Here is a 142,740-nt window from a genome sequence, read left to right as displayed (position 1 = left end):
TTAAGCTTATTCTAGGGCTACAATCCTGGCCGTGGCCCAAGTGTACTTGTAATTGCGCTGGTACCAATTGACACTGTGATAATCAGCAAGAAAGTCGAATGAAAGAGGGAACTGGGTTGGAGTTGGGAGATCTTACAAACTCCTCCTTCCTGCAATTCTCGGGTGAGTGGCCCAGCTTCCGCCGAGCATCACGTTGTGCTTGCCATCGAAGAAATCCGCTACAAAAGTTAGCTCCTTCTTAACTTGGGTTATAAGACTTTTTCAGTACTTACCGGTGTACTCGGGATACATCTCGTCCTCCTTGAACCCCTCGTGGCGTTCTAGGACTGTGCTAGTCCACTCCCAGGCGCCGCCTGTTGCGGAACGCCCGAGTGGTGCCCCCCCAGCGCTGGGAATGACCGACGTGGGGTGCCAGAATTTGAAGCCGACGTTGTTGCCCCGGATGTCGGCGAAGGTGGAAGATGGGTTTGGGGGGGACTCGCGGACGCCGTTGTTGATTAGGTGTCTGGTGAGGGTGAGGGGTTAGTACATGATCGATATTATATACATGTCTGACGTTGATACTTACCCATTGACAGCATCGATCCGCTTCCCCAGCGTCTTCTCTGCAACGTCTAACGATTCGGCATACTCATATAGGGCTCGCACTTCATCTGCGGTGGGTATCCTTCCGCCCATCCACTTTGCGCAGCCGAGGAGTTCGTCGTAGGATGCCATGACTGGCCATTCGCGGGTGAGCTTTAAGGGGACGGGGCCGAAGACGGTTTTGACGGAGAAAGAGGAGAGGAAGTGCTCAAATGAGCTGGCTGTGCCGTTCCCGTTTTGATGGCTAGTGCCGTTCCCGTTTTGATAGGTGGCCCCGTTTCCGTTGTGATGAATGATACCGTTGCCATTTTGATAAGTAGCCCCGTTCGACTTTGGTCCGGAGAAAGTCCAAGAAGCTGGAATGTTGTTGGAGGATTGTGCATGAAGATACTTGGCATATTCCTCGTTGGTGATGGGATGTGATCTAACCTTGAACGCTGGCACCTCAATGCCGCGGCGTACCGGTTTCTCATTGTCCCATCCGAAGTATCGCTGTTGATAACCACAGTCCCCATTACCAGCCGAGCCATTAGATGTATGGGTTTCATGGTCGTCAATACCGACACTAATAATCGTCTTTGGGATTTCAGTCCATTTATCGGCGTTTTTGGCGTTTGCTCCTCTTCTCACTTCCCATTCTCTGCCAGAGACGAAGTCGGGTTTAACAACACCGGGTGGTGGGAGGGTATAGTCACTTTGTAGAAGCATATAAAGAAGTGTTTCTAAATGCATAGCCTCATGTTCAAATGACAACCAAAGGGCGCGTTGAAGCTTAGGAAACCTAGAGTCTACACGAGCCACCCCGTCTGTGCCGTATAGCGCCAGGGTCCTCGCTCTAACTCTGCGAGAGTAATCTAGAATTTCATCTAATTCAGGCCAGGAAGCCGGTATTTCACTGTGTTTATGGCACTGGTTGGGGTCATCGACGTCGGGGTCGATTCCGCGCTGGAAGATGTCTTGATATTTCTGCCCCGGGCTAGTCATCTTTCCATCCGACGCGCGAGAGACCTGAAGGTCTAAAAAGGCTGGAATGTGTCCAATGTAGAAAATGCATGGATTTCGAAGATCGATTGGTTTGGTGAGGAGTTTATCCTTGGGAATCATCCCAAGAGTCACAGTGTCCCACGCCGCCCATAATTCCGTCCATTCCGACACTGTTGGTGTTGGACTCGGGGCATATAGCGAGGGTGGCCCTAGCGGGAAATTGAATCTTGGTTTGTAAAGCATATGAAGATCTAAACTTTACAATTAGACACTCGTGTATTTCAATGCAAAATTAGGTCGCATCAACTCGGTTGTGGTCAATACTAGGGAGTACTTGCAATAGTCCCCGGCGTCGTTAGACCACCGTGCTCCATCAGCCAGCCCAGCATGTTCCCAAAGTAAGTGCGATTCGTTCTCATCAAATTTGTAGCTATACTCGACATTGATTCTTTCCCCTTTCTTTACCATAACACCCTCGAGAGCACCGTCAAAGGCAATATCTTTCAAAGCTTCATAATACGCCTGGTGTCTTCCTTCTTCCGCATTCCACTCCCCGACGAATTCCCATTCCCCGGGAACAAAATGCTCCTTCTCCATTACACTATTTGCGTGCCATAAGCCGTTCAGGGTGAAGTCCCGCGAGATCCCCTTAGGGTCGTTGTACGCTAACTTGACTTTCTCCGCATCTTTGCAGCCATCAAGGCCAACCAGCATACAATCGGGCTTTCCAACACGCAGGGCATCGGCTGCCCATTCCTTCAGAAACTCAGCAACCCCCCTCAAATTGAAGTTCCCGGCCGAAGAACCGAGCCACAATATGCAGCGGCTCTTGTCGTTTGCAGTTGCAGATGATTTCAACCAGGCTTTCCCGTCGTCGTATGTTCCATGCAGGCCGACGCAGCGAACATTTTTGAACGTTCCGGCGGGTATCAACTGCAAAGTCCGCACCAGTTCGGAACGGTCCAGATCAAGTGCATAGTATGTGATTTTTTTACCCAGACGGTCAAGGGCATGTAAAAGGATGTTCACTTTTCGGAGGTTTCTAGAATGGTATTAGTTGTTCTGTCAGCTAACAGTCTGAAAGTGGTCTAGAACAACTAAAGAGAATATGAATATCCTACCCACTCCCCAGTTCTATAACAACTCCACCATCTTCAATCCTCTCTGCCATGTTGTCTGCATATTTCTCGAGTATTCCGATCTCTGTATTGGTCAAATAATATTCGTCGAGGTAAGTGATCTCTTCGAAGAGCTTCAGGCCACGGTCGTCATAAAGTAACAGGGTCGGAAGGGTCTTTTCTCCCGCTTCCTTTTTTAGACCAGCTACAATATCATCCTTTAGAGATGACTCAAGGCCTCCCTTATTAACTCTAATATCGAGGATTTCCACTTCGTTTTCACGGCCGAAACCATTTCTTTCATTGAAGGCTCCCATTTCTAGAGAATCTATTCAGGCTAGTTCTGGGGCGTAACTAAAAGCGGTGGGAGTAATAAGTTGATAGAGGGTATGTTAATGGGGGTGTAGAATGCTTTGTCTCAGGAGAATTGAAGCAATTCCTCGAGGGAATTCTCCGCTTATAATCGGGTGAAGCTCAGGATAATGACGTCATGTGAGTGAAGGGTTGGGATGCCGTGAGGTAACCGGTAACATACCGCCAAAACTCGAAAAATTGGCTATCTCCGGCCAGGGATTATCACTCGAGTAATTGGTTGAATGGCATCGACCTGCATCAGAAGTTTCCCATACAAGTAATTTTGATCTCTGGAAGCTAGCCAATTTTTCGAGTTATGGCGGTATTCGGTCCTATGGTTCCTCCCCGTGCACGCTCCAAGGAGCGAATTTGAAATCCTTCCAATCCTAGCACTCGGACCATTGATATTTTAGGTGAATATACATGCATCTCATCCAGATGCACAAGGTTGTCAGCCAGAAATGACCTGACTTGGTTTGAGGATATGTACGCTACCTGCCGATATTACAAACCAGGGTTGTTGGATCGTTGACTAATTCCTTCTATCCCTTGTTAAAGTTACTCCGTTCCTTTGCAGCACTTGCACATAGCTGTCATTACAGCTTGCGGTAAGATTATTGTAGAAATATGGGAGGAGTCCTATTGGCTTGCCCAGCCACAGAAACCCTGTTTTTAGACCCCTGTTTCTACAATAATTTTACCTCTCGCTGTAACAGTTTGAAATCAGAATTTTATATCAGCTCAGCGGTCACTATGATCTCATAAATCATATATGAGTCGGCGCCCACATAATGTGGGGGTATCGGGACGAAGCTTTCCCAGAGTACAGGAATCGAAACCATAAATTCACTATAAGAATACATGTACATGGGACTTCATATCCGGTGGTGACTAGAAATGATAGACAAAACTAATCGTTATCCCTGTCAATGATTACACATGTACTTGCCAAAGGGGCAACCATTAATTGGCCCGTACCGCAAGGGGTAGATCTTGACATTGTTTTTAAAACCGACTGCTATTGCATATGATACAAAATGGTGGATTGGTATCATATGTAATAGCAGTCCAAAACTCAAGTCTTTACGAGTACTTATCTTACTCCTATCAGAATAAGATTTCAGAGTGCCAATAGTGAATTTTGTCAACTGCAAAAGGGCACAAAAAGTGCACAGGCCTCTTTAACTTAAGGTCTATAATTGACGAACAATTCATTGATATCGACCGGGTTCGCCATTTGACCCGTCCATGTCTGGATATACATGGACTTATATTGGGTTGATATTCATGTGACCTGTCACCTGTATTTCCTGCTCTGTTGCGGCTAGGTACATAATTTATTATGTATGTACCTATGTACATAGCTTAGACTGGATTTCACCTACAGAATATGACAGAAGAGCGGCATTCTTCGGAGCAGGATGGTGCCCATGTAGCGGCATGTACCGAGAGTACATATATATAGCGGCGATCCGGAAACTTGGCTTAACGGAATCTCAAACGGATAGATTTCCACAAGCTGGCAATTCGATTCAAATCCAATCCGGATCGCCGCCCATGGGTACGTATCCAAGGATACAATCTCTACTCTACTCGTAGCTTTATAGCGTTTCCGAACACGACCAATATTTCATGACATACGAAAAAGCGCCAAATCCACCTTCTTGTATGTCATGCAATATTGGTCGTGTTCGGAAACGCTATAAAGCTACGAGTATGTGAGGATTTATTTATAACCACATTTCATGACGGAAACAGCTGCCGAGTGATCGCTAGTGATACGATGCAACACTTTGTACTTAGACCACAGCCGAGCACTGATGGGGTGTTCAACACTACGTGCAATTTAAGTTAAGGGACTACATGTATGTACTCTCTCCCTCTCTCTTGGTGATACAGTATTTTCCAAAAGGTATATCCCCAGATCCAAGGGAACATTCTTCGTATTTTGCTTTTCGAAGTTTCTGTGCCTCACAGTCGAAGTCAATTGTGTGGCCCGATATGAAACAATTCTTAAGCCTCACATTATCCTGAAATATTGCTAGATCTGTGATGCGCGATTTAATTTATAAGTTGCTTTCAAATTGACCGCGCGCTTGTATCACTAATATAATGAAGCGGATGTGACCATAAACTACGGGGAAGTTGCAAAGCGCCCCTCAACCTCACTGCCCTACTAGGAGGTTCTTGCATATGTTCGTTCAACAGACCAGGTAAATACATACGCATCGGTAGATCTGCTTTATCGTAGGCCTAGCTGGGCAGCGCGCTTCACTCATATGGTGTGCGCACGCTTAAAGGTAGCGGATCGCGACGAAATGTCAATGGCTTATAACTTTTCAACGAAAAATCGTAAATAAAAACGTAATGATAGAACTCTAGTACTAGTGATGAAGTTTAGTTCTATCATTGCAGAATTTTAATATCTGTCTGGGTTGTAAAGCCTTTGGAAGTTGAAATTGTGTATTTTTGTATGTAAAATGCGCCAAGACTGAACAAAGTGGAACAGTATTATACTCATTTATACCCCAGAAAAGCAAATCTGACTGATCCGTGGCAGTAATGCAGCAGAATTGCTAGCAATGGGCCCTCTTATTGGCCCATGAGCCCTATTGCAGCCACAATTGTTCCACTTCCGTATGCCACCATATCACCTTTAAGAGTGTGCGCACCATATATAGTCTTTGCTTTCTGTACATTCAATCACCTCTCTATATATAAGGTAATAATAAGAAGAAGAAGAGCAAGAGATAGAGTGGGCTGTAGTAATGTGGCCTTTCTGATATTCCCAACAATGTATCCCCATGGCCCACACGCACAGCGTTCTACATAATGACATGTATAATGCAGTCAAGTAGCTTGTGTACTTTGTATGTAAACCATGATCATCATTCAGCCACATTCCGAATCCTATCTCCTATATGTACTACCAGTCATCATAATTATATGTAGCAGTACTATAGTACGGAGTTTCTTATTGTGTTTTTAGGAATACATGTATGTAATTCAAACCCAACGAGTTGCGCATGCCCGCTCTAGCAATTGGGGCGCTGGGTACTTTGATTTAACATAAGGAAATCACCAATTATGTATTATATAATAATATACAGTTGACTCTCTTTATAGTGATACTTCATACAGTGATACTCTCGTTATAATGATAGCAATCGGTGGTCCCGAAATACCCTTTTACCAGTATCTCCTTACTTCTTATAGTGATACTCGCCTTATAAGAATATATTCAACAGAGATTTTCGGTCCCGACCATATCCTTATATCGAGAGGCGACTGTATGTACATGTACTCTGCACGTGTACTATATACAGTGGAGTCCCGATAGTAGCAACCTCGATAATAGCATATCCTCGATAGTAGCATATAGTTGGGCAATCCCAAATGAGTCGGTACGGGCAAAGTTGTTCTCGATACAAGCATATCCCCGATAGTGGCACACGAAAATCCGTTCCCGACCATATGCTATTATCGAGACTCCACTGTACATGTAGGTACAATTGCGATTGTCTTGTAGCATTTAGAATGGAGTACCGCAAAAACTCACGAACTTTGCTAGCGGATCTGACCAAAAACTAACTTGTAGAGGAAATATCTGAAGCTGATCTCTGCCTTTCAGCCAATCATCAATGAAGAAATCCCTGCACGGAGATAATCAAGTTGGCGAGTTTCTGCGGTATTTTATTTCGTGGGAATTAATGCATAGGCCGAGTGCGAGCCGACATCTACATGTACTTATTAAATCCGGCAGCATAAGTACAAGCTGATGACTAACGTCAACCCTGTTTTCGTCGACCTGGCAGGTACGTAAAGCCTGACCTCGTATGGTGGGCGTCACGATATCGGGGTCGGTCTTGGCACATGTAAAAATCTCCATCAGGTAAATCATCACCTATTTAGATGTTTTTGAGCTCACAGATGGCGATTAACGCCCTTTTGGTAATAAACCGAGTGCTTTATGGTGATGGACAGGAGTATTCTTAGTGGATTTTGATCTGGCCTTAATAATTTGTATGGGTAAAAATTGACATGTCTCCCTACCAAACTCACCCAACTTCAAAGTCTATCTCCTCAACCGCAACACAAGATAATTAAAATTAAAGGCCGTAGAATGATTATCCTCTTGATTCTCTGTCATTCTACGGCCTCTAATCAAAAATATATTGTGTTGTGGTTGAGGGGATAGATTTGGCGTTCATGTACTTCTACCGGCCCCGATATCGTGACGCCCACCATACCCAGTCTAGTATTTTGTGGTTGCTGTGCCAAGAAGTTTGGGATGGGATCGAGCTCATGTAAAGCCTACTTAGACCGTATACCACAGTTAAAACCATTTCATTATAACAATAGGCTCTTCTTCTCCGAAGCCTACCAACATGAGGCACCCCGATGCCGGGCACACCAACCACGCATACTCTACTGCATGTATCTGGTCTAATCCTGCTCGGTACCTATTACAAGGTTTAATAGGTCAGATCATGATCAACCCATATGGGCTCGTATTATTACTTCAAATTTAAAGGCTTCAATACAAGCAACAACACAATATTAATCATCACGTTCCTAATGGGGATGTATCAACGCCTTTTATATAATTCCCACCGGATTACGTGGGGTGCATCGGTATACGTAACAAGATGAGTTCAATAAGCATCTTTTGAGCTTGTGAGATCTTGTCTAGTTTGAATTTCATTATGATTCCTTTGGTCTTATAGATAATTCTTTGAGTTTTGTAGATTAGAGTCATGATCAGGTACTTGATCACCCACGGCAAAAAATGTGCAAATGGAAGCCCCAGCTTCTAAGAAATGGAACTTCCCATGAGCACTGTACTGTGCAGTCCCCGACTAAGGGGATTCAACCTCTATCATAGTAACATGATTGAGATAGAGAGGTAAATACCATCGGGAACGTCGAATATAACGTCTTTTCTTGTGGTCGGTGGCTAAACGACTCTTTGATTCGGTCGGGCTGGTATTGAATTGACCGGGTTTACTATTGGTAGAGAAATCCTTGGACTAGGGATCGCCAAGTATTGCAGCCTTGTAATTCACGCGCATACAACACTTATTACAAGGTATCTAGCCACATCCCCTTGCCCCTCCCATCCTCTAACCCCTCCCCAGAAACACAGACGGATTCGTTTAGCGATCACATCAGAGAACCGCGGGAAGCATCTTTAGCTCACGATGGAATTCGCAGTGGGTATTGCGCTGGCAATCCCCTCATTAGTGGAAATGTCAATCATGTAAGCCCGTACCGGCTTCACTTATGGCTACGTATTTGAGATGGACTAATGGTTGAGGTGGGGGGGCTAGGCTAGGAAAGGACCTCGTTGACAAATTCAAAACCTTCCAGAACTATGGATCCGAAGTAGATGAGCTTATTACTGTAGTCCAAAGCCAATGGCTCAGGCTTGAGGAGGAGCTTAAATATCTTGCATCTATCGAAGACTGTCTCGAACACAGCCTCAAAGATTGTTTTAAAAAACTTTCGAACCTCTTGTGCGGCAAATTTCGAGATATCATGCTGAAAATCGACGAATACTCGAGGAAGGAGAGGGTTTTATACAAGCTGAAGTTCGTATTTTTCAAAAGAATACTCAACGAGGCTATCCAAGAACTCAAGAGACGGCATGACAGCCTTGGCGATTTGATCTACACACTCACTCTAAATTCGAACACGATCCTAGATCAGAGAATCAAACTTCAATCAACACAATCAATACCTCCATATTTTGCGGTAGTCAAGAACTTACGAGAGGCCATTTCTACCAAGAATAATACCAAGCGGATAAAGGGCGCTCAGATAAACTTCGAACACGATGACAATCTTTACTGGAGGAATCGGCAGAAAATCAAACACACAAGCGCCAGTATACTACAAATACCAGGCCGTCGATTTATAATCGATTCCATTCCTTGCAGTCCTTCCGAAAGGCAGCATCGCGTCCAAGATTTTCGACAGCTAGCTTTAGTTCTCAAATCGGTTTCTCCGAGTACCAGCTTTGGTATTCTTAATTGCTCTGGGATCGTCGAATTGCCGAGGACGGAAGTCAGTTGTGAGATCGAAATGGTATTCAATGTACCCCCAAAACTCAGCGTCCCAGAGTCTCTACGATCTCTTCTTTTGATGGAGAATCACAACGTATCGATATATCCCATTGGTGCACGGATAGAACTTGCGAAGAAACTCGCTAGAACTGTTTTATATGTTCATGCGGCAGATTTTGTTCACAAAAACTTCCGCCCAGAGATGATACTCATGTTCGACTCCGATAGCAAGAAATCTCTCGGTTCTCCTTTCCTTATAGGTTTTCAGAAAGCTCGTCCTGCTGTTGGCTATACAGCTTACCTAGGGGACAAAGCATGGGAGGAAAATTTATACCGACACCCAGATCGCCAAGGGGAATTCCACCAGACAGTTTACAAGATGGAGCATGATGTATACAGTCTCGGTGTTTGTTTGCTTGAAATTGCATTATGGCAATCGTTTGTGGCGTGGACCGAAGACAATCAGGCTAAGATGACCGAAGTATCAGACTATTTATTAAGGCCCAGTGACAACGGAAAGCAGGTCAGGTCTTATGAAATAAAAGCAAGAATGGTGAAAATGGCTGAGGAGAGGGTACCGCGAATACTCGGGAGCAAATATACAGATGTTGTTGTATCGTGCTTGACATGTCTAGATCACGCTGGGAACGACGATGACGATGCGATGACCTTGGTAGGGGACGGAGATGAAACAGAGATTGTAAATCCTTTGAGGGAGGAAGCTGTCAGTGTGGGCGCTAGTTATATCGAGAAGGTAAGCTGGGCGATGTGTAACTCCCGTACTATTATTAGGGTTTGAGTCTGACTAGCTTTCTAGATTTTGGGGAAGCTTGAAGAGATATCGGTGTGATTACGACTAGACTGAGGTAAGAGATGTGGGATGGTACCCTCAGTCTTTACATGATCATTATTATAACTCAGGGCATTTCCACGCGGTTTAGTGTATCATTTGGCTCACATTCTGGGCATTAGGTTTCAGTCTTCATCTTTGAAGCTGAGTTTTGATGATCTTTTGAACTTTTTTCCAAGGGAGCATATTAGGGGGATCAACATATATATACGCATGAAATCCTGGATTTTTTTTTATCTACATTCAAGCCCTATACTGATTAGAGTCAATGAGTAACGAGTATTTGTCTCTATATACATTTTTGATTTACGGATAATAAAAGTATAAATTGTTAAACTTTCCGACCTCGAACCGGTACCCTTTTCCACCGGCTTCAGCGTTCCAATTAATCAACTCATCCACACACATGGGCATGGGTGCCAGTGAAAATCATAAAATCCATAGATTTAACTACTTAATAACATATTAATAAAAACTCCATTAGATTTCAGGAGAGAGCTGCACCTATGTGTATTTCTGGCCAGAAGTTATGTCGACCGGCCGAGCCAGGCACTTTAATTTCCTAAATCAGACCCAGATCTAGATAATGTAACATCTTCTAAATCTAATCATCACCCAGCCTCAAAAACACGATTCTGAGATGGTTTTACCCACCCAGAGAAACCTTTTGAGCCCTCAAAACCCAGCTAGCTATCCGCTACTGCATGGGGAAAATCCAAAGCGCTCTGGGATGAAGTGCTACACATATTCACTGCAGTCAAACACAATTAGTACACGGATGTAAATAAGGAGTTACCCACTTTAAGATGAGACTTGAGTGTCGTATTGAACATAAGGAGGGTTTATCAAACGAGGAACCTAGTGAAACCCTGAGTGACAATTTAAGAGATGAAGGTCGTCATAAGAAGCCGGATGGAGGCCCTGAACCAGGGGGAAAGAAGTGCGATGGTGGAAGATCCAAGATGTTTACTAGAGAACATAACGTAATGATGCGGCTGAAGAGAGTAGGAGCGCTCGGTGCCGAGGTAGAACGTGCCAGAACCTCGTCCACAAAAGAGAATGATCGACCACGAGCAATATGCTCGTTGCAATTGGATATCAAATGACTCGTTTGAAATGAGAACAAGGAAGAGTGGGAAGGGTTTGTCTAGATCGCGTCCAAGGTCTTTCATGAGTCCATATTACCATCTACTTGGGAATTGGAGAAAAACTGATAACTCGGTCACAGATGATCACTCGCATCTTTCGAAAAAAGTCGCGAGACCAGACTTTTCTGTTTTATCTTGTTATGTCTTCTCTCATTCTAGCTGTTTTGTTTCATCTTGTATCTCAAGACCTTTCGTCTTGTGCCCACCATTAATCAGTCAAGCAGCGAATATATATACAGGGCTTTGCATTACAGCTATAGAAGGCTAGGAGTTTCCCTCGCGATACTTGATCCCTTTTCACTCCCCATAGCCTTACCTCCACACAAACATACTCAAGCGCGTCTTGCTCGATTAGAAATATCTCTTATAACTGTGACTTGCCCCATTCCTGACCCTGCACAATCTTGTAAGCTTTGGCCTTTCGGAACTTCTGGAGACAAGGCTTGATTCCCGTCATGCCCGAGCCTTCCGGTATGGTGATGCACGCACACTGGTTTGGAAGCTTTCGGGGGTGACAGGTTTTGATATTGTTGAGAACGATGAAAGCTTGTATTGATTTACTCGTGCTCGATACAGAAAGATGTGAGAAAAGAAAGACAGAAGAGAGTTCGTTGACCACAATTGCAACCCTTGCAAGCATCACCCATGCTCACTCGTCATAACCCGGCCTTCCTGCCCTGCTAGTCAACCCATTCTTCGTCCCCTACTCAACCCGTTCGCACCTGATACTAATAGGGAGCATAGGACGCTCGATTTCAACAGATATCACCTACAGTATCCTCAAGTTGAGGGATAGCCTGGGACATTATAGGCATAACGAATGCCTCAAACGGCACGAACTGGCTCTCGTTAGGGGAAGGGGCAAAACGAGCCTGAACTCTGAAAGTAAAGAACTAGACGAAGGAGATAGTCCGGCTACTTAGCTCAGCAGCCTGGACCGCTTTGTATTAGAAAGCGGTTCTCAGAGCGTTTGAACTAGCTGAGGCCTAGTATTTTCATACAATGATACGTGATGGTTCGAGCTAGAGCTCGGAGTATGTAAATACAATGTGCAAGAGTGAGCTGGGAGACAATACACAGCACTTGGTTACCTTATATCACGACACCGAGTACAGCGCTTGTTCCGGTCATCCCTCAGCTAGTATCCCTTTGACTGTAATGAATACTGCCAAATTGCGAAGGATAGAATGGAGGGGCAAGTGATGGTCGAACTTGTGAAGAAAGATATGATTCATTTTGAGAATTGTACAGCGGCAGGTAATAAGTGATGGAACGCCCTGAGATACAGTTATACCTGCAAACACCGTATGTTGGTGGCTTTTTACCCAAAACAGGTATCACTGTGTCTCAGGGTATTCCATCACTTATTACCTACCACTGTACATCCAACACCAGATCTATCAACTCAGAGAGGTGAGCAGGTAGTGAAAGATTCTCCTGCTCTACTCCATAATCCACTACCACAAAGCTCAGTGTTACACTCCCGAGTATTCAGCTCCAAGTCCTCCGGCATTCAGTACCCCACTTCGTGGTACCCAATTGTACTACATTTGTAGTAATAACGCTTGAAAGAAGGTCCTGAACTGTAAGCATACGATCGATAGTGATATGGTAGAGGAAACTTCACATTGCCAGAGGTTGCCTATAGATGACACACCTGTTATCTATGATAGAAAAGTGAAGATAAATGTGTAGGTGAGGTACAACCAAAGAGTGCAATGCGTACCTATGCCCGGTCCAAAAGCTGTGGCGGTTGGCAGAAGAGAAAAGGAGTGAGGCCGGAGCCCAGGCGCATGTTATGGGACGATAGCAAAGGAGTTAGTAGTTTGGTTTTGATATTCGGCCTTATTGGTACGATTAACTGGGGCTCAAACCCATGTATCAAGGTCCACTGGAGGGTGTCCCGGGCGGGTTCCGTTCGGTTAGCTGTCCCGTTATCGGCGGGCATTAGGTGTTTGCGGACACCAGCCAGATCTTATCTAGGCAGGATCATACCATGTGGAGTAAACCATACAGAGGATCGATTATCCAATGATCAATTCATCACATACTTACAAGTAAATACCTGTACTCATATGCGCCCTCTTCACTGTACTTGGCTAGGAATGCCATTTGGTTTCTGAGGTACTCCGGCCCACGTAAGGTTTTGTTCCAGAGGGCCGAGTACAATCTCGATCTCGTTGAGTCCTATCTCTATCCGGTTGCGATACTTACACGTACTCTACTGACCTTCATCCTTCGTCTTTTGTAGCCTTTACCTGGCGGAAATGGCTCAGCTCTTCCAGCTACCACTATATCTTCTTTCAGATCATAACCGGTTCAATTGCACTAGCCAATTATGGTTGGGGGTAGGAACTGCCTGATGTGAATATCTACATCATTTTTGCAGGGTGTAGGATCCGGTCGGAATCTTGGATTCCTGGCAAGATCTGGTTATTGATCGGGAATTATAAATTGCTGCTATTTGGGGTACATATGTGCCTGTGGAGAGTTCTCCACAGATTCACTACCGATCTGTTTTGAAATGGCGTTATTTATCGGACATACACATGCCTCCACATATGCAAGCAGGAGTAGGTAGGTGATCTACTCCACTCTACCGGAATATGTGTGGTGCGGTTAATATACGTGCTGATGCTTAATTATTATTCTCCGGGACCGAAGCTCTTAATTTATAAATTCGCCTACCTGGACGTTGTGCCGTTGTAAATTGATCTCGAATCGTCCATTACACGACAGGCTAGTCCCTGTATGTGCATAAACCCTAGCCCTACTATACAGGCCTTGGCGTGCTAACCTCGTGGACAGTTGGCATGCTGGCACGGAGATCAGCCCTTCGGCACCAAATTGACTGGAGAAGTCCAGCAATTGGCGGAGATGAGACGTGGGGATCATCGTCGTAACCATCATCGAGGAGAGAGGGGGAGGGGTTGTCATTACTTTTGATTATTGGATAATGCCTTTTGTCTCTCTCTCCGACACCGACACTGAATGTCTACCGTTAAAGGAGTAGGTATTCTCTAGGTACTCTTGACCGTACCGTACTCTTGGAGTACTCAATGCTCCATGTCTACAATGACACCCATCTCTCTAATGTTCTAGAATCCTCTCGCTTAGCAGTGGGGATTTATTCTTAGCCGCGCAATGCCGCTGCGAACACCAACTTGGGAGACTTGAAGCAAGGGAAAATTCCATCAAGGGTCCAATGACAACAGGGCGGATGCCACCGCATTCTGCACATCAACAGCAGAGAGTAGAAAATCGACGATCCTCCAATGAGTTAATGACAACAGATGTATGCTTACACACGGTGCTTTTTTTCACCTCATCGTTTCGAATGCGGGGCGTCTGTGCTTGAGCGCGTGCTCTCTATGAGCTAAGATCACCGGGGTGTTAAATACATGTCGTAGGTTCCCCGAGCTAGACCCTTCCCTCCTCCTCCTTTCCCCTTCTTTGTACTCCAGGACGCACTTCTGCTACCATTCCGCTCCCATACAGCTCTCAACACAAACAATACGCCATCCCAACACCAATACTCCAAAAAAAAAAAAAAAAAACCCCCAAACACGCAAACATGGGAAAAGAGCTTTTCGATGTTATGGTCGTCCCTGGCTGCGGCAAAGGCCTAGTAGCACGAACCTACATCCCTCGTGGCACCCGCATCATCTCAGAGGCCCCCCTGTTCAGCATTTCAAACTTCGCCCAGACTTCCCTAACCGACATCGTCGCCTACGTGACCTCAATCCTCAAAAAGCTCCCCAAGGACCAGCAACGCGGGTTCCTCGGCCTCCACAACGCCTTCATCAGACAAGCATCCCCCTTCTACGGCATCGTCAGAACAAACTCCCTCCCCTTCGGCCCGGAATCCCCTGAGCTCGGCCTCTTCCTCACATGTGCGCGTCTCAACCACAGCTGCTCCCCCAACGCGAACCACTCGTGGAACAGCGACACGAGGACCGAGTCCGTCCATGCTATCAGAGATATCGACCCAGGCGAGGAAATAACCATATGCTACCAGTCCTCGCAATCCTCACACTCAAACAGAGCCAGCCGCCAGGATGAGCTCCTAAAGATGTTTGGCTTTGAGTGCCACTGCATGATCTGCGTGCTCCCCGCAGAAGACTCCCGCGAGAGCGACCAACGCAGGGCCGAGATCGAGGAGCTCGACCGCATCATCGGCTCCGGCGAGCTGCTGGTACGCAACGCGCCCAGGGCTCTTGGCGCGTGCAGGACCATCATCGAGCACCTGGAGGACGAGGGAATACAGGACATGCGGGTAGCAAGAGCATACTACGACGCCTTCCAGATCTGTGTTTCGAACGGCGACATGGCGCGGGCGAGCGTGTTTGCCAGGAAGCATATTGAGGAGGTGATATGCTGCGAGGGCGAGGACGCGCCGGGCCTGAAGGAGAGACAGGCGTTTGTGGACAAACCAGAGACGCACAGATTGGCTGGTGTGTCGAATATGTGGGAGTCGAAGCTGTCGGACAGGGCTAGGTCTGACCATGATGATTTTGAGGGGTGGCTGTGGAAGAGAGCTGTGTATGTTTGAGGTATGTAGCTATCTCCCCATCTTCTGCTTGAACTGCTTGAACCGTCTTGGCTAATTTTCATAACGAGGTAGAGGTAGCATCACACACACACGCGGCGTTTTTTTCTTCAAAAAGCCAATTGTATTATCAGGAAATCGAAGTGCTCGAGTATACTAACTAGGTCAGGTCATCCATCCCTGGAGGATCAATGGTCACATATATCTGTATTCACCTTTAGCAGGCCCATTATCTTTTTTTTTTCGTTTGTTTGTGTGTGTATATAGTGGTGGCAAAGTACAGTACGTCTCCGCTCAAATTTTTTAATAAATGAGTGGTAAACAAACCATGATAAAAAATACTTCTTCAATTCAAACCACAAGTATTCGTGCGATATATATATCCATAAGTCGAGTACATGTATCTTTTCATCGTTACAAAACCATACCAGCTTTCCCGAACGTTACCTGAGAATTATACCCATGCATACTTTACACAAATAATTACCTACATGTAGTTATACTAATACGTAGGTAAATAGTTATCGCCACTTTCTCTCCCGTTCGTCAATTTCAATTTAACTCTATAAACAGGTTCGTCATTATGCCAAGCCACACTAATACCTCTCTAAAAAATCATAGTCTTAGGCCATGCGTAATATTATTATGTCTACTTTTAGTACTCGGCACCATCCCCCGGTTTCCACGCAGTCATAACTAAATAAAATGTTGAAACCTCTACGAAAAGACTCTAAATTAGTAGTGTCGGGGTAATCGGTATCTGACTGCTGGATTAACAAAACAAGGGTGAAGAAACTTGATAACAGAAGGAAATTTTATTTCTAACTTATTTACACAGTTTCTCGATAACAGCTTAATTCATCATAAGCACACTTCGGTGCATATCCAAGTTGTTTTTTAAACCAACGACTTTTAATAATTCATCCTCCGCTCCTATAGTACCGAATACCATCCTATTTGATCGCTCACTAGTTCAGCAGTAAGTTTACGGGGTTGCAGTTGTCTGGGTAAATTTCTGTATCATAGAGGTTTGTGACTATTTATACAATTCATATGTCAGCGTTATACCAATGCCCTCAGCGGACCAGAGGACTAAAGCACAACTTACAGTCAGAGCTTCCGCAAGCATAGAAGACATTGGTTCCCCCTAAACCAAGAGTATTGTCATCACAAATGTTGAACCCACCGGTAATAACGGCTCCTGTCTGGGGTGGGCTATCGAATTGAAGCTGGCGGTTATCGGCGATATAACCAGTGCGTCCACTGGCATCAGTAAGGACACCGTTATTGAGGGTGACTCCCAAGAGATCTCCATTCTGGCGAGCTTGGATCTGTCCGTCGGCAATCTGGGTTACTGGGGTGGTACCAGCAGCACCGGTACCAGAGCCAGCACCACTAGCGGCACTAGCACCAGCACCAGCACCAGCACCAACACCAACACCAGCACCAGCACCAGCACCAGCACCAGCACCAGCACCAGCACCAGCACCAGCACCAGCACCAACACCAGCACCAGCACCAACACCAGCACCAGCACCAGCACCAGCACTAGTACCAGAGTTAGAGTCAGAGTCAGCACCAGAGCCAGCGGCACCAGCGGCACCAGAGCCAGCAGCACCGGCGCCAAATGAACCTGGTGTCTGTGGGACCTGCCCATTAGCAGTCAAATCAGCAGCTTCTTGGCCTACCTGGCCTGGAGGAACACCTGCAGCTCCAGCCTCAGCAGCAGAACCTGCCGCGTTTGCAGCCTCTCCAGGAGTTGCGGAAGCACCTTCGGGGGTAGGTGATGGGACGGTGCCAGAGTCCCCAGCGCCAGGGGATCCAGCAGATCCAGGGGCTGCTCCAGGGGCTACTCCAGCAGCGGAAGAGCCTGCGGCCCCAGTAGATGCCTCAGGTCCAGCGCCTGGAGCCTGAATTTGGCCATCCTGGATCTGGGTTACCTGGTCTGTGGGGGGGCCGATGGGAGGAGGTCCTGCTTCGGATACTTGGATTTGTCCATCAGCAAATTGAGTAGCAACTCCAGAGGAACTAACGCCATTACCAGATCCAGCCCCGACTCCGGCTCCGGCTCCAGGGCCAGCTCCAGCTCCAGTTCCAGCCCCATATTGTTCAGGAGTTTGTGGGACAACGCCATTTGCAACGTTGGCAGCAGCATTTTCTGCAACCACAGAGGGAGGGACGCCTGCAGCGCCGGCCGCGGCAGCGGCAGAACCAGCATTTGCAGCTTCTTCTGGAGTCGCAGATACTTCGTCTCCAGGAGACCCGGCAGAGCCAGCAGCACCGGCAGCGGGGCCAGCACCAGGGCCAGCTTCACCAGCAGCACCAGTAGCGGAACCAGCACCAGAGCCAGCTCCAAATTGCTCAGGAGTTTGTGGGACAACGCCATTTGCAACGTTAGCAGCAGTGTTTTCTGCAACTACGGAGGGAGGAACGCCCGCAGCGCCAGCAGCGGCAGCGCCAGCGCCAGCATTTGCAGCTTGTTCTGGAGTTGCAGATAATTCATCTCCAGGAGCACCAGCAGCGGGGCCAGCACCAGGGCCAGCACCAGCAGCCGTACCAGCAGCGGAACCGGCAGCAGATGATCCAGCTGCTCCGGTACCACCAGGAGCCTGGACCTGGCCTTCTCGATGTCAGTGGATTTTACTAAGCTTCGTGGAATTGGACTTACCATCTGCAATTTGAGTGACAGCCTGTCTTCTTCTGATAGCAGCAGCTAGTAATAAACAAATATTAGCACATAATCTTCATGCTCTCTCTGAATAAACCATGCCCGTACTGGGGTGGAGGGGATTGGGGGGGGGGGGGGGAGGCATACTATCTGCGGGAGCAATGCTGAGCCCATATGTGTTAGGAGAAGACAACACACAGTTGCCGGGAACAGCAGTGGAGGGAGTGAGTAAATCAGTCACTCCCTGGGGAGAAGCGATGGCACGACCATTGACAGCACTAATACCAGCGGCGGTGAGGAGGACGGGAAGAATTTTGGCAATCATCTTGACTTTCTTTTTTTCTTTCCAAGGCTACTGGAAGATATAAAAACGAGTGATGGAGAAGGGGAGTTTCGAGATGAAGAGTGAGGTGAAAGGAATCTCGGTAGAGGATTTAAGGTTCTTTATACGCTGGAATATATGGATTATGTATGCTGGTCTTTTTGAATCGACTAAGAGCCAGATAATATCCCGCCACCAAAGGATTTCAAAAAGTGAACGTGTTTGAAGCAAAGGAGAAGTAGAATTTTCATAAGCAGGGAGGTGGCCACCTCCATTCTCTCCAATGAATATGCTCTTCTTTCCGTATAACCGTGGAAACATTATACCGACCAGATATCTAGAAGCATCGACTTGAGATCTGGCGTACGTCTCGAACAAAAACGCCTGATGCACACTCACAAAAAAGATCCCTTAAAATCGTGTATTGGTGTCCCAACTATTCTACTCTCAGAATCTATATCCCCTGTGTATTTTCACGACCAGGAGACCAGATTGCGTTTTACTCAGTAGTAAACCTAACCCTCACTCCGTGAACCTCTTTTTGCTGTGAAGTCACCTTCTATGACCCGTCCTCTTCCTATTCTGGTGTCTCCACATTCCGTAGGCCTACATATAGGTATGTAGCTAAATTCCTGAATATTACCGCGCCGTCATGAGTGTTGTGATCCACGAGGCTACTCGAGGCGAGCAGAGACAAGTGCCTCCCGTACATATGGTTCATGGCTAGCTTTTCTTATTCGTGCAGAGATAATACCTCGAGGGTCTCGAACTGCCTCGAGGTCTTTACGGCAGATATTACTATATGTAAACATATTAGATTATTATACTTTGCTGTTGAATATTGACGAACTGCACTGGAGAACCAGGGAATACTTCGAATTTTCCTATCCATATCGATTCGGAAACCTCAATCCCACTGGCCAATACATGCCACTAATACTACGATTACCTAAAATCTGAACAGCTCGAGGCGAGTAAAAGGGGTTGCCTTGAGCATGCTCGCTTCGTCGACTCCCGTGCCTTGAACTCTCTCTAGTCCTCCGGCGCCAATGCCTCGTGGGCGACATTAGTCGTGAGCCTAATATTCGGTTTTTACGGGAACGAATGATCGCAAAGGGATATAGTTTCTCAAAGGGCTTCGTGAATCCAGTCGGCAATAACGATCAACTCGGAGAATACACAAGCCTCGAGATATTAACTCTTTTTGGCGGCGTATTGAAAAAGCTTTTATCAAATATCCACGGAGAAGTTAGCGTTTTATTCAAACTCGAGCGGAAGTTTCAAATCTCAATGGTTTTTCAAACCCTCCATTTATCCTCTTGAATCAATAGATCCCTGATCCCTATCCCGATATCCGCAGGCTTTTCAGGTCCATATGCATGGAACTACTGAGTGTGTACCGCTCGCCAAGATGTTTTATATCCACTCAGAAGATTTCCCGGGCTCCCTAGACCTTTCGGTAAAATTTTAGAAAAATTTCGAGGTCGGTGGAAGGTATCGGATCGGATCGATGCGTTTAACCAAGTAACTGAACATAGATACATGTATATACGTACAAGGATAAAATGACTCCGGATGATAGATACCTATACGGGCCCCGGGTAAGCATCCAGCGTCTAAATGTTTAGACAACTTTGATAGGCGAAAGCAAATATAGATGACAAATATTCTATAATTAATAGTGCTTTATGACTTCACCAAGGGAAGAGTGTTCCTGGGTCGACACCTAGCTCTCACGTGATTGATTATAATTAGAAAATGGATAATTTCTTACTAAGCACAAACCGTTTCACGATAGACATCCTACTTCACAATGATGTGAATCTCAAGCCGTAGAAACTGTATTGACGTTTGAAAAGTGTCGAAAATATTGAGTAACTTTAGAAATTCATAGAGGGTTTTCTGCCGTTAATATAGAACCCACATGTGAGTCTTTCGAATCATGAATTCCTGTCGTTTAGCTGGTCAACTGAACGGGACGAAAGTTACATGTAGCTAGGTGCATGTTAAACTAAGGGTTAGGTTTATGTGCCAAAATTAGACCCAACACTCATGCTCAACAAGATGGCATCAAAGCCGAGATGTGTGCATTATTCACGATTCTACGATATGTGTCCCTTCGCATATATTGACGATAGTTGGCCTTGCCTCATAAGACGCTTTTCACCTCAGGCGAACCTAGGCCCAACCTTTACTGAACTGTGAACTATTTTCGCCCCCAAGTCACCGTTTGTGTGGCCTCCCCTTTTTCCTTTCGAGCATTGCTAACTCCTCTTCGTAGTTGGGCGTTTGCGAATCATCATATTGAAAACCGGACATGGATAGATGGTCGAGTTCTTAAACGCAACCCTGACGTGTGTGTCGTACATCGATCGACCTTTCTCAGCAAAACAGTTAATGTGAGCCAACTTCACAAAAGGTTTCAAGAAAGGCATAGCACATGAATCCGGATCTTTGAATATCACATCTATGCTTGTCTAGAAGCTGCCTAAAAAAACGACTTTAGAATTTTCTGGCACATGCAAGCCCAGGGATCTAATAGTTTTCCAAAAGAACCGAAAGCTACTCGCTCACGACGGGAGAACGGCGGGCGTGATCTTTCGATATCCTGCACAGCTGGTTTACAGTAGAACGGAAGCCTAGGTCAGGAGCTCGGTCGCTTTTCCGATGACGAGCGCTATTTTATCAGTAAATATATGGCCACCGCGCTAAGAAGCTTAGGACCTAGGCTATCGTGGCGGGTCACATAACGAGTGATACCCCATGAACATTATGCGTGCTTGGGTCACAACTATCACCACTTCTATGTGACCCATATTCTAAACGACGTTGCTAGTATATTTTTCGGAAAAGTTCTAAAATGACACTTTCTGGTATACTTGATGCAGAGAAACACATAATGCAGAATGGCACACTTCTACGATCAAATGACACAGTTCAAAGAATCGGGCCCTTTTAGAAGAACCCGTCGTCTTTCACAATATAAAGTCCAACCTACATCATATGATAAGTAGCTTAGTTATAAGGATTTCCGGAATCCTGCTGTCTTCGATTTCTTTTGCCAGCAGAACTATAATAATAGTTTTTCAACGGATACTCCTAACAGTGCCGAACTTTGTGTTGATAGGTACTATCGACGGGTCAAAAGCGCTCTAGTTCAGAATTTTATAGTAATACTAGTCAGGAGCGGCCTCCGGCCACATATGAAACTAACCACTAGTTCAAGGAGCCGCCGATAACCAAAGCAAAGTGTAGAAAGATCCAGAAAACTCACAGCCCTGTTCAATGGCTCGGATAAACATAGGATTCGGCGTAATGGTGTGCAATAAACATTGATCTTGGTCAGAGGGCTATTATATATCATGACAGTAGTACTTGAGGTTTGCTATGTATGTCGTCTCCCTTTAACTCACCCGATTCTTTGTCTATTGACAGCTGTAGCTCGCCAGACTACAGAAATCGGAGGCAACTACATGTAATCATCCAATAGAAAAAACGGGTTCTTTTATGTAAAAGGACCCAATGTTTTGAACTGTGTAATTTTGGATCGTAGAAGTGTGTCATTTTGCATTACTCTACATCAAGTGTACCGGAAAGTTTGTCATTTTAGACCATTTCCGACATACATGTATTTTATGTTCTCTTTGGGCGCCGCTGCGGAAATGCATGGAATTATTCAAAATTACTACCTATCTAATACAAGTAGTTTCCGGCCTTCGGCCGGTACTATATGTATATCAATCAGTCTAATATACAGGCAAGCCGCTTTGCGGCTTATTTGTCTATTTGCCTGTCAGTCGGGGCTCTCAGGCCGCTGCGCGGCCCCCGACCCCTCCTAGCAGGCAAAGTCCATCACTATATCTAGATCTGATCTAGTCAATATGTGACTTTTCTGATATATTATCCCCATATATCAATGGATAAGTCAGACAATTTCTCCAGTTAAAACTACAGGTATATCCCTTTAACAGCTACCAAACGGCTAAAATCGAACCACTATCGATTCCCAGAACCAGTAGAAACCCTATTAACACTCTAACACCACTCAGCACAATACCCTATGTTAATATCCAACACAACATGTTTCAAGTGAAGCAAAAACATCTCTCAATGAACCAATCAGAAGACTATAAAAGCACATTGCATATGCAGGTTATAATTATATACTTATTAGATATTGCTTAGGCAATTGGACCAAACAGTTGGGTTTTGTATGGTTAGACACCTTCACCACAACCTACTCGGACACCGCTCTCATCCGGACGGTGAAAATAAAGACGAGAAAATCACTGTTGCAATCAGTTTCTACGTGCTGGATTTTTATTCTGTCTGATCCGAATCCGGAAAGTGGACAAATATATCATGAAATCAGACGCTATGTACCAAGATGAAGTCTCTCCGTTGCGAAGCAGATTTTTTGCCCAAGCCCCAATCAAAAATCGGACACAATTCGGGTAAGTATACCTCTGTCCGAATCAGGAGAGTGTTTGAATAAGTGACCTCGTACCATCATGCTAAGACATTCTGCGAAGCTGGGTCAACCAAAGACCATAGAGAAAAGGTAGGTTTGCTAGAATGATGATTCCCAAATTAAATCATTCCAAAATTGTGTTAAAACCTCAGAATCACTATGCATCCATCTGGGATGACGGTGGCTTTTCAATTGGTAATTTAAAACAAAATATAATTTGGGCCTTAACATTATACTGCCTTCGGTGAGCGGTACTACAGCCTTATTTCTTCACGAGCGTTTAATATCTTATATTTGAACGCGTATACGTATATACAGCACTCGTTTCTCCTATATAAAGGCAAACCCACGTAGTCCTAACCTTACACTGGACGCTATCACGTCCAACTACAGACGCGATCGCGTGTCCCCTAGCTCAGAGAAAGACAAGGGGTGACAGCAATCGGTGGGGTGGGTGGCGCGGGGTTCAAGGAAAAAACCAAGAGGAGGTAGACTTAGTGGTCATGATATAGTTTTCTTACGCGACTGCTGGATTATACTCGTGCTTTTCTGCTCATGGACGGGTTATAGAAGAGAATAGGCCTAAGGGCGGAGATAAGCCGGCCCGGCCTGAGTTTTGAAAGCCGATCGCGAGGCCTGGACCCACGTCAAGATCTCGAGAAAGGCCCGGGTCGGACCCGGGCCTCAACGATGAGATCGAGCCTCTTTAAATACATATAGATATGGAGGATATACACAACCTCGCCTTTGTTATAAAACAAAGTGCAACCTACGGGAGCACCCCTGGTTGGATGCGTCTATTTCCTCGATATATATAGAAATTTGTTTAATCTTAGCCCTTGTCTTGGCTGTCGAGTGAGATTGTGTGAGGACGCGTGGCAGAATCCAGCGTGGTATGTCGAAACCTAACCCTATAAATGTAACCTCAATTGCAACCTTCTCATTTTTACATGATCCCCACCGCCTTGCCAGACATCCAACTTTTGTTCTTAACCAATACATATAGTTAAGATCGACTACCTCGGGTACTCTCGACGGTCTGCGATATGTTCAGGCACCCTGGGAAGTGCCGCTGGCAACTGTAACCCCGACACGATTGAACCGTACGTTGCAGGCGCTAGGTGAAAGATATCACATTGAGACTTTTGCTTTCCCTACATTTAATCATTTACCCAGTTGGCGGCGTTCTAGATGTATTTATTTCGAGTAACTGGATACGCCCGATACTTGGGGATTCAAATGTACGGCGCCGTTATTGAAGATTACATATCCCTTTAATTTTTTTCTTATTCGACGCTAACATGGCTTAGATCTTGGCCTTTACGATATCAGATGCAGGGAGGCCATTGGCAACCTCATGTACTTTATGCTAGCTCCCGGCTACCTGGAATAAGCTGTTGCTTGGTGCTATACCATCTAAGCTGACAGAATCTAATTTGAATGCAGATAGCGACCCGGTACAGTTTCGATTCAAGCATCTAGACGCAATCGTAGACTTATCTAATGTCAGCATTCCCCACAACGTAATTGGAAATGGTGCGGAACATCAAACATCTTGGTTGGGATTCTCTTTGGCACTTCTGGTCGATGGGACAGCTAGACAGGGTTTAAGGACTGGCATCGACAATTACTGCTGTGCTTTATCACTTGTGGGCCTTGGGAGTACCTTCAAAGATAAAGAAGCCATGGACTCGGTATAACTTGAGTAGTATGCAGCACCTCCGAGACTCGATAAATGATGTCACATATACAACTAAACTCGTGGTCAATTACAAACTGGTCTAACCAAAAATGCTAAACTCGATATTAGCCGCGAAATCCCTGCGCGCGTTAATTCTACCCCACAATGCCTCCGGGCACATGCCTCTTGTTGTCTGGGGAACCTCTAACAAATGATTTTGTCCAACCCTTGAACTATGGGGTTCCCCATGGGCAGAGCTTACAAGTACGGGGCTTCTTCGTCAGCAACTTCTGGGGAAAGGTTAACCTTACAATCAAAATTTACTTGCGCACGCGATCAAAGATCAGGGACAGATCTATCGTATGATAGTGGGACATCGCGCATAATATTCCCATCCTAAAGCTTTCGCGGGAAAACATGTATGGCAAGCTAGACTAGATCCTCCATTCAATCCATAAAGTTGGATAGGAAGGGGCTTAAGCGACATATGAAGCATGATCGCGATTATCCAAACCATCTTAGCAGGGGTTTTACAGTTACCATTGGTCGTACATACCGGTCAAACGGAGAAATCTACGGAGCGAATCCACAAGCAAGAAGAACCGGGCATCTGAGTACGAGGTGGCGCAACTTTCGTTTTTCCGTCATTCTCAAAAAGTCCCTATTTTCAAGCCTACGGGTCGAACTCACCACCGGAAGGCTTTCAACAACAGAGTAAGTCCATTCTCCTTGTGTTACTAGCTACACAGATAAGCTGTCGAAACAACTGATGAAACCATGATCGTCTCATTCTTTATTATGAGAAAAACCCTCATCGCGCAAAGGCAAGATCCTGCCTTCTGTTTCTGCAAGAATACCGAGCTCAGCAAGCATCCAAGCAGTTGTTAGGCAATTATTCCGTAGTATCCATGACAATTCGGTGTTGATGTACCGAAAAGATGCAACGATCATCGCGACCCCGCGTCAATTCGGTGGCGCAGAGAATAGCCTAATCAGCCCATGGACGTCCTCAGGAGCTTGCTCAAGGCGAAGAGGAGCCATCGGTCTCGATTAATTACATACATACTGTACGGAGTAATGTGTGGAGGGAGGATCCCATCTCGCTTGCGAAAAAGATTGCGTTCCGCACCCGCATTCCCCACGTTTGTTGTCTGTGTGTGTTTGTAAATTCGGCACATAGACCCCTGGGATTAAGGTGCGATCCATGCTACCAACGTTTAACGGTTGTGGCGGATACTAAGCTTCTGTACTTAGCCTGAGCTTGAGGTTTGTCGGCTAAAGGCGAGTTTCAACATTCTCACACACGTCCCTGGTTTTGGTCAAATGTCAACTACCAATGTATGTACCTAGGTCCCAAGAGGCCCGGATGCTGCCCGAGAGTTGAATGGGGCATGAGATCTTCCCCGAGTCGGTACCCAGTGATCTTTATAAGGCATGGGTTCTCCCCCGGATCGTGTTCTTCTCGTCAGTCAACTCTTTTTTTCTTTTCTTGACCGCAAAGAACTGATATTCGGGTTCATATATATATTGAGCCCTGGATACGTTGGTATATACCATATAGGGGAGAAAAACATACGCAATCATGTATCGCATCAGTAATATTTATGGTTCGTATCATGCCATATCTATATTATATGAGTGAAAGAAACCGGAATGCTGACAGCTTTTGTTCTCTAGTGCTCGCCGCGTTCGGCACTATCGGCGGTGCATTGTTTGGTTTCGATATCAGTTCAATGAGTGCATGGATTGGCGCAGAACAGTACCTGGAATACTTTGACCATCCAGATTCAGATCTTCAAGGAGGAGTAAGGCCTAATCCAATCACTTAACTAATTGATTAGCTGGCTAACAAATACTGATAGATCACTGCATCTATGTCCGCCGGTTCCTTTATTGGTGCTTTGGGAGCTGGTTATCTCTCCGACATGATGGGGAGACGATATGCCATCGTTGTTGCAGCAATAATCTGGATTGTCGGGTCTATCGTTTCGTTGAGCGCACAAAACGTTGGTCATTTGATCGCGGGACGTATAATCAACGGTCTTTCCGGTTAGTGCCCGATACTCCAGCACTCGCTTCCGAGGATTAATGTGCTAATCTTTACGTAGTTGGTATTATGTCTTCTCAGGTTCCTGTCTATCTTGCCGAGCTATCACCCAAAAACATTCGTGGTAGAGTCGTTGGTATTCAACAGTGGGCAATCGAGTGGGGTATCTTGATTATGTACCTGATCTCATACGGTTGCACCTTTATTGAAGGTCCTGCGGCATTCAGAACAGCCTGGGGTATTCAAGCAATTCCAGCCCTGATTCTTATTGGCGCGCTATTCTTTTTCCCAGAATCCCCACGTTGGTATGCATCGAAGGACCGCTGGGAAGAGGCGCTGGACACTCTTGCACTCCTTCACGGAAACGGAGATATCAACAATCCTCTCGTTCAGGCTGAATACGAAGAAGTCCGTGAAGCTCAACAGATTGCTGCTCAAGGAAAAGCGATGTCATGGCTGGGTTTGTTCGGACCAACCATGTGGAGGCGTACTACGTAAGTTTTATTTTCGTTACGATATGAAAACTGGCACCGAAAGCTGATTGTTTGACTTTAGTGCTGCGCTTGCCGCTCAGATCTGGCAACAGCTTCTTGGAGGAAACGTCATGATGTATTACATTGTCTATGTTTTCCAAATGGCGGGTCTAACCGGTAACATCAACCTTGTCTCGTCATCTGTCCAATACGTTATTTTCTTGGTCACAACAGCCATCACTCTCCTCTTCATCGATAGACTTGGTCGTCGCCCACTATTCATCTACGGTGCTGTTGCAATGGGATCACTCAACTTCGCCGTTGCTGGGTTGATGAAGACTGGAGGTCACTCGGTCACCAATGTTGCCGATAACTACAACATTAAATGGCAGGTAGAAGGAAGTTATGCCACAGGTGTTATCGCATGCAGTTATCTTTTTGTTGCATTCTACGGATTGACATGGGTATGCACCTTTTTCTTGAGCCTACGTAATTATAAACGGATGAAGTTACTAGAAACGAACATGCTAATACGGAAAAACAGGCTCCTTGTGCATGGGTCTTCATCTCTGAAGTCTTCCCACTTCAGTATCGTGCCAAGGGTGTCGGTCTCGCCACTGCCGCCAACTGGATTTTTAACTTTGCGCTTGCATACTTTGTTCCACCTGCGTTTAAGAACATTCAATGGCGCACTTACATCATGTTTGGTGTATTCTGCTTCTGCGGTGTCGCGCACAGTTTCTTCATGTTCCCAGAGGTTCGTTACTCAGTTGCATCCCTCATTTTTCCCGAGCCCCGATCTAACATGAATTTTCAACTCAATAGACTGCCGGAAAAACTCTTGAGGAAATCGACTATCTCTTCGGGAAGAACGTCCCAGCATGGAAGAGCGCAAAGGTGAACTCAAGACTTGATGAAAAGGTTGGCGACCTTGAGAATAATAAGCCTGGCCATGACGATGGGCAGTCGGAGAAGGGTGCTGCGACGACAGTTGAGAGCTCTCACTAAAACAATTTCTGTACTTTTTTTGTCCCTTTTACGTATGAGATTTTAGTGGCATATTCACGATTTTCATTGCTTCGTTCTAGCTAGCTATATGTAGTGCTAGTATGACATGACTTCAAATTAAAAAGTTCAACTTTCGGTTGTATCTTTATTTATAATTACCTTTGGATTGCGCCGTTTCTCCTCACTAATGCCGTTTCCGGCATATGCCTGATATGGTGTAGCAAATCAGAACCATCAACATGTATACAAAGTAGCAAAGCTGAATTCGATACCAATTCCGACCACACCACCTGCCCGTGGCTGTGAATTGACTAACTGATCGAAAAACCTATATTTTCCCTTACAACGAGTGTCCCCGAGTTGACGTCGAGGCCTCATCCGTCCCGAACCAAACGAATGTGTACCCCCACCCGCACCTACTAGTCCACTTAGCCATCCGACCCGGCCTACCCGTCCCAGCGCTAGCACATTTAGCAGTACCCGGGTTCAAGGCGCCGGACATGGGTATACCGTCGTTACGTCCTACATATATTATCAACGCTTATCTCTTATCGTGGGTTTCCGCGCCCATATATGTTCTCTTTCTAAACGGTAGTCTTCCTCGTCGTCTCCAAGAAGCATCTCCATTAGCTTATTCCACCAGAGTTAAAATATCGATAAGAAGACCCCCCTTCCAATTCGGAAGGGGATCTAGCTTGTATCTTTGAGCCAATGTGGTTGAGTGGGCCACGCACCAGGCCATGCAAAGAGATCAAGCTAATGTCCTGTGTTGGATCATGAGGTATCACTCGACCCGTCTTTCTACTTTTAGGTTCTTTTTTCACGCGGCACAAGAAGCAATTGTACGTATCTAAACGATGATCTATAGTAAGTGAGACCATATTAGTAGCGCGCTATGCCATTACATTATTGTATTCTCATCTTGCAAGGCGGTTGGGCCGGCGCTAGCTCCCAATTACGCGTACATATGTACCTGTATTTACCTTTTACCAACGACTGGCTATACCCTGTAGAGAAGCCCCTGAGGTCTATTTCTGAGAACACAGTATTGGCGCTTATTTCTCAATGTTCTTGGTCTATCATGTACTGACCGCGTGCACCCGGGAAAGTCCACTTTAGTTGGGTCACAGACTGTCACTCGGGCCACATTTGTGCGTAATGTGCCACGCTGGATAACACCCAGTCAAGTCGGAGGCACGTAAATTAGCGGATGATACTTTTCCTTTACACCAAACTCAACCTCGAGGTTATATGCTAGCTATATGTACTCACCCCAATGTACAGACGCAGACATAGTCAGCGCAAAATGGGCGCCCGCCGAAAATGCGAGCCAATGATTGCAGAAAATCTTCTTCGTAGATCGTCGACAGCACCGGCGGTAGTCTATACCCTCTAAACCACGTATATAGCGGGTCAAACCCTTTCGAGCCCTCCAATGTTGGGCCGAGTGATAATCCATGATCACAGCATCAAAGCCGACCCGATCCATCTGCTCCTATCAGGCCCTCGGCCGGTAGCACCCAAGACCTAACAGGGAAAGGACGGAGCGGGACGACCTAACGCAAAAAAGCCCCCTCCTCTTCGTATGAAGAGGAGAGGGCAGAGCACAAAGAGACTTAACGCAAAAAACCCTCTCCTCTTCGTAGGAAGAGGAGAGGGCGGGAAGACGGCTTGACGCAAAAAAGCCCCCTCTCCTTTTTTTGAAGGAGAGAGGGCTAAAATAAAAAATAAAAAAGTAATAATTAAAAAACAACCTCCTCTCTTCCCGTCAAGAGAAAAGAGGAGGTTATAAAGACTATTCCCCGCTTCCCGGCGGGGGAAGAGGGGGGCCGACAACAAACGATTCCCCCTCTTCCCATCTAGGGAGGAGAGGGCTATAAAAACCACCTCCCCACTCCCATCAAGAGAGGAGGGGAGGGCAATAAAACAATTCCACCCTCTTTTCCCTTGATGGGAAAAGAGGGACCGGAAAATACCATTTCCCCTCTCTCCCATCAAGGGAAGAGAGGGCTATAAAATCTGTCTACCCCCTCCTCCCATCAAGGGAAGAGGGGGCCGTCGAAAACTCTTCCCCTCTCTTCCCATCAAGGGAGGAGAGGGCCAAAAAACACCCCCCACAAAAACCCACCAACAAACCCCTCCTTATCGGGGAGGGGGCAGGCATCGATCCCCCCCTCAAACTGAGGGCCAAGGGGACCGATGTAGTACCCTCCCTTTTCCAGGGAGGGCCGGAAGCCAACTGGCGGACCAGGGCAACCGTCTCTACCCCAAGGGGGAGCAGAGAGATCCTTATGATTTTGGAAGAAGAGTGGGGGCGAGGGAGTTTATAAAGAATTGGGTTCTTGAATTTTGGCCGTCGGGGCTTGGCTGTGGTTTAGGTGCGCTTAGGGCTGGTGGAGGTAGGCTTGGCGTTATAAACTTGGCGTGGGAGATACGTTCTTTCTTATCTTCCGTGTTCAATATCGATTCTAAGAAGGCCGAAGTAACCACATCTCATGAGGGACTTGAGTATGAGTGCAGAAACGGCTTGTACCCACCATAACTACCAACAGCGGTTGCCTCTGCGGCTAATCTCGAATCACCTGAAGTTCACCAACTATCACTCGATCGACTTTGTGACACCTTTTTGAAAACTACAATCAACATTACCAGCCTTTACAACCAATGCTGCGTACAAAAACTAAGATAGAACAGTTAACCACTACTACCGATGTACTAGCGGGTGGAAAGTGTGATCTATGAGTTAGAGTACGGGACGTAGCTCTGTAAGCACCCACCCCGATTGTCAAAAGAATCTCGTGTATCCTAGCTAGTTGTAGTTTTTAGCATGCGTGATAGGTTGTGATAGGATCCTGCCCTCTGCACTTCCTATGTTCATATACATGGACGTCAATCCGGGCAAACGCGCGGGTTAGGTTCACTAGAGAAAAAGGCTTCTAGGCAGATAAGTTTAACTCTCGTCATTATATACAATCGAAGGGATGTCTAACAGTCGCTTACTACATGTATCTAACGTCTTCCTGTAAAACCTTTGTGCTCGGCTCGTAATGTACCACAATGAACTTTGAATATACATATACCCATCGATTGTCTTGAAAGGCTAACTACAAGCAGCACTTACATATCAGCATCGAAGCAAAGTTGTAAAGTTGTTCATGGTCAGCGTACGTTAGCGTGTAACATATAATAACTTAATGAGTGAGGTAACACTTTTGCCGTACAGCGCAGCAAAGGTGGGCCAACTAGAAATTTGAGCTCAAAATCTGAAACTGGGTATGACCAAAAACACTCTATTGCGAGTTTAGAATATTATTACTTTCGGAAAAGCCGAATATATGGTGCCCCCAGTCTTAAAGGTAACAACCACGATTGATATTAAAAATCTGGAAAGAAAAACTCTTCATCACGGTATCCAGCTTTTCTCTTTCCAGACTTTTAATATCAATCGTGGTTGAAAAGTTATTCGAGACTTGGCGTTTTTCTCATGTTACCTTTAGGACTGGGGGAACCATACGTGGGTAGACTCGTTAGATTACTCGCTTATCATCTTAGGCGGCCCCTGTACTACCCATTCATCATCATAAAATATCACTCGACACATTGTTAGTGTGGAGGGACCCTAACCCTATATATCAGAAACGTTTTTTTTTTTTTCAATTCATTAATTGCATATATCAGAAACGTCTTACTATGAGGTAGGTACAAGCTGATAAAAGGCCGAGAGAATCAATTAATGTGGATTGAAGCTGCGTAAGATGGAATCAAAACAAACCCCCCCTCCCCGGGGGGAGGCCCTCTAGGGGGAGTGGAAATGTGTACCTCGAATATTAAGTAAAGTCGTCGGGAAAGTCGTTTCTGGGGTCCCAAGTCTCGCTGGGAAATGTCAATATTTTGGTGGAGGGAAAGTCGTTTTAAGGGAAATTGGACGACTTTATAGACGACTTTGTTTTACCTGTCACGCTTCCGTCACACATAATTTTGAGTGTATACACATGGGGGGATAAGTTTTGGCCTGATGCTTCGCATGATTGGCCAAGGCCATCGCCAATGAAACGAATCATGACAGAGTATCCTACTACCATACCAGGAACATCAAGCCAGAGCTTCCTACATCTATATGCCAAACAATAGACCCAACAGAATTAAATTGTATTCCCCAACTGTTACAGGCCCACTGATGCCAGATATCATTTGACAGCCCCACCGAATTATTTTGTTTGAGGGCTCAACTATCTCGAGATCCAAAAGCATGGCTTCATTGATTTTCCGGCGGAAACCGGAAACACCGGAAACCACTGTAAAAGCACCAGTAAAGGTGTCGGTAATGGGACAGGAATGCCTTTAACACAGAGTAGGTCGGTTATTGCATCAAATAATGTGTATCTGGCAATTTTTTGTATGGGAAACGTCAAAATTGATGCATTTCCACTCCTACTAGAGGCCGATATCAACATTTCGAGCATCCGGAGGGCATTTGTAGACACAGTGTAACTCACGCGGAACTTTTTGTTCACAAGATTTCCCAGGACTCACTTCATATAAGTTAAGTGCGAGTATATATACGTTTATCACTTAGTGCAAACAAACTACAACTATTTCATGCAATAAGAAATTTGCTCCATCAGATCAAGCGGTACACTCCGCATTTTACAACACCCCAGTGCAGGCGAGCATGGGCCATGCAAGTTCGCCGGTCACCGCTACATGTGCTCTCGCTGACTCCTAATCGAGCATTTATCATGTCACGAGCGCGATAAAGTTGAATCAATATTAAAGTATTCACGTGACAAATATCCTCCAATGTAAGCAAGATTGACGTGTTCTCACACACATTTCTTCTAGTGATCTATAAGAAAATCAGATCGTAAAAAGGTAATAGAATTTGACACCATACCTAGCCTACATGGGTACGGTATCTTGGTTTACTTAGTACACTTCTCTAGCATCTTTATAATGTTTGCTGGCTTGGAGGTATTGCTCATTTAAATTTGCACAAGTAAGTAAGCGGGTATTGGTAATAGAGCAGTTTGTAGCCTAAGTTATCGAGATCTGTGATTGTTGCCATACTACTGATAATTTAGGACGTCCAAAGCTAACTAGTATACTCACGACGCAAATCATTAATTTCGTCTAAAATGCCAACACATTGAGGTGCTATGTTGTGTCAATATATTGGTGTTTGTTAAGAGTTTTAACAAGAATAAGTTTTCAATGATATACCTACTTTCTCTAGTTGTTTGTCCGGCTACTGATGCTGCCACGCAGATCTAGATCTAGATCGAACTACATATAAGATTTTAGAAGTAAATCCTGTTAAGTGTCTTTTTAGTGAGTGCGATACTTACATGCCATTCTATCCTCTTTTTCTTTAATTAGTCCTTGGCGGTCAATCGATCGACATATTCGAACGGACTATTCATCCGAAGACTTGAATTAATCCTTATTGCAACATTATCCAGAGTATTTCTGTTAGCATCATTCCGGCTATATGCATTAAGTTCTACCTTTCTTTGGATACCGATAGGACGCTCGTTTATAGTTATCACGAAGATCAGACGGAAGCGCTGTAAAAGAGAAATCCAGAAGCAATGTTGGATGAGGGTAGATACATAATCTAGGGTAGGGCTATAGTACACCGGTAACATAAATTGCTTCCCCGGCTCGTGATAATACATGAAGTTCTCGCATAGGTACGTGCAAAGACCCGAGGCACAAACAGATAAAATTGATTAAGTACAGCTGTTCGATCTAGAACGGCAGGTGTACCAAGTTGAGCTAGATACATTCGAATACCATTATTCCTTTCTCGAAGCTCTGCTCTGGCAATATACGTACGTGACTGATGCGGAGTGACACCAGAACTCAAAAGGCCATTCAATGTGCTCGGTAGGTACATGTACCTAGCCGCCTGTTTATTCTCCCCCAGCAGATTTCATATTTTACGCGGGCCCTGTTCCGCAGGTTTGTACGCAGAACCCATGTTTGCACGCTTACATCTGATTCATCTTGTTGTCTTAGATCGATCCCTCTCTGCGGAATGCGGCCACCACCCCTTGCGTTCAGTAAAATAAGAGAGAATCCGGTTGCATGCAGCTAGCTACACCCCACCGGAAAGACGTTTATCCCTCGAAAAGGCTGGGAGAAAGGCTGGAATAAGGAGAGAGAGAGTGGGAGGAGGAGAGGCTGGTGCGAGGGTAGTCAACTCCTAAGGTCCGTAATACGGGGAGGGCTAGAATTGAGCTCACCGCTCCTATCTACCGCAGTTCGCCTCAGTCCCATTCCAAGACCAGTCAAGTCAGTACATGCTGGCCCATAGTAATAGTTTCAAGACAAGGGCAGGTGCCTGGATCAACAATCGTACGAGGGTAAAATACGACGCCAGTGAGACAGATATCAACTCGCACGCGAACTTCTTAAAGTCATTGAAAATGTAACTGACTGATGTTAAACAATCTAGGAAGAAAGATCCTGACTGGCGGCGGCAAAAGATCTTGCAGAATGCTGCTATCGCGGATAGTTACAGGTTACAGTAAGTGGTCAAGATGATTTGATGTAAAGCGCTCACACTCGTAGGTCTCCTTTTACTCAGGAAGAAGTCTGCATATACAGCGCATAATTGAATATTGCTGGTACGGTGGGCTAAACCAGCATATTAACTTCGATTCTCCCCCTTCCTACATCTATTTTCGACAACTAAGGCTTCATTGTGTAACTTCATTGATTAGCACCAATTCAATATTCTAGCTTGTTCTCGATAATCTCTCCACCAGAATTTGTAAGTGTTATCAGACCACTATTTTCCCTAGTAACAACGTGGTTGACAACTCACAGCCTTAGAACCTTTTCCGGTGGTTCACAAAGAAATAGTTGTTTTCAATGGCTGATCCCAAATCCGGCTCTGCCTGCGAACAAAATAAACAAAATCTCAGCCAACGTTCACCAACACCATCTCATGAACGGTATAATTCATCATTGCAATTACTTCCCGACCCTCATCCCCAGCGCCCAAGCTGTGACAAAACGGTACTCTCGAACAAAAATCTCGGCCAAGTTAATCACCATATTTCGAATCAGTTAATGGTGGCCTCGCTGGAGAAAGAGATAAGTGAGCTTGGTAATGAATGCTGTTCCGAAGAGAAGGGAATATGCTCTTGTGATGGTAATTACTAACTCCCCTCACTGTCCTTCTTATTTACACCTTTCTACTCTCTAGTTAGCTAAAAAAAAAAAAAAATATCGTCTCAAAGAGAGCTGTTTCGAGAAATATGCAGCTTATATCCACAAGAACTCTCATGCGAGCCTCGAAATAGGTTACTGCTCCGAAAAAGAAACTACAAAAAGCACCGTTTCGGTCAACGATCAGTACAATCACAGGCATAATGACCATCGGCCCCACCACAACCGTCCTAATCACCACAATCTACATCATAACCACGCGAAACTTCCAACTTGTGCTTTATGTCTCTATCGTTCAGAATGGGATAGTCTCACGATAACAAATATCTCGGGGACGACAACAATGAAATGCCCTTGCACTTCATTAAGATTACAGTCCACTAAGACTCACCATAATCTCTCAAGAACCTCATCAACGTCACTTGACCAATGCTGTAACAGTCGGCACAAAGTCTTGAGATCCGACTGCTGCTCTGCATCATCAAACATTGATGAAGGAGTTGGCGAGGATGATGATGAGGATTACATAGTAAACATTGGGAAGTCTGGTATCCTCATACCGTGGTTTCTCTCTTTGACTATAGCGGGAATGACATGTACCGGATGCGCAGATAAAGTTGTTCACGTTCTACAATCCATGAATTGTGTGCTTTCTGCTAGTGTCAAGGTCAGTTTTCTCAACAACAGGGCTGAGGTGACTTTCTGGCCCGAATTCAGAGGAGAGAATGAGATCGTAGAAATATTGAGGAAGAAGACAGGGTTTCGTGTGGCAGTCATAGGAAGTGGATGTATTGAGGATGCAGGTCTGGCCAAGGTCCGAATGACAATATGCGATGAAGAATGCCCGGAAAGAATCGAGAAGATGGATGAGGTCCGCAGAATGAGAATTCTCGACCACGAGAACGGACGGATTATACTAGAAGTTGGATACGATCCAGCTATCATTGGGGTTAGGGATTTGTTGCGCTGCATCAACAACAACAACGTTAAATTTGATGCCAAAATAGTCGACAGCCCAAACGAAGATATGGCTGCATCCGAAGCAGAAAGAAGCCACCTAAAGCGTTTGGGAATTATAACACTTGTATCTGCAATGTTGACAGTGCCCGTCCTTATCCTGGCCTGGGTACCGTTACCAAACATCGAAATGGCCCTTAAATATACCATTCAACTGCCTCTAGCAACTATTGTTATGGGAGTAGCGTACCGGATATATATCAGTGCATTTCGAACCATGATATACGGTGGAGCGGGTGGTAGTAGAATCGATATGGACGTTCTCGTCCTGGTTGCTACATTCGCCGCCTGGGGGTTTTCGGTATCGATTTTCATGATTGATACCATCAGCGGAACATTCGGAACCACTGGAAAGGAGCCATTCTTCGAGACATGTTGTTTGTTGGTTGCATTGATTCTTGCAGGGAGGTGGATCACCGGGATGGTGAGAATGTGGGCGTTGAATAGGGTCTTGGCCCTTGGCGACGAGCATCAAAGGGAGAGATCAAAGAGAGTATTTTTGGTGGACGGCGACAACATTCGAGAGATTAACGAGAAACTCCTCCAATACGCGGATGTCTTGGTTGTTATAAAGGGCGGTGTTATTGCCACTGATGGCGTTGTGGTGGAGGGGGAGGCGGAAGTAGACGAAAGTCTCTTGACAGGAGAAGCAGCTCCTGCAGAGGTTCAGGTCGGCCGGTTGGTAATGGCCGGAAGCAACGTCGTAAACGGCAGACTGAAGTATCGAGTTACAAGATTGATGCACGAGAATACGGTTTCTGTCATCAAACGGATGGTTCGATCAGCTGGGGGGGAAAAGCCAAAAGTGCAAGAGATGGCTGATAGATTTGCAGCCATCATGACACCGACTGTTCTTTTTATTTCTCTGGTGGTGTTTATTATCTGGCTTCTTGTGAATAGGCTAGGCAGAAACGAGGAGTGGTCTGATAGCGCGGTGGAAGCGGTTTCTTTTGCTGTAGCAACACTGGCTGTATCATGCCCATGTGCCATCGGTCTTGCTGTACCCATGGTCATGATTTTTGCCAGTAGGGTCGCAATGAGAAAGTGCGGATTTCTGTTTGTAAATGTCATCGCAGTGGAAAGAGGGCTGAAGGCGAACAAGGTTGTATTCGACAAGACGGGGACCTTAACAACAGGAAAGTTGAAAGTTGTTTTTGAGAAGGAGTACACTGGAGTTGGATGGAGTGCTGAAGTCGGAGATCAAATTCGGAACTTGGTAAAGACCCTGTGCGAAGGAGAAAAGCATCCAGTTTCCGAAGCATTAGCGACAAGTGTTTCGAAGGCGCTGGGACACTCGGATGTTACTGTTGAGACAGTTGTGGGGAAAGGACTCGAAGCCACAATCGAAGGACAACTCGTGAGAGGCGGGCAGCCTTCTTGGTGTTCTCATAGTGGCGATGCACATCACATTATAAAGGAAGTAGTTCAGCAAGGATTGACAGTATTTGCGCTTTCCATCGACGGGGAGCTCAGGGCTGTCTTTGGGCTTGAAGATACTATTCGTCCTGAGGCACAAGAAGTAATCGCAGAGCTTCATAGAAGATGTATAGAAACCTATATCTTTTCTGGGGACCATACACACGCTGTCTCAAAGATCTCGAAGGTCCTTGGTATACCAGAGGGAAACTGCAGATCCGGCTGCTCTCCAGAACAAAAATCCTCGGAAATCAAGAAGCTTCAAATTCAACTACAACCAACACGGGAGGACAACAGAAACGAACCAGTACTAAAGCGCCCAATTGTTCTTTTCCTTGGCGATGGGACCAACGATGCTATAGCACTAAAACAAGCAGACGTTGGGCTGTCTATGTCTGACTCGACCTCAGTTGCGATATCGGCTGCGGATGTAGCCATCTTGTCGACATCCTTAACCAGTGTCATCAGCTTTTTGGACCTCAGTAGGCGAGTGAGAACATGTATCTGGGTTTCTTTTGCTTATGGAGTTTTGTGGAATTTCTTTGCAGTGATTGCAGCTGGAGGAGGTTTTGTAGCTGTTAGGATCTCACCTGAATGGGCGGGCTTGGGCGAGTTGGGTAGTGTATTGCCGGTAGTTATAATCGCAGGTTTTGTAGGTGTTCGATGGGAGAGGAAAATGACATTTGGTTAGAAGCTACTCGCAGTTTTGATTTCTTTTGTAAGTTATCCCATGCCGCCGATCATAAATTTTGTTTATATTGTCAGATAAATGTAACCATCAAGCCTTTCTATAAATGATTACTCCGACCGGCTTAATAAATCAAAAAGTTCAAATATTCAAGGAATTGAAGTACCTGTCGGATATGGTTTCTTCCTGGAAATAAGGCGAAGCCGAATAACTAAAGAAACATGACAAATCTCTAGTTCCAGTAATCAAGCGTATCACTCTTTGGACCCGCCAAATCCCTTGTGGCCAGCTGTTAATACTTTATCTGACTGTACTTGACAACCTACCTCTCTCCGCTTCCAGAGCTCGCTGTCATTTCGTCTCGGTATATGTATCCACCATCTCCTCGCTCGATATCAAAGTCAAATTTCATCAGTCAGGATACTAGCCAGCCTATCTTCAATCCTCTCTATCAAGCCAAACGGTTACGGAACACCTTTGACTACTAGACCAGTTCTCTGGTATGTGGCCATGGAACCTTGATAGTAGCCTACCTATTCCCGGTTTGTTAGATGAATCCATGGATAAAATCCATCCGCATTCTTCAAGATGGACTGCCGGCCGGGCCGCGAAGGTTCTTCTCAGTGTTGGCCACACAAGAGGTCAATGTTACAGCTGGTACTAGGGGATGATGGGGATGTAATATATCTGTTCATGACAGATATATCTCTTACTCGAAAGTAGGCACTCTAGAGTACCTGCAAGAGAGGTTTTGTTTTGAGTGGGGTAGACAACGAATCAATCCCTAGGTGGTCTAGTACGAGCTGTTAATGATTGGATGTTGGTGGTCTGCGCCAAGAATTAGTAACGCGGGGGTCTGCTTTTTTTGCCAAGACCAATCACTATACCGTACGTGTTTGCATCTCTCGGTTGGTGCTAACTTGTTCCAGTGCAAACCGAAAGAAGAAAGCTGACTTTCAGGACGATCGGGAAACAGACACTTGAATCTATGGATCGGTGCATGGTTGGGTATCGTCCGGGGTGATCCAGGTAACAACTGTTCCGCTTTTTGTTGGCCCCGACGTCTCGATAAATATGCATTCTAACTGGTGGGTAATTAGCAGCAGCTGTACCAACTCACGAGCTAGAGAACATATGTGTGAAGCTACGTAGGTACAGTACGTGAATTAACTGGTGTCTTACCAGTGGAGGAAAACGAGGATGAAAACTGTACATTATCGTAACAGACGGTAGAGTGCATTTACTCTAAATAGAGTACCGACCTTGTACTCTAGGTACTCTACGCAAATTTTCCCCTACTCTACACTACAAATTCCTTCAGATCGATATTGTTAAGCCAAGTAAATGATAATTCATATCGGTACTCTAGATCTACTCTTGAGTCTTGGTACTCTTACCAGGTTTACAGGCGATCTTCATCAGGGGCTGAGACCGGCTTTAGGTATTATTTTGGTGATCAGCAGCTGGGCTAAACACTCTGCTCTACCTAGAGTATGATAAGTTAGCCGGCTGCATGACCCATCTGTGTAACCACGGGTTAGCGTCGAGCACCCACATGCATAACATGCATGACTGCCCAGCCAGTTGGGTCGGGTGAGCTTAACTTTATGTGAACAGATGCATTCGGCTCCCAGATTGCCGAAGCCTCCCTCACCCCTGCTGGTACTACTACTCTAGAGTGTATCAGGTACCTCGTCCCCAACCCGTCTACTTCCAAACGGGCTGGGTACGAGACTACCCCCCAACATACTCTACTCTCTATGTATTCCAACCAGCAGCCTCAATCACGCCTCTCTCCTCGTCAAATGACGCCCGTTATTTTGGGTTTGAGAAATAAGATATAATTCCATTTGAACCTTTAAATCTTTGAGTGGAGGTAGGTGCTCCTACGTGCGTAGAGAGCACACGGAGACTCATCATGTTAAGCTTCTTGTGGTCGGACCCGGCCCGGCCCCCGCAATGCAGGCATGAAATCGCGCAACTCTGCATCGTGAGTGTCTCGGATTCAGCTACTAATAATTGATACGGGACGTCACTGTCAACGTGACTCCATTTCAGCTGATTTAGTACCGGAAGCATCTTCAGTAATCACGTACCCAGCATCGAGATTTAGTACTAGAGTACATATGTACCAAGTAATGGCAAGCATGTAAGTGCAAGTATGCTCTCTTAAAACGATCATAATAGCCGCTCAGTGAGGTATTCTTTAGGTCGTCATGAAATCACCATGCGCCGGTTATTGTTATACCAGGCACCTTATCCCCCATTGGTAAAGTATCTCTAAATCTCTCTTCTTTGGAAAGGCTCTAGGCTTAGGTACGAAGGTAGGTACCCTACCCCAGTTATTCCTGCAGCAACTACTCGGTAGTTTATACCATGCATGAGCTTCTACTCGTATTTCACTGACGTTTGTGGACGCGACTGATATTGCATGCCATACAAAAATACACCAAGCTCATGATTTTGGGTGTATGCAATAATGGCCCAGTTCAAAAACGTCAGTGAAATACGAGTAGCTAACCATTGCCTTATGTCGTCAATCCTTGCTAAACACTGAAAATCCCATAGAAACCAAGGCGTCTCTAAGGCACAACAAAACTTATCCTTCTTGGGTATTCGTTGTTGTCAGGTCTAGCGCTGTGCTGAGACCACAAGCTGTGTCTTGACTATTGTAAACCCGATGTCTATCGAAAAAAAAGATTCATGTTCCTATTCCGGTGATTAAGAACATTATGTCATTCAACGATTGAATTACAAGGAGTTTAGAGTGTCTATTGTATCATACCTAGCTTGTATTCCTTGTCGTAAGGCCCAAATCTCATGATACCCGACGGCACTGCGGATACCGCAGATTTCCTCTAGCGGCACAATGAGCGGCGGGAGAGTACCCTTTGAGGAAGTGGAGTTCTGTCATCGCTGATGTGGCACCAATGGCATCTCTTTGCACGATATCTCGCGCACCCGGGGGTGAGCGATGCAACAATTCATTCATCAATCCAATCCATAAATGGTTCAATTTCTCTACTGGTAGTTCTTCTGAGTCTCTATTTAATACTCCATAGTCCTCCTCATCTGGGAACTTCATTCCCCAGCGTCAGTCTCAACGCCTCGGACTCACCCACCTCATCTCCCATCATGCATTTCCGCTCTATCCTCCCCCTCTCCCTTCTCCCTCTATCACTCCTCCCTCTCACAACTCTCGCCCTCCGTCCCCGCGATGAGCGCGTCCTCAACACCACCGTCCTAATTCTAGGAGGTGGAATGACCGGTGTATCTGCGGCTCACTCTCTAGCCATTGATCGAAACATCACCGACTTTCTTGTCCTTGAGGCCCGTCACGAACTCGGTGGCCGTGTTCAACAGGGCAAGATTGGTGACCTCAACATCGAGCTCGGCGCAAACTGGGTTGAAGGACTGGGCACAAATCCCATCTGGACACTCGCCCAGAAGTATGGCATCAACAACCGATACTCAAACTGGAGTAACATTGACTATTTCACCGAGGATGGATGGCAGGATGAAACCGGCAGCCTCGCCCAGGCGCTAACGAGGTATGAGGAAGATGTCTTCATCAAAGCCTCCGCAGATGCTGGGAGACGTAAAGCGTTGGGCCTCCCTGATCTGTCCATGAAGGCAGGATTGAGGGTTGCAGGATGGAACCCATTGACGCCTGAGGAGAGAGCCGCCGAGTACTTCAGTCACGACTGGGAACAAGCGGAGCCACCAGTGGAGAGCAGCTTTATCGGTACCATCGAGGTTTATAATGAGACTTTTATCGAGTTTGGTAACTCTGACAATCACTTGGTGATTGACCAGGGCGGCTATAAGCAGGTGATCATCAAATATGGTGATGAGATTCCTAATTTTCAGGATAAGGTATTGTTCAATGAGGTTGTGGAGACCATCGAGTACAGAAGCGACGGAGTTACGGTGAAGACAGCCAGTGGATTAACGGTTAACGCGGAGTATGCGCTTTGCACCTTCTCGTAAGTTAACTCTATAAAGAATCCCCTAGAATGATCCCAAATTAACACACATCAGATTGGGAGTTCTCCAGCACGACGACGTAGCATTCGAGCCTGCGCTGCCTGACTGGAAACAAGATGCCATCGCCAATTTCCATCTCGCAACCTACATGAAGATCTTCGCCAAGTTCCCTACCAAATTCTGGAACGACACCGAGTTTGCGTTGTATGCCGATGCTGATGAGCGTGGTTACTACGCTGTCTGGCAGTCGCTTGATGCCCCCGGTTTCTACGAAGGATCCAAATCGATCTTTGCAACCCTCACCTCCGACGCTGCCTACCATGCGGAACTGCAGACTGACGAAGAGGTCCAGGCCGATTTTGTGGCTGTTCTGCGGGATATGTACGGTGCCGAGAATGTTCCAGACCCAATTGACTTTACCTTCCCAAGGTGGACTCTCGACCCCCTGTTTAGAGGCACATTCACCAACTGGGGTGCGGGTGTTACTGTGAAGCAGCAGGATGATATGAGGGCCCCGGTTGGTGGAGACGCGGAGACAGAGAGGAGGTTGTTCTTTGCAGGAGAGCACACAAGCAGGAAGTACTTTGGTGAGTTTTGGGTTTACTTTTCCCCTTTGACATGAATGGTATGCTGATTAAATCTATTAGGATATCTCCACGGTGCATTCTTTGAGGGTAGAATGGCGGCGCACAACCTGGGTGATTGTGTGCTTTTCAACTGCATGGAGTCAGATGGCACCACGTTGGCCAAGAGAGACGCGATGGAGTTCGAGCTGAACAAGGTCGGCGCGACACATGGAAGACTCCGGAAGAGAATGTGGGGTTAAATGTCTTTGCATCCATGTTTCCTAATCTAATGTTTTACGTTAATATTGTATATGAAAATAATGAGTGTAATGCCAGTCTTCATGATCAAATATTCTTCGGAATTCCACTTATCGAGTGATTGTTTGTGCTGTACAGTATGAAGAAATTCCTATCTTCTCTTTTTCTTCGAGGCGAAAGAGACCCAACCCCTGAGTGCACCGCCCTCGCATACTCATGGGCGTCTGTCTCTTCCGAAATGGCCTTATCCCAGCTATCAAAAGCCCCCCATATCCACCCACCGTGGGAGCCATTCACTGCCGATTAAGGAATACAGACCTTCAAGAATGGGCCAGAATGCCACATCCCATGCTACGGCGAGATTCCACAGTGCTCCTTCATACCCCCTTGATGAAGCAGTAGTTATATACTATCGTAGTGGAAACTGTCGATGTCCCAGCCACGTCAGTGATAGTGCAAGGAACGAGATGATGAATACATACACGATGAAGCATGGTGAGGAAAGATTATTACGCTGGTATGTCCTTATTAACACAGTGCTCCTCGTAGTACTCCGCTGTGCTGATACGCCTTCAAGTTCCTTCGTAACGTAGTAGTGCCGAACACCAATGTTGTTTGAATCACGAAGTGGTTGGAACTAGGAAAGAAGCATCCCTGTAATTAAAAGTCAAACATATCAAATGCCAAGCAAGTATTCCAACATTCCAAGCATCTCCCCCACCTCACACCTCTCTACTATTTATACACCCACCAGTTCTCCCCACCAACTGAGTAGCAGTGTTTTTTTTCGCAAACACGGATCTGACAAGTAGTGCATCACAAAATTTAAAAAATGATATATTTATCTGCCATCAGTGCGGTTCGAACGCACGCATCTTTCGATAACACAGGTTTTTCTCAAATGAGAAACTTAAATGTGCCGCCTTAGACCACTCGGCCATAATGGCTTGAGTTTCCTTCACAAGTCATCACTCGATATACTGTTTTCATGACAGGGATATTTAATTGCCGGGTGGCAACGGTCCTTAGCCGAGATACGACGATAGAGGAACACCAAGCCTTAGGTGTGGAAAGCAGACCTAGATCAAACTCCTATCACCGAAAATAGGGAAAACATTCAGCAAAACTACTCTATATACAATGACACCTCACTCCACATGACCGATTTTTACACTGGTCGTCCTCATCCTACTCCCTAATGTTCACCGTTTCTATGCCCAGCTGCGCCGACCCTTCCGGCTCTGCTCTACTGACCTTTCCTGGAGTGCTCTTTCGTTGGTTAAGATGTATAAACCCATAAGCACTGTCGGCCCGCCTTGTACATACGTGTTCCGTTCAACCGCACCAAAGTATTGGCTTGCTAGACAACAAAGGTGAAAAGGGTATTCTAAGATATTTGAGGATCACTGTTATCTGCGGATTAGCGATCATTTATATTCCCTCGTACATCTGTATATAGCAAACGGGTTTGAACTTTTGGGAATCTGAATAAAAGTGATATCCCCGAAGTCGCAATTAATCGAGTGCCATCGACCACGCCCAACCATCCCCTTACGATATCACGATAATCTGGAAGATACTAGAGATTAAGTTATCTTATCAAATAATTCGAGACTATTTTTTAAGATTAAAGAGGCCACGAACCCACCCCCCATTCACATATACAAAAACCATCCTCATCACTCACATCATCACAAAATGACCGAGATCAACCCTTCAACCCCGCCATCCCAACGCCTCCTGAAGGTATCCGATTGTAATCAAGAGAACCACCCACAACTCGAACCCAATAACCAACTCAACGCCAAGAAACACCGGATCGAGTGATAATCAGTGACTCCAATTCCGCAACAAATCACCATACCCTCTCCATTATTTCCAACACACTTAATCTAGCTACGATTAGTCAACCTATTATCAAGATATCCAGATATTCCTCTTAAATAGTGGAAAACCTATTCACGCCCACTCCATGGGTTAGTAAGTGACATGATATCGTCGCCCGTCAAAGTCACTACTTGAAATACACATTACCGAGCAAGGTCTATGTCCCCCTTCCTCTCTCCAGCCAACTCGATAGCGGGACATTACAGCACCTCGAGTTTCTCACTGTCGTATTTCTCGCTGTCGTATTTCTCCTTGGCACAAGTCACCCAACGTTTTCCGAGTGATGTTTCATGCATGAAAAGTGTCCCCCAAGTCACAACCCCCAAACCAAACAAGCAAATACACTAAGCAAACCACATACCCCAGTGCAAATCCCACACCAAACAGTAGACTACTGTGGCGCGCCATACTCCCTATTCAAAGCGGCACCACCACTACGTACCGTACCACGTACATACTACCCCACGGCGATTAAAGGTCACTGGCCGGGCCCGGGGGGTTCTAAACACGCGTACCCCTCGCGCCAGTCGTGACCCGACACCGGCCGTGTCACGTCATACATTCATGGCTGGTGACTCTTTAGCAGCATGCGGGCCCTGTCCGATCAAGATCAGGGCTGCCCATCATATTTTTCCAGCGGGTACGTGAAACTGCCGGCGTAGCCACACAATAGCTCCCCCGATCATAGGCCCGGCCTCCTGTGGCCGGCCGGGCGGCTGTTAATAGCCAATAGCCTCTGATTCGAGCAGATTCTCGGCCATACACATATATACCCACTGCCCGGATCAATGTCATATCGAAAATGCGGCCGTCCTCCCCTTCTTAGCTACGTAACCAGCCAGCTATCTGGCTATATTTAAACCCGCCCCGTAACCAGCCCTGGAATATAGCCTGCCCTGTGTGCTGATTACACACTTGTTTCAGGTATAACCTAGCTATTCTAGGGGCCGGGGCGTACCAAGTGAGTATGTATGTAGTGGCCCACTTATCTGACTGGTCATCATCTAGTAGTACCCACCTCGTAATTAAGCAAGGCCCCCCTCACAGAGATCCACAGCCATCTCGATTCAGGATTGATTGTGTTCCGTGAGCCTGCGGTATATTCCTACCCCGCAGATCGAGCTACGTGCTTCATAAGCTACCACCGGCGCGTGGTAGTGGGTCGTGGGCTGATACCGGTGGGGTGTTAGTTGGCAGTTCTGTAGCTAGAGACACAGTCTTGGGGTTAATGTGGCACGGTTCTAGAAGAGGAAAGAGATTGATATCGAAGGTGATTTCCAAATGAAGGGTGAAGATAAAGGTATAAGTGTGATAGCTATAGTACAAGTGGTAGTAGTAGATAGTAGTAATAGTAGTAGTAGTAGTAGTAGTAGTAGTAGTAGAAGTAGTACATGTTAGTTACAATGCAACCGGCCAAAAGGAATTAATAAGGAACCCAAAAAAAACACAATAGCCCCCCCGGAAGGAAAATTTAAAAACGAGACCTTATGCAAACCGAAACCGAGCACCAGACCACCAGACAAGTGAGAAAGAAATTCCCTTATATAGCCAAACAAATTTAAAAGCAAATGATTACAAAAGAAGGAAAAAAAACGAAATTAATACGTAAAAGCGCAACACAGATCCACCACGGCAAACCCCATAAGAAACAAAACTAATCCAAAGAAATAAAACAATTCCCCCGTATCCCTAACCCAAACAAGAATAATAATAGTAACAGTAAAATAAAACTTCTCTCCCCCCGTCCCCCGTCCCCCCGTCCCCCGTATCCTGCTCTTTGAATTATCTCGCTGACAGTGGGAGTGGGGCAGCTAACCGTCTTCGGCTAGAGCACCCGTACCGTACCACACCCCACGCACGGACGGTTTAAAATCCACTTAAGCCGACGCGACGACGATGACTCCTCCCTCCCCTCGCCCCGCGTGACTCCGCGTCTTTTTTGGCCACGTCGCGACCGTGAATCTAAAGACTCAGGAGAACGCGACCGGTGTGGCGGACGGGCCGAGGAGATAATTCCGATCTTCTTTCCCACACACTCACTCACACACTCACACACACCGCGCCGCCGCCCGGAAAATCCTGTCTCTGGGAGGCGAGGTTGGTGAGGGGCCGTAGATGTGAGGGCTGAGGGACTTGCTTGTAGCTAGGAGGATATCGTATGGATGGATTGTTGGTAGATGATGATGGTGGTAGGTAACAGAACAATTCGTGAATAGGTAAGGTAGTTACTGTATGATGATCGGTACATTCAACGGTCGCAACGGTAAAGAGAAAAAAAAAGAAGTTGAAGGCATCGCGAACGTCCTTTTGCCCCTTCCGACCAGTCGGTTCACAAATATGTTTTCCAGTATCCTGCCATGCCCAATCCACCCATCATCCATCCGCCTCCGAAAAAGCCAAGTCAAAGACCAAACCCAGCGCCAGGCGCCCCCCCCATGAAACCATAGAGAAACCCCCATCCCCCCCTCACCTGCCTGGCCGGACTGTTCCTCTTGTTTCAACATGCCTCAGTTCTGATGCTGTCTTGACTGGTATCTGCACTCCCACTACTGGTGCTACTACCACTCAAGCTGTCAAAACTACAATTATCCTGGCTCTGGCATGGGACAGTCTTCAACGGGTCTCCAAACAGCATTGTTTCGTGCCTGCGAAGCGACGGGATAACCCTACCGGAACTGAATGCTGCTCTTTTGCGGCGCGACGGCTGCTGCTGCTGTCCGGGTGGTGGATACTGCGGGGTCGGGGACGCGGGAGGGGATGGGAGGAGGGACGATGGCATTGCAAAGAGGTGGAAAAAGGCGAATGGGCTGATAACCTGATCGTTGTGGTCGTAGTGGTGGTAGGGAGAGGAGGAGGAGGGGGAAGAAGTTAGTGAAGAGGATGAGTGCATCTGCTAGTAGTTATTCTGAGATTTTTTCTCCGGTTGATTGAAGAAGTAGAGTGTTGAGGAATTGAGGAGGTTGGAAAGAAAAAAAAGAGAGGGCGGGCAAAGAGGTGCTTTTGAGGCGTGAGATATTAAAACCTCTATTTTGCATTGTGCAGGGATCATTTATCGTTGATGGTGGTGGTGGTGATGGTACGCAAGAGCGGAACCTTAGAAACGAAACACGGGGGTGTGAGGGCACTGAGGGACGCACGGTAGGCAGCGGTAACCATGAAGATACGCGCCCGTACCCGTTAATTGCACGAGTGAGAGATTACAGCTTGTAGCTGTCCGGTAACTACCACCCACCATCCCGGGTGACTATTGGTGACTCCCAAGAAAAAAAGGGTCTTGACCCCCTCCCCCCAATTCAGGTTTTTTTTTTACTCCGCCTCGCGATTCCAGTGGTGTGAGTGGTGGAGGCATGGTGGCGCCAACACATCGAGATGGATGAAATAATTAGTCATCATGTCACGTATATGCGCATGTCCCCGTTCAGAACTGACTCCTGTGAAGTCGGTGGGTGGTCACTGGTCAGGAGGGCTGTTCGGAAAAACTTGAAAATAAAAGCATGGGGAGAGGGCAGTGCTGGATGTCATTACTCCTACTGTTCTCTTTTGCATCCTTCTAGAAGCCGGATCTTTTTTTCTTTTGGATACGTTAAATAAGTGGACACGGTACCGAGGTGAGGCGAGGCGAGTGATGTTCTGTGAGCACGAGGAGATATTCTTATCACTCACGTACTCAGTCACTCACAGCTCACTCACCTCGAAGTGCGAAAAGCTACAACACACAGCCTACATACATCATGTACTCAGTACGTAGTTAGTACACGAGAGCCAGGACCTCCCTCACGGCCCTATGGGACAACACATCGATCAGCCAACACCGAAACTGTCCAACGATCATTTCCGGGCGTCCACCTTCTCATTTGCCACATTGCGCCCGCGCCACACGTCATCACCACCACACCACGGACAGGAGCATCTGCTTTCAGATGCCAGACGCTCGCCCGGGTCCCAATCTGGTTGAGCAATGAGTTTGCTGGGTCCGCGCGCAGCCTCGAATTGGTTGAAAGAGGAGTCATGATGGCGAAACCTTGTTTTGACTTCCTTCCCCACCCCGGCTTGGCTTGGCTAACCTGCTGCTGCTCCCGGTGGCCATGATGGTGAACGTACCCCATGACTACCAACTCGCTGCGCGGTTTTTAGCTTTTCTTGTATCAGCAGCCATTAATTGCAGAACTCTGCATATCTAGCTATCGGTACGTATCCGAGTAAAGTATTGTAATTGGAGAATGTGGCGGCAATCCAATGTGTCATTGAGCGACAGGTTTTTTTTTTCCTTCCAGGTGTCGAAAACCCTGCGTTCAGGAACTTGCGCGCGACAATGTCTGCAGAGTAGGTTTCCACGCTCGCCCCCAAAAAAGTCTCTGAACTCATCCGCCATAGAACAATTCGGAAAACGCCCAGAAAGAACAGATGAAGTGAACTAACTCTTCGGCTAATGATCTGATTCCCCACTAGCGCGATGCCCTCCCCCCTAACCCACGGAATTAGTCCCAAACTTTAAACCGACGGCACGTATTCTTACTCGACAGGCAGGACAGGTCCATGACACATTTTCACCCCGCGCCACATCCGGCGCGCGCGGCGCACGTCGTATGTATCGTATCCCAAAATTGGAAGTACAAGTTTGACGACTGGGGGGGGCGCTGGATCTATGTAATCAGTGGGGGCGCCGGGTGTAAGATGATGGAGGGGTTTATCGGCGAGACGCACAGCAGCAGTACTGTGCTAGCGGCGCATATTCGATCCAGCAAACATGCCAATCTCGGAGACGAAAATAATGCGATGGGGCAGATGATGGAGATGATTCGATACTAGTGGCGGAAGGATGATGATGATGATGGTTGTGGTGATAACTGGGATGAGCATTACAAAAACAAGTTGCCTCGATGACTTTAATTCGTCCAGATTCGAACTATGACAAAGAAAAAGCCTTCTTTCGAATCCTCGACTTGTTGATTGATAAAATTGTTATAATTACTCAAGCTGCTAATTAAACAGACCAGTATTAACAAAGTACTAGCTAGTAGCCACCGAACGGACCGAGTGACTGGAATAGGAACCCCCTGTATGAGCTTGCTGGCTAGTACCGTGGAGCTGTCAGACTGAGTTGGCAGTTTGATGAAGTGTCCGAGTGTCTGAATGAGTGTTGGAAGCATGTACAGACACCATAGGTATGGATCAACTAGCTGGATGATTTACTAGGGCACGCCGAGAATCTCGTGACTCACAGATTTTACGCCATCACGAGATCTGATCGATGCGTCCCTCACTCATGCTGATTGACTAACACTAAATTAAACTCGGGATCAGCTTTCATAATCAGCTTATATAACAAGACTCAGCTTTTACACTTTCATGTCCAGAATAGATCAACCTAATATTCATAGATATCCCCAGTACTTAATAGGCAGTTTCAGCCGTATAGACGGTCGTACTGTACAGCGTAGGCAACGAATAGAAAAGCTGCAGGTTTACTAAAGGGCCTATTCGACCCCCCTGCTTGTAGCTGGGCATATCCCAAGTCATATATAAAGCACCATTATCCACATCCACCGCTTTCTTCCCTTAGACATATCCTCATGAAGCCTATGTTGGGTGTGGACTACACCCCACCCCTTCCTTCCTGCACCTCACTTTGAGTCCACAGAGCAAAGAAGGACAGTCATATATTTCGTCTTAGGCGGTCTGAACCCCGAGAAAATAATGGCAATTAACTCAAACTCCAGTCTCTATGACAGCCTCGTCCCATGCGGACAAAACAGCAGGATACTTCGATCGGGAACGCTGTGGAACTGCTTGTAAGAACATCAGCCTCGAAAGGAAATCCATCGGTCTTAATAATTTAACCGGCTCGTTTCCATAAACCTCATCCAAAACATTTCGCATTATACTCTTCGTAACCGCATTAACCCAGTCCTGTCTTGGCGGCGTCAGTCCCTACTAAATTCTTACAATCCGCATCAACCATCTCATAATCTAATTTACCACCCTCCCCATCATCCCCTATCAATCTACGCCTCATTATCAAACGTATTCCAGTTGATTGCATGTACCATACTCTAGTCTCTTCGGACGCTTATCCTTGAAACTCATTCACCACCACCACTAAAATAAGCTTTCCGTCCCTGCCGGCAGCGCCCGAACCCTAACCCATCCTATGATCCACATGAGCAGCTGTATGATGTGCTCTACTCGTACCTACTTCATGCACCTATATCACAGCTCCAGAGTACATATGTACTCACATCTCGCTGAAATCGATGTTCCTGATGTTGCGCAGGGATCATGGTAACCGAGGGGAGAAAGGGGGCAAGCTGAGAGGGAGGGGGGTGGTACCTGAATCGAAGTGAGTCACACATCATTTGAATTAGCCACGAGAAGAAAAGATGAGATGAAAAGTCGTCATGGACTTGAAGGGCTGTGTAGATACCTACATGTACATCTATGTACTCCCGTTCAGATATGAAATATGTTTGTAGAGCGAAATGGAGATTTAGGAATTTAAGGGGAGAGCGGGGGAGGCAATATCATGTGAGACCGCGCGAACGTGACTGTACAGGTGTGTGTAACGAACCCTCACGCGGAGACATAAGTTGAATTCTTTGTTTTGAGCCTGACCACCACCACGCTTATTATTATTATTATGACAAGGCGTGCAATAAAATAAAATAAAACAAGTATGCAGGAAGGCAGGTATCAGTACCGCAAAACCTAGCCGCGGTGGTCAGTGAGGGCGCAGCACACAACTGCCCATGGGCAGATAAAGAAAAAAAAAATCCAATATTAAGATAACAAAGTAACCAGCACTTACACTTTTCCCCTCCATCTCTTTCTTCCCCGTCCGATCTTTTTTACGTGCTTCGTTCATCGCTTGCAAGAAAGCTCCAACCAGATCAAAGAACAAAGATGTGCACCTCACTCTTCTCGCTTCTACATACACTCACCAGCTACATGTGCGGCGCCCCCGCCCGGCCACCAATGCGCCGTTATGCATCCGACATCAGTGGCCCCCGAAGGCTAGAGGAGGACGATGCTGGATATGTAGCGGACTCGTCGTCGTCGTCGTCCGAGTACGGGGACGGCGAGGAGAGGCCGTTGCTGAGGCGGGAGACTGAGTGGTGGGCCAGCGCAGCGCCGAGTGCGAATGCTAGTGTTGAGACTGTGGTGGCCGTTGGGAAGGTGAAAGAGGGGAGTACACCAGTTGCGGGGTCGTCGGCGGGGTTGTGGGCATAGGGTGGTTGGTTTAGGGGTTGCTGAAGGTATATCCTGAATTGTATTTCTGATCCGGGGTGGAGGTTAACTTGAGTCGTAGTGGTCTTATTTGGCGTTTCGATCGACGGCTCGGTTTCCATATTGTTAGTTATGGGCGCTTCGGGGATTGGTTTAATTTGGGTTTGATTTGATTTTGTAGACTGTATGTACCAGTACTACAGCGGAGGGCGGCGGACGGCGCTTAGGTTTCCATCTGTTTTTTTTGTTTGAGCTATATATTCTCCTTGTACAGGCGTTGAATTAGTGACTTTGTATAGATCGTCATATAATGTAGAGCTTGCACTCACGTGGTGTCATGCTTCTTTGTTCAACGGCACATGCCGGAGTGAGACTGCCAGAGTGATGGGCTGTGACTGAGACTGAGATTTGTTATGAAGTGGTGTGGCGTGATGTGTGTTTGTTGGCTGTAATGTATGCTCTATTCCATATTACTACATGTAGACAGTTTCCTTTGCTTGATCGCTTTCTCGGGCCAGAGTGGGGTCACGGGGTTGCTTGAGCTGGGCAGTAGCCTTGGCCGAGCTGCGTGCGTTGCCGATGCTCGATGCTGGTAAATGTTCCTAATGGCCTAGTCGAGCGTGAAATGTTCTGAATAACAAGTGATTGATATTGCATCCAGCCTCGGCCACCTAGGCGATAGTTAGCGATAGGCTTTAAGCGGGGAATAGGGGATGGGCATCGATAGGGGAGCTAGCTCCTAAGGATTACTAACAGATCAATGAGAACCTTAAGTAGATAGATAGAACGAACACTTCGATCCAAAGAACTCAAAACTCCCATTTTCTATCGACCTGAGCTTAAGTACGGCCAGAGCATACATGTACCCAAAGCCTGCCAACACCAATTGCCAAGAATCCGAGCTTCTTGATCGGCTTGTCCAGTCAACGAGACACCACCTCCGACAGCTAGCCACTCATCGTCTCCCATAGCCATATATACCATGCGTGCACACCACCGAGGCCATATCAGCTACCGAATTAGAACGGGAGCGAGGTATTATACTGACCATATTGGCAGGCCCCAAACAGTCCGGTAGTGACTGGCCTCACGGAATTCACACCGTTGTGCCCCGCAGATAGTTGGTTATAAATAGGGGTTAGGAAGATCTATGAGCCATTAGCACAGGTCTGGTGGAATTGTTATATCTACTCACGACGATTAAACGGATGGTCCGCCGGAGCCAAAATCGAAGGGCTGATCATGAAGCATCAGTGGATGCAATAAAAAAACGGAGAATCTGTGAGTGTGACTTCAAGGAGATCTTTACTCTGAGCTTTAACTGTACCAGCTACTGTGTACATGTATGTATACATTTCTTGTATAATGAAACCAATACCACGGTAGTCAGTAAAAGTACACAGTATGTCACTTTCGACCACCCTATATTCAACACGCAGTACTCGCAGCACCCAAGACCACACGGGGGGTCGCCTCTAGCTCGGTCTCCAAGACCGCGCGGCCCGAGAAGTATCCGAACTTTCCCGTCATCGGCCCGTCTCGTCCAGCTACTAGTAGTTGTACACTGGCATACGTACCAGCCAGAGATATCACTTACCCACAAAAGACCACCAAAATGAGTAAGGAAACTCATCGATTTGAACCCGAATCCTTTTTCAAGATGTATCATCAGTTCGACCACCAAGTAGAAGTCTGTATAATAAAAAGAAAAATCCCTCAAACAGTCAGTATTTTGTGTTCAGTCATAGAATGATGAGGATTGGGTATCCCGTTAGCTCTGCCATACACAAGTATCATACCGCTTGGTTAGTACTGCATTGGGTGACCATGTGGGAATCCCAGGTACTGAACTCACCCTTCCATTTGGTGAATCTTTTGGCCCATCGTACTACATAGTCATGAACAATCACTCGATTATGGAAACATCACGGGTGGACAGAACGCGGTTCTCTTATTTATCTAATAGATATTCAAGCACCATCCCTTATAAACTCCCCAACTACCCACTTCCCTCCCAAAACCCAAATCCTCCCGGTTTGATGGAATCAGTCCGGGAGTTCACCTCCAGTAACTCCGAGCCTGATCGAACCGCATCCGACAGAAATTCCCCAACCTCCAGGTAGTAATGATCTCCTACAAGTAGTATATTAGCACATAAAGTCGACGATAGCCTACATCTTGGGTAATCGGCCTACCAGTTTCGATGTAATCTGGACTTCAAACACCACATATCATATCAGGACATGTGCTGGTAACTTGGGGGCGAGGCCTCGCTGCCGGGTGAGGTTTGAACATGCCCGGGGTTGCAGGAGATGAACTCCTGGGTTGGCTCCATGAAGCTGGAAGGATAAGTTTCGGGAGGTCAGATATGGCCTGAGGGTTATTGAAGGAGAGCAGAGGACCATTGGTGGATGTTTATAAATCCATCATTTTACTAATCGACCACTCTGTAGTCTGGTTTGTTTGCTTCTTGGCTTGAATTCGTCTGTTTGACTTGCCCTACTGCCGTTACCCGTATGTTGGTTTGAATTTTTCAGCCTTTTCTCGCATTGTAGCTACCCGCGCAATCGATTGTCATGTATAGCCTAGCTCCGGGCTTCACACAATTAGTGAATCATACCCGTGCAATCGAACATTCCTTTTTTCGAGATTCGGCATGATTGGCTAAGGCTTAAACTTACTGCTCGGTATTTGGTACATACGTGTATGTACTTGGGTAATTTTAACGGTGGCTAGAAGACCCTTGCTCAATATCATAATTCAAACTTGTAATGTTACTATATAGGGTTAGGGTTAAGATTGCACATTTGGTTCAGAACGCAAAGAAGGGTACCGGCAGAGAATGCGACGTGTCCATACATGTATTTACACATGATATATGTAGGTACTGTACCTACATAGACTACGTACAATCAAGTCTAGGCCCACTTACTCTACAGAAGCCCATTCTCCTTCTCCTGCTTGCTCCCACCCATCACAATTACATCTTCGATCATGATTGAGCCAATCCATTTATCTACCGCATCCTCTCTCAGAATTCAACCACGGTTTAGCCCGATGCTAAAGTCAAGAATCATAGTAAATCCGAAACATCCGTGACCCCGCGCCATGCATGCACCCCACGAGCTGCACATCTTCCAGGGATAGCATGACAACCGGTTAGATATCGATTGGTAGCCGCAACCAGGGCCCCATCCATACGGAACTTCATCGGCAGAATAGAACACTCGACGGGATGATTGTTCATGTATGTCCATTCTACATAGCGATACATGATACAAATCTGGCACCCTCAAGTTTACTTATTTCTTGCTACAAGTACATAGTACATCACCACACCTATCACGATACCTAAGCTGCAGTATAGCCTCCATCAACTGCCCAATCAACTGCGGTAACGAAGCTGGCCTTTTCAGAGCTCAAGAACGCAATTATCTCGCCGACTTCCTCCGGCTTCCCTACTCGCCTCAGTGCAGATCTTTCCATACGCTTGTTTACCCGCTCTGCTATCTCGGCGTTTCCAGCGTTTGAGGGTGTCTCGATGAACGCTGGGCACACCCCGTTGACCCGAATTCCGTCGGGACCGTGCTCAAAGGCTAAATCGAACTACTATCAGAATAGGCTCTGGTTGGGGCGGATGGGGAATATGACATACCTGCGCTCTTTGTGAGCCCAATGACGGCATGTTTTGACGGCACGTAGGCAGATGCATATGGAGCGAGCGCTCGCAGCCCGCCAATGGAGGAGATGTTGATGATGGAGAGGTTTTCAGGGTAGTTGTTGTTCGATTTGGTCTTGAGCATAGCACTGATCTCGGCGCGCTGGGAGAAAAATACACCCCGGGCGTTGATGTTCATGGTACGTTCCCATTCCTGTGTGGAGAGGTTGCCGAGATTTGTTTCCGAGTGTTTTGGCATCCCGCCGACCTAGACGACGTTATTGAGTGAAAACCGATACATGAAAGAGGCATTATGGGGAGATCAATACCCGATCCGTAAAACTCACACCCGCCGAATTGACAGCATAACTGAGTGACCCGAACTCTTTCACTGCCTGCTCGACCATTGCGTCTACACTCGTTTCATCGGCAACATCGACATGGATTGCGATTGCTCTATAGGCTGGGTTTGTGGCGTATTTTTTTGATTCCTCGGCTGCAGTGGTTGCGGTTTCGAAATTTATGTCTGCGAATGCTACGCCGGCGCTACCTTCGCGGGCGAATATCTTGCCGGTGGCACTGCCGATTCCACCACCTATTTAGGAAGAACCATGTGAGTACAACACTAGCGGGGTCGAAGTTCAATGAATGAGTTGAGTGCAAATTACCTCCACCGGTGATTAAAGCATAGCCTGGAAGCGACATTGGTATGATGTTGAGGGGAAATTTCTTAAGATATTGGAGATTTTGTGATTTTGTGGGATGTTTGCAGACGGACGATCGATCACGACGCTTGATACGAAACCTGGCCACCCTCTTATATTATAATAGCGGGGATTGTTATCATATCAAAACCCAATTTACTCCCCACCATCCCATCAAATTGTCCCGCGGATTGTTTCCAAGATGAAGGGTGCAGAATAAACAGGTTTAAGAAAGAAAGTACCTGTCATATATATCACATATATCGCATATATCGCTTAAATGATTGGTGATACATATCTAAGTAGAGTACATAACCCCCGAGGGAGATCTACAATCGTCTTGAGGGTGTTGGAAAAAAAATTTATCCTGCAGAATCAATTTAAATCAATTTATATCATGCCCCCCTCTGGAAATAGTCAGGGCAAAGCCGGTGATGATATGTCTTATCTGTTTTAAACAAAGTCGTTTAAATCTTTTCGCAGATACGAGAGTCTGTAAGTACTCTAATATTAATCTGCACCTCCAAGCCAGAAGCACACTTTAACTTTTGACGTTCCCTGTTTAAAATAACTTCTCTCGATGATCCAATCATTGGCGAGGTTTCTATAACTGAAGAGCAAATTTCAGCCGGTCAAGATAGGGCTTATCCTCAAGCCTATTGTCGTCGATTATTACCAACCCAACCAAAGTGACATACAACTAACCAGCTTCCGAAGAAAGGTCTGTGCGCTGGTCGAACAGTCAGAAATAAATACATACTCGAGTGTTGTACATGTGGATCTTGCTTTTTACAACTCTCATGTCACTAAATGGGACGATGTGTAGTTGATGCTCGAGGGTAGAGTACTGAGAACTTTAACTTACGTATCCGTCAGTGAGTACAGACATGTACCAGCGGCTATGTAGGTTACAACCTCCAGAATGAATTGGACTTTACGGAGCGCAGTGCCTACTTGTGCGTCCCAAGTACTCAGTACTCTAAAGCAGCAACTCGATAATTACCACACATGCGCCGCTGCATGCTCTATCGCGATTTCGTAACAATGTTTCAAACAAACATCGTCCGCCATGCATTGCAGCACACATTGTCTTCGTTGCACACCACCACCACCCTAACGCTACACCGCATAGCCAGCGAGTGTCTGAGAGAAAAAAAAAAGGTTCAAACGCCTATCTACTAGCAATGTCGTATATTATATTGCTCACGTGCTTTTGGAGCTAGAGGTGCTCAAGGTAAAACCAAAGATCCGCTATCCTTTGCACTCTCACCACTCTCCACGTGACCAATATAATAAGCGACTTTGCTAGTACACTGCCTGCCCGGACGAGGACACCGAGTGATACACCATGACCAACTGTTGTCTATCTACCTAACCGTTTCCGTACCCGGGCCCCCTAACAAGCTTTCCTGTCTTGGCCCGAAATTGAGACATCTCTCCCAACCGAACCACCGTCATAAGCGCTGTAAAGTAGCTGGGGAGGAAGTAATTAGTGTAGGGCAGAGATCAAAAAACAAACAATCTAGACCTTCCACGTTCTAGAACGCCCACCCCGGCGCGGCCCCTATATATTCGGGCCGGGGGGGTTCAAAATGCTTTGACCAGATTGCGAGGAGAAGAGACGAGGGGAGGATGGGGATAGGCCCTTTAATTCGCAAGGCTCCCTTCCCGGGTGTGCGGCGTATGAGGGAGGTCTCGGATGGTGTGCATTGGTCCCGTCATTGTGGTTTTGCTTTTTGCGCGGTGAATGGGGATGATTATTGTGGCCGATGGCGGCGGCTGGCTTGGCTGGATGGCTTGCTTGGTGGGAGAAGGAAGGGAGCGGGAGTGTTTGGGGGTGTGTCATGTGGTATCACTCGCGAATAGATGTATGGTGGAAGGATCCGGAGTGACTGACTGATCGACTGGGCTGAACTGTTAGTTACTGGGCTGCGTTTACCGCGGGAGTGGGATGTCACGTTACTACTGTGCTTACGCTATCCAGGTCACGTTATGGGCAAACAAAACACTACTACGTGACGCGTGACACGAGGGAACTAACGACTGCCCTCTTCCTCCTCCGAGACACTATCTATCCAAGAGGATCTCGCTGATCAGTTGGATCATCCTCCCCATCTCGATCACATTCCACACAACAGGATCTACACTGGACCCGCGCCGCGCATTGTGGCCTCGGGACCAGAGTTCTACAAAGAAGATGATGAAGGAGGAGGGCGGTACTTACACTACAAGTACCCTCACCCCCTTATCTCTCGTTTCACCGGGTGAACAAACGGTAGCATGATGATTGGGTTTGCATGGACCCGAGAGGAATCGAAGGGATGGAGTAGCAGCCATAGGCCCACCCTCCTCCCCCTTTCGAAAGGTTTGCTGTCCTCATGTCCTCCTGTCCCTAATCTCCCAAAAAGCACACCGGGGCTCCCGCAGGTTAGCATTCCCCGTTCCGGCACTTCGGTTCGAAACCTGTTGCCGGAGATATCGTACTCCGATATCTTCTGCTGCTACTCTAACCCCAGCCAGCCAGCCAGCCAGCCAGCCCACAACAACCCCTGGCAGAGGAGGAGGAGGAGGCCAAGAACCCGTTGCAGTTGATCACGACCCACTGCTGGCCAGTAGGAGTGGTGCTACTCTAGCTAGGGGAGCGAGGAAAGGAAGGAAGGGGCAGAGGCCGGAGATGTTCCCTTCCCTTCGGCTTCCCACCACGTAGAGTGGACGACGCTATGTAGGGCACTCTAGGCAGGTCGGTGAGCCGGGTTGTTGGTGGGGGGGGATGTGTGGGAGGTACCGGCAGTTTTTTTTTTCCTTCTTCTTCCTACTGACTCTAGCTACAGTGCCGTATTTTATCGTGTCTTTTTTATTTGGAGATTTTTGCTTTTTTCTTCTCTTTTTTTTTTTTTTTTTTTTGAACTGGCTGGCTGGTTGTCTACTCTATCGGGATGTATGCTGGTATCTACCCGCCCGCAATATCGTGGGTACAGGAAAAAGGGAGATACGGTACAGGTACAGGAACAGGTAAGGTAAGGTAAAGTAAGGTAGGCAACATTTCCGCCGTTCCACAGCCAGCCCGGCTGGTAGCTAGGTATGTAGGTGGTATGGGAATACAAAATACGATTTCCAGTGAGGTTCCCTCCCTCCTGCGGCATGAGAAGACGACAATCCAGCCAAACAGAAGATCGAAGGGACAAACAGAATTAATCTTGTCTTGTCCATGTTCAATTTCCCGTAAACCCCTCTCCTTCCTCTCCTTGTCCCTCCTTCCCATCTCTCTCTCTCTCACCCCAACCGAACGGATGCACCGAATGCATCCACGCAACTGGCCTGGCCTGCTCTGGCCTGGCGGGCGGGACGCATCCGGCCCACGGCCCCAGCGATGATGACGCCGACCGCGGCTCTCCGTTGACCTGGTCTTACGATCGGCGGGGCTGCTGTTCTTTTTTTTTCTTTTCTTTTCCCCTCGCTCTTTCTGTTTGCCTTTATTTCCTTTTTTTTTTATTTTTTTATATTTTATATTTTATTTTATATTTTATATTTTTTTTTGTGTGGACTGGCTGGGCGGAGGGCTGCTTATCATGGCATGTCATATCACGAGAAACAGCATTCCCGAACAGAGGAGAGGAAGAGAGGGAAACACGTGGTTTTGTGTTGTACGTGTGTGTAATGTGTGTGTCTTTTGGATTTGATTTGACGTGGTGGGATAGAGAATTATTTTTATTTTTTTATTTTTTTTTATTTATATTTATTTATATTTATTTATTTTTCCGATGAGATCTAGAGCAGCGAGGGATCAGAGAGCTAGAGTGAGAGCGTGCGTGCCAGACTGTCATTGGCGGGCGCGCGGCGTCGCCCCGGGGAGCTACTTTTTACCTTGCTGCTTGCTGACCCCAAGAAAAATGTGACAACGAAACGAAACGCGGAAGTAACGGTCGGCCCGGCGATTCCGAGATTCCGATGGGTGGTGATGCATATGTGGTGAATCAGAGTGAGTGAGTAGTGATTGATCACTGACGCTGGACCAGAGAAGGTCGGATCGAACCACGAAATGAATTACGCACGCACGTGAGGGATTCAAAGGGCGTCAGTCGGTGACGGTCAGTCAGTCAGTCAGTCGGTCAAGAAGACGGAAGAGAAGAGGATATGGAAGGTCACTTCAGTCAGTCAACGTCGTCTCGTCCTTTCACCACTTACACTTTTGGTTACTGTGATTTGCGCGCGCATTACGAGTTCGATGTTGCTGCTTACGAGATCTTACGATTTTTCTTGTCACTTGTCACTTGTGTCCGCCCCCTCCACTTCGCTCCCACTCTCCACTCCCACTCCACTCCTCACCTTCTTCCCGTGCACCTCGGGAATGGGAAACATGAAAAATGCAAATAGCCGGTCCGGGAAATTCGGTGTGGTGCTTTACTGGGGAGGGGGGTGAATGACTGAATTCGCCTGACCAGTCGCCGGCAGAGTTTCTTCAGGCCTGGGAAGGGTTTCCCCCTCCACTTCCACTTCCACTTCCCTTTCTTGTGCGACGGCGATGTTCGCTGCGCTGCCCGGCAACTATCATCCCGATGGGTACATGTAGCAGCACAGAAACAGCCATGATATGATGCGTGTTCTGTCGGTGATTGCATTCCGCCCTGCTCTGCTCTCTGCTCTCTGCTCTCTGAACTCGCCTCTCTCCTCCCTTCCCTTGCCCTTGCCTTTTCGATTTTTGTACGTTCGGCCCACCACCCCTTCTTCGTCGGAGATACAAGTAGAAAACATTGCTTTTCCCTTTTTTTTTTTTCGGTCGTAAAGAAAAAAAAGTACAGACCAGAGATACGGAATGTATGTACGCATACCCACATCCCACATCCCACTCTTTCGCAAGTGTGTGAGACCCCCCCCCACCCGGGCCGCCGGTTTGGGGAGTGGGTTTCGTTTCCATCATGCCGGCTCTTTTCTCGCTCGCTCGCTCGCTCACTCGCAGCAGCAACCCGGCCGGGGCGCGGGCGCGCGCGCGCGTCCGTTAGTGTCGTGGTAGGTAGGTGGGTAGGTGGGTAGGTGGGTAGGTGGGTAGGTGGTTGTTCATGAACCCGGTGAGCTGCAAAACAAATGGGGGACGGAGAAGATGCCGCCGGGCGGTGGAAGTGGAAGTGGAAGTAAAAGTGGAGGGGGGGTATGCATGGCGAAAAATAGATTTTTGTTTGTACGCCTTGGGAAATGTGGTTTTTAATCAATTTAATACTAGCTGTGCCTTCCCCCCTTGTATGTACTGTATATATTGTTATTGTGGAGGAGGAAGGAGAAGGATGGGGGATGGGGGATTGGATCGAGGAGGGGTTACTCTACAGAAGATCCCGAGGTGTGCGCCCTTCCGGGGGCTTGTCCAAGGCCCCAGCAAGCTACGCAAGGCAACCCGCGAGCGAGGGCGAAAAGCGAAGAGCGAGAATCGCTCCGGCGCATATCATTCCACCTCTCTCACCCTACCGGGGGTTATGGATACCTGATACCTGATACCTGTTTTTGTTGTTCTACGGTTTCTATATACAGAGTTGCCACATATTACGAGGAATGTAGAGTAGAGTATACATAGTACAGTACAGTACAGTAAGTATAGTACATACGGGAAACAATCCGGCGAGGTTTGCTTTCCCGCCGCGCAGCGGGAGCGCGCGCGCGTGGGAGTGGGAGTGGGTAGATGAATAGGGAGCACGAAATATGGATTATATATCTCAAGGGCGGCGGCAGCAGCAGCAGGTAGGTATCTATCGTGGTACCTAAAGGTACCTCTACATACATACAAGCAAGATGATAATCCGCGCCCCCCTCCCCTCCCCTCGGTAGTGAGAGCCAAGGCTTGTTCCGTCGACCGGCACGCAGTTCCCTTCCACTGCTTTCCCGTCCGCCCGCTCCGGGGTGGTCCCAATTAGTTTGTTTCTCCGAGTGGAGGTTGTGGTGCTGGGGGGTGTGTGTGAGGGAGGAAGGAAGGAGGAAGGAGAAAGGAAGGAAAGGAAGGAAGGGGTTGTTGAGTGGCTGTGAGTAGGTTGGTGATGAGGGTTGAGGTGGATGGAAAGGGCTGGCTGGGTTACGTTGAGAGGTAGGAGGAGGATATAGCCGATGCTGGCAACCGAGAGTGGTGTGAGCCGAAATGCCGAAGCTTAGGGATTGGTAGGCACAGTACCGAGGGAGGAAGGATTAAGGGAAAGGGAGATACAGGGCGGGAATGGAAGGTGATATTTAGCAGAGAAATTTGAGGAGGGGTGTGGTTAATTAGTAGATTCTACTCTACTGATTCCTCAAAGTCGTTGGGAATTCTTTTTGTTATTATTTTATTTTTATTTTTATTTATTTATTATGGGTACAGTAGGGTACTGTACATGTAGTTACCGGCGTACTTGGCTTGAGATTTGTAGATGGATTTCCTTTGGGAAAAGCCAAGAGACACCCTGTTGGGAATGAATTGAATGGATGTCTGCATGAACGAACTGAGTGAGTGACTGACTGACTGAGTGGTTGTGAGTGAGGCGAAAGCGAAGACAGGAACAAGAGAGGCAACGGCAGCAGCAGCAGGAGCGATCGGAGGCAAGGGAAAGGCAATAGGTATTAGAAAAACCTTACTTCGGAGTAAGAAAGCAGCAGAGAGAGAGAGAGGACGCATGCTGGCTGCTGTATTCCCTAGCTGAGAAATGAATGCTGGAAATAGCTGAATCTGGGTAGGCACTAGGCACGCGTAACTCACTGCTCACTGCCTCATCACTTACACTCAGGATTCAGGAAGGGGAGGACGACTTCTCCGCGTAGCAAACTTGCCGACCCCAAAACCGGAGGCGTCCTCCGTATGCGTCCGCCTGACCCTCTGGCCATAGCATAGCAACCACCGACAACTTCCCTTCTCCGTGTCCCTTCCCTTTCAAGTTTTTTTCCCCAAAACTCCAACTCCTACCTTTACCTGCTGTCCCAGTGCCTTCCCCGTCACCCGTCGTCGTCGTCGTCGTCGTCGTCGCCGCTGCTCAACCCAACAACTCACATCAACAACTACTACCCCCCCCCCCCCCCAAAATCAATCAATCAACTGTCTTCTTTCCCATCAATCAATCTATCTACCACACCCATCATCAATCCATTCTTTCTCTCACTCCTCTCCATTCTCACTCTCCCTCCCTCCCTCCCTCCCTCCCTCCCTCCCTCTTTCTTTCTTTCCTTCTTTTCTCACCTTTCGGAAAAGAAAGAAAAAAAAGTCGACATCTACTGCTGCTTCTGTCATCATTCTTTCATCAGGACATCTATTCTATATCAGATCAGTTGTCACTTGTCTTGTCGTCGTCGTTCCCGACACTCCCCATCCATCATCCATCCATCCATCATCACTCAGCACTCTGCCCAACCCCCCGGCCCGACGCTGGAACCCGCCGAAAAAATAGATTCAAAGTCTGTTTCTCAAACGGGCGATCAGAAGGTACGGATTGTATTCCACCCCCCCATTCCCCTTCCCTTCCCTTCCCTTCCCATTCCCTTCCCATTCCCTTCCCATTCCCTTCCTCTCCTTTATCTAACCACCCCCCCCCATCCACCCTTCCTTTCCATTCCCCCCCCCCCCCCCCCAATTTCTCAGCACTTACAAACTCTGGTAGATTTCCCTCACTACCGTACCACTGGAGACAGCAACAAAACCGCCATCGTGCGACCGAACCCCAAACATGCGGTCGTCGATAGCCTGCGTCCGGTGTCGTCGCTCAAAAGTGAAATGTGTCAACACTGGCCCAAACACCACATGTCGTGCTTGCGAAGCCAGCAATAGGGAATGTACCTACCCTCCGCCGGTTGTCAGCGGTGCGCCTCGCGTCTCGTCTGGCACGGCGGCCGTCAGGACTAGCAACAGCGGCTCCAGTAGAGACATTGCGCCTGGTGGTGGCGGTGGAGGAGCCGCAGCGCAGCACCACGGGACGCCCGGCGATCGCGCAGAGGCCCCGAAAAAGCCAAAGCCGAAGAAGCCTGCTCCTGCCGGCAACGTGGCGCCAGGACCGGCGAGCTACCAGGGTGCGAAGGCGTTCAAGGACGCTCTGGACGCGCCAATCCTGACCTCTACGACGTGGACCCAAGTTGTATGTTATGCTGTTGTTGCTGTTGCGGCTTTTCCCGATTCTGGCTCCTTTTTTTGTTGGTTGGAGAGTCTTGGTTGACCCTTTTGTGTTTGATTTATTTTTAGTTTGAGGCGTTCCAATTGCACCACTCACCCACGCTGCCGTTCCTGCACCCGCCGAGCTTTTTGTCGCGTCTCCGCGTTGCGACAGCGGGATCAACTACCACTAACGGCAGTGGCTCGACACCACCGGCGCCCGAAAAGCCTCATTCACCACTGGTATTGTTGGGCCTATTGACTTTGGCTGCTAGGCACGTTCCGGCACTTGTTGCGTACCATGCGCCAGCGCTGACGACGCCGTCGGCGGTTTCGGACTTTTATGCGTCGGCGTTGAAGTACAGGCTCCACAACGATGACGACACGAGTCTCAACGCGCCGGGCGAAAAACGGGGCGCATTTGCGACGCCGACACTGGAGAAGGCTCAGGCGATCCTCATGTTGGCTGTGCATGAGTGGGGAATGTGTCGAGGATCTGAGGCTTACGTGTGGCTTGGAATCGCCATTAGGATGGGAGGAGTCTTGGGACTTAGTTGGGATGACGTTCACGAAGATGAGCAGACGTGGGCGAACCCATTCATCACGCTCTCATTGGCTGGGGGCAAGAACAGACGCGAAGCAAGCCCTTCCTCAAAGAGGAGAAAGTTGGACAACCATGCCAGGCCTTCTAGTGGTGGAAGTGGCACAGGAAGCAGCAACAACAACAACAATCATGACAGTAAGGCTTCCGGCAAGGACTTTATCGAGAAGGAGGTTAGGAGACGGACGTTTTGGGCGCTTTTCATGCTTGATCGGTCTTTGAGCTCTGGCCGGTTCAGGCCGAGCGGAATCTCGCTCGCCGAAGCGTCGAGAGTGCAATTGCCCTGTGAGGAGAGAGGGTTTCTTTTTGGTGAGGGTGTGAGGACTGGGTACTTGTCGGTTGACGGATATGACAAGACAGAGGAGAGGAATGGTGGGGACAGTAAGCGGTGGGAAGTTGGTGAAGATGAAGGTATTTTGGCTAGGGTTGTCAGGATCACAGAGATTTGGGGAAGGGTGCAGGATTGGGCCTGTGCTGGCGGAAGAAGGTATAGACCGATCTATCGATCCACCCTCCTCCTCTCTCATTAGCTGACATTTGATTAGACAGGAAAAGTACCCTCCATGGTCGCCCCATTCTAAATTCTACCGACTGTCACAGCTGCTTGATGGATTCCATTCGTCTCTTCCAAGGCATCTACACTTTTCCCCGCAAACACTTTCTGCTCACATGTCTTCGCGTACATCAAGTGCATATGCAGTTATGCACATCACTTACTTCCTCTGCCTCGTCATCATGCATCGGGAATACATCCCCTTCCTACCGCTCCGTATCAACCGTCCACAAGGTCCTCTCGATCCACCAATATTCCCTGCGGATGACCCCGAGACCGATAGAGAAGGCCTTGAACCCGGGACCACGGTCTTGGATTGGTGGGAGGAGTCGGCAAAGGAAATATTTAGATGTGCTCGCGGTATCATGCAGATTGTGAACGGTCTTGAAGAATGGAGCAGCTCCGTCGAGACTCCTGCCGTTGGATTCGCAGTCTATATGGTTGGTGTCTCGGGCGTCTATGCCTGGAGCTTCCCGTGGATGGACCAATCAGGATACATTACCGGCAGCATTCCGCATGAAGCCAGCGCCTCGGGCGACGACGAAGATGAAGATATGGAGGGAAGCCGTAGCAGCCGCAGTGCCGAAGGCACCGGTCTCGAGGCCCGGAAAGCTGTCGAATTGATCACGAAGATGAAGGGATGTGGCGCATGGCCGAAGGCTGGTTCCTCACTTTGGGCCGCATGCGGAAGTACTTCCAAAATGTCCGCAGCGAGTATGTCCGCCTGCACGGCGACGGCGCCAACAGCGACGACGGCGCGCCGGAGAAGCCTGAAGCCGCGGTCGCCCGCAGACTCAAAGACGGTCTCGGTGGCGGCTACGAAGAGTACAAACGCTTTGAGCAGCTCTTCCATGACTTTACGGGTATATCCGACAGCGAGAACGCCACCGCCCGCGACTCATTCAACACACCACCCCCACACGCGCCCCAAAAGCGCTCCGCACCCGACACCGCCAACCACGACCCTGAAATCAAGCGCGAAAGCAGCACCGGCACCGTGACCAAGCGCGAAGGCGACGTTGAAGCTCTTCTTCTCGCCGCCGGAGGCGCCAGCGCCCCCGGCGGCGACCGCTGGATGGCTGTCAACACATCGCGCCAGCAGCAGGAGCAACAGGCTGCCGCTGCCGCCGCAGCAGCAGGGACACCAGCATCACGCCCCCAGCAGCCCACATCGTCGCCCAACCGCCGACCAGAGCAGGCGCCAGCGCAGCCAGGTGCACAGTCAGAAGGGTATCTGACAAGCCTAGCTAGCTATGCGGCAGACCAGCAGCCAATGCCGGCGCCGGCGCCAGCACCAGCGCAGACCCCAAAGGAGGGCACTGAGCGCAAGCGCATGATGGAGCACGAGCAGCTGCAGAGGGAGCTTGATAAGGGCGAGCGATGTGGTGGCGGGGCGGAGGATCTGGCGGTCTTTGTGAATGGGAGGGGGATAGAGGATTGGGATGAGGGCAGCTGGATGGGGCGTATTTGGGAGAAATAGGCATTTTTCTTCTAGATCTGGGTGGGGGTGAGGAGATGTGTATTATAGTATTGGGATGGGGATTGGGATAAGTTGTCGTTCAATTGTTCTTGTCGTTGTTGTACGTATTATTTTCTACGGGGTCTTTTTTTTCTTCTTCTTTCTCTTCTATTTCTTTTTTTTTTATTCTTAGTTTTAGTTTTACTCCTTCCACTTCTTTTCTTTCTTTCTTCTTTCTTCTTTCTTGGTTTCTTGGTTTCTTTTTGGGGCGATAGGGACCGGTCCTGGGGAGCGGGGAGTGTTTTGTTGGTGGGGGAGTAGGATAGGGTAGGATAAGATAGGATAAGATATAGGATAGCATACGATACGATAGGATAGGATAGGATAGGATAAGACACATGGGGGATTCGATTCAATCAAGCACAGACAGACAAGCTGGGGAACATAACATCATGCACGCACGGGGGATCTCTCTTTTTTTTTTTCCATTAAAAAATTGTTCTTTTTTTTTACTTTTTTTTTTACTACTACTACTACTACTACTTCTAACCAAAAAATTGTATTACTATCACTTTCTACCCGCTTTTTTTTATTTTTTTCTCACTGGTTCTAGTTAGAAGGGGGGGGGGGGGTCGAGTGGATATATGGATGCGTGCGAGCGAGCGAGCATGTCGGTTTCTTTATTTTGGTTTTTTTTTTGTTTGTGGCCGGGTGATTTCTGTTTCAACGTAAGTATTTAGGGCTATGGGGCGGCTGGGGGTTTAAAAAGAAGAAAATTATATTTTACTCGTGGATTGTTGATTTATGAAGGTTCGGTGCGTGGGTTGAAAATATGTGGTGGTTTTGATCATTGGCCTCGGGTGTGTGGGGGTGGGGTGGGGGGTGGGTGGGTCAATGATTGTTTTTGCATGCTGGGTATGGAGTAGTAGTTGGGGTTTGGATGAGAGGAGGAAAGGAAAAAGGGGGGGGGGGGGGGGTGCTCAACTAGTTGACCCGGTCTCTCTATTTTCCCTTCTCATATATCCCTAGCTAGGCCGCTCGAGCACTTCCTCCGCGTTCTTTCGGCCGGCCCGTAGGTGTACTTTGTACGCGTACACAATACCTACAATCCAATCCGATACAATCCAATCCAATAGAATCCAATCTACTACAGACCTAGAACACCGTTACTGTACATACTTACCGAGACTCCCCTATCAACCAACCAACTAACCAATCCGTCTCGCCCCCCGTATATAATGACGATGGTTTTGGTTGCGGTTGCTATTAGTACATACGGACACAAATGTGGTCCCTAGCTTTGATTTGCGGATGGCTAGCCCAGTGCGGGTAGGTAGCAACATCGATCGATATCTGTATCTAGAGTAGAGTATCGCGAGATCTATTTATGGTTTAAAGGGTCTCTATGTAGAGTACGGGCTCGAGTTATTTATAGCAATGGCAACGACGTCCCTTATCCCCGTGGGGTGTAGGTGTGGGGGGCGAGGGCGATTAAACCTCATCCTCACGTAGCATACACCTAGCTTCGTGGGTGCAGCTAGGTGTAGGCGTAGGTGATGCCTGGCGCCGACGCGAGAACGGGCCTAACTAACCCCACGCCACCCCGGCGGTGCCCGCGGGGGCGAATGCCGCGAGCTCCGAGCTCCGAGCCGGTAAGTGATCGCGGTGCCCGTTTATGAGTGAGTGTGTATGTATACGTATGTATGTAGCGCGCCGGCTTCGGTTTGGGTTGGTTGGGTTGGGTACGGTGTGGTGTGGTGTAATGATGGATATAGGGCAGGTGGAGGGATCTAGTACTGCATCTGGAAGGATATCGCAGTGTTAGGGGTGTTGTTGGTACGGTATCGCTATGGGCTTGCGACTGCCACGCGAGACGGAGGAAGGGGGTGTGATGGGCTGGCCTGCGCTGCCCGGCCGCGGTCAGAAGGTGGTCGGAAAAGTCCGGTCCAGCCCACTTGGACGTGCCTTGTCTAGGTATTCCCGGGCCACGGGGGGGTGGTCATGAAGTAACATGGAAAGCTCCGTTTTTCTGCCGGGGCGCTCCCCGGAAATGGTGTGGTCCATGTGGCCTATGTTTTGTCCGGGCCAAAGAAACGAGTTAGGACCGGTCCAGACCATATCGACGTCCGGTCCAGCCCACTAACTGCTGTCCGTGGTCCTGATGTCGACACCTCTGCTGGCAGGTGTATAGTGCACTTCGGGGCCGGAGGCGAGGGGTTCTGGTGGTAGTGGTGGGGTGTGTGTGTAATTGTTAGCACATATCGCCGTGGTGGGGTTTGGATGTTCGCCACTGAGGACGAGGTGAGTCATGGGGTATCACTCGTTTTGTGGGGATTGGATGGGCAGTGCTTTTTTTTTTTTTTTGTTTGTCATCAATTGGATGGGCCGGGGCTTGATGAGCCGCGGTAGTATACGCCTGGGGTTTGGTGGTTGTGAGGTGGAGTGGTGTTGAGGGTGCAGTGATTGGAGTTTTGAGGTCGCAGTTGGGTTACATAGGAGAGGTGGAGGGGAGTGTTGGGTAATGACAGCTGTTTGGGTTGGTGTTTCTTAACCATGTCACGTATACTAATACATAATAGATATTGGTCGGGGGACAGGAGACTTTTGGAAAAAGGTGTCGGGGCTTGAGGATATGTGGCCGGGGTTCGTGTTGCGGGAAAGACAGATGGCCGGCTCGGGTCGGGCTGTTGCGCTTTCTCAGCCCAGACGCGGGGTTCTCGGGGCCTGCGCCAGTTGGAGTGAGTTGGTGTAGTACATGACAACACGACTCCGCAGTGTCTTCCTACCCGCAGTGTCTCTCTACGTCTGCTTCACTCCAAGCCTGTTGTTGTCCCTTCCTTCCTATCCCGAGTAGAACATGTCTCGACGTTCTCAGCAGACCAACAAGTACAGCGTCTCCGCCTTCTAGTATATTGGATATATACCCCCGGCCGTTGGTTCGCTAGTGGAGCCACATGATACATCACGGTACAAGCTCAGATGTACGTACTGGTTGTTTACTCCAGACGTCGTCGGCCCCTCACATGCTCTTCGGTGTTTACAAAACGAAAAACGCTTGCACTTTTCGGGGAGACTCAAAGTCTATCTGCGTCGGTATGTGGTTCTGGTGGGGGCAGAGTGTTTCTCTGCTGTTGTTTCCTCACGATAACTAAGAGTGCTGTTCTGGTTTCTGGTGTGGTCCCGTGAGCATATACTTAGTTATATGTTTCACTTTGTCCCCCGCAAAGGAGGAGCACAGGTACGTAGGTGCGTGTAACCCCTTGCATCGTCATCAGCCAACACTTTAATTTTGAGCGCAGATATACAAAGTATGTACGTACCTACGCACCAGCTGCGGCCGATCATCTACACCATGATTTGGAATATCAACATTCCAAGATCTTGGGCCTGCACATGGAAGGATAGCCGCATTCGGCACACCAATTAATGCGTTAACTAGAGAGGAAGCCCGCTTCGGACCCACCCAGCTTCGGCATATTGGTCAATGTCCCGAGCAGCCTGATTTTGATTTGTCTTGAAGACAGCGCAACATTTCCGCCGAGAAAAAAACAAAAACAAAAATAAACAGTGTTGGACGTATACGTACGTACTGAAGCTACAGTGCCTTCGGAGTTCTGTGATCTGCGGTCGGTTGTCACGCAGCTCCGCCCGCCCTGGCCACGCTGTCACACAAGACCGATGATTACTAGCTAGCCCCATGGGGTGCGGGGCAAGTGGCTCTGGATTGAGCGACTTGCTTGGATATCGGGTGTCAGCACACATCAAGGACCATGTGAGGGGGCCTCCGAGGGAGCCAAGATATATATCATATATATGTCTTACATGAACGGGACGCTCATCCGTCCGTTTAACAGTTAAACCAGGGATTCGCGGCGACGGGGCCTCTTATTGATCCGTGAACATCGAGCTGATGATCTCCCGCAGTCAGAAAACATGCACAACGCGCGGAGGCCCGGCAGCCGGCGGTGTCATATATCATCTCATGTATAGTGATAGTAACATCTACGGTCGAGAAGCTTCGATAACCGAAGCTGATCCATCAGTAGCAACCCAGACTACGCTGCGGTTGATCAACGTGGTCCTTGAGTCTAGGGCGCGCGCTAAATAATTAACTGCAACTGATATTCGTATCACGGATCATCACTCGGTGCCAAGACATAGTAGTAGTAGTACTAGAGTTGTGGGGTAGGTAGTCACTGTCACACATTTATCTTTGGATCTGTATTCTCGGGCCACTATTTGACATCCACACGATTGACTCTCCCACTCACTCAACATATACCTTGAGGATTTGCTTTTTCTACACGCTCTCCCCCTCATTGAAGGTTGCATATCATTGAAGGTTGCATATCATTGAAGGTTGCATATCATTGAAGGTTGCATATATAGACATGAATATGCCACATCGGACTTAACAGCATTTATTTCCACGTGGAGACTTGATGGCAGATATATGCCGGCTTGGCGAAAGCTTCCCCTTTGGGGCAATCCGATGTAGTGCTTGAGAAGCAAGCGTCTTCAACGAATTTCACATGGGCGAGTCGCTCCGACTTAGCATGGGGTAGCGCAAGGCGCACCCGATTACAGATTGGAGTCGGTGTCTCAAAGGAAAGGAAAAAAACAACCTGGGTGTATTGGCTGAAATGGATACTATCAAAGGATCCACACAGGAAAGCCACAAGGCGGGGGTTCGGGCAATAAATAGTCATCCGAAAAGTCTCCTTTACGTAACGTCCAGCTCTCATAAAAGCCCACGAATCGTCCAGACAACCCCTCTCAGCAGCCCGCAGCTAGCTACTCCTCAATTCACAGTAAACAATCATTATGTTTAGACTCACAGGAAACGCACTCGTCACTGGGGCGGGTACGTATTTCTTTTTCTGTCCTTTACCTTTGTTGGTCTTTTTTTGCTAATATAGTATAGGACAGGGTATTGGTAGAGCTATAACCCTAGCATACGCCAAAGCCGGCGTCGCTGGAATCGCGATTGCAGATGTGGACATGGACAGGCTCAAGGCTGTTGCCGCTGAGGCGAAGAAGGTTGCCACGAACAAAGACTTTGAGGTGGTTCCTGTGCACACAGACGTAACGAACGAGGAATCTGTCCGGAACATGGTTGAAACAACCGTCAAGTCCCTGGGACGGATCGATTATGCATGTAACAATGCGGGAGTGCGTAACCTACCCCCCTCCCCCTTTCCCCCCACACCATGTGATTATCAAAGGATCTTCCCATTCTCTCTTAAAGGCTTTGCTCACACCGCGCTTGCATGTAGGTGGCAGTCCAGAAGAATACCTTGGCCTGCAATATAACAAAGGAAGAGTGGGACTTTACAAACAACGTAAACGTCAACGGAGTGCTCTTCTGCCAGCGCGAAGAGCTCAAAGCAATGATGAAGCAGGACCTAGTATCCTGGGAGGGCCGAGACGGGTTCCGCGGATCAATCGTCAACATGGCCTCCATAAATGGATTCCTTGCAGCACAGGGCGCAACAACTTATATCGCCGGCAAGCACGCCGTACTCGGGATCAGTAGAAACGCTGGTACGTACCCCCCCACCTCCTTCTTACTTACTTACACACCCTTTATCTAGATCTTCTATACTCATAGACACTCACTCTGTATATATATATATATAGCACTCGACCACGCGCCCGACGGCATCAGGGTAAACTCGGTCTGCCCGGGCCCCGTGGGGACGGAACTGCTCGCCCGCATGGGCCCCACAGCGGACCCCCCGCGCTCGTCGATGCAGAAGCGGATTGGCAGGCCGGAGGAGATTGCGGATGTGGTGGTGTTTTTGGGGAGTCCGATGGCGAGCTATGTTACGGGTGCGTCGTGGGTTGTGGATGGTGGATATAGCGCGTTTTGAGGTTTGAGTGCTATGTTGTAGGCTTAGTTTTTTTCCACCGCTTTAATTTGGGGGATAGAAATGAATGGATGAAGCTTGCATAAAGAGAAGTGATTGTATGGTGTGGTGTGTTGTAGCTGTGGTTGGATACTACATGTATTCATACTGTGTAGTGCGGGGGTCTGCAGGATGCTAGGTATACGCCCTGGGCAAGTCTTGTTTCTGGCAAAGCGAATGGTCAAATATAATACAACCCTCACCTAAGTTACTCGAGGATTGGGCTACCGTAACTACATACTTGTACCTGTACCAAAATGACCCAATGCCAGTCCGTCACAACGTAGCGTTGTATGACGTGAATATACCTGACGTTATACGTTATCTGTAGAATCAATGCCCTCATCCTCACTGTGATTTAGTATTTAATCCACCTGGCGTTGTATTGAGTTATCTGTGACGGTTAGTGCTAACGGCACTGCTGCAAAGCAAAGCTGTAAATTACGTCGAGGTTTTAAACGTCGTGTGTGGTGTTGTTGGGTATAAAGAAGGAGTCACCGTTACTTGTGGGCTGCAGGACTGGCTGTATAGAGATTGACTATGAGTGGTGTTTAAGTATGTCGATGCTAAAGACAAAACCGGGTGGACCAAATAGGAATTTAGTAGCAGTTAAGTACTTAGGAAGACAGTGGTTAAAACAGATGCTATTGAACCAAATACTAGTATGAAGAAACAAGGCCATTCCATATAGTGATTAAGCCGCTCTGGGCTCTGGACTCATTGCGGTCGGGGGTGGGTCCCGTCTGTCTGTCCGGCATAAGCTAGGCTGCGCAATGGGCCAGCCGTTCTTTGGGTCGGGTCCTGCATTTGCAAGAATAAGTTGGACCACTATGCATGTAGAGCGAGATATTCTACCTTAATTGGGAATCTCCGGTGGGTGCATAATTTCTCCATCTGTCTTTTTGTGTCATAGCCTCTGGGTTGTAAATAATTGATGAATTAACGAATTAAATAAAATATAATATAAATAATTGAATTATTTCATGGGATTTTTTGTCGAGTGATATCTCATGAGCCTAGAACACTCATTTGTTAATTTGTGAGTTGTGAGTAGCCCGGAGGCTATGGGGATTCCGGACCCACTCGAGGAAATTATCGATAATTATAGGTAGCAGGTTCTTTGATATCCGTGCCTTTTTGCGTCTTACCTGGGCCAAACTTAAAAGACTGGGGAAATGACCTTGGGTCGAGTCTTGGGTTTGGTAGGGTTAGACTAGACCGTTGCAAGGCTAGCTCTGGACGGCCGTGTGGCGTGGTTTGTCTCGTCGTGTTCCCCAGCTCTAGCTCTCGGCGGTGTTTTGTTGAGTACACCTAAGCTTATGGCCAGCTAGGAATCTCACGCCCGTGGGTATTGTATGATTGCCATATGGAGATGTGGTCGTGCTATATACATAGCATAGCATAACAGCGGGGGAAGCATAGTAGGGCCGTGGTTGTGTCTGCTTATAAACTACCGCTGGGGGTGAGACTATAGCTAGTATGAGTGTCTAGTGGCCCGGGGGTTGCGTGTGTGGATTATGTCTGCGGGATGTGGTCGGCGATGGCCGGATCCGTTAGTTGTGTGAGAAGGTTGTACTAGTTGGTATTGGAGGCGCGGTCGTGGATTCGTCTGTTGGTATGGATGGGTAAGGGTTCCGATGGAATAGTCGTGGTGGCATGGTGAGCGCAGCCTCTATGTTGGCCTAGTGGCTTGGTGTGAGTGCAAGGCGGAGGTGCGGGTGTAATGTGCTTGGTGTCACGTTTTCGGTATTTGGTTTTGTGGCTGGTGTAGTGTCTCTTCCCTATCATGACATAATCTCCGCAGGACACGATACCTTAGTAATCCCTCATGGCATGAAACTCAGTTTAGTATATATGTCAATCACGAGCATCACTAGCCAACCTACCCTGTCACCATCCATGACTCGGTTGGTAGTCATAAGCTATCACCCACTACCTCATTACACCCTATCACGGCCAATGACTTGGTCAGTAGTCAGTTCACAGCTGATCACCCGCCGTCCGCTATCTCCATCACCACCTATGACTCGGTCAGTATTTGAAAGATGATCATAAACCGTTACCCACACCTCCCCTCTTCATCATCGCTTATGACTCGGCTATGAAGTATTTAGATCACGAAACATCACCCACACCGCCCCTCACCATCACCACCTCCGACTCGGCCAGATTAGCAGTCTAATCACGAACTATCACCCACAACCATATCCACAAATCACCACAAATGACTCGTCTAGTCATTAACACTCACGTCCACAAAGTCATAAAATCTTACTCAGTGCGTGGTGCGTCATGCCCCATCACCCGCACCGGTCGAGTCAATCACCAGGTATCACTCGTCATAAATTAGGAATAGTGCCGAGTCGAGTGAGGGGTGGTGAGTATATCTGTTTGGGCCATGGGGTGTCACTCGGACGGTTTCTCAGCTCGGTGTTATTTGTGATCGTTGTATGTCCTCCTTGTGGTAGTGTAGCACATGTCTTGCGTCTCTGGACTGTGAATTCTGCCGCTCGATGGGTAGGAGCGGAATAGACAGCTTTCTAGCTCTGGTGCTCCTAGTTAAAAGGATACATCTCGGCCGCTGCCCGTAGTAGGTAGGCTGTTCATGGGGCACACGGATATACGTACATGCGCGGTCTTCAGCAGCTTTCAGACTGCTTGGAGGACGTGGGGATGGTAGAGTTGCTTCCGCATCGTTTACGACATGCACCGTTATCTACCTCCTACGCCAGCTGCAGAAATGGGAGACATTGATACACACAGTAACAAGTCATCGCATGCAAGATACACAGATGTCTCCACACCACGGCCTATCGATCTCTTCCGGCATCAAGCTCTCATCTGTCAGCGCACCAGCACAAGCAACGACGATTAGTCTCCCGTCTATCGCGAATTGAGAAGACAGTCATATATATATCGATCTGAAGAAGACCCAATAACACCCCCAACTTCTACACCCAGCGCTGAAAAGGTGTCGCCAGTTCCGTCACCCATGTCTTAATTTGGCATATATAGCTAAACAACATTCGCGGGATTGCCTCCGGAGCCAATGAGATATGCCGAAACAATGGTCATAGTGAATTCCTTGGGATCGTCATACCGGGGTACAAGTGTTCGTATCTTCTTAATTGAGATTGGAGTGCGAAAAGAGACCTCTCAAACTATAATCCAAGAATTCGAGTTTGGAGGTTCGGCATCGTTAATAGGGAGTTGGTTGGAGGTACTATTCGAATTTCGGCGCGGGATGTTATATAGTTTCAAACACCACAGAACCCTATTCTACTAGGCTGTGCATCAATCCAGAACAAAAGAAAAAGGAAGAAAGGAAGAAAAGATATTCCTGACAACCCCGAAGTGAACTGCCATTCACGATCCGGATACAGGAGCAAAAAGGATGTTCATTGGAGACAACTGAACTTGGGTATGGTTCCAGAGGGGGTCGAACCCTCGACCTTGGCGTTAACACTCAACCCTGAGAGACAAACCCTGCAAGGAATGATATTAGCACCACGCGCTAACCAACTGAGCCATGGAACCGTGCTGCATTGCTGCGCCTCACCCAAAATCACTCGGCTGTGGATGTAGCGCCAGAAGCGCCGATCTATCTCAATATTTGTGGCATTTTGCGAAGGACGTCGCCCTTTATTGAGTGGGGGTAGATGGGCCGTCGTGTAACTGATCGCAACGTGTCATGATATCACGGTAATAACATGGCCTCGCTCTCTACCATCAGTGCTTTCAAGAAGTACTGCCTGTTTGACTCCAGCACAAGTACTACATACATGTACTTGTACATATGTACTTTGGTGGTACTTGAGAAGACAAGAATGCATTGCATTGCAACCCTGACCCTTACTTGTCACTAATGGGGCTTGGCAAATTCATTATCCTATGGTCCGTCAAGACATGCTGACCCTTTTTCGTGGGGGCCAAAAGAGTGGCTAGTGCTAACAAATCGCTATCAATTATTGGATCCGAATCAATCTCTGGCCAATCTCTCTCTCGGGTTTCGTGTGGCTTTTGGCCCCCACGAAAAAGGGTCAGCTTTGACAGACCATGGTGTAGTATAGTACTTTTACTCGTAATTTCATAGCATTTCTGAACACGACCAATATTGCATGGCATACAAAAAGGTGGATTTTGTGATTTTGTGTATGGTATGCAATAGCAGTCGTTCCCGGAAACGTCATGAATTTACGAGTACTTATGGTTCAAGAATTGATGGAGGGTTATGTAGGTGTGTGTCCTGTGGCGAAATAAATTGCTCTAGAGACGATACTAACGAGTATTTTGGCTAATGAGAGTTTAACGAAAGCCTACGGCGCACATCTAACTAAGGGTAGTTGGAGGTGGGTGGAGGTGGAGGAGGGGGGGCCGAAGGCCCCCTATTGAAGCATCCTCATACATATTTCAAGGTATTTTCAACTCGCAGTCGCGGGGTGGCCACTGCTAGTTTGTTTATACGTCTCTTATTCGTCAACTGCGCCGTCGGTCTTGAAAACTGACCAATAATATACAGTTTCAGGATAAGACATGCCCCGTGAATTATATATTCGTATGCCTACATGCCGCTCCCATGTTTTGTAGTTGAGCTTCATGAGGTTTTTAAACCAGCTGGTTGTATGTAATTGGGTACTCTTCGGGTCACCATCTTCTTCCCTCTAGATCTCTCTCTCTCTGCAACTATGGGGCCTTCGGCCCCTCTCAAGTTCAGGCACTGTAGGTAGGTTTTGGTGGGGCGGGCTGGTTGCTATGTGGGTTAGGGTTGTTAGTTCTCGACCAATCAGTTGTCGAGAAACCCCTCTTTACAAAGGAAAGGCTCTGGGATTTAGTGAGTAAACGGATCCTCACCAGTCAACACCCCATTTAGTTCACTCACTTAATGCCAGAGCCTTTTACATGATTGATGAGGACGGAAGACGGAAGAAGTAATAACTAATTCTAATAGCGCAATAGCAAAAAGGTTTTCCCAAAGTCTCGTACTCTACATCCAGGGAACACCGAGAACCGTGTTTGTCACCACACATTAGCACGGATATATATATTGGAGGTAACGTTAACAGCTGTGGCTTTCAAATATCGTACTCAATATAAACGTTTCTCTGTCAACAATACTTCTAGATACGCCTTCCATGATCTGAAATGTTATTAAGCCAGAAAGAATCTATCCTTTGTGGTGGCCGGCTGTGGAATGACTGCAATATACATCACCACACATGTAACTGATTCAACGAACGTGCAAGTTTCTGTTTGGGGGGGTGCGGAATAAATAAATCAAATCAAGTAAACTGACAACTGGCGAAATTCTACACCTTAAAGTTTTACTTTCTAAGGAATTAAAGTTCTGGGGTTACCTTGACGCAACTCGCTTTAACGACACTATAGATCTTAATACCTGACAAACCAAAGCTAGAACCAAAATAGAAGTCCAGGAACTAATATCTTTCTCGGAATTGGGGTGGGTTGCCATCTTTGGGTGCAGCTTCCATCACAGGTCTGCAAGCTCAGTTTTAGGTTCGGCGGAGCTGACTTGCTGGAATGAGTATGAGGAGACAGGCCTGGAATGGGCGTAGGCAGCTGTCCTTGAAGATCTCCGGGATGCGTGGGAGGAGGAAGGTCTTGAATGAGTGTAGAAGTCTGTAATAGAGGCCCGCTATAAGGATCGGCGGGGGATAGTCGCAAGATGAACGTCGGCGGTTGCCCTTGAAGACATAGAGAGTGGAGATTGGTGACGGGTGATGGTTCTCAGCTCTTCATCTCTGGGCTTGTTGAGATGCTATTTTGTCATATATTAGGTTTTGTAAATTCAAGCAATTGTCCCAAGTCGGGACGTTTTGAATTCAGCCTTGTGTCTAGGAAGAACTCTCCACGTGCACCCATCCCCCCTTCTTCTCCCAGAAAACGTTCAAGACTCTAAAACATACCTTCTTTCTCTTCCTAAGACATTCGCTTATCTGAATAGCGACAGCAAGAATGGTGATCAAAATGGTTATGCAGCCGACAGTCAGAGTGATTAAGTCGCTCGTTGTTAAGGACTTTCCTTCGGATTTCGTGGTTTGAACTAAAATGGGTTGCATTATGGTAAGTTCTAAGCTTGTTTGATGTAGAGAATTATTGAAAAAGGAGAATTTTGAGGTGGACTTCGGGTATTTTATAGTTGGAAGCCCCAGTTGACCAGAGGGGAGCAGTGGTTTTACTTTTCCGATCAGCAAATTGTATACCATGCGGAGCTCAATGGTATCTCGCACGAATTTCCCGGCCCTTTAGCTCAATGGTGATTAGAGGCGACCCGAATTTGCATTTTCAACGAAGAGGTTCTGGAGATGGCAGCGGGGGTTCTGGAGATGGCAGGGGGGGTTCTGGAGATGGCAGCGGGGGTCGCAGGGCAAGGCCAAATAGGACTTTTCTTTTCTTAGGCTGGGCAGGGTTTGGGAGATGGCACCCTGATTGGTGAAACACTCAGCAACGCCCAGCGACGCACCAGGTCTGCATCTCTACCACGGCGGTTTATGCATCAATGGATGCATTACCCATATTAAGGAGGTGAGTAAATGCATCAATTGATGCATAACCTGTTGTGAGTTGTGTAAAATCGTATGGTGGATGCATTATCGATGCATTATCGATGCATTATCGATTACTTTACTGATGATAATCTACCAAGAACACATTTACTGACGAGTTTTGTGCAGAAATTCGTGTGGAAATTTGTCCAAAAAATCATCTAGAAAATCGTTAGCGATTAACTTGAACATTAGTAAATACACCTGTTACTAATGTGTTCTCGGACAACTTTCTGAAAGGCTTTCCGGACAAAACTCGTCAGTAAAGGTATTCCTGATGGAAAATCATCAGTTAAGTCATAGATATGTCGTCTGAAAACTCGTTAGGAATATCACCGTCATCACATAGACAAGTATTGAAATCTGTTGCCCGACAAGGTATTTGACATCCCTCCCAATTTCGGACTTAGTGAAATTTTTATCTACATATTTCTTAGGCCTTAGGTGTACGCACCTCTGGCCTGTGGTTGCTATAGTACTGATTTATTACCTCAATACTATATCAAACGACAATAGCTTAAGTGGTACGACGTGGTGTAGTTAAGCACAATGGTACAGGTTCGATTCCGAGTCCGCAATTGTATTTTATTTTTATACCATCGAAATTCAGAACACATTTACTGATCCATATACTGACGAATTTCCTGACGAATTGCCTCAGGCTGACGAATTGCCTGACGAATTCAAGTTGACTGAAAACTTAAATTGATAAAGTGATCAGTAAAGCCGTAAAGTGGGACTGGTGATGCATTAGTTGATGCATTATACAGATGCATTATTCCGTGAAAAGATGGGATACATTTACGGATGCATTAGTTGATGCATTATACAGATGCATTATTCCGTGAAAAGATGGGATACATTTACGGATGCATTATTAAGATACATTTCCCACCGTAGTAGAGCATGCAATCAATGAATTAAACAAAAAAAAAAGCCTAGCGACGCACCGAAGCCTTAGAAGTGTCATGGAGGCAACACGCGAAAAATCGAAAAGGGGAAAGATTTGGGGCAAGTGTCTCATGTCTGCCTCTGTAGCTGAAATGGTACCAGCGCGCTGGTTCTCGGTTCCACAGCACGACATTCTGTTCAGTGTTAACCCTGCCTAACATGGAAGTGTGCATCGTCACAGGTTATTATCCCTTCGTCTGTTAAAGCTGCCACATTATAATAGTGGAATTAAACTTGTATGTGAGATCTGTTATTTGATAAGGGGAGATAACAAGATCTGTTAGGAAAACCACACAGATTTGCTTTTTCTTGTGGTGGCAGCAATTAACTGACAAACGAAGGGATAACCTCAAATCTCACTTTTTCAATCTCCGCTGCATTGATATATCGAATACCGCAAAATCTCAGGAATAACGAATCGGACTGGGATGAAATACCACTTATGTATGTACCCTTTGGTCAAGACGAGCAAAAGTTACGCTTCGGGTATGTCGGATCAAGGCTCAAAAAGCATTTGACCAATCTGAAGCCCAATATTCCTAAACCACACCGATTAATAGCTATCCAAAGTTACGCCGTGGCAGTGGCGTAATGAGAGGTTCCTGGAACCTGTCGACTCTTGTGCACTTCTATCACGAAGAAGCTGCGTGGTACAAACCTTGGCGCCAAGAGTATTTGGCTGGGCACAGGACCCGACAGTCCTGGAGCGTACGCGTATCTAGGCGTGCACTGGTATCAGTGGGATATATGCGGGTGAACAGAGTTGCATAGTCGGCGAATCTCGATGATTTTGAGAGTGTAGCTGTCACTCCATGTACCACCTGCGTAGGAGTCTCCTCCAGCGGCTAAGGGCCTCGCCCTCCGCACCCGTACGTACCATCATAATCCGCGTCGCTCTTAATTCTCATGTTGACTTTTTATATAATTTGTTACCCTTCCTACCCCCAATTCAACGTATACAATACAAAAAATATTAATTGTGGTGTTCTTGGTACTGTAGCGCGGCAGCTAGTGTGAGGCATGAGTTGACTATAATCGAGTACAAAAATCGAGTATTTGATTTGATTAGACTCGATTAGGGGTGACATTTCGAATCATAATCATGATTAGTCTTTTGCGATAAATCGATTAAATCATATAAGTTCAAAGAGACGGTCAAACCATGACATATGACCGGCAAATATTTCCCCTCCCATAAACCTGGCGAAGGTCAATTTTGGTAAGAAATTCTGTCTTAAAGGCCGAAGATATAATCCTGTAATCAATCAGAATAATCGAATAGGTATGATTTTATACCGTCAATCAATCATGAGTATGATTTGATGGGTCTGGAAGGGTGAGTTGACTCGATTAGAGGCGAAAAACCTAATCGATTGTAATCATGCCTCACACTAGCGGCAGCACCCGTGCTGTACCTAGCTAAAATTCAATATTATGATCTGATACTGATATACGACGTGCACAGTCTTGAGAATCCAAACTGGATAAAAAAAATCAAAATCATAATCCGGTTGCCAAATACAATTTGACCTCTGGAACATTTGGTTACGTAGATTTTGCTGAATCCGTTACCTAGTTTGTCTAAAGCATCATCTACCGTATCAAGGCTCTCGGTATTAGAGCTTGGATGAAAATCGCACACACATCTTTATCGACACGTGCAAAGAATTTGTAACCAACTCCAGTTCAATACTAATCGGCCAAGATCTGGTACGAGACATATTAGATAATATTTACATGCGATAGACGCCTTTGCAGATATATGGTACTGTCTTTAATCGAGGGGAAGAATCAACGAAAGAAAGCCAAGATAGTAGAAGTATCTATTTTACATAGAGAATCATATCTGGATGCTTTATTTGAACTCATCCCAATGCTCCCACCGGTTGTTATACTATATCTCTGTGAACAACATACGTCCAGATATGCACCCCAGCGAAGCCGTCTATCTATGGTGGCCGACACGATCGAATACAGCGCTGTCGGTAAAAAAAAAGAGGAACGCCAAACCTATCTCTTCACCACAAATTCATTGTTTCCAAACTCAGTCACCGTACTGTAGTCTGTAGAGAAGAAAGTATGACCAAATTAGTCACTCATACAAGTTTATTAAGGCCGAATGGAAATCCTTCACATTAAACACTCGATCTGCTTAATTAACTTCCATCCTAAAACTGGCTAATTGGCCCGTTGAACTTTGTAACTTCTACCAATACCGACCCCGTTATCCCTTTAACCATCCCCAGATTTAGTATAAAAAGTAACATAGAACAAAATACTGCAACGGTTTCTCAGCGGTCGGAAGAAATTCTCAATAATAGTCAGGAATACTAACTGTCTGTTACAGAAAACAATAAAAACCCTACGCTACGCTGTCAGAAATCAGTGGGGAGATAGTCCCGATTCTAACGATAAGTGGTATACCGATAAGCACCACTACACGCTAATTGTGCGAGGCAAGTGGGCCTGTAATTTTGGACCGCTAAGTGGTTCTTCGATCAAGTCAAGCACCGAACCTCGCATGGCACGAGAGCCATAAATCATCACAAGTCCTGGATAAAAGCAAAAACTGTAGAGGCCCTCAAATATAAGCCGACCAGGCCCTAGTGGAACCCTCTACCAAACTAACGAACCTTCATCTCATCATCATAATTTAATCGCTGTATATCACTCGATATCCGGAGATAGCAGCCTTGGTCATGTTAGTGCTGGAAAATACGCGCTGCTCGCGTATCTGCGAACACAGTATCTCAAATCATAGGATATCACTCGGCCAAGACACTCACAAGAATCGTTTCATCGTGTAACGGAGAGGAATTCGTGGATGATCTTTATTTCTTGTTCATGATTGAAACGGCAGAGGAGGAGAATTGCCGCTCTGCGGGCTCGGTGTCGACTTTTCATAACGAACCCCTGTATGAAGATTACATTCTATGAGGATAGGTAGAGCAGGAGCTTCACCATCTAGATTAGCACCACACCTTGCCTGTTGTAGGAAGCAATAAACACACGGGACGAGAAAAGTACCATTTACTAACCTCCCTGATATAATTTACTCATCTGCATTGATGCTATGCCATTATTATCATCGCAAAAATACCGATTTCTACACGTTCACGAGGTGTGGGTATATCTCTTAAGAGCCAAGGCGCGCTTTGAAGTCGTATGAGATCTCAACATAACCCACTCAAAATCACAAATATTCTAATCCTGAGAGATATTGTATCCGCTTTAATGGCTGACAAGCACTGTAATCCATATGGGGCATGTTTATAGAATGTTAAATACTTGGGATATATGATTACGCCACTGTTAGCTGTAATGGTATATACTTTACCGCCCGAACGGGTATTTTTTTAAGCCTGATATTAGGCTTAAAAAAGCAATATATCAGCCTTTTTCGATAATTCGGCCTTATTTCTTTTTACAGTCCTTATTAGACTATGGTTTCGTTAAGCCTTAGATATTTTCAAGCTTACAAAATTTGATCAGTCTTATTTAAAGTATATTTGAAAAATAAGACTTAATAATATTTTTTCGTGAGATCAGCATGATGGCCTAGTAGGTATGTTTTCACACTTATTTGCTATAGAGAATTTCAGAAATGAAGTTTTTATTAATACTAAATTACTATGTACATCGATTAAGACAATCTATTTAACCATCTGCCTGCCTGCCTGCCTGCCTGCCTGCCTACCTCCACGCCTACATACTAATTAGGTGCTGATTTGACGTCAATTTTGTAATAATTTGCTGTCGATTTGGGCGTCGATTTGCTGCTGATTTGGTGCAATTAGTCGACGATTTGGTGTGGATTTGGTGTTTAGCTACGTACCTGCTTGATTCGCTGCTTGACTCGCTGCCCGACTCGCTGCCCGACTCGCTGCCTGATTCGCTGCTTGGTTCGCTGATTAGCCCATGTTTTGGTGAGGATAACGGGGGGTAGAAGGATAGAGGGGGCCGAGATGATAGAGAGATAGGGAGGTATGTACAGAGGGTAAGTAGGCTGGTATTAAAGAACAGATAGAAGGACATGGTTTAATATTTGCCAAGTGCCTAACCCTAACCCAGTCTTACTCTCAGTAGATGCCTTAGTAGAGCGTGATACATAGCTAAACCTGACGAATTTTCCTAATTCTTATTTATTTGGTAATTCTAGTATTAAAAAGGGTCTTAAAACAGGCTCATTTGGAGATAAGCTTGAGCAAATGTCATGCTTTTGCTCCAAACAGGCTTATTTAATGCTTTTTTGTGACATTAGCCTTATTTTGGGCTTTTCTACGCCTTAGAGCTCAAAATAAGGCTTATAAAAATACCCGTTCGAGTGGTAATGTACTTACTCGTATTATTCTGAAACCTTTCAAGACACTGTGACGAGTGACCTATCTCGTAAGCTCTACCACGCCAGGAAATGCATCACAAATGTATCACATAATGTATTATGAAATGCATCCTCTGTACCGGGTCGGCTTTGTATATGGTGCGTGTGGATATGCATCGGCGAATGCATCGGCATATGCATCCAAAAATGAATCAGCATATGCATCATAAATGCATCGGCATATGCATCCCAGTCCCATTTGACGATTTTCCGATGGCCTTCCGATGCAAATGTATCAGGAAAGAGATCTGTAAAGGGATCAGTAAATGTGTACACAGATGTTCCAGGACCAAAAAAACCGTTATGTAAGGGAATTGAACGTGCGTTCTTCCGCTGAGAAATCGAACATTTTGCCAGCTGGACCATCAATTAATATAGTAATGACATGATAATAGCTCTTATCAAGCGAGTCTAGGCTATTTTAAAGGAAGAATTTAACTAAGTTCGAAATCGGGACCAATTTCCGTAGCAATTTCCCGACGACTTGCTGCACCGAAGACTTCCTCCACCGATGACTTGTTGCACCAGTTTCCCGACTTTCCCGACGACTTTCCCTGCTAGTAAATTGACATTAGCTCGAGGTGCGGCAGCCTTATCTACCGCGTGCCCCATAGCCATCTCCGGTACTAACACTGAGAGTCGTTGATAAAGTCGTTGATAAAATCGTTGGTAAAGTTGTAGGTATAGTCGTCACCAGGGTGTATTCAAGTTGCCCATTCAAGTTTCCCATACGATTATCCCTACACCTTTCGTTGCCAATATCATTTAGTTTTCTAAGGACGGTATTTCCTAGCAGGGGAAGACGTCGGGAAAGTCGTTGGGAAACTGGTGCAACAAGTCGTCAGGCAATGCATCGATAATGTGTCAAATGATGTATTTCCTCGCGTGGTAGAGCCTGGGGACGACTATATCTACAACTTTACCAACGACTTTCACTACAGTAGTGCCGCAACTAGGAAAGTAATCAATAAATGAATCAAATGTATCGTTAATGAATCGGTAAAAGTATCATGTGCAGCGCTCAGCAGAGCCCTCGACAGGTAATGCATCAAGGGATGCATTATCACGCTCGGTTTTGTATGGGCAATGTGTCGATAATGCATCAAATGATGCATTTCCTGGCGTGGTAGAGCCAGCTTACCATGGCCACAAATACGTACTTGCCTTGGCCGCCAAGTACCATTTAATTCAACAGCCCAATAAGAGCCCTTCCCAGGTTCTGCGGTACTCTACAGCGGCAAAGTGAATGGGCAAAGTGAATGGAGGAGATCCGGCAGTCCAACATGTATGTACCTACGTCATCCGACCTGGGACTCGTCTCCCCGCACAACAACTTGTTAGATATCTCAACGTCGCAACACCGAACCATCATCGACAACAACAACATCAACATCAACAACATCAACAACAACACGAGACAGCTCAGCCTCCACCAGAAACATCCACCATCAGATAAACCCAACATCCAGCTGCACACACACAGCAGTCCAGTCCAGTCATGAATCTGATCTATGCCACGGTCGCGACAACGCTGCTGGTCATCCGTGCCATCTCCAGGAAGTCCCTAACGACGAGCGGGGTCATCGCTGCAATCTTCACAGCAGCCGTCCACGCGCTGCACCCATGGAACCTCCCCTTCACGCTCCTCCTCGTCTTCTACGGCCTCGGCACAGCAGCAACAAAGGTCAAGCACGACATCAAAGCCAAGCTCACTCTCTCCAGCTCCGGCACCCCGGGGGTGAGGGCGCCCGAAACCACGTCCAGGTAATCCCCACTCCCCCACACCCACCCAGACCCCAATAGCCCATACTAACCCCCTCCCACATAGGTCTTTGCAAACAGCATCGTCGCCTCCATCCTCATCCTCCTCCACACCGCACAACTCTACGACCTCAACCTCAACACAATCACCACACGCACCACCCCCTCCTCCCCCCTCTTCTCTCCCGCCCACGGCGCCTGCTTCGACAACACCCCCGAAAACCTCCTCGCAATCGGCATCATCGCAAACTACGCCGCAACCCTCTCCGACACGCTCTCCTCCGAGCTCGGCATCCTCGCGTCCTCCCCGCCCCGCCTCATCACAACATGGAACGTCACGCCAAAGGGCACCAACGGCGGCATCACCCTCGCCGGCATCACCGCCGGCGCCGCGGGCGCAGCAATCATCGGCCTCGTCGCGGCGGTCATGTTGCCTGCCTGTGAGGGGTCTGAGGCGGCGTGGGGGCTATGGGAGAAGGTGTGGCTGGTGGCGTTCGTGACGGTGGTTGGGACGGTGGGGTCGCTGCTGGACTCGCTGCTTGGCGCGCTGTTCCAGCAGTCTGTGATCGATGTGCGGAGTAAGAAGATTGTGGAGGCGCCGAACGGCGCGAAGGTGCTTGTTGAGCCGGCGACGCATATCACTGCGCAGGGGAGGCTGCACTCGGCGGTTGGGGGCGCGCCGCAGTCGGCGGCGGGGGCGGTGCCGGTGCATGGGGCGGAGGGGGTGAGGAAGCGGGGTGGTGGGGGTGGGGGCGCGGAGGAGGAGGAGGCGGTGGTGGAGGTGGGGGAGAGGCCGAATAGTCGTAGGGTCATCACGGCGCAGAGGTGGGGCGTGTTGAGTAATAATCAGGTTAATTTGGTGATGGCGGCGGTGATGAGTGTGGTGGCTATGGTGCTGTGGGGTGGGTTGGGGACGGTTGGGGTTGTTTTGGCGGAGCAGGCGAAGACGGTGGTGAGGACGGTGGTGAAGCAGGAGATTATTGGGGCGGTTGTGGGTGCTTTGTTGGCGCCGATTTTGGGGTAGGGGTAGGGGGTGGGGTGGGGGTGGGGGTGGGGGTGGGGGTGGGGGTAGAGGGTGCTATAATACCGTGTTGTGTCGTGCTTTGTTGGGGTGGGAAGTCTAGGGTTTTATTTACCGTACCATTCGGCCTTGCTTCTCTTCCTATCCTCCCCTCCCCTTCGGTTCCTTCTTTTCTTTTCCTATGTTAGCACATGACGAATAACGATAAAGTACTTTGGCGTATATATCAAACCCCATTGCCGGCAGAAAAACCTAATAAACCTGCCGAGAACTGCTAATAAATACATGTATGCCCCAATATCAGCTAACCCAAGTGAAGTACGAGCGTGCAAAACTTTAAATCCAATCATGATATATCACTCACCAATCAGGCCAGAGTGCTAATAATCCTAATAACACCTTTGCCAAGCCCCGCTAGTAAGAGTCAGTCATCTATACTTGACTGCGGGAAGCAGTAAAAAAATAATCGTTAGGGTGGGCTCAAATAAGGCAAATATCGCCGTTTTGGGAGTATATCGCTTATCCCAATTCCAAGTCTCTAACACCGAACTCCCGGGCCAGCGATTAAACACTATTGATTTCTCATACTTACCTAAAACTCATTTAATTTAAGGCTTATTTAAGACTTATTTGATTTAAGGCTTATGTAAGCCTTGTTCAATTTTAGGCTGATTCAATCTTAAGACTTACTCTAAGTTTAAGACAAAACGAAAAGGGGAGAGATTAAACCCAGAGCATTGCAGGTATACTATACCCCAATCTCTCAATCTACATATTAAGCTATGGGAGAATTAGGATTTTGATATTAGAACTATTATATAGCTAAAATAATCGATAAAATTCGAATTTATAAGCCTTAAATAAGCCTTAAATAAGTCTAATCTACCAGAGAGTCTTGATTCTTTAACGTCAGAACGGGTATTTCTATAAGCCTATAAACAGTCTAAAGTAAACCTACTAGTATAAAAAGCATTATGTCTCAAATAAGACTTAGTCGTCCGTTCAGGCTCTTATAAGCGTATTATTTTTTTAAAATTTATTGATACTACAAAGGCTTATGATACCTTATAAGGCTTAATTTGACATTATATACATCGATGGCTGCCCACCTTCCCCACCGCCTTCCCCCCGGGCCCCTCCGCGCCGCTTACCTAGTACCTACCTACTTACCTACCTACCTAGTACCTACCTGCCAGCCTGCCTATGCCTGCCTATACCTACCTAGTATGCCTACCTATGCCTACCTACGCATACCTGCATATCTCTGCACCTACCTGCCTGCCCATTAACTTCAATTGGTTGAATTCAAGTTTGATGCTCAATTTGGTATTGTATTTGGTGTTGTATTTGGCGCAAGATTTGCTGCTGCTGCTGTATTAATCGCTGTTCAATTCGTCGATCAACGCTCACTTTGATGATAACGGTGATAGTGTGGGAAAAAAGGGAGAGGGGGGTAGATGGTACAAAGATAATAGAAGTGATGGAGATGAGTAGGTGTAGACGGCTTGATATTTGCGAAGTGCCTACTTTTAACCCTAACCAACGAAACATTATGAATTTATATAATTGTTAGCGAATCAGTAATATTAATTCTACAAATGGTTTTAAATAAGCCTTATTCGTAGCTAGTCCTGGCCGACGGTCACACTTATGCCCAAAACAGCCCAAATTTAGACTTATTTGAGACATACTAGTAAAGTCTAAATAAAACTTTCCATCTACCTCTCAACCTTATAGAAATACTACCTGTTCTGACGATAATGTTGATGAAAAAGACAGATCTGGTATAAAGACTTATTTAAGAATTATCTGGGTATAATGTATATGTATAGCTAAAGGCATATATATGCCTTATTCTGGAGAGAGTCTTAGAAAAAAAAGGGCCTCATACTAAAATAATGCTAAAATCACCAAAAAACGCTTATATATACCTTTTTCCCGTTGCCACAGTCAAGTAGTATGTGGGTCCTGCCAAGGCTGCCGGTTCGGGTTCGGGTTCGGGTCAGGGTTGCAATAGTTATGCAGGCGCACAACACCTCTTGTTGTATTCTAGTACTGAAGCGCCTTATTATGCGAATACCAAGTTCCGTGTTCAAAATTGAAATATCCGTGCCAATACTGGGGCGAGGGAAAGACGATCATGGGTATGGCTTTAAGTCGGATTTTGACAGCGCGCTCAATACTCACGCGTGAATTTGAATATTAGAGTTCTGTGTATGTACTCGCGCGTCTTCGCCAAGAATTTTCACCTGACTCGGTGAAGAAAGGGATTTTGGTGTTTCAATTGGTCAAATGCCTTGATCTCTCAGTCACGTTAAAATCCTTGGCGAAGACGCACGAGTACGTGTGGCGGTTGCGGAGGCTTCCGATCGGCGTTTCGATTAACGGATGAGCAACTGAATAGGCGGTTAATTGGTCTGTAAGATGGTGCTTGCATATAAGACCTAGCTTAGTGGTTGCTTACTAGATAGATCACTCGCTACAGTGTCTTGAAAGGTTTGGGAAGAATGTGAGTAAGGGCCCGTTCGGACAACCCAATAATCTAGATTATTGGCGATAATCTGACGGATTATCGACTTTTGGATTATCACAATAATCTATGCTGTTCGTGCAATTGAATAATCCAACATTCGGAACTCCTGATTATCCAATAATCCGCCAAGAAAACAATCACCTTCGGAGGTAATTATTCCCACACAACACAGATATCCTGAGAGTGTAACGGCAATATTACCGGTCGGTTAGAATGATTGATTGGATCGTGAAGAGAAGGTATTGTGCAGTTGAGTTAGGATTTGTAATGGGGTTTCTGTTATGTTCTTTTAGTTTCCGTTACGCGAGGTATGAGTCATCAACGGACTGGAGGCTGGATATATAAGGGAGTGTTGTCTCGTGCCTTTTCATGTTTTCCTTCCTTTCCTCTTCTCTTCACGGAACTTCTTGTATGTACTCCACGAATACTACTTTGTTCTACGTCTCGTCATAGGGCTCAACTAGTTAGTCATACTAGGCAGAGCCACTCCATAGTCCATAGTCTCGAATACCTATTGCTACGTCTTCGCCTCGGTTGTATTCCTTGGCATCATAGTCCCTACGTCCATAGACCCCCGTTACAGAGAGCTAACGTTATCCGGACATGTAGATTATCCACTTATTATGAGTATTATGATTATCACTTCCGCTACCTGATAATCCAGTCTGTCCAATAACCCGAAGAAATAATCTAAGGTTGTCCGAACGGGCCCTAAGTGTACTATTCCAGTTAATAATAGCGGAATCATGTCCCAAGTATTTAGTACCCTATGAATATGCATCGTATGGACATTTGCGTGTCAACCTTTAGAGCGGATACGATATGCCTACAGCTCGCCTCTCCTTATTCTTAGGCGGCCAGCCAAAATCGAAATCGTGACCAAACCAGATATGGCTGGGTGTGCTCAGTTGAACGCAATCACTGTTCATTCTCCTCTCTGTCTCTAGTGGAGCAGGTGGAGATTTCTAGCGTGTGAGAAGAAACTCGGGAACAGGATAAATAGGAACTGTGTTCAACCAACCATACCCGGATATATCCGGTTCGGTCACACCACCTCAGGGATAGAATGTTCTCCTCACACGGTGGTTTAGGAAAGGTCGGTATATACCAAGCTCGCCTACGAAACGAAAGTTCTTCTCTGCCGCTTTAATCGTTAAGAGAAGACGAAAGTTATCTTTGAATGTGTTTTTCCATGATGAGTTAATAGAGCTAGAGAGAAACTGGGGAAATCACCCCCCTGTTTTTTTGCTCCAGTGTCTTGACCGAGTGATATCTCATGATTAACGATATTATACTCGAAATTACACAAGCATTGGGACATGCTGTGGCTTCTACGTGAAAATGGATAGTGCATAGATATATGGTTGACAACGTAGGGATAAATGAAACCTCTCAGGCTTTCTGCGAACGCATCCAGTGTTCACGGCAATTGACTATCATCGCGTACTCTACCAGCGCAAATAATGCATCCATCGATGCATTACCCATACAAACGGCACGCGTTAATGCATCACTTGATGCATTTATCCGTCGCGGGCTCTGTAAACTCGTCCAATTGATGCATTGTCCAACGCCTTTACCGATGACTTACACCACTTTCCGTAGCAGTAACTTGTAACTTCCCTTTACGTCGCACTGTTTTGCTGTAGCGACTTTGCCGACGACTTTCTTGATGCATATGCCTTAACCACGCACAGCCGAAACGAGTACGCCAACGAATATGTAGCCGCGCCAGTGTAGCTTTTAATATTACCCGCGTTGCACGCCCTACGACTTTGCCAACGAGTTAGCCAACAACTTTGCACGGCGACTGTTGCCGCTCTGCCCCCCTCTACGACTTTGTGCCGCGACCAAGTTTCTATGGGAACGACTTTACCGCCACTCACCTACTAGCGCTGTACGACATTCCCAACGACATTACTGATGCATTAACCGCGGAGCACGAACAGCTGGAACGATATTGCCTACAAGTTTGCCCACCTTCTATCAGCGCTCTCCGTTACTCAGGAAATAACTTTGCCGACGAGTTTACCTACGACTTTACTGATACTCTAGCCGTTCCCTGCTTTCTGTGTCAACGATTATGCCAACAACTAAACCCACCGACTCGTATCATATATGTGCGTGAACGAATATACCGACGATTATACCGACGAGATTTCCCTCCGCCCTTTTGCAGCACGATACATTTGCCAACGACTTTGTTGATACATTTCCCGGTAGACTTCACCTATCATTCAAACTGTTGACGTTATTCCATGCACTTCTACATCTGCATTGTGCGTCGGTGCAACGAATATGTCTACGAATTTACCTACGAGTTGGTATACGATATTGCCATTACCACAAACCATCAACATCTTTACTGACTATTATACCGACAACATTACCGATACTTTATCCCCCAAACAATTCGGCCATCTACGAGTATCCTGATGCAATTGCCGATGATATCAACAACACATTAACCTTTCCCTCAATAACAGCAACGACTTTACTGATGCTTTAACCAACGGTATATCCGATGACTTTCTCAAAACGTTTTACATTAATGAATACAGTCGATCATACATTTACATACACCATCACCAACAACATTAACTGAACGTTGATTTGCTTTTCAACAGGTTGAACGACTTTACCAACCACAATTCAGACGATATTGCTGATACATTTCCTTTGCGGCTCAATCATATGAACGATTTTACAGACAACTTTACTGATACATTGTTTTTTTCATTCGATAGAGTGAATGACTTTACCGACGACAATACCGATGATATTGCCGATACATTTCCTTTACGGCTCAATCATGTGAACGATTTTACAGATAACATTACTGATGCATTGCCCAACGGACTTCTTCTAGCTTTCTCGAAAAAACACTCAGTAATCAATCAACAAGTTTCTGAACGATTATGCCGACGACTTTATCAACGAGTTTCTAATGAAGAAGAAAAAACCCATAGCAATAAGACGGTCACTTTACCGACAACTTTACCAACAATTTTACTGACTACGTTTATTATTCGCCTCTCTAACATTTGTTCTCTTGGAACCTCGATGATTAAGTCTACGATTTTACCAACACATTTGCCAACAATATTGCATGCTACTGTCTTTGCCATTGCTACTAGTTTTAGAATCAAATCTAACTTTTTTTCGTAGGAACGATATTCATGATCCCTTTACCGACAAATTCGATGACACATTTTCCAACAAATCCCGCACCACCTGCTTTAGTAAAACCCTTCATAGCATACTTGTTAGCAACCCTACAATTATAATATCTTCCAACCGTTGTTTACCCGATCCGGAATAGTCTCCAATATTAGCCACATATAAACCTCCATACCTGCATATACAACACTTGCGTATTACCCATAACAACAACAACAACCAACACCTTCACATCTTGAACGGCGTCTCTGGAACCACGCTCTCTTCATTATTGGCATGCCTATTCATCGCCGCAAGCTTCACCTTCTTCTGCGCATTACTTAGTCTTCCAGGAGCACCCCTCTTCGCTGGAGTCAGCTGCCCATCACCCTCAGTGGCCGCAGCTTGGTTAATCAGCATCTTTGCCCTCTGAAAGCTAGTGCTTGCCCCTGGCACAGCCCTCGGCCGGGGCATCAGTTCCGGATGTCCAAGAAGCTTGCGGTAGCTCATTGGTTCAACATTATCAGACCCCATTAAGGGGGCGTAGCCCATAACCGGAACAAGTGAAGGGAGTTTGAGATCGGAGTTCAAATCAAGCACCTTACCCACAGGAACCTCTACGATCTCCTCGCCCGCCATCGGCTGTGTAGAGCTCATGGCTCCATGAAGATGGGGATACCTGCTCCTCGACGCAAGTCTACGGGTCGGCTGTGCACTTGTAGACGCTGGAACCTGGTAACTCGGAGTGTCCCATTCCATGTGCGGAACCTGGGAGTGCTGGGGCACCATGGGCGAGAGCCTTCCAACATTCTTTCTCGCCTTCAAAGAGCCCATGTAGCTATTCATGGGGGGAGGCCCCATCCTACGAGGCGGGGTGGAAATGGGGTCAGCAAAAACATCGTCAAGACCCGACAGCCGTGAAATGTCAAATCCATCCTCTTTTATATAGTCTGGGTTTGAGTAAACATCCTGGGCAGCAGACGTGGCGGTGCAGTACTTGTGAATGACTCTGAGTTGTTAGGCTGTGTGGGCATGAATGAAGACTGTGTCGAGTTCTGTGTGAACACAGATGACCGGGGCTGTGCACATAGGGGCATAGGCTCTGGTGCGTTCTGCTGGGTGGCTACACGAAGCAGTGGCTGTCCACAAGATGGCGGCGGCACCTGTGAAGAGCTCATGTCCTCCCATGGACGAACAGGCAAATAGGTATCATCACATTCACCGGTAGTAGTAGAGCTTCTAACCTCATCTGACTGGTTCTGGTTCATGACACCACTCATACTATCACCGATACGTGTCAGTACTGTCTGATAATATACGTGTTATCTTGAGTTGGGAGGGGATAAATACATCTCTTTCTGTATCGCATCTTGACTCCGAGTTCTCATTGTACTTTTCTTTGCCTTCTCCTTGGCCGGTGTCTTCTCTTTAACAGTCCCGGCTACCTTGCGAACATATGTCCTCTTGGGCTTCTCGGTCTCGCTCTTCTTCTTATTCAGCGAACCCTTGGGTCTTCCAGGTCCCCGTTTCTTTGGAGGCTCGGGCTCAACCCCAACCTCTTTGTCACTAAGCACTGCCTCTGTAGTCGTGACATCAGAAGCATTGGTGCGTTGAGACCCCGTACGAGCTGCTCGTGTACGAATGGCATTATTGTTCCCGACCTCTTTCTCTTTAGTCACAGAAGAATCAAAGCTAACCCTTCTAGTAGTAGGTATCAGTGGAACTGTTGAGGCCAGTACTGATGGCTGTGGTGGTGGTGGTGGTGGTGGTGGTGGTGGTGGCTTTGAATAGAAACTGGCATCATCATCATCATCATGGAAGTCAGCATCAGAATGCTCCCACATGGTTGGGGCCTCGTTATTCTCCTTGACCCTGGTCAGGAACTGATGGTATCGCTTTTCGTCATCCAACAGTATCTGCTGTTTTCCCTTACCTGGGAAGCGGTACCATACATCCTTCCCCTTCCATCTCTTGCGGAACTCTTCATAGTCGAGTGTGAATTGGTAATGGACGTGCTTTTTGTCCACCAGTACGGAGTAAATCTCAAGCGTCTTGACACCATAGGGGCAGCAGCGGAAGGAGGTTTTGGAGGTGGCAACATCACTTGCTTTCTTGGTAAGTTCAGACGATGTACAAGGTTATGTGCCGACGGGGACAGCGGTGCGGCATCATCATCCACACGGGGAGCACCGATAGTCATAACATTGGCAGGAACTCGCTCAAGTTGAGGTGCAGCAGCAGGTTGAGCCACGGAAACTGCAGCCCCAACAGGGATGGGTGGCCTAGCTGACACCGGCACCCCCACCGAAGATGTTGCGGCCTTAGTCACTGTGCCCACGCTAATTGAACCTTCAGCGGAGACATAAGAAGAAGAAGAGGTATCATCATCCTCTGCTGTAACACAGTCCTGGACCATTGGTTTCTTGCGTGGAGGCTTGCGGTGTACCGGTGGAGCTTCGTCAACTGTCTCCTTGTTGGCAGAACGTTTACCGGTGCTTGATGTCTTCTGTATGCTTGCTGCTGTTGCTGTAGCCCGCTGAGGGGCAATAGGTGCAGGAACCGCTGCCCTCGGTGCTTGTCTTGCTGGGGCAGCGGCAGGGCCAGATGCTTCCCTTGGTTCTGCTGTATCTATAGGGACAGCAGGCACATTTCTCGCAGTGGCTCTCTGTGCTGCTGTTCTCCGCCTGCCAACATAGTGGCCGGTGGTGGGAGGTCTTCCCTTCCTCACCGCACCACCGGCGAGGGTAATGTCTTTATTTTTTCTTCTGTTTTTATTACGTTCTTGTTGTTGGTCAGAGAGATTATGATTGCGAGACAGACGGAGTCACTATAGTTATACTTGGCAAGAGCGTTTCTGACTTTGTCGATGAGGTATTGGCGTGTTGCCTTACTTCGGACCGACTTCCACGCCGACCCAATAATAAACTGTACAGGCTTTGCAGCCAGTGCATCAGCAGCCATCTTTCTCCTTTTATTATATTCTTCCCGGTCTTCTTTATATGATCGAAAACCCATTTGTTCGATCAATGGGGCTTTGTTAGCAGTATCGAGGAGGTCCTCGATGGCCTTCTCGTCGTGGAGTGGAAAGTCCCCGATGGCTGACCCCTCGCTATCAGACCCGCTTGTGTCTTCAACAAGCCTCTCGCCAAATGACTGGCTCTTCTGCTGCTGCTGCTGCTTACTCTTTTCGTGCTGCCGCTCTCTCTCCTGCCTCTGCTGTTCCTCACGTCTCTTAATCTCCTTTTGCTCCTTCCATTGCTTGAATTCTTCCATGTCTAGCATTGTGTTTGGAGCAATAGGCTCTGTGATGTCTGCCATATTCCGCTGCATCTGTACCATCATGTCCATCAGTATATAACCATCTACCATTTACATGTAGCTGTCTTGATACAGATGCTCACCTTTGATAAACAGTGTGGTGTAATAGAAAAAAGGGACAGATAGATGTTTCTACGGTGGAATGGAGAGAAGATGGAGAAGGATATGTCCATACTATCTACCCCCACCCACCCTGGCTCATGCAATATGGCTCACCCGTAGATGTCGATCTGGCCTTCCACTCCGCCTATCGTGCATCCAAGATCTCACGTCCCGCCAATCTACCCCACCATCAACGTGTCATGTATTCTACATATTCACTTTATACTTATAAAAAAAAATTATACACACCAATCACGATTATGGCGGATGCAGCAAACCCAGCACCATGGGCACCGAGAGAGAGACGACTCTGCCACTGTGGGATGTACAGAGGAGTACCCCACCTTGTGACAAAAACCATCTGGTACAGACACAGGCAGCGGCAGGCATGGCTTGAGCGGCAAGCCACCCAGGAGGATATTCCGCCAGTAGATTTGGACTGGGAAGTAGTAAGTACATGTGGTCAAGGTGCATTTTCTACCTACATAATCCTGACCCTATACAGATTGATGCCTCCTATCCCGAGAGTGAGCCCATGCCATCAGGAACCCCCGTCTTTAATGATCAGGTATATGCGATACAACACATGTATAGTATGGTAGCTCAACCCACAACTCGATTAACTCTGTTCTGGTATAGGAAAACAGCCCAGAGCCAGCGGAGGCTACACCGGTCTTTGAGGATGCCTTATTTATAGAAGCTTCACCTGTGTTTCACGATCCCGGACGTATGGATTCACAGGATCCTTTTACAAACTACAACCTACAGCCCCGCCTCGGGCATGTGCAGCAGCAGGTACAGGTCCATGCCTCTCAAGAGCATCAACCTGAGCAGTCACCAAGCCAGGAAACTGTGAGAGGAGAGTCTGTTGTACCAGAGTCGGTGGTCTCAGAGAGAGAAGATACAATCAGTACATTGAACCACAGCTTCCACCACTCCACGGTTGGGCAAGAGGAGGGGCATGTGCCTTTAGATGAGGAGGCACCGCTGTTCCGTCAACGGACAGAATCGACTCAGTATGACCTAAACATGGCATACATCACCCCGGTTCCTACCAATACGGCAGGCCAGAAGGAGAATGATAATCCTAGCTCCTCTAGCAGCAGCGAGTCCAGTGCTCATGATATTCCTGATAACTCACCTCCTCCATCCATTCATGGCGATGTTGATGCTGATATAGATGCTGATAGAGATGACGACGTTGATGCACCCAGTGAGACTGATAATGAGATTGACGAGCGTATCCAGAGCCCAAGCTATTCCAATCCATACTATGAGGATGTCGAGGATGTCGAGGATGTGCCCAGCTCTGAGGACCCAGAGAGCAGTGGAGCAGAAGACGGTGTTGAGGATAACGATGACGATGACGATGACGATGACGAGGGCCCAGAAGTGCTGACAGAGTTCCCATACAGCATGATTCCGAACGTTGTTCTGGAACCTGCAATGATGAGACACCTCCGGCTGATGAAGGTCAGGATGGAAGGGAACGTGGCTCAGGACATACACATGAGGTACATCCAAGCTGTCCAGGCCTTTGACAACTCCGAGGTCTCAGTGACAGACGAGGCAACAGCGAAGAGAGAGCTCGGTGTGATTACAGAGATATACCACGTTCGGTATGACGTGTGTCGAAACAATTGCATCTGCTACGTTGCCTTTCCAAGGGCTGACAGATGCCACATATGCAATGCAGAAAGAAGGGATAGCAATGGAAAACCGTACCGTACGTTTGACTATATACCCCTAATCCACAGACTGCTGCTACTCTATACAGACACTGCGTACGTAAAGATTACGATGGAGTACAAGGAGTCTTTTGCAAACCAGGAGACGCCACAGAGCTCAGTGCGGGACTACTGGGATAGTCTTTTGTTCAAAATGGTCAAGAATAATAGAGGCTTGTGGACCGATAGCAGAGACGTCGGGTTCATATTCAGCACAGACGGCTTCTCCCTATTTAAGGCACACGCCTCTACTGCTGCCTCTTTTCAATTGAATCCATAGCTGACTCATGTGTTACAAATAATCAATAGATTGGGCAGTACGATGTCTGGCCCCTGCTGCTAATCAACTGCAACCTGCCGCCGTCTGAGAGGGTCCTGAAAAAAAACCTAATTCTGTGCGGCATAATACCAGGGCCTGGCAATCCCAAGGACCTGGGGTCCTTCTTGAAGCCAATGATTGATGAATTCCTCACACTGCAGGTGGGGGTAAAGGCTTGGGACGGGCTGCGAAAGGAGAGATTTATACTGCGCGCTAACATAGCCCTAGTGGCAGGAGATACGGTTGCAATGGCCAAATTGATGAAATGGACTGGTCCTAATAGCTTTCGGTACTGTCGCTTCTGTGCCATCTATGGTATCAGCGAGGGACACATATATTGTCCTCTGGAACCCCCACGTGACCGTAAGGACGCTCTGGGGGGGGAGGCTAGGCGCAAGGGGAGTAGGGTTCCAAAGAGGAATGCAAATTTCCCCGAAAAGTCGTGGGATGCAGAGAATCTCCCGATTTGGACCGACGCACAAGTGCGCGAAAACCAGAAAACGGTGGAGGAGACAATGGACCTGCAATGGGGCAAGATGATGGGGACCAATGGAGAGCCTGTCTTTAGCTCCCTCGTGTCGGTGGTGTACCCTTGGACGTTCACGCCGGACGTTATGCATCTGGTTGATGAAAACACGCCTAGGTTATACCTGGCGCAATGGATGGGGGTGTTCCGGGACAGGGAACTAGCGCTCCGCGCAAAGATGGCCCAGGCCGAGTTGATGCTTCGCAGGTTGGATCATCGCATGCCCAATCCGAGGGCATGAGCCAGTCACAAGTGGAGGTGCAGCAAGAGTCTCAATTTGATAGCCAGACAAACACACAGCAGGGTGGCTCTCAGAGCCAGACCCAGGGTGAGCGGAGGAAACGTCGCAAGGGCAGGCGGGGGTTAGCTTTAATGCTGATATAGAAGAGGACTACGTGGAGGATGCGTTTATCTTACCCAAAAGAATGTGGGACAGGATTGGGGAGGAAATTGCGGGCTCAAGGGCGTCGATACCAAGTGCGTTTGGCAAGGCATTCCGGGATATCAAGTACCACGCAAGCTACAAGGCTACAGAGCTGATGAACTTCATGCATCTGATATCCCCCATTGTGCTCAACCAACGGCTGCCTGCCGAGTACTATAGCCACTGCACCACTTTGTACTAGCCAGCGAGAAGGCCCGGCGGTACCAGCTGAGCATGGAGGACGTCGCTGAGATGGAGCGAGACATGGTTCAGGTTGTGACGGGGTATGAGCGTCTATACTATCAGTACAAGCTCTCCAAGATCCGTGGCTGCACCACGCAGGTGCATGGGCTGCTGCACCTGGGCATGGCCATGAAGGTCTGCGGCCCGAATCCGATATACCACCAGTACCCAATGGAGAGGACATGTGGAACGATCAAGGCAATGTGCCACAGCCGTTCGTCTGCTAATCGTAATCTTTCATTGCAGCTGCTTGAGCGGGAGAGGCTCAGGTACCTGCCTTTGATTGCTTTGGTAAGTATGCGAGAGTGTGAGAGCAGAGTGGCTGTGCTGTTGCTGTTACTGATGTGAACAGGTGCCGCCTGGCTTTAGTGAGACCGCCGAGAGACGTCTGTTTGGACTGGGAGAGAAGGACAAGGTTGCCTATCCAGCAGAGTACCCGGACTGCCTCTTGATGGGCCCCAAGATCTCCCGCCGGTTGAATCAGTACGAGCGGAACCACCTGAGGCAGTTCCACGCTGACGTGATAGGTGTGCCAGTGAGGTCGAGAGAGATTGTTGGGAATCCAATGCTGTTCAGCGGCATATTCAAGCTCTGGGGTAGGGCAGTTGCGGGAAGAGTTTTGAGCAATAGCAGCGAGCATGAGGTGGTAGGATCGGCCATCTCCAACCCAAAGCCTGGTGTCTGTTCGTCCCGCAGGGATGACTCCTGTGTCAGGTACATATTGACCGGCGATGGGGACAACGATGTCTCATACTTTGGCAAAGTAATGTTCTTCATGCCGTACGAGATACACAATGACGAGAGGCTTGAGGACGAGCCAGAGCGTTTCATGATGGCCTACATCCAGCGGTTGGAGGTGGGGAGGGTGAGGAAGCTCAAGTTGGCATACATAATCAACAGACAACAACGGGTCCTCAAGGAGTTTGTTGATCTGTCCGATGTACAGGAACTGATAGGTTGCATCAAGTCGCGCGGGAAGGAGTTTTTGGTGTCAAGGACGTCGTGCTTCTGGCCAAAGAAGGGTTTTGCTTGGTGGGAAGTTATTGACAACGAGGCGCTTTTTATTGGCGCTAACGTGCAGTAATGCACACTATTAACTAACTAGATACTAGCCGACATTTCAAAGTCGTGGGCAAAGTCGTGGGCAAAGTCGTGGGTAATGTTGTTGGTAAAGTTGTAGGTAAAGTTGTTCTGTGGTTTGGGTTGTGCGGGGGGTGATGGCGAAGGGTTAACCTATCGTAGCTAATGTTGTAGGTAAAGTTGTAGCCAAAGTGGTCGGGAAAGCCGTTCCCGCACTAAAATAAATGTGGGAGGGGTCTCGGGCAATATTATTGGCAAAGGTGTCTGTAAAATTGTGTGTTTAATCGTAGGTTTAATCGTTCATGTTCAAACAAAACGGATTGCAAAGAAAGTTGTAAAGTTGTCAACAAAGATATTTGTAAAATCGTTGGCATAGTCGTCGTGTATAAAATTTGATCGCTGAGGAAAGTTGTTGACAAAATCATTAGTAAAATCGTTGTATGTAGTTTAGTTGTTTGCCTGTATACTTGTCGGGAAAGCCGTCGGTATAAATCGTTTGTAAAATCGTTGACCTGATGGTAAACAATCCTCTTGTTTCCAGGCTTAATCGTTGGTTCATGGATTGGTATAATCGTAGGGAATGTCGTTTAGCGGATAGACGATATGGTTAAAGCATCAATTTAATCGTTGGTATATTCGTTGGTTATTTCGTTTACAGAATCTTATGTTTGGCTAAGTAATCACTAAAGTAGTTGGCGATGTAGTCAAGCAACTCGTTGACAGGAGGCCTGCGATTTGCAAAAGTGTTGGTAAACTCGTTGGCAAAGTCATAGGCAATATTGTTCCAACTATTGTGTGGTTTGGCTTTAATGTCAGTAAACTCGTTGTCAAAGACGTAAGCAATATCGTTCCATGTACTGTGCAGATTGGCTAAGTAATCACCAAACTCGTTGGCAAAGACATAGGCAATATTGTTCCCGGAACTGTGCGGTATGGCTTTAGTGTCAGTCAAGTCGTAGGCAATGTCGTTCCATGTACTGTGTGGTTTTGCTTTGGTGTCAGTAATCTCGTTGGTAAGGTCATAGGCGATGTTGTTCTGGGTACTGTGCGGTCTCGTAAAATCGTCGGTGATGTAATCAACTATTTCGTTCAATGTGGGGCCGGCGAGATGCAAACTCGTAGGCAATGTCGTTCCAGCTGTTCGTACTCCTTGGTTAAGGCATCGGCAAAGTCATTGGTAAACTCGTTCTTTCAAGTGCTGTGTTGTATGGCTTAATCGTCACTATCGTCGTATGTGTAATTGTTCCAGCTACTCGTGCTGTATGGTTAAAGCATCGGTATAGTCATCGGTAAAATCGTTCACAGAATACATGTGTGCTTTGGTGCTACAGCCTAACCGCACATGTAGCCATAGATATAATCTTAGATGTTACTACTACTATCATCATTATTATTATTATTATTATTATTATTATACAGAGTGGGCAATGAATGTCGTTAGCAATGTCGTTCCATTGGGGGCTTGGCAAAAGGAGACTGCGATGCATTATGGATGCATTATGCGATGCATTTTCGGATGCAATAGCCACCCGCTTACGGTGTGTTGCACGGACATGACGCGTAACGTAGCAGCACGATGCATTATGGATACATTATGCGATGCATTTCTTGGGGTGGTAGAGATAGTAAGGTAAATAACCTAAATTAGGTCCGCTTGCCCCTATGACCATGTCCACAAGAGGCGGAGAAATCTACTAGTGGTGGTCCATATATACATGTATGTATACACCCTCGCTCCCCACACACATATCTCACTATATACTGTCTGGACCATAATAATTCGAGCCCGAGCTCAATGAGCTAAAAGTTTGAGCTTAAAAAATAGAGGTGGCTTGGCTCATAAACAATAATATATCTTTATATATCTAATATACTTGTATACATACATGTATATATAAGAGTATATGATGTCGGGAAAAGTATTTCAGTAACCCTAATCCCACACCCAACGCCCTTATAGGCTCGAAAACACCGGAGTGGTAGTTACCCTTCGGACTGATTATTAGATTTTGTACCCTTCTATAGGACTAATATTGCTGAATACTACTTGTATTGCTGCTGCTGCTGTTGCTGCTTCATTGCAATTGTTTGATTATAATTCTGGTTATGGTTATTAATCATTATTATTATTATGCCAGAATCATAATCGAGCTTTTGGCGGGGTTTCTTATAGACCTCTATAAGAAAGTTGGGAACTTGAGATTAGACTCCACTAAAATATCGAGTGAGAAGCAGTGATTGCTCGTGTATGTATGTACAGCGAACGCTTGCTATAACGGTACTTTCTATAAGGGTAATCTCTCTATAACGGTAGCATTTCTCGGTCCTTTTTGCCTGGCTTTCAGCACCAGCACCTCCTATATAAGGGTAATCTCTCTATAACGGTACCAAATTCCGGTCCCGAGCGTACCGTTATAGCAAGCTTTCGCTGTACTCACTCTAAACTGCCAAGAGATTGATTGATTGATAATTTATTAAATCTGCCAAGAGAAAAAAGAAGTATGATGGTGCTGTATTCACATGAGATGTCTAGGATTAGAATGGAATCACCAATAGAAGAAGGTAAATCTTTATCCTTTTTACTAGAATCACGTAATCGGTCACGCACTTATGCTGGCTGTGAATCATTTATTGCGCCGAAACTTATGAAGGTATCAGGATATCTAGCTGGGTGATCAACTGAGCAGGTATTACGCGAAGAGAAAGTTAATTAGCCAGATATATATTAGAGCCTGACGAGGATGCGGGGTATTTGATACAGATACATAAGAATATACGAGCGTCACGACGCAGAACGGAGACCCACCTGTAAGAATTTATGACTCTACTAAGCAGGATCATTTCTAATGGATGGTATTACCTATTACTCTTAATTACACTGTATTTGTTTTATAGTTTAGGGGTTGTATATCACAAGCAGGAAAGTGGGGCTTTGGTTCTTGTTCAATTCTCTGACATGAACTGGGACGGGGAGAAATCGGGAAAGAAATACGCGTAGCCGTGAATTTGCCTCTGTTTATGTCTAGAAGGTGATTGGTAAAAATCTTAGATGTTTAATGATAGATTGTCCTCGTGTAATTCACTTAATGCAATATCACGCAGGAGATATCATTTGGCACATGACTCTAAGCCTTTGGATGATATCTATTTCACCCGAATAACGTATCTAAAGTGTCAAACGCTTACTCACAGGTCTTTACCAGTTCATCTTGAGCTTTGACTCCATCTCAGCATGGAAACCAGGCAGTTCTTCGGTATTGTCGGTCCCTATGATGGGTGTTGGAGTTAGCTTTGCCGAAAGAGAAAGGCAGCTCAGTGGAACATTGATCGCTTGAGAATGGCAAAATGGGGTGATGCTTTATTTTATGCTTACCCTTGTAGACATCCTCCCATTCGATAGTTGTGTCCTTCCCCTTCAGAATATCGAGGTGGAAGTTGCTAGGTCCGCCCAGTTGAGCCGGTCTCCAGTCCTGTTCTCAGAAGTTTATTAGCATCCTTATCTTTTTACCCACCACTAGTCCATTATCTCATATTCAGATAATGGCCATCTAACCCCCCGCAAATTTCCAGGAAGCCCAAGGAGACTAACCGATCCGCTAATCTTCATCTCCATACCCCTCCTGATCGGCTCTTGCGCACCGTATACCCTCATCAGACTTTCCATCTTCAAAGCCTGCTGAGTTTCATCCCAGTTCTTCAGTCTAGCCTCCAGAGGATGCTTTCCGTTCACTTCGGCAGATACAGACTGCAATCCGTTCCTCATCGGGTCAGGGATTGAACGGACACTGGGAGCTCCATTTGTGGTAGAGATCTGAACGGCATGCTTTGGGGCAGGGATTATGCGAAGAGACTATACTACTATTAGCTCGCGTGATATAAGAGGAGCATGACGGAAAGGGGTTTAATACCATTTTATTACTGTTTGTGGTGCAGAATTTAGAGATGGAGGGGTGATGTTGAAGTTGTGGGGAGTCTTAGACGAGGATAACGATAGCTGGCGCAGCTTGTTGCCAAGTCCAAGTCGAGCCATCTTATCTGATAAGATCTAGTTAAGCACAGAATATGTAGGTACATATCCACCACAAGGATTTAAAAGTTAAATAACCATCTTAAGCTATATAGTTCGGTGCTAAATCAGAGAAGGGTGTTTTAAAAAGGCTTCGGGCCCCGGACAACGGCATGTACTCTATTTGGTAGAATATTGTAGATGCTTGTCTGGCTGGACTGATCATGGCCAGCAGGAAGGAACAGGGAATTCGAAGTCTACAATCATCCTAGTTGAGGTTTCCAACTGAAGCACTTCGGTGTCCCCTACCGGCGCCACCGGTAATGAAGAGCCGTACATGATCCAATCAGGGGTCGGCCCAGATTGAAACGCGGCTATAACGACAAACCCCAGCCACAGGTACCCCTCAACCCATGAGTGATGGGATATGATTAAATCCGTTTGTTCAAGCTCGTCTATATACATGTGTGTGTAGTTGTAGTATGGTATTATTACATGGAGAACAAGTACCAGGATGAGGCATGGAAAAAGAAAAGAAAAACAAATTTATGGCAATAGCTAGCAGCGCATCCCGCAGGCTGAGAAACCGTTAAGGAGCTTGAAACCAAGCTAGAGTGCGCCAGAGAGATTATTCGTAAACAAATAGAAGGCGCGCGCGTGTATAAACCTACGCAACGGCTTTCTATTAATCTGGTTTAATATGTTATATACGTGCGTATGTGGTGATCGCTCGTAGACCTTATGTATGTCAAGAAGATACTTAAACCCTGGACAAGCCAAATTACATGTAGTGTCACATGCCTCAACAACGTGCTCCACTCGACATAGATATTCGGCTTTCGAGCTATGTTAGGAAGAGATGCTTTCTGCTACTAGGCACGGGGATGGCGGGGAGAGGGGGAGATGTCCCGCAGATATAGAAGTGTACTCATGGACCAAACTATAGCTCTATAATATCAATAGTTATATTATAATTATTTTGAAGAGTTAAAACATCCTTGCTTAAGATCTTGTGCACAGGGACGCTGATCAAAAGGAAATTCAATTTCGAGTTAAGGAGAGTAAGACCAGGAATTCGAAACCTGGGCCGGCTTTCACTTGGATCAAACCCTAACTTCAACCATCTTCATCTGCACAAGATAATTAATATTATAGATTATGATGTACGTATTGTTCTTTGATGGCTATTTGTATTGTATGTATGGTATTAAGACCTTTTGATGTCTATTATTATTGATGTATACATGTATTCGACTTGCGAGCAGATATGTGGCTTATTGACATGACGTCTATACCTTCAGTACGTACAAAACTATCTTTAAAATACTCCGTACCTTCCTTCTTCCACTTGTTTTAATTAATCTTATGCCATTAAAGCACCTAAATACTGACATGTGCATGTATACATAGGTATATTACTACAGTACCATTACACCGGATTTGAAGCCAAAATCCACGAGTTAATGTATAGCCCCCCTCTATTTCATGAACTAGGGATAGTATCGAACTACATGTAGGTTTAATCTACTTTGAACTTATCTAGTGACCACCTACTACATCTAGAACCACCTTGCCCCCCCCAAAACGCATGGACCGTCAACAGAAGGACTGACTAGGATAGAGTATTGGACCTCTGACCGAATCTCATGGGCGAGACAAGGTCAATTTTCAAGCCAGGATCAGCCTATTCGATGCGCTGGTGACCGAAAGGCCCAGCTACTGGACCAGTCACAGCCGTAGGGAAAAGTTAATTTACATCCTGGATGCATAAAAAAAAAGGTGTCTGTATTGATCCCAGAATCACGGCGCTATCGGTACCATCGCAACCTAGGGCCTGCTTGAGGGCACAAGACGCTCACTAATGATTTGTTTAACCAGAACTCATGAGAAATATCTATTAAATGCGAAATATTTAAAGAGGACGGATTGCCCTTCATGTCTTATATCAAATCACTAGAAATCAGCAGAAGAACCTCTCGAAACACATACTAGACTCGATATACAATATTGGATTTTTGGCAATGAAGTTCTCTACAGCTTCTATCAGCGTTATTATATCCGCAGTTGTTGCAGACGCAGCTTATACAGTTCTCCAGGAGAGCTACACTCCGGCCAATTTTTTCTCCAAGTTTGACTTTTACACTGTGGGTATTTCCGATATCATATATAGACATTAATAAGTTGCTCGACTTTGTGATAAGAGACTGACATATAATTTCGCTTCATTAGGGCGCCGATCCTACAAATGGCTTTGTCAAATATATCGACCAGGCCAGCGCCCAGTCCCAAGGTATTATCAAAACGAACACCGACAATGTCTATGTTGGTGTCGATTATACAAATAGCGCACCAAATGGACGGAATAGTGTAAGACTAGAAAGCAAGGCCAGGTTCCAGCGTGGTCTTATTGTTTTGGATCTTGCACACATGCCTGGTAGTATCTGTGGAACATGGCCAGCATTGTGAGTAGAATTTGCGATGGAATTGTACTTGAAAATAAAACATATTACTGACGAGTCTTCTTTTCGTAGCTGGACCCTTGGTGATAACTGGCCGAACAATGGGGAGATTGACATCATCGAAGGTGTAAATTTAAACACCCAAAATGCAATGGCACTTCATACCAGCGATGGCTGTTCTATCAACGGAAGCGGGCAGTCTGGAACTTTGATTTCAAATAATTGTTACGTCTACGCCGCGAACCAGTCTACCAACCAAGGCTGTGGTATTCAGGTAAGCTATTCTACTTAATATTTGTATTTCTTTATGTACTAACCGCTATCTTGGATAGGATACTCGTACCTCATCTTATGGAACTGGATTCAACAATATTGGTGGTGGTGTTTACGCTACTGAATGGAACTCGGATTTTATTAAGATTTGGTTTTTTCCACGCAATGCCATCCCGGCCAACGTTTTGAGTACAACTCCAGAACCCACCGGTTGGGGAACACCTGTTGCCGTCTTTCAAGGTTCATGCGATATTAATTCCAAGTTCATTTCCCACAAGATTATTTTTGACATAACCTTCTGTGGAGATTGGGCTGGCAATGTTTGGGGTAGCTCAGGATGGTAAGTTCGATATCTTCCTATCAGCCAATTATTTGATTTCGAACTGACAATGAGTTTAAGTCCCACATCAATGACATGCAACGATTATGTCGCTAACACTCCGGCTGCCTTTACTCAAACATATTGGCAAATAAACAGTTTGAAGGTTTATAGCTCCTAGTGTGGCTCTGAAGTTGCTATGAGGTCTGGATCCGAGCATTGATGGCTCAAAGGTCAAATTTCATTTGTTTGTTTGTTTATATTTTTTTTGAACTCTAAGCCGATTTTATGTATTTCTACTAGATTATATATGCACGAATTGAATTCGAATATCCATTCTCGTCATAACTGAAATGTAACCATCTAGACATGGTTTGATCATGTACATGTACCCACATGTACTCCCAGTTACAATTGGACCGGACTGCTTTTAAACCCTAAACCATATACCATGTAGCTTAAGACCCAAGCCTATACCACTAACTCTGTATAAAGCGATGACAGCTGCAGATGCCGAAAATATGGTCCTTGTAAATGTCCCTGCTGTTTGGGCATGCAATTAATGAATTAAACAAAAAAAAATCCCTGCTGTTTGTTACAGCCGAAAAAAGCATGTAGTACATACATGTACGTACTTGCATGTGTAAACAAGCTAGGCTAGCTCTTGGCACTATTGATTATGGGCGTTTGGGAATTAAGGGCCTAAACTTAGAGGTTAACAGGGGTAAACTCAGTATAACTTATATACATATTACTGAAAACGCCGTTGAGGAAAGTTGACATGTATATATATATATATTTGGCATGCCACTTAAGCTTTTCAATGCGGTTTTGAGATCGAGAGATTTGAAGAGCTATGTACATAGTACCTTTCCACGCCTAGGATGCAGTTTGATGTCGAGTACATATTGCAATTATTAGGAAGCGGAATTCGCGAATCAACGGAGGAAACATATATATAGCTAAAAGGCGAGCGGGATCATAACGTGATCGAAAGAGATAATTAATTGTAGTATAGATTCTCGAATTATAGGCATCGCGATCGGTTTATTGCTCGAGTTATTCACGTTTACATCAGCCCGTCGAGAAGGATAATTAAATTTCGTAAACCCAGTGCAACACACATCTCTACCAAATCACCATGGAAACGGTACTTTACACATTTGTATTTGGCAGACCTTTGTCCGTTGATACTTAATTAACGTAGTTTCTGTACTGTTCTTCCTTCGGATGGGCCCTTAGGCGTTGTGTAACCTTAAATTGAGAACGTGCATATATGCCCTTTATGTATGTACTTAATTAGGTTATTATCGTTTATATAAATTGCATATTGTACCTGCGTATATAGACATATGTGCATACATGCATATGCGCACGTATAGGAATGTTCAGATTGTGTGGTTCGTCATACCTTATAAGCTATACTTGTATTATCAGTAGCTTTGCAATTTGGATCTTCGTACGATATCTTCAATGTTCTGAAAGTTTTATATATATAACGACCCGGTCATATATGATCATTGTACTACACTGCGCCATTTCTGCATGTATATATATGTAGGTCAACATATAATGACCCATGCATTAACCCCACAGGACCTCATGATATATCAGGTAAAAGAGAAAGATGTGTATTGGTGGCCAACAGAGCAAGTTTATATATTTACAGGTATGTAATGCATGGCCACATACTCGGTCTGTAGTGGTTGTATTGATCACCCTGCCTGGCCTGATCATGATCATGACGAGGTTTCATGGGCCACCAATGTAGACCGGCGGTATTCCAAGGAACTGGGTCCTGTTTAGTCTGTGCCCGGCCGGCCTGTCATACATGAATGTTTTTTTACAGCCCTTATAAACCTTTTCTCTGTTTTAACATGTGTTAGAAGAATAGCCGGGATAGTGGCATATAATAGGTACATGTATGGGTTGTTCCTTGGTAATAGTGGTAGGGACGTCGCGTCTAGCTCGTTGTTGGTCAAACTATCCCAGGTGTTTTTTTTTAAAAAAAAAAAAATCATGTTCAATTTGATTCTGGGTACAAATGATCGCATTTTACAAGCAGGCAAGGTATATAAATTCACTCATAGTCGACTATGATCGATCATGTGAATGAGTAAAATTGTTTGACTATAATATATCTACCTAAAACCATTCGCATCTGGAACGAGTATTAGCTGAGGACATGTACATGCTCGAAGAACTGGCCTGGCCGGCCTAATATCAGTACATGTACTATAATACTATAATATACTTGAGCACTACATGTATAATACTATATGTACTTAAACACAACATGTATCTTTACTAAACTATTGTAGGTGAAAGCCATGCAAGCCTTCTTACAATACCTACATGTACATGTACATACATATGCCAGTGGCTGGTTTAATTAACGACGTGTAGGTAACATATATGTAGTACCTACATAAATGTTTCGGTATGAAACATCAGTCGGCCGCGGCCGGTCAGCTGGTTCATGAGTACATGTAGTAAATTAAAACGCTCGTACATTATAGTTTATATATACTAATTACTCTAGTAGGAGTGGAAGTGCATCAATTTTGACGTTTCCCATACAAAAAGTTGCGAGATACACATTACTTGATGCAATAACCGCATTACTTTGTGTTAAAGGCATTCATGTCCCATTACCGACACTTTACCGACACCTTTACTGATGTATTTACTTGTTAAAGGCATGTTAAAGGCAATAAAATACGACTTTACTGACTGTTTCCGGGGTTTCCTGTTTTCCGCTGGAAAATTAATGTTTTCTAATGAAGCCTATCCTCTAGATCTCGAGATCGTTGAGTCCCCAAATAGAATATTTCGATGGGGTCATCAAATGGTATCTGGCATCAATGGACTTGTCAGTTGGGGAATACAATTTCATTTTGGTGGATCCATTGTTTGGCATATACATGTAGGCAATTCTGGCTGGATGGTCCTGGTATAATCGTAGGATGCCCGATGATGAATCGTTTCATTGGCGATGGCCTTCGTCAATCATGTGAAGCATCACCGGTGGCCAAAACTTATCCCCCCCTCTGTATACGCCCAAAATGAGTGACAGAAGCGTGGCAGGTAAAGGTGTCAGTAAAGTCGTCGGTAATATCATTAAAAAGACGTCTGTAAAGTCATCCAATTTCCCTTAAAACGACTTTCCCTCTACCAAAATATTGACATTACCCACGTAAATCAAAGCTCGAAAAACGACTTTACCGACAACTTTACTGAATATTCTAGGTACACATTTCCACTCCCCCTAGAGTTAGTTAAAGCTAGGATAAATTCAAGAGGCATATATATTCCATCCAAGCCCTAACGAGTACTGCAGAGATTGGGTATCTTTACTTATCTTTATCTTTTTATTCATGATCAGAGAACAGAAATATTTTATGGCTTCTGTTCAAAGTTGTGCAATTTATCCCTAGATATGGGCAAAGACTCAAATATTGTGCCCAAATTGCTGTTAAGTTAATACCTAGATTGCGCAACATTTCTATATCGTCGGAAAAAAGCAGTTACTTTCCGAGTAATTAAAACAAAATATAGCCTGAAAGTACCGGTATGTAAATCTACATTGTGGAAACGAGAAGATACCTATCAATATGCCGAGTGAGATATTGTGATTGGGTCACAGGTCATGTCCCGCTTAATCATAAAATGTGTCTCTACATGTGCCGCAAAACTCGAAAAGTTGGCCATCTCCGGCCAGGGATTATCTCCTTGACGATTGGTTGAAGGGTGTAGATCAGGTCCACTTATAGTAGTTTTGATCTCATTATATGCACAGCCAATTTTTCGAGTTATAGCGGTGTTAGTCGTGAGTCGGCTATAGGCGGTCTGTATGTAGCTACATGTATGTTTACTAATCAGACGGTACATGTCTTCAGTCGAATACCTTAAGTCCTCGCAACATGCATGTAATAAACTTAAGATCATCATATCATATTATCATATATGATCGAACTTCTAGTTTTGCCAGAATTAAATAAATTATTCGTCTAGTCTCGCTACGGAATCCAGATACCCTGATTGTGCCCGTCTCAAGTACAGGATCCTGATTGGTTTTTTGCGGGTTTAAGAGTACATGTATACATGTAAGTAAATGTATGTATATACTGTCGGCCGAGAAAATTACCAGTAAAGCTGTATACATGTATGAATCCAGATAGGTACATTTAGTATTGCAATATTGGTTTGTACAACAATAATATTGTGGTCTATACATGGCATATAGCGGCAGATTATATATATATACAGGGCTTATAAAAACCTAGCTGGCAAATGGCCTCATAGCCCGCTCGGTTATATCTCCTCACGCCGATGACTAGCTATATAACCTAGAAGAAAATATTCGCTCGCCGAAAAGGGTCTCTATTATATGCCTGGTACACAAGGGTACTTTATTAGACTTAAGTTTTTATGAAAGCTAGTGGGAAATTAAAGATCTGAGTGAACCCCGCAAAAATTCAATACCAAGGCACCACCGTGCTCTGACTTTGATCCCCGGGGACCTTAATTAACAAGCATTAGCTTAGCCATCATGCAGGTCCGTAACGTGATAACACTAATACCGATCCCGTTTTTTATAGGTCATATGGACCTTTCCCCTCATTTTCAATATCCCTGGTGTATTCAGGTACGGACCGACATCCGGTTAATCTTTACCAGGTGATTTCCGCAGGGAATGTAGTGATACATGTGTACCTACATGATTGCAGTGTGCCTACCTACTCGGAAGTGCAGCCAAAAGAGCAGTGTACAACAGCGGTCGTCTCCAATATGTCGGACCGTTCATCAAATGCTCCACATTCATCTGCTTGAACAAAGATAGCATATATAGTAACCATGCACATGGAAGCCGCGGCAATAGCGGCCAGTCAGATGAGATTCCCCAGTGACTTCGATCACACTTGAGAAAAGATGTGGCCCCAGAGAGAGCGTAACACCATACATGCGAGTTACTCCGAAGAAACTCCGAAGAAATTCAGATGAGGGGGACTTGCCTGCCTCTTGTGAGACTCGCTCATCCTAACACGCTAGTAAAAATTCTTAAGATCAATATAATATCTGCAACCTGTGGCCTTATCTCCCACAGATCTGGCATATAACTCCTTAGTATATATATGAGACATTCTTGTATCCCGAAATTTTCAGGAATCCCCAACGTACGCGAACTAAGAATCCCTGTGCCGATCAAAAAAGGAAAGTCAAAATGTCAAAAGTACATGCATCCATGTACGTACCACCTAACTTCCTAAACGCGTGCTTGAGTACCTCTACCAGCGCAAATAATGCATCCATCGATGCATTACCCATACAAACGGCACGCGTTAATGCATCACTTGATGCATTTATCCGTCGCGGGCTCTGTAAACTCGTCCAATTGATGCATTGTCCAACGCCTTTACCGATGACTTACACCACTTTCCGTAGCAGTAACTTGTAACTTCCCTTTACGTCGCACTGTTTTGCTGTAGCGACTTTGCCGACGACTTTCTTGATGCATATGCCTTAACCACGCACAGCCGAAACGAGTACGCCAACGAATATGTAGCCGCGCCAGTGTAGCTTTTAATATTACCCGCGTTGCACGCCCTACGACTTTGCCAACGAGTTAGCCAACAACTTTGCACGGCGACTGTTGCCGCTCTGCCCCCCTCTACGACTTTGTGCCGCGACCAAGTTTCTATGGGAACGACTTTACCGCCACTCACCTACTAGCGCTGTACGACATTCCCAACGACATTACTGATGCATTAACCGCGGAGCACGAACAGCTGGAACGATATTGCCTACAAGTTTGCCCACCTTCTATCAGCGCTCTCCGTTACTCAGGAAATAACTTTGCCGACGAGTTTACCTACGACTTTACTGATACTCTAGCCGTTCCCTGCTTTCTGTGTCAACGATTATGCCAACAACTAAACCCACCGACTCGTATCATATATGTGCGTGAACGAATATACCGACGATTATACCGACGAGATTTCCCTCCGCCCTTTTGCAGCACGATACATTTGCCAACGACTTTGTTGATACATTTCCCGGTAGACTTCACCTATCATTCAAACTGTTGACGTTATTCCATGCACTTCTACATCTGCATTGTGCGTCGGTGCAACGAATATGTCTACGAATTTACCTACGAGTTGGTATACGATATTGCCATTACCACAAACCATCAACATCTTTACTGACTATTATACCGACAACATTACCGATACTTTATCCCCCAAACAATTCGGCCATCTACGAGTATCCTGATGCAATTGCCGATGATATCAACAACACATTAACCTTTCCCTCAATAACAGCAACGACTTTACTGATGCTTTAACCAACGGTATATCCGATGACTTTCTCAAAACGTTTTACATTAATGAATACAGTCGATCATACATTTACATACACCATCACCAACAACATTAACTGAACGTTGATTTGCTTTTCAACAGGTTGAACGACTTTACCAACCACAATTCAGACGATATTGCTGATACATTTCCTTTGCGGCTCAATCATATGAACGATTTTACAGACAACTTTACTGATACATTGTTTTTTTCATTCGATAGAGTGAATGACTTTACCGACGACAATACCGATGATATTGCCGATACATTTCCTTTACGGCTCAATCATGTGAACGATTTTACAGATAACATTACTGATGCATTGCCCAACGGACTTCTTCTAGCTTTCTCGAAAAAACACTCAGTAATCAATCAACAAGTTTCTGAACGATTATGCCGACGACTTTATCAACGAGTTTCTAATGAAGAAGAAAAAACCCATAGCAATAAGACGGTCACTTTACCGACAACTTTACCAACAATTTTACTGACTACGTTTATTATTCGCCTCTCTAACATTTGTTCTCTTGGAACCTCGATGATTAAGTCTACGATTTTACCAACACATTTGCCAACAATATTGCATGCTACTGTCTTTGCCATTGCTACTAGTTTTAGAATCAAATCTAACTTTTTTTCGTAGGAACGATATTCATGATCCCTTTACCGACAAATTCGATGACACATTTTCCAACAAATCCCGCACCACCTGCTTTAGTAAAACCCTCCATAGCATACTTGTTAGCAACCCTACAATTATAATATCTTCCAACCGTTGTTTACCCGATCCGGAATAGTCTCCAATATTAGCCACATATAAACCTCCATACCTGCATATACAACACTTGCGTATTACCCATAACAACAACAACAACCAACACCTTCACATCTTGAACGGCGTCTCTGGAACCACGCTCTCTTCATTATTGGCATGCCTATTCATCGCCGCAAGCTTCACCTTCTTCTGCGCATTACTTAGTCTTCCAGGAGCACCCCTCTTCGCTGGAGTCAGCTGCCCATCACCCTCAGTGGCCGCAGCTTGGTTAATCAGCATCTTTGCCCTCTGAAAGCTAGTGCTTGCCCCTGGCACAGCCCTCGGCCGGGGCATCAGTTCCGGATGTCCAAGAAGCTTGCGGTAGCTCATTGGTTCAACATTATCAGACCCCATTAAGGGGGCGTAGCCCATAACCGGAACAAGTGAAGGGAGTTTGAGATCGGAGTTCAAATCAAGCACCTTACCCACAGGAAGCTCTACGATCTCCTCGCCCGCCATCGGCTGTGTAGAGCTCATGGCTCCATGAAGATGGGGATACCTGCTCCTCGACGCAAGTCTACGGGTCGGCTGTGCACTTGTAGACGCTGGAACCTGGTAACTCGGAGTGTCCCATTCCATGTGCGGAACCTGGGAGTGCTGGGGCACCATGGGCGAGAGCCTTCCAACATTCTTTCTCGCCTTCAAAGAGCCCATGTAGCTATTCATGGGGGGAGGCCCCATCCTACGAGGCGGGGTGGAAATAGGGTCAGCAAAAACATCGTCAAGACCCGACAGCCGTGAAATGTCAAATCCATCCTCTTTTATATAGTCCTGGGTTTGAGTAAACATCCTGGGCAGCAGACGTGGCGGTGCAGTACTTGTGAATGACTCTGAGTTGTTAGGCTGTGTGGGCATGAATGAAGACTGTGTCGAGTTCTGTGTGAACACAGATGACCGGAGCTGTGCACATAGGGGCATAGGCTCTGGTGCGTTCTGCTGGGTGGCTACACGAAGCAGTGGCTGTCCACAAGATGGCGGCGGCACCTGTGAAGAGCTCATGTCCTCCCATGGACGAACAGGCAAATAGGTATCATCACATTCACCGGTAGTAGTAGAGCTTCTAACCTCATCTGACTGGTTCTGGTTCATGACACCACTCATACTATCACCGATACGTGTCAGTACTGTCTGATAATATACGTGTTATCTTGAGTTGGGAGGGGATAAATACATCTCTTTCTGTATCGCATCTTGACTCCGAGTTCTCATTGTACTTTTCTTTGCCTTCTCCTTGGCCGGTGTCTTCTCTTTAACAGTCCCGGCTACCTTGCGAACATATGTCCTCTTGGGCTTCTCGGTCTCGCTCTTCTTCTTATTCAGCGAACCCTTGGGTCTTCCAGGTCCCCGTTTCTTTGGAGGCTCGGGCTCAACCCCAACCTCTTTGTCACTAAGCACTGCCTCTGTAGTCGTGACATCAGAAGCATTGGTGCGTTGAGACCCCGTACGAGCTGCTCGTGTACGAATGGCATTATTGTTCCCGACCTCTTTCTCTTTAGTCACAGAAGAATCAAAGCTAACCCTTCTAGTAGTAGGTATCAGTGGAACTGTTGAGGCCAGTACTGATGGCTGTGGTGGTGGTGGTGGTGGTGGTGGTGGTGGTGGTGGCTTTGAATAGAAACTGGCATCATCATCATCATCATGGAAGTCAGCATCAGAATGCTCCCACATGGTTGGGGCCTCGTTATTCTCCTTGACCCTGGTCAGGAACTGATGGTATCGCTTTTCGTCATCCAACAGTATCTGCTGTTTTCCCTTACCTGGGAAGCGGTACCATACATCCTTCCCCTTCCATCTCTTGCGGAACTCTTCATAGTCGAGTGTGAATTGGTAATGGACGTGCTTTTTGTCCACCAGTACGGAGTAAATCTCAAGCGTCTTGACACCATAGGGGGCAGCAGCGGAAGGAGGTTTTGGAGGTGGCAACATCACTTGCTTTCTTGGTAAGTTCAGACGATGTACAAGGTTATGTGCCGACGGGGACAGCGGTGCGGCATCATCATCCACACGGGGAGCACCGATAGTCATAACATTGGCAGGAACTCGCTCAAGTTGAGGTGCAGCAGCAGGTTGAGCCACGGAAACTGCAGCCCCAACAGGGATGGGTGGCCTAGCTGACACCGGCACCCCCACCGAAGATGTTGCGGCCTTAGTCACTGTGCCCACGCTAATTGAACCTTCAGCGGAGACATAAGAAGAAGAAGAGGTATCATCATCCTCTGCTGTAACACAGTCCTGGACCATTGGTTTCTTGCGTGGAGGCTTGCGGTGTACCGGTGGAGCTTCGTCAACTGTCTCCTTGTTGGCAGAACGTTTACCGGTGCTTGATGTCTTCTGTATGCTTGCTGCTGTTGCTGTAGCCCGCTGAGGGGCAATAGGTGCAGGAACCGCTGCCCTCGGTGCTTGTCTTGCTGGGGCAGCGGCAGGGCCAGATGCTTCCCTTGGTTCTGCTGTATCTATAGGGACAGCAGGCACATTTCTCGCAGTGGCTCTCTGTGCTGCTGTTCTCCGCCTGCCAACATAGTGGCCGGTGGTGGGAGGTCTTCCCTTCCTCACCGCACCACCGGCGAGGGTAATGTCTTTATTTTTTCTTCTGTTTTTATTACGTCTCTTGTTGTTGGTCAGAGAGATTATGATTGCGAGACAGACGGAGTCACTATAGTTATACTTGGCAAGAGCGTTTCTGACTTTGTCGATGAGGTATTGGCGTGTTGCCTTACTTCGGACCGACTTCCACGCCGACCCAATAATAAACTGTACAGGCTTTGCAGCCAGTGCATCAGCAGCCATCTTTCTCCTTTTATTATATTCTTCCCGGTCTTCTTTATATGATCGAAAACCCATTTGTTCGATCAATGGGGCTTTGTTAGCAGTATCGAGGAGGTCCTCGATGGCCTTCTCGTCGTGGAGTGGAAAGTCCCCGATGGCTGACCCCTCGCTATCAGACCCGCTTGTGTCTTCAACAAGCCTCTCGCCAAATGACTGGCTCTTCTGCTGCTGCTGCTGCTTACTCTTTTCGTGCTGCCGCTCTCTCTCCTGCCTCTGCTGTTCCTCACGTCTCTTAATCTCCTTTTGCTCCTTCCATTGCTTGAATTCTTCCATGTCTAGCATTGTGTTTGGAGCAATAGGCTCTGTGATGTCTGCCATATTCCGCTGCATCTGTACCATCATGTCCATCAGTATATAACCATCTACCATTTACATGTAGCTGTCTTGATACAGATGCTCACCTTTGATAAACAGTGTGGTGTAATAGAAAAAAGGGACAGATAGATGTTTCTACGGTGGAATGGAGAGAAGATGGAGAAGGATATGTCCATACTATCTACCCCCACCCACCCTGGCTCATGCAATATGGCTCACCCGTAGATGTCGATCTGGCCTTCCACTCCGCCTATCGTGCATCCAAGATCTCACGTCCCGCCAATCTACCCCACCATCAACGTGTCATGTATTCTACATATTCACTTTATACTTATAAAAAAAAATTATACACACCAATCACGATTATGGCGGATGCAGCAAACCCAGCACCATGGGCACCGAGAGAGAGACGACTCTGCCACTGTGGGATGTACAGAGGAGTACCCCACCTTGTGACAAAAACCATCTGGTACAGACACAGGCAGCGGCAGGCATGGCTTGAGCGGCAAGCCACCCAGGAGGATATTCCGCCAGTAGATTTGGACTGGGAAGTAGTAAGTACATGTGGTCAAGGTGCATTTTCTACCTACATAATCCTGACCCTATACAGATTGATGCCTCCTATCCCGAGAGTGAGCCCATGCCATCAGGAACCCCCGTCTTTAATGATCAGGTATATGCGATACAACACATGTATAGTATGGTAGCTCAACCCACAACTCGATTAACTCTGTTCTGGTATAGGAAAACAGCCCAGAGCCAGCGGAGGCTACACCGGTCTTTGAGGATGCCTTATTTATAGAAGCTTCACCTGTGTTTCACGATCCCGGACGTATGGATTCACAGGATCCTTTTACAAACTACAACCTACAGCCCCGCCTCGGGCATGTGCAGCAGCAGGTACAGGTCCATGCCTCTCAAGAGCATCAACCTGAGCAGTCACCAAGCCAGGAAACTGTGAGAGGAGAGTCTGTTGTACCAGAGTCGGTGGTCTCAGAGAGAGAAGATACAATCAGTACATTGAACCACAGCTTCCACCACTCCACGGTTGGGCAAGAGGAGGGGCATGTGCCTTTAGATGAGGAGGCACCGCTGTTCCGTCAACGGACAGAATCGACTCAGTATGACCTAAACATGGCATACATCACCCCGGTTCCTACCAATACGGCAGGCCAGAAGGAGAATGATAATCCTAGCTCCTCTAGCAGCAGCGAGTCCAGTGCTCATGATATTCCTGATAACTCACCTCCTCCATCCATTCATGGCGATGTTGATGCTGATATAGATGCTGATAGAGATGACGACGTTGATGCACCCAGTGAGACTGATAATGAGATTGACGAGCGTATCCAGAGCCCAAGCTATTCCAATCCATACTATGAGGATGTCGAGGATGTCGAGGATGTGCCCAGCTCTGAGGACCCAGAGAGCAGTGGAGCAGAAGACGGTGTTGAGGATAACGATGACGATGACGATGACGATGACGAGGGCCCAGAAGTGCTGACAGAGTTCCCATACAGCATGATTCCGAACGTTGTTCTGGAACCTGCAATGATGAGACACCTCCGGCTGATGAAGGTCAGGATGGAAGGGAACGTGGCTCAGGACATACACATGAGGTACATCCAAGCTGTCCAGGCCTTTGACAACTCCGAGGTCTCAGTGACAGACGAGGCAACAGCGAAGAGAGAGCTCGGTGTGATTACAGAGATATACCACGTTCGGTATGACGTGTGTCGAAACAATTGCATCTGCTACGTTGCCTTTCCAAGGGCTGACAGATGCCACATATGCAATGCAGAAAGAAGGGATAGCAATGGAAAACCGTACCGTACGTTTGACTATATACCCCTAATCCACAGACTGCTGCTACTCTATACAGACACTGCGTACGTAAAGATTACGATGGAGTACAAGGAGTCTTTTGCAAACCAGGAGACGCCACAGAGCTCAGTGCGGGACTACTGGGATAGTCTTTTGTTCAAAATGGTCAAGAATAATAGAGGCTTGTGGACCGATAGCAGAGACGTCGGGTTCATATTCAGCACAGACGGCTTCTCCCTATTTAAGGCACACGCCTCTACTGCTGCCTCTTTTCAATTGAATCCATAGCTGACTCATGTGTTACAAATAATCAATAGATTGGGCAGTACGATGTCTGGCCCCTGCTGCTAATCAACTGCAACCTGCCGCCGTCTGAGAGGGTCCTGAAAAAAAACCTAATTCTGTGCGGCATAATACCAGGGCCTGGCAATCCCAAGGACCTGGGGTCCTTCTTGAAGCCAATGATTGATGAATTCCTCACACTGCAGGTGGGGGTAAAGGCTTGGGACGGGCTGCGAAAGGAGAGATTTATACTGCGCGCTAACATAGCCCTAGTGGCAGGAGATACGGTTGCAATGGCCAAATTGATGAAATGGACTGGTCCTAATAGCTTTCGGTACTGTCGCTTCTGTGCCATCTATGGTATCAGCGAGGGACACATATATTGTCCTCTGGAACCCCCACGTGACCGTAAGGACGCTCTGGGGGGGGAGGCTAGGCGCAAGGGGAGTAGGGTTCCAAAGAGGAATGCAAATTTCCCCGAAAAGTCGTGGGATGCAGAGAATCTCCCGATTTGGACCGACGCACAAGTGCGCGAAAACCAGAAAACGGTGGAGGAGACAATGGACCTGCAATGGGGCAAAATGATGGGGACCAATGGAGAGCCTGTCTTTAGCTCCCTCGTGTCGGTGGTGTACCCTTGGACGTTCACGCCGGACGTTATGCATCTGGTTGATGAAAACACGCCTAGGTTATACCTGGCGCAATGGATGGGGGTGTTCCGGGACAGGGAACTAGCGCTCCGCGCAAAGATGGCCCAGGCCGAGGTTGATGCTTCGCAGGTTGGATCATCGCATGCCCAATCCGAGGGCATGAGCCAGTCACAAGTGGAGGTGCAGCAAGAGTCTCAATTTGATAGCCAGACAAACACACAGCAGGGTGGCTCTCAGAGCCAGACCCAGGGTGAGCGGAGGAAACGTCGCAAGGGCAGGCGGGGGGTTAGCTTTAATGCTGATATAGAAGAGGACTACGTGGAGGATGCGTTTATCTTACCCAAAAGAATGTGGGACAGGATTGGGGAGGAAATTGCGGGCTCAAGGGCGTCGATACCAAGTGCGTTTGGCAAGGCATTCCGGGATATCAAGTACCACGCAAGCTACAAGGCTACAGAGCTGATGAACTTCATGCATCTGATATCCCCCATTGTGCTCAACCAACGGCTGCCTGCCGAGTACTATAGCCACTGGCACCACTTTGTACTAGCCAGCGAGAAGGCCCGGCGGTACCAGCTGAGCATGGAGGACGTCGCTGAGATGGAGCGAGACATGGTTCAGGTTGTGACGGGGTATGAGCGTCTATACTATCAGTACAAGCTCTCCAAGATCCGTGGCTGCACCACGCAGGTGCATGGGCTGCTGCACCTGGGCATGGCCATGAAGGTCTGCGGCCCGAATCCGATATACCACCAGTACCCAATGGAGAGGACATGTGGAACGATCAAGGCAATGTGCCACAGCCGTTCGTCTGCTAATCGTAATCTTTCATTGCAGCTGCTTGAGCGGGAGAGGCTCAGGTACCTGCCTTTGATTGCTTTGGTAAGTATGCGAGAGTGTGAGAGCAGAGTGGCTGTGCTGTTGCTGTTACTGATGTGAACAGGTGCCGCCTGGCTTTAGTGAGACCGCCGAGAGACGTCTGTTTGGACTGGGAGAGAAGGACAAGGTTGCCTATCCAGCAGAGTACCCGGACTGCCTCTTGATGGGCCCCAAGATCTCCCGCCGGTTGAATCAGTACGAGCGGAACCACCTGAGGCAGTTCCACGCTGACGTGATAGGTGTGCCAGTGAGGTCGAGAGAGATTGTTGGGAATCCAATGCTGTTCAGCGGCATATTCAAGCTCTGGGGTAGGGCAGTTGCGGGAAGAGTTTTGAGCAATAGCAGCGAGCATGAGGTGGTAGGATCGGCCATCTCCAACCCAAAGCCTGGTGTCTGTTCGTCCCGCAGGGATGACTCCTGTGTCAGGTACATATTGACCGGCGATGGGGACAACGATGTCTCATACTTTGGCAAAGTAATGTTCTTCATGCCGTACGAGATACACAATGACGAGAGGCTTGAGGACGAGCCAGAGCGTTTCATGATGGCCTACATCCAGCGGTTGGAGGTGGGGAGGGTGAGGAAGCTCAAGTTGGCATACATAATCAACAGACAACAACGGGTCCTCAAGGAGTTTGTTGATCTGTCCGATGTACAGGAACTGATAGGTTGCATCAAGTCGCGCGGGAAGGAGTTTTTGGTGTCAAGGACGTCGTGCTTCTGGCCAAAGAAGGGTTTTGCTTGGTGGGAAGTTATTGACAACGAGGCGCTTTTTATTGGCGCTAACGTGCAGTAATGCACACTATTAACTAACTAGATACTAGCCGACATTTCAAAGTCGTGGGCAAAGTCGTGGGCAAAGTCGTGGGTAATGTTGTTGGTAAAGTTGTAGGTAAAGTTGTTCTGTGGTTTGGGTTGTGCGGGGGGTGATGGCGAAGGGTTAACCTATCGTAGCTAATGTTGTAGGTAAAGTTGTAGCCAAAGTGGTCGGGAAAGCCGTTCCCGCACTAAAATAAATGTGGGAGGGGTCTCGGGCAATATTATTGGCAAAGGTGTCTGTAAAATTGTGTGTTTAATCGTAGGTTTAATCGTTCATGTTCAAACAAAACGGATTGCAAAGAAAGTTGTAAAGTTGTCAACAAAGGTATTTGTAAAATCGTTGGCATAGTCGTCGTGTATAAAATTTGATCGCTGAGGAAAGTTGTTGACAAAATCATTAGTAAAATCTTTGTATGTAGTTTAGTTGTTTGCCTGTATACTTGTCGGGAAAGCCGTCGGTATAAATCGTTTGTAAAATCGTTGACCTGATGGTAAACAATCCTCTTGTTTCCAGGCTTAATCGTTGGTTCATGGATTGGTATAATCGTAGGGAATGTCGTTTAGCGGATAGACGATATGGTTAAAGCATCAATTTAATCGTTGGTATATTCGTTGGTTATTTCGTTTACAGAATCTTATGTTTGGCTAAGTAATCACTAAAGTAGTTGGCGATGTAGTCAAGCAACTCGTTGACAGGAGGCCTGCGATTTGCAAAAGTGTTGGTAAACTCGTTGGCAAAGTCATAGGCAATATTGTTCCAACTATTGTGTGGTTTGGCTTTAATGTCAGTAAACTCGTTGTCAAAGACGTAAGCAATATCGTTCCATGTACTGTGCAGATTGGCTAAGTAATCACCAAACTCGTTGGCAAAGACATAGGCAATATTGTTCCCGGAACTGTGCGGTATGGCTTTAGTGTCAGTCAAGTCGTAGGCAATGTCGTTCCATGTACTGTGTGGTTTTGCTTTGGTGTCAGTAATCTCGTTGGTAAGGTCATAGGCGATGTTGTTCTGGGTACTGTGCGGTCTCGTAAAATCGTCGGTGATGTAATCAACTATTTCGTTCAATGTGGGGCCGGCGAGATGCAAACTCGTAGGCAATGTCGTTCCAGCTGTTCGTACTCCTTGGTTAAGGCATCGGCAAAGTCATTGGTAAACTCGTTCTTTCAAGTGCTGTGTTGTATGGCTTAATCGTCACTATCGTCGTATGTGTAATTGTTCCAGCTACTCGTGCTGTATGGTTAAAGCATCGGTATAGTCATCGGTAAAATCGTTCACAGAATACATGTGTGCTTTGGTGCTACAGCCTAACCGCACATGTAGCCATAGATATAATCTTAGATGTTACTACTACTATCATTATTATTATTATTATTATTATTATTATTATACAGAGTGGGCAATGAATGTCGTTAGCAATGTCGTTCCATTGGGGGCTTGGCAAAAGGAGACTGCGATGCATTATGGATGCATTATGCGATGCATTTTCGGATGCAATAGCCACCCGCTTACGGTGTGTTGCACGGACATGACGCGTAACGTAGCAGCACGATGCATTATGGATACATTATGCGATGCATTTCTTGGGGTGGTAGAGGTAGCATGGAAGCTCCTTCACAGTCGAAGCGCCGATGTTTAGCTCCAAGGCCAAATAAACTCACCTCCACTAAAACCATGAAAGTTATCCCGAGAACAGGCTCATGGGATCCTAGGGGTTTGCGTCTATATTTCGAAGGGACATAATGTAAAATTATAATCGGATAAGGTAAAAGACACGTATAGTACGGAAGATAGTAAGAAGCGAGGCATTGGATGAGTAGGCTCGAGAAGCTAGGGGGCCAAGTATTTAGACTTCGAAGAATTGACCAATCAATCTAGAAAAAATCGAAGGTCTAGTCGTAACGGCTAAAACAAAAAAGAAAACATAGATCTTTCCTGACAAACCTTAGAAGATAACTAGCTATATGAGATGCGCCAGTGGGCTGGTGCCTTCGCTCAGTTGGGGGACTCAGCACTAGACTCTGATTATCTGATTGGCTAGCAGGGAGATCGGCAGTAATCGGATCCGCATAATGTGTTGTGACGCCATGCCGAGAGAAATCCAAAAAAGGTGCACACAGCGAAAATTGCTGTACAGTCTTTTACCGTCTCTTGACGAATACTGCCAGTTGACGAACAGGGGACTTTGGGCCAATAGAAATTAAAAGGACCGGAGATCTCGTAGCTTGGCTGTTGCTTGACTGTTTCTTTCCATACTTGGAATCCCTGTTCGTCAAGTGGCAGTATTCGTCAAGTGGCAGTATTCGTCAAGTCCCTAGGGTACCAACTTTGTTAGGAATCGGGATAGCACATCCCGGGAGTCGGGATAGGTTATCCTGTGAGAGGATAAGTTTGAGTCATTTGGGATCCCCAAGCATCAAGTAGCTAAAATATAGTATCTTTACTATAGGATACTGTATTCGGGGATAGCTTATCTTTTCCCGTGTATATATATCCTTTCATGTGGATATAATCTAATATCCTCTGATAAGGATACGGATTTTCACATAGAATAAAGTGTTCTCCTGCTTGTAGTATTTCGCATCCCTAGCAATTTTGGACTTAGACAAATTCGGTTTTTTTTTTTTTTGGCTGTCGAATTTTAAAACTAAGGTTGATATTGGCAATTTGTACTAGTTTTGTATCTAAACCACTATCATAGTTGGTAACATCTGCTAGATCCAATCGCCAATGCCTAAGTTCGATTCCCCTGTATATTTTTTAAATCTAGGTTCTTGATGATATCCCCTACGAAGGGTAAGGTATCCCCTACCAGTCAGAACATCCCCACCCCATGAAATATCTCTCCTTAACTGGGGATATCTTATCATATCCCGGTAAAAAAGAATAACTTATCCAGCAAATTGACGGGTAGTACCCAATAGTTAAGATATCACATCCTACCTGAGAGGATTGGGCATCTCTCTACAGGAGGATATCATATCCCACTTCGGAGATGAAAACAGTATCCTGCCTCCGGGGATGAGTTATCCAGTACCTTGTCCTCTAGGGAAGTGGCAGTATTCATCAAGAGACGGTAAAAGACTGTATTCAGGAAACAACGGGGAAGTACGGTACTCAATTGAAATCCGGGATAGAGGTGCACATCAAACTGCTGTGTTCAAGAAACAACCGAGAAGTACGGTACTCAATTGAAATCCAAGGGGAAAAGTGCACGAAAGATGAAATCGGGAGAAAATGCACCATAGCGGAAAAGTATCGTATCCATCACGCCACGCAGGCAAAACCGAGCCCCCACGTGCATAACTAACAGTCTGTTCCACACGTTTACAGTCGCTTCTCGCTATGGCGGGATTCGATACACCGGATCCCTTGCTGCCCCGTACAAAATGCTCAGTTTTTCCTCCTGCGAAATCATTATGTCATCCTGAGTTCCTTGAGAATATTTGGTTGGGAGTTCGATAGGGTATGTTTAATATCCAGTACAAGCCAACTTTGCGGGGTAGCCACCACTTGATGCTCGATCCCAAAGATCAGAATAGAGAAGCTACTAGTAAGTAGTCTTGAGCCAGCCTGTAGAGTTACCAGGGCGGGGGCGGGGGGCTATGCCAGGCATGCAGGAGAATTCGAATCCGAGATCGGAAGATTAAGCTCAAGAATTGGTCGTCCACCCACCACGTCGTCAAATCTTGAAGTCAGCAGCCAACGGATACTTCTGTGATTCGATCCTTAGGGAGCTTATATACCCTACAGCTCTCCCGTGTTAGGATCTTTTTTCCTATCGGTTTTCTACTCCACTAGTCGACTCACAGCTATTTATTTCTCTATAAGCTTGACAATCATGCATTCAAATGAACACGAAGCCGCAAAGTCCCAAGGAAAATATATCAATACGAGCGACTTGATCACTCTGTCTGTCGCTTGTATTACAATGTTAATCACTATTCTTGCTGTGATTATACAAATCAGCGAATGCCTTAGGAAGAGAGAGAAGGTATGTAATGCAATACTCCTAGTTTCTCGGTATCTTCTATAGAACAAGGTGGAGATTAAGATGTTTTCCTGGCTCCAAGCTGGATTCTGAAGGTTCCGATTTGAATAAGTTCTTTAGGCTTACGAGAATAGGACCGCGTCAAGTGCAGACAGGATGAACCAAGAAGCACCACCTGCCTTCGATCACCGGCTGTCTCTATGTCTTCGAGAGAAGCTGTCTATGTTCGTTCGAGACCCGCCTCCTACAACTCTTCGCGGCTACCCCCAGGGGCAGTTGGTCACTCTCATACCAGGTCTGCCTCGTTAGACCCACCCCAGCGAGCCACACCCGCCGAACCGAACACCCCACCCGAGAAGGTTCTTAATATCTGGACTTGTATAATTACATGTAGTTAGTACTTCGGGCGTTTGTAGGTATGGGCAGATGGAATCTTGGGAGTAGGTTACTTCATTCGATAGTCAAACCCTTGGGGCCTCATTTGGCTACAAATTCAATTTCTCGGTTAGAATAACTGGGAATCCATTTAAATGCATGTATCGTTGGGATTTTCTAGTGTTTCTACGGAGCGTGGAAATGGGTAGCTTTTAATATCGGGTAAAGTCGTTGGTTAACGAGTTTTCAAACCTTATTGTAGCTTGGTAAATATCACGCAATATTCATATAGAGGGTATGATTGATTGATGATTCATTCTTTAAGTGGAGGAAGGTTATAATAAGGGTAATTTGAAGGCCTTATAAAATTACTCATGTCTTTCTTGACGGCTAACTTTCTTATGTAATGACCGTAACGAGGGAAGAAATTGTTCTCGTAGTGTCATGCTGGATGTCGAACAGGAGGAAAGGGGGCTTCGACCAGACAGGGGGCCGGGTCGTGGTGGAGCAAAGGGGGCTCCTGTCATGTCTTTCCTTTTTTTCTCAGCCCGTTCTCTTTTTTCTTCTCTTCTTCTCCTTATCATCATCATCGAGTATGACTGTGTATCTATCATCAATACAAGTCAACATTAAAATCCTAAAGGAAAGGGGTCTTATGAGATATCCTTACCAAGACGATTTTAGGCACGCATTTTTTTGGATGACACTAGATCTACTTTCTCGGGCCACGTTGTGGATGTGAAACTAACATCTATTTGGAATACATAGCTTAATACTATATATGCAGGTTGAAGGAGCTTTGAAACCTGTGGACTCTCTCAAGTAATCTGTGCTACATATATAACACAGTGTATATAAGTAGCGGCTCTGTCCTCTCTGCCCCCCTTTCTGTCTTCCTTCTTTGCGGGGATCAATTCTTTTCTGCCGCACGTGACGTCAAGTTATGCCTTGGTTCCTGACGATTGCACATCATATAACAAACTTACTGGTGTATATTCTAGGAAAAGACATTAACAAGATGCTGGTGGAGGTACTAGATGGATTTAAACCCGAAATCAGTCGGGGCATGCTTTTATTACGAACTGTTGCATGGGCAAGGTTGGCAAAATGACATATCCCCGCAGAGTATTCCCTATGGTACAAAAGCTGTGTTTTTAATTTAAACAGCGAGGTTAAGTTGCTTTAGGGTAAATAACAGGAATGCAGTAAAACAACTCTAGACACATTATAGATAGATTTCAGAGAGTTTAGTATAAACCGTGTGGTGTTTGTTTGAGGTTTATTTCAACCCCTGAAGAGTTTAACATGAGCTACTGGAGAGTTTAATATGAACTGTGTGCTGTTGATTGAAACCTTCTGAGTGTTTGGGATTAGCTGTGCCCTACTTAATCTAAGCACCACGCAGTTTACTTAAGATTTATTTCAACCGCTGAAGGGTTTAACATGCTGCACTCCAGTTTTATCAATAAAAAAGAGAATACAAAGGATTTTGCTATCATTATAATGAGCACATGATGCACTCCCCAGTCCTCATTACTACCACTGCGGTTGCTTACTTTGAACGGAGTCGAACCGGCGACCGTGCGGGGAGAAGTCTAACACCGTTCTCATTAAGCTACGAAATATTTGATGAAAGTTAATTATATATATCACCTCTATTAGCTGGCTTCCCACCTCCACCCCTAACCCCTACCTACCTCCACCCCTAACCGCCTACCTCCAGGTTTGACTACTTGTACCACAACAAACTCCTAATCGGCACAAAATTGATGACAAATTTATCCCCGAGTTAGTGCAGGGTCGACACCAAATCGATATCAGGTCAGCACCAAATGAGCAGGTAACTGTACGGGCAGATAGGAAGGTAGTGGGGTAGAGAGGCGTCAAGGTAGGCGTCAAAGTAGGGCTCGTACATATAGATTAACATAAACTGGCTCAAAATAAAACAGGCCAAGATAGATCGATGTAAATTATCCAAGATAGGGTTTTAAAGTAAACTAAACATCCGGGTGTTTGACATAAAAGGATTTAACTTGGGTACGTTTAGCATTAAAGATGCCAACTTAGATATTTTTAAGTTAACTTATGTAAGGTTTATTACAACCTAAACAGCACAGAGTTTAAGTTAAATCATCAGCCAGGATCGAAATTTATGTTAAACATCTCCCAAAATAGTAAACAGTACATGTATGGCCGTTAGCAGGGAAAGATATCCAGGATTGACAATAAGATATATATTAGAGCCTCAATATGAAATCTCGCATTCTATCAGAGAACTAGAAAGCCGAGTACACTATATATATAACTTCAACATATTGCTTCGACAACTTAACTTTGGGTCGGGGGTCCTGCCTTGTTATAATCTCGGTTTACTCGGGGAAATGAACTGGGAGTTTATTTATGTGCCTGTATCACTGATATTCCTTATAAGTGTCCACACGGGGAGTGGGAATGAGAAGTATCTCTAAATTAAAGATATTGGGTAAGTTTGACGACTTTACTGACGACTTACTGACGACTGTATAATTCTGTGATGTCTTCCCTGGCGGCTACCTTTCCAGTTAACGACTTTACCTACTCCTTATCGATGCTGTAGTATGAGACATAGCGGTAAAAGATCATAAAGAGGAAAGAAATAGTATTAAAAGACTAAACGGAGACCGGGATTCCACCAGATTGGCACATTTCTTTTGTACATAAAACACGCGTTCTTTGGGTGACGTGACACTAGCTGCTTTGTAGATGTTAGTCGTACCTAAGGCATTGATTACTGTGGTCTCGAGTCCGATCAAGGTCGAGTTGTACGATTCCCTCGAGCGACTCCATCTCGAGAGTACGGCTTGCGACTTTCCAAAACAAGACAAGATTTACTACTCCTAAACAGGAGACGAGACAAAACCACCTTCAGCGTGGTCTCGTTTCGTCTCGTGCGCATCACTACCAACAACTCGTTTAAAAATTAGTATTTTTGCGATGATGATAATGGCACATGATGAGATGAGTTAAGTATATGAGAGGTTCGTAAATGGTGCGTTCCTCGCTCCGCACGTGTGCAAGGACAGAAATGGACCTTGGGATCTCGGGCTAGGCCTGTAGACTTGGGCACTTCGTTGGGTGTCTGGGTCAAGCCTCATATTATTAAACCCGGACCAAGCCAGACCTCGGAACATTTGAGGCTCGGGCTTTTTGACTCGTGCCAGCCTTAAAAACTATTCTCATTTAAGCCATCTCCCTTCGACGCATACCCGTATCCAAGAAGGCCTAACTCGTCGTCGAGGCCCGAGCTTACCAGGGCCTTCTCCATCAAGCCAGGTGCCAATGTAGATCCTGCCCCGCGTTTCCTTATATAATACAATCTTCATATATTGGTTCGTTTTGAAAAGTCAATGCCGAGCCTGCGGGGCAGAGATTCACCCCTACCACTTGAATTAAGAACCGGAGATGGAGTCTACCAATGTATGACAGTTACTTGATGAGATGATTATCCCTTAGTCTGGCAATGCTGACCCCCTATAACAGAGGAACCAAACTTGTATGGGAGATCTATTATTTGATAAGAGGGATAATAGGATCTGTTAGTAAAGCCACATAAAAGTTTGCTTTTTTTTTGGGGGGGGGGTCAGTATTTTTTGCCAGGCGAAGGGATAGAGAACAGAGTGTTTGACCGAGTGATACTTTATGATTGATATGTTGCAAATAAGATTACGCGGAAACTGCGTAATATCCAGCATTAACACCACTAAAGCTATTATTAGACCTCGAGTGATATATCGTGATTTAACAGGCCTTTTCTTTTATTTTAGACTCATCATCATTAAAAGTGTTGGTGGCATAAAGATTCGTTAGTTTGGTGAAGGGGTGCAGTACTACGGTTTGGGGAGTTTGCAGCGTTTTTAAGGCCTCCACGGCCTTGGCTATCCGTGAACAAAACCGCCTCCCTTGGGGAATATGATAGCCAAAAATTCTGAAGAAGAAAGAACAACATATGAGCGGTAACTATTGATTATATTGAGGAGTGCACGTGCGTGTGGTGTTCGTCGTCCCTGCGGCTGGCTCTTCTAGTCATTCATCATCCCCTATCAATAGGATGAATATGGATTGTGATTTACTACACAGAGAAATAGCTAGCGCATTTAAATGGTAAAGATAATTGGGCGTCTCTTCCGCTGGTATGATTCGACCTAGATGGTCCGAAAGATTGCTGGTGGTAACCTAGGCAACCGTGGGCTAGCCGGGTAATTGAAATTGTGCGCCGCCAGTGGCACTCATGTTAACCAACGGGCTACACCAGCACCACGCTGTCCCGGGGCGCTGACATGCAGCGACTGGTCGAGTTCGTGCAATATATAGGTCAGAAGGGGTCACTTGAAACGATAAATCCTCTGGGATATCCCTGTCTGCTCCAGGGATTAAACAACAACCTTAAAATTCATTTACCTGGAAACAAATCTATTGTTCCGGATATATCGCGCGAGGCCGGCCAGTCGCCGTGACCACCCACTGGCCGTTTTTCTTGGCAATGAATAAATGAAGCGCTGGGTTTTCTAAACTCAGGAGGAATGTATCCCAATTTCTCAATCATTTTTCTGTATTAGGAATTGTCAAGGGAAACGGCGAGTCAGTCTAGTGGTCATGGCGCCTGGCCAGTCTCTCGCGGTAACTATATATACGTAATATCAATACCTTGACACGCCCTTTGACCTCAGACAGTACTTGACAGGCTAGAAAGTGAATCTAGCAAATGAGTACGACTTTACCTCACTAGGCCGATTATCATCCCTTCCACATAGATGAAGTGGCCCCTGGCCTCTACACCAAAAGAACTGTACCGTAGAGTCTAGTACATTCAGTGCTAGATTTAGTGCGGCGTTCGGTGCTGTACATGTATTACCTACTTGATCACTTGGTAGATTATCTGTTAAATTTAGTCCTTGTTTCGGTGCTTAGTTTCGTATTTAGCTATGTACCTGCTTAATTTACTACTGCTAACTTCGCCCCTGCTAAATTTGCTGCTGCTAGATTCGATAATGTATTCGTTAATGTTAAATTTAATGATTAGAACATATCCTGATGGTAATTTTGATAGCTGGGGGGACGTGAGGGGGTGGTATATGCATGCATGTAACGGAGTTTGTAGAGAGGCCGTGGTGATAGAGGCCGTGGTGATAGAGGCCATATATAGAGGAATAATATGAGGACACGGCTATGTGCCTAACCCTAACCCATAGAACCTCGTGAAAGCTGTCCTTTTGACCTCTAATCTAATCTGCTAGAACTCTCTAATCCTCAGTTATTCCGATGCATTACCCCCAGCAAACACCTTAATAGAGCCTTATGTGTGTGTGTAGTCCTGAGCAAAAGTAACGATTATCTCAAAAACAGGCCAATCCAGGGCTTATTTGAGACATAAGGCGAATATTAGGCTGGGTTCGGTCAAAGCTCCGTCTTATAAAACCCGGTTCGGGTGTTAAGGTAAGAGACAAACACGGAGATTACAATCAAGCATTCCCAGCCGATCGAATCACTCTAACCTAGAGAACCTCACCTACTCATACCGCGTGAAGAACTATCACCAAATGTTTCAACAGGCAATCAAGAAGCTTTCTTTCTGGAGGTGTTAGTCACTAGAAAACTTTCAATTCCAATACCAAAGCCCAGCCTAATGTTACTAGGTTTCATTTTTTTCCATACATATATGATCACAGTTTATCACTCGACATATGTGTTGTGCGGCTCTTATGGCAACACCACGCACTCAGACCCAACAGGTTCCGCGACCAATCCTTCCTACAAAGAGCCCATGGGCGTATCTCACACATCCAGCCGCTCCCGCAGCAACCTCGGGAGCCCGTGACACACCACTCAGACCAGTCAGGAATGTTCCCCAACGGGCCGGCCCGTTCAGGAATAGTTATTACGAATTATCGTCAATGACGAAAAGCCAGTCGGCGCACGCACTTCCCTCTACCTCCCTGGAGGGAGTGGTTGAAATATAAGGAGAGGTGAATGAGAGTCTGACAATTCTTCTGACCCCCGTTCGTCGGTGCTGAAGGCGCCGACACCATGAACACATATACACAGACGAGTAACTTCCAACATACCGACCCCAAAAGGACAATTGCTAGCACTAGCCACTCCTCCGCCCACCACGAAAAGTGACTGCTATCCGACAGCAGATAATGATATTGAGGGGACAATCGTCCACACTTTCTAGCTCGCTGGCGGCTACATCTGTGGGTGACAGAGACGGGAGTATGCTATAAGTTCTGATGGGGAATGATCGACGTTGAAAATTCTAGAGGTGGAAAACTGACGGTACTACCGACGAATTAAGGTGAAGTCTATTCCCACGAGCCCGAGAACACGTATAGTTGGATATAGGGTTAGGTTTTCGACATCAACAGAGACCCCCGCTTCACCCCCAGGACCTCCGGCGCCCCCGCTATAACCCCAACTGACCATCTCGGCCTTGTGTAAGAAATAGGCCAAGCTGGGAATGTTCCCAACGGCCGGGCCGTTCAGGAATAGTTGTAAATAACGCGGATAGTTGTGAATAACGCGGATAGTTGTGAATAAAGCTAATAGTCAAGTCGGTGGGATCGATGTAAATATTGTCATTTACCGTTTCCTCCATCCATGTCCGATGCGCTAAGTGGGCTCATAAAGGGGAGCTCACGTCGACCATCGCCGCATGTCCGTCTCCGCAGAAGAGCAAAAATCGATTCCGTCGTTTTTATGTACAAGACCGCCTCCCCGCATCGGCCGCACCCCCACCACCCGCGCCTACCTAAACGCCTTCAAAAACACATAATCCACCAACCTCCACCGCGCGCCCTTCACCTTCAACCACTTCTCCGCCACCTCCCCATGCCCGCCCTTCCACGCCCACCTCCACGGCGTCTCCCCACCTTCATCCACCGCCGCCCTCTCCGCCCCCGCCTCCACCAACACCCCCACCACCTCCTCCTTCCCCTCCCCCGCCGCAAAATGCAGCGGCGTCGCCCCCTTCTTATCCCGCGCCCCCACCTCCGCTCCGACAACCACCAGAAACCGCACCACCTCCACCTCTCCCCTCCACGCCGCCAAGTGCAGCGGCGCCGCACCCTTCACATCCCTCGCCCCCACCCCCGCCCCCGCCGCGACCAGCGCACTCGCAACATCACTCTTCCCCATCATCGCGGCGTAGTGCAGCGCGCTGCACCCCCGCCACCCGGGCGCGTCCACGGCCGCACCACGCTCCAGCAGCACGCCCACCACACCAATGTGCCCATGCTCCGCCGCCACATGCAGCGCCGTGTCGCCGCGACTTGTCCGGGCACCAACGTCGGCGCCCGCGGCGATCAGCAGGCGTACGATGTCCTCGTGACCGGCGGCGGCGGCGCGGTGAAGGGTGGTGAGGGTGTAGCGGTCGACGCAGGTGCCGTCGAGGGAGGCTTTGATCCGTAGGTCGAGGAGGATGTTGTCGTACTTTACAGGGGCCCAGGTCTTCTCGGAGATGTGCTGGTTAGCGGGGGTTAGTGTGGTGTGGGTGGCACCGCGGTGAAGCGCGATGCGCAGGAGGAGGGGGTGGTTGTGGGTGGCGGCGAAGAGCAGGAGGGCGCTGGCGGGGGTGGGGGCGTGTACGATGCAGGTGAGGAGGGAGCGGAGGATGCTGCAGGTTTGGGAGAGGGAGCGGAGGGGACGGGGGGAGAGGTGGTCGGCGATGAGGAGGAGGAGCTCGGGGGGGAGGGAGAGGAGTGTTGTGGTCATTGTGGTCGTGGTGGTTGTCGTGAGATGAGGCTTGAGGTGAGGTGTCGTTTGATTTAAGTTGTTTGGTGTGTGGTTGCCGTTGCTGGGGTGCGTGCTCGTTTATATGTCGACTAATCACTGGCCTCATCCCTGCCCTGGCTGGCCTGTCCGGGAGATGCGGAGATGTGTGTGTGTGTGTGTGTGTGGGTTGACTGGACTGACTGTTTGATTGACTGACTGACTGACGTCTCTGGGTGCGTGCGTACTCTATGTCTCAGCTTGAATTCTGGCGCGATGGGGGTTAGGGTTTCGCTGATTGGGCCATTTTCGTTTATTTTATTTCAGGCGTCACCTCGATCTGCCCCTTGACGACGGCGGGGGAATTGCACTCGGCCGATCATTGGCCCTTCGTATCCGTGTCGCGCGGAACTTGCCGCGTTCCTTTGTCTTTGCACTGCCACCACAAGCGAGCGAACGTGCGCTGGGAAATGATGGGTTTGCGGGTTTTGGGGGTAAGACTAGTCTGGGCGGACTCGGCTAGTTCCACTCGGTACCACCATGCCAAGGCGCGCTGTGATTGGCTGAGACGAGTATGTGCTAATAATTTGGCCCGAAGCGGAAGGCTGGTGGGTTATAATTAGTAGGAGCTCTTGGCAGGCGTTGACTAAAACATACATGTAGCTGTCTTGATGGCGTCGAACTTTGGTGTGTGTACGCATCTCTAACGCTTACTCGATTCTGGCCATTTGGATGAGGAGGCTGATCAAGAAGTTTCGCCTTGATGTGTTAAGGACTAAATACGTATCTACATCTAGAGTACAGCCACTCTGCAAAAGTGTTCGTAATTCCGATTTCGGAGTCCATATGTAACCGTGGCGGGCCACCGAGAACCCCCCAAGAGAAGACTTTCCCAGTGACCAATGGCGCCTAAATTAATGAAGAATAAGATCAATGACCTATCTTCTTTTTATATATAGTCACAAACTATATTATATATTTTTTCGCTGTTTTGAATCTCAACTTTAATAACATAAGTATTACGGGTGCGCCACACTGCGCACTGACATTAAAACTATATCACGAACACTTTTGCTGAGTGGCTGTAAGTCCTGGACCGGAGTAAGTTTACCTCTCATGTGTTGAGGGAGCGGATCGAGGTGATGGAGAAGGGCGGCATAGTGATGTTGGCTTCAATCGTCGTGAGGATGACACAGTCATGAACGGGGAATATCTTGGCATAGCAACCAGGCCAAAAAAAACCACAAAAAAGATTCTGAATAGGGTGGGAACAAAATCAACCCACCAAACACATAGCCGCATCTCAACATTTCAATCTGCCCACCGCTTCATGACAATCATCGAGATGAGCCAACTTCTCGAGCGGGCTGGAACAGGCGGATGGATAATGGTTGTGTGGGCGATCGATCGACCCAGAGATGTTTTAGCCCGTTCATAAACCTTAGCCAGCCAGCTCGGCTTCTTGATTTCGAGTTACTTTGTAGATAGTGAGGCTTAAAGGAGTTCCGAACCACTCTTGGGCCTAGATAAGGCACGTCAAGAAAACTTTTCTAGTGCAGCGCGGGGAGGTGCCGAGCGGCGCAAGGGGGTGGCGGGCGGCGGGCGGCGGGAATATAGCTGGGATATCTTCCATCCTATGTTTGTGGTTGTTCTAATCATATAAGACCGGGCTGAACCTTGGACCATGTTTTACCACACCCCGAGGATTTCGGGGCCGGTGTATGAGGAAAAAAGAAAATATCTGCTTGGAAAGTTTTCATCTTTTGAAGCTGTTTTCGAGTAGTGACCGGATGGAGCTGGATATCCTTCCGATCTCGGATTGAGGCTTGAATCGCTTGTGCAGCGGGCCGGGGTCTTTGGCGGACTTGATTAGTTAGTCGCATCGTTTTGGAGAACTGTTAGACACGTAGTTGGTTTTGGATGTGGTGATATAACTACATGTAACGAGTGAGGGCACGCGAAGCGTGTTAGACATCATCGCACTTGACTAAATAAACCCCAAAAGTAATATTACCATATCTCATTCGCCGACACTCCGAGAGTCTCCACAAACGTACGCGACGAGCATAGCCGTGGGAAAACTCTGGTTTCAATACTTTTGGCGGTGGGTTGCAGTACAGTACTGTGCTTTGGGTTGATCGGAGGTGAGATTAATGTGCGCATGAAAGTGTAAATGAAAGTATGGAAACGCCATCAGGAAATGGGCGGCAGGGCTTTGGGAGTAGCTAGCGTTAGTTATTATCCATTTTGAGTAAACCGGCTAGTTGTATCTTGCCAAGACGGGCTATGATTGGCCAAGTTAGAGAGTGTTAATAATTTGGCCAGAAGCGGTACAGCCTCTTGGCGAGCGTGTCCGCTTTTGGGTTTCAACCACCGTAGTACGTACATGTAGTAGCTGCGTGGCCTCTTGTGAATCTCACCTCCCAGTCAGAGGTGAGATACTGTAATGACGCTAAGTCTTGAACCAGGATGATTTATCGGTTGGGGTAAAGTGTAGGAACGTTAAGGTTTGGGGGACGTGAGCTGTCATTCCTGGAGTTTGCACGATTAGACATGTGCGAGAGGTGGGGCTAGACTACAAAAAGAAATGTAGTGGATTTATTACACTGTGTTAACTAGACCTTTTGTGCACAGTGTGACTTACGTTGGTCGAGCCCGGTTGGACTGTGTCGACAGAAGTAAAGTGCAAGCAAACATCAATGGCAGTATCTTTACACCTGTGTGTAGAAGAAACGAGTGTACAAGGAGGAGGTAAACTGATAATATACTGCCACTAAAAGCCCCTTCTGATCTGAAATATGCTCTCAACGATAGGTCTATCCCCGACGATGGCTTGACCGCGTGGCCGGTTAGTCGACTGTGTCGGGCTGTTAACCCGCAGAGCGGTTCGTCCTAAGATGAGCCGGCCTCGGGCTCTCTAACTGGGCCAGGACAACTATGATATGTATGATAGAAAAGGTTCATTGGCGTATTGTGCAATTTCTCGGAGTCCAACTTGCTGGGGGGTGTTCTAGCCCGTTCACGGATACCACCTACGCCGAACAAATCTGCTATCGAGTGAACTGATCGTTCAGGATTCTACTCAATAGTCGAATACGAGACTATTCTTGGAGTGGGAGATACAGTTCATATGTGGGTTATGGAGGTGCTCTTAGAATGGGTGCGGTGGGCGCGGGGAGTGGTTGAACTCCCCTTAGGAACCTCTCTGTTTTTGCAGAGTTCTTCTCTATTCCAAGTTATCGACTCTAGTTACAATTGACGGCCGGCCCCAGATTGAAGAATCATTGGAAAGGAAAGATAAGTTGAGATTCCACTCTGTTTTAATCGATATGCCATTCATGAGTGACAGAAGAGTCAACCTAAGATTTGATGGAGAAATGGGACAAGAGCATATGGTGGAGACAGGAATACCGCAAGGAAGTCCTGCATCACCGATCCTCTTCAACCTGTATATCGCCCCCCTTATCAAAGAAGTCAACAAGCTGGTTGAACAGGAATTCGAAAGAAAAACAATCACACCCACTTTCATTGATGATTTTACAATTGGGGTAGCAGGGAAAAATTGGGGACAAGCAATATCAAGGGCAGAGAGAATGATAGAAGTCGCCAATAAATGGGCAGAAGACAACCATGTCAGATTCGAGGAGGAAAAAATAGAGTGGATCAGGCTGGGAAAACATAACGAAGAAGAAGAGGAAATAGAAATACCAGGAGGAGGGGGGAAAAGCGAGAAACAGGAACTAAAATGGCTAGGCGTCTGGATAGATAACAAACTGACGTTTAAAAATCATGTAAAAGAAAAAACAACTAGGGCATTCAGAGCTGCACAGATGTAACGGGGGTCTATGGACGTAGGGACTATAGTGCCAAGGAATACAACCGAGGCGAAGACGTGGTAATAGGTATTCATAACTATGGACTATGGGGCGGTTCTACCTGGTATGACCAACCAGTGGAACCCTATGGCAAGACGTAGAACAAGTAATATTCGTGGAGTAATTACAGGAAGTTCCATGAAGAGAAGAGGAAAGGAAGGAAAACATGAAAAGGCACGAGACAACACCCCCTTATATATCCAACTCCTAGTCCGTTGATGACTAATATCTTGCGTAACGGAAACCGAAAGAACATAACAGAAAACCCATTACAAATCATAGTCCAACTGCGCGATTCCTTCTCTTCACAACCCAATCTATCACTTTAGCCGAAATATAATATTGCCGTTACAGCCATTGCCAGCAGCCGGACCCAATCATCTTGCTGGTAGGAGACATAGCTTCGGAGATATTGTTCCATTATGGCATTGATCCTTTCAGTTTGTCAATCAGTTTGGGGGTGGAATGCGGTGAAGAATCGTGGCGATATTTCCAGGCGTTTACAAAGTGACTTCCAAAATTCCGCGACAAATTGTGTTCCTCTATCGGACACAACCGTATCAGGCAGTCCATGTAGCTTCCAAACATTATCGATATATAGCCTTGCTACTTCCTTCGAATCCACCTCTTTAGTGGTTGGTATAAAATGTCGCATTTTGGTTAATCTATCAACAATAACTAGAATCGCATTGTACCCATCACTCTCCGGAAGGTCGGTAACAAAATCCATTGAGACATCCGTCCATGGTCCATCGGGTATTGGCATGGGACGAAGTACCCCATAAGGCGCGTTTCGTAGTGCCTTGCTACGGACACACAAATTGCAATTCCTGACATATCGATCGACATCTTTTCACATTTGTGGCCAATAATATTCCCGACTTAAGAGTTCCAATGTCTTTGCTATACCCGGATGGCCTGCCGAAACTTTATCATGAAGTTCTTGTAGGAGCCTCAGCCGGAGGTCATTATCATTTGGTACATAGAGTGCGCCTCGATAAAGTAGCCGACCGTTGTTGTCTTCCGTACATTCGGCGAGTGAAATTTTATTAGAATGATGAACGTCACTCCGAAGCATAGCGAGGGTTTCGTTTGGGAAACTATCAACTTGGTAAGCTTTTGAAAATAACTCCTCCACAGTGGGCATTCCTTCAGCGGATTCATTTGATAAAGAACCCGCGAACAAACTTAGCTTTGCATCCAAATTTTTCCTCTTCAGAACCACTTGGCTCTGATACATCAACCGTTCATCCCCCTCTTTAGGTAGGTCACCTGACCTTCTAGTTAGTGCATCCGGTTTTGCTCCTTGTTTTCCCGGTCGAAATTGTATAACGAAATCGAAACGTGAACGAAATTCAGACCAACGAGCTTGCCGACGATTTAACAATTTTGTCGTCATGAAATATTCCAGGTTTCGGTGATCGCTAAGAACTTCAATAGGGAATTGTGCTCCTTCTAGATGATGTCGCCATTCCTCGAAATATCTTACGATTGCTAGAAGTTCTTTATCGTAGATTGCATAATTACATTCCGCAGGGGAATGTTTCTTGGAAAAGAAGGCTACCGGATGTAAAACTCCCTCATCGTCACGTTGTGATAGAATCCCTGCCGAAACATAGTCGGATGCATCGGTTTCCACTACAATTTTTCGATTCGGATCGAAATGAACGAGTATAGGTGCCGTTGTAAACATCTCCTTCAAGGTTTGAAATGCTTTCTCCCTTTCATCTGTCCATTCGAATTTAACATTTTTCTTTGTTAGAGCTGTAAGCGGGGCGAGAATCTTTGAATATTCTAAAATAAACCGTCGATAAAAGTTTGCAAATCCCAAAAATACCTGAACATCATGGAGATTCGTCGGTGTGGACCTTTCCAGAACATCAATAACTTTCTTTGGATCCATTCTGTTGCCATTTGGGGTGAGGATTAGGCTGAGATATTTCGTCTCTTGAACCATAAATTGACATTTTTCAGGTTTGAGGTGGACATGATTCTCATCAAGTACCCTTAAAACCTTTTGAATATGGTCTTTGTGTTCTGCAAGGGATTCGGAATAAATAAGAATGTCGTCTAAATAGGCCGTCACAAATTGATCGAGATAAGGGCGCAGGATGTCATTGATCCAGTGTTGAAATGTAGCCGGAGCATTCGCTAATCCAAAAGGCATTACCGTATATTCAAAGTGTCCATATCGAGTCCGGAATGCCGTTTTCCATTCATCCCCTTGCGCTATCCTGATTTGATTGTATCCCCAGCGTAAATCCAATTTAGTATAATATTTTGCTTTCGACAATTTGGTCAAGGTTTCCTTCAATAACAGTAATGGGTATCGGTTCTTAATCGTGATTGCATTGAGGCCCCGATAGTCGACACACAAACTAAGAGTTCCATCAGCTTTCTTGACAAATAGGATAGGTGCCCCCGCTGGTGATTCACTATGATGGATAATCCCCTTAGGTAGGTTCTCTTGAAGGTAGTCCCAAAGTGCCTTCAACTCTGTTTGGGATAAAGCATATATTGGTCCCCATGGTGGTTGTTTGCCTTCTTCTAATACTATCTTCATATCATGGAACGGTCGATGTGGCGGAAGCGCTGAAACATCATATTCTTCAAACATGTGGATATAGCGGTGGAACTCCTTCGGTATTAGTTGTTTGATATCGATAGTAGGTTTTTCGGTCGCTGAGACGGTAACGGTATGAGTTTCAGGTAGGGGAATTGATATACCATGAACCGTAATTGCAGTTCCACTAAGCGAGCAATGTTGACAGCAGCTTTGAGAGTCGAAGATAAGCAAATTTCTTTTTGGTCGAATCGTAATGTCATGGCGTCGCATCCAAGGTATCCCCATCACAATCGGATAGTGTCCCAACTTTGTCACAAAACATGATGCAGTTTCTCGATGGCCATGAATGTCTAGCGAGACATCAACAATATGAGTAATCTTTCCTGACTTGATAGGTCTGCCGTCTATAACATCTACATGGCGTGGTATTTTGAGTGGGGTCATGGTGAGATTGTTGTGGCGTGCAAAAGATTCATCGATGAAAGCATATCCTGAGGCTCCGGTATCAATAAGGGCGTAGGTGGGTACGAAAGTATTTTTATTCTGTGAAATTGAACAAGTTATTACAAATTGTTTCCCATCCATTTCCTCCTCTGATACCGAAAACCCAGAAATATGCATTTCAGAAAAATCCTTAAATGGTCCCTGGGCTAAGCCACTTAGTGCAGGGACAAATCTTTTGCCGACTCGTTATCGCTTCCATCATTTTCCACTATTCTCAATGCCGCTCCTCTCATC

General features: G+C 46.7%; 22 protein-coding genes across 22 annotated transcripts; 14 read left to right on the top strand and 8 right to left on the bottom strand.

Moving 5' to 3' along the window:
- Window positions 1-6: 6 nt before the first annotated feature.
- Window positions 7-3,004, bottom strand: LAJ45_03793 (uncharacterized protein; the record flags this gene model as incomplete). Its single annotated transcript, XM_046113377.1, has 6 exons — window positions 7-73; window positions 137-218; window positions 273-505; window positions 569-1,820; window positions 1,908-2,611; window positions 2,691-3,004. 6 exons carry the CDS (start codon window positions 3,002-3,004, stop codon window positions 7-9), a joined length of 2,652 nt encoding a protein of 883 aa, XP_045973670.1.
- A 5,238-nt stretch (window positions 3,005-8,242) lies between these two features.
- On the top strand, window positions 8,243-9,956 carry LAJ45_03792 (uncharacterized protein; the record flags this gene model as incomplete). The annotated part of the gene is made up of 3 exons (XM_046113376.1): window positions 8,243-8,301; window positions 8,372-9,860; window positions 9,924-9,956. 3 exons carry the CDS (start codon window positions 8,243-8,245, stop codon window positions 9,954-9,956), a joined length of 1,581 nt encoding a protein of 526 aa, XP_045973669.1.
- Window positions 9,957-14,505: 4,549 nt separating this feature from the next.
- Window positions 14,506-15,734, top strand: LAJ45_03791 (uncharacterized protein; the record flags this gene model as incomplete). The annotated part of the gene is made up of 4 exons (XM_046113375.1): window positions 14,506-14,510; window positions 14,603-15,523; window positions 15,585-15,657; window positions 15,729-15,734. 4 exons carry the CDS (start codon window positions 14,506-14,508, stop codon window positions 15,732-15,734), a joined length of 1,005 nt encoding a protein of 334 aa, XP_045973668.1.
- Window positions 15,735-16,621: 887 nt separating this feature from the next.
- On the bottom strand, window positions 16,622-18,646 carry LAJ45_03790 (uncharacterized protein; the record flags this gene model as incomplete). The annotated part of the gene is made up of 4 exons (XM_046113374.1): window positions 16,622-16,689; window positions 16,762-18,273; window positions 18,322-18,366; window positions 18,469-18,646. The coding sequence occupies 4 exons, from the start codon at window positions 18,644-18,646 to the stop codon at window positions 16,622-16,624; spliced, it is 1,803 nt and encodes a 600-aa protein (XP_045973667.1).
- Window positions 18,647-24,009: 5,363 nt separating this feature from the next.
- LAJ45_03789 (uncharacterized protein) lies at window positions 24,010-24,814 on the top strand (the record flags this gene model as incomplete). The annotated part of the gene is made up of 5 exons (XM_046113373.1): window positions 24,010-24,033; window positions 24,121-24,235; window positions 24,306-24,355; window positions 24,425-24,473; window positions 24,561-24,814. 5 exons carry the CDS (start codon window positions 24,010-24,012, stop codon window positions 24,812-24,814), a joined length of 492 nt encoding a protein of 163 aa, XP_045973666.1.
- Window positions 24,815-26,377: 1,563 nt separating this feature from the next.
- Window positions 26,378-28,323, top strand: LAJ45_03788 (uncharacterized protein; the record flags this gene model as incomplete). The annotated part of the gene is made up of 7 exons (XM_046113372.1): window positions 26,378-26,402; window positions 26,473-26,600; window positions 26,658-26,844; window positions 26,904-27,336; window positions 27,398-27,779; window positions 27,860-28,072; window positions 28,141-28,323. 7 exons carry the CDS (start codon window positions 26,378-26,380, stop codon window positions 28,321-28,323), a joined length of 1,551 nt encoding a protein of 516 aa, XP_045973665.1.
- A 7,519-nt stretch (window positions 28,324-35,842) lies between these two features.
- LAJ45_03787 (uncharacterized protein) lies at window positions 35,843-38,623 on the top strand (the record flags this gene model as incomplete). Its single annotated transcript, XM_046113371.1, has 2 exons — window positions 35,843-38,414; window positions 38,481-38,623. The coding sequence occupies 2 exons, from the start codon at window positions 35,843-35,845 to the stop codon at window positions 38,621-38,623; spliced, it is 2,715 nt and encodes a 904-aa protein (XP_045973664.1).
- A 3,132-nt stretch (window positions 38,624-41,755) lies between these two features.
- On the top strand, window positions 41,756-43,433 carry LAJ45_03786 (uncharacterized protein; the record flags this gene model as incomplete). Its single annotated transcript, XM_046113370.1, has 3 exons — window positions 41,756-42,606; window positions 42,662-43,194; window positions 43,255-43,433. 3 exons carry the CDS (start codon window positions 41,756-41,758, stop codon window positions 43,431-43,433), a joined length of 1,563 nt encoding a protein of 520 aa, XP_045973663.1.
- A 4,382-nt stretch (window positions 43,434-47,815) lies between these two features.
- On the bottom strand, window positions 47,816-48,208 carry LAJ45_03785 (uncharacterized protein; the record flags this gene model as incomplete). Its single annotated transcript, XM_046113369.1, has 1 exon — window positions 47,816-48,208. One exon carries the CDS (start codon window positions 48,206-48,208, stop codon window positions 47,816-47,818), a length of 393 nt encoding a protein of 130 aa, XP_045973662.1.
- An 892-nt stretch (window positions 48,209-49,100) lies between these two features.
- Window positions 49,101-49,424, bottom strand: LAJ45_03784 (uncharacterized protein; the record flags this gene model as incomplete). The annotated part of the gene is made up of 1 exon (XM_046113368.1): window positions 49,101-49,424. The coding sequence occupies one exon, from the start codon at window positions 49,422-49,424 to the stop codon at window positions 49,101-49,103; it is 324 nt and encodes a 107-aa protein (XP_045973661.1).
- Window positions 49,425-52,290: 2,866 nt separating this feature from the next.
- Window positions 52,291-52,858, top strand: LAJ45_03783 (uncharacterized protein; the record flags this gene model as incomplete). The annotated part of the gene is made up of 5 exons (XM_046113367.1): window positions 52,291-52,504; window positions 52,560-52,571; window positions 52,625-52,667; window positions 52,738-52,769; window positions 52,842-52,858. 5 exons carry the CDS (start codon window positions 52,291-52,293, stop codon window positions 52,856-52,858), a joined length of 318 nt encoding a protein of 105 aa, XP_045973660.1.
- Window positions 52,859-55,893: 3,035 nt separating this feature from the next.
- Window positions 55,894-56,905, bottom strand: LAJ45_03782 (uncharacterized protein; the record flags this gene model as incomplete). The annotated part of the gene is made up of 4 exons (XM_046113366.1): window positions 55,894-56,138; window positions 56,198-56,468; window positions 56,530-56,795; window positions 56,869-56,905. 4 exons carry the CDS (start codon window positions 56,903-56,905, stop codon window positions 55,894-55,896), a joined length of 819 nt encoding a protein of 272 aa, XP_045973659.1.
- A 6,659-nt stretch (window positions 56,906-63,564) lies between these two features.
- On the top strand, window positions 63,565-67,624 carry LAJ45_03781 (uncharacterized protein; the record flags this gene model as incomplete). Its single annotated transcript, XM_046113365.1, has 7 exons — window positions 63,565-63,587; window positions 63,649-63,710; window positions 64,296-64,330; window positions 64,506-64,976; window positions 65,081-66,078; window positions 66,137-66,711; window positions 66,777-67,624. 7 exons carry the CDS (start codon window positions 63,565-63,567, stop codon window positions 67,622-67,624), a joined length of 3,012 nt encoding a protein of 1,003 aa, XP_045973658.1.
- A 4,803-nt stretch (window positions 67,625-72,427) lies between these two features.
- Window positions 72,428-73,476, top strand: LAJ45_03780 (uncharacterized protein; the record flags this gene model as incomplete). The annotated part of the gene is made up of 4 exons (XM_046113364.1): window positions 72,428-72,467; window positions 72,528-72,775; window positions 72,880-73,147; window positions 73,244-73,476. 4 exons carry the CDS (start codon window positions 72,428-72,430, stop codon window positions 73,474-73,476), a joined length of 789 nt encoding a protein of 262 aa, XP_045973657.1.
- Window positions 73,477-87,030: 13,554 nt separating this feature from the next.
- LAJ45_03779 (uncharacterized protein) lies at window positions 87,031-88,192 on the top strand (the record flags this gene model as incomplete). The annotated part of the gene is made up of 2 exons (XM_046113363.1): window positions 87,031-87,171; window positions 87,236-88,192. 2 exons carry the CDS (start codon window positions 87,031-87,033, stop codon window positions 88,190-88,192), a joined length of 1,098 nt encoding a protein of 365 aa, XP_045973656.1.
- A 6,630-nt stretch (window positions 88,193-94,822) lies between these two features.
- LAJ45_03778 (uncharacterized protein) lies at window positions 94,823-97,163 on the bottom strand (the record flags this gene model as incomplete). Its single annotated transcript, XM_046113362.1, has 4 exons — window positions 94,823-95,162; window positions 95,232-95,988; window positions 96,072-96,632; window positions 97,064-97,163. The coding sequence occupies 4 exons, from the start codon at window positions 97,161-97,163 to the stop codon at window positions 94,823-94,825; spliced, it is 1,758 nt and encodes a 585-aa protein (XP_045973655.1).
- A 1,554-nt stretch (window positions 97,164-98,717) lies between these two features.
- On the top strand, window positions 98,718-100,499 carry LAJ45_03777 (uncharacterized protein; the record flags this gene model as incomplete). Its single annotated transcript, XM_046113361.1, has 5 exons — window positions 98,718-98,920; window positions 99,059-99,224; window positions 99,338-99,970; window positions 100,030-100,201; window positions 100,258-100,499. The coding sequence occupies 5 exons, from the start codon at window positions 98,718-98,720 to the stop codon at window positions 100,497-100,499; spliced, it is 1,416 nt and encodes a 471-aa protein (XP_045973654.1).
- Window positions 100,500-100,531: 32 nt separating this feature from the next.
- Window positions 100,532-101,624, top strand: LAJ45_03776 (uncharacterized protein; the record flags this gene model as incomplete). Its single annotated transcript, XM_046113360.1, has 2 exons — window positions 100,532-100,831; window positions 100,893-101,624. The coding sequence occupies 2 exons, from the start codon at window positions 100,532-100,534 to the stop codon at window positions 101,622-101,624; spliced, it is 1,032 nt and encodes a 343-aa protein (XP_045973653.1).
- A 3,192-nt stretch (window positions 101,625-104,816) lies between these two features.
- Window positions 104,817-105,531, bottom strand: LAJ45_03775 (uncharacterized protein; the record flags this gene model as incomplete). The annotated part of the gene is made up of 4 exons (XM_046113359.1): window positions 104,817-104,887; window positions 104,994-105,090; window positions 105,210-105,470; window positions 105,529-105,531. 4 exons carry the CDS (start codon window positions 105,529-105,531, stop codon window positions 104,817-104,819), a joined length of 432 nt encoding a protein of 143 aa, XP_045973652.1.
- Window positions 105,532-107,647: 2,116 nt separating this feature from the next.
- Window positions 107,648-108,858, top strand: LAJ45_03774 (uncharacterized protein; the record flags this gene model as incomplete). Its single annotated transcript, XM_046113358.1, has 5 exons — window positions 107,648-107,770; window positions 107,856-108,088; window positions 108,158-108,359; window positions 108,418-108,698; window positions 108,759-108,858. The coding sequence occupies 5 exons, from the start codon at window positions 107,648-107,650 to the stop codon at window positions 108,856-108,858; spliced, it is 939 nt and encodes a 312-aa protein (XP_045973651.1).
- Window positions 108,859-116,999: 8,141 nt separating this feature from the next.
- On the bottom strand, window positions 117,000-118,964 carry LAJ45_03773 (uncharacterized protein; the record flags this gene model as incomplete). Its single annotated transcript, XM_046113357.1, has 2 exons — window positions 117,000-118,432; window positions 118,865-118,964. The coding sequence occupies 2 exons, from the start codon at window positions 118,962-118,964 to the stop codon at window positions 117,000-117,002; spliced, it is 1,533 nt and encodes a 510-aa protein (XP_045973650.1).
- A 1,554-nt stretch (window positions 118,965-120,518) lies between these two features.
- LAJ45_03772 (uncharacterized protein) lies at window positions 120,519-123,428 on the top strand (the record flags this gene model as incomplete). The annotated part of the gene is made up of 4 exons (XM_046113356.1): window positions 120,519-120,721; window positions 120,860-121,025; window positions 121,139-122,635; window positions 122,697-123,428. 4 exons carry the CDS (start codon window positions 120,519-120,521, stop codon window positions 123,426-123,428), a joined length of 2,598 nt encoding a protein of 865 aa, XP_045973649.1.
- Between the last annotated feature and the right edge of the window lie 19,312 nt (window positions 123,429-142,740).

The sequence above is a fragment of the Morchella importuna genome (genome assembly GCF_003444635.1).
Source record: "Morchella importuna strain M04M26 chromosome Unknown Morimp01GS008, whole genome shotgun sequence".
NCBI lineage: Eukaryota > Fungi > Ascomycota > Pezizomycetes > Pezizales > Morchellaceae > Morchella > Morchella importuna.
Note: the sequence above shows the minus strand (reverse complement) of the source record. Positions and strands in the feature narration are given on the sequence as shown.